The sequence below is a fragment of the Lytechinus variegatus genome, chromosome 7 (assembly GCF_018143015.1).
Source record: "Lytechinus variegatus isolate NC3 chromosome 7, Lvar_3.0, whole genome shotgun sequence".
Taxonomy (NCBI): domain Eukaryota; kingdom Metazoa; phylum Echinodermata; class Echinoidea; order Temnopleuroida; family Toxopneustidae; genus Lytechinus; species Lytechinus variegatus.
Window position 1 is genome coordinate 40,571,143 of NC_054746.1, and position 113,058 is coordinate 40,684,200.

A 113,058-nucleotide genomic window follows, 5' to 3' on the forward strand; every position below is an offset into this window, starting at 1 on the left:
ACTCAGTTGCCTGAATAAATAAATCAATTTGTTAATATGCATTTACAATATTCAGCAAAATAGCCATTTTGTTAAATGAATTGAAAGATGATCAACGAGGTGACTGACCAGCTACAGGATGTAGCCAAACTCAAAGACCACTGGTCAGTTGTGCCTACTTGATTCTGGTCTATCTTTAGACAAGGGTTAGTGACCTGAAACCACTTGTGCTTGTGAAGTAGATCTTCTGGAAGTAATCCTTAATCTATCTAATATAAGGCATCTCTCAATTCTTTGATGAATTCTTAGAAAAGACACTGACCTGTAAGCTACAGGTATACCCCCTTGAGACATAGGGATGAAAATGGTAAATGACAGGCTTTCCAAAAACCAGGATGGGTTAAATTCTTAAACAATCAGGGTCTGTTGTCTCACTTAAAAGCTTAAAGATATGGGTCAGACTAAAGCAGAGATATTGTTAGTTGACAGGCTAATGGTCAGTTTGTTTGGTGTGAGATTTCCACCATTGCCTTCTTCTAAGAAAACATTGATTTCACAAAAGATACATAATGTGTTTGGGTAACCTCATACTTTATACAGAGTCCCCAGCAACTGGTTCAAGAACAAATATTTGGATTAAAACAAGAGGTAATCATATAAGATTTATTCATCCAACTCAAAGAAGAGGACGCAAAGCACCAATTTGTAAACTATAGCCATTGTCTTATGTAAGTTATATAAGTCACAAAATATAAAATTAAAGTTTACAAATTTGCAGATTTCAAACAGCTAGTGTTTGAATAGCTAAGTATCTGTATGGGTCCAATATCAAACCATCAAGAATAAAATCATTTGAGGTTTTGCTACAGATAACCTATAAAAGTGTATGTTCCCAAAAGAACAAGATATCTTCAACTATCTTTTTCAAGCAGTGTTATCTTACAGGATTTTTATTTTAAATCCATGGCAACTATTTAGTTGAAAAAGTACTCAGATATATTTGAAATAATTATCTGTTTTTTGTGTGTTTAATTACCTTTTTTCTTTAAATACCAAGAAACGTGGGAACATTCATTACAGGTTTTTTTCTCTCTATCCATCCTTAAATTGCAAGCTAAACTTCTTTACACCTCAAATCAACCTCCAGGACTTTCTCTCTCCTCTACATCTCAGCTCACACCCAAACAGAACATGTCTCCCTTGTTCACTAGCAACTCTTATCTCCCCTAGTCCCTTATGGTTGACATTATCCCATAACCAAAACAGATCATGTCTGCCCTGTGGCCATGATGACTCGCTTACTCACTCATCCACCCGCTTGAGCCTCATCGTCATCTTGTTGCCAGCCGAAGTTGTCATGCGAACATGCTTCATCCCGTTGCCATGTCGACACCTCACCTACCCAATAGTGGACCGGCGTCCAGTCTGCGCGCGAAAAATGCAAGTCACGCCACTGCTTTGAGACATTACGACATTTCATTTAACACAGCAAGTGGTTAGGTAAAACGAGTTTCAGTGAGACAAGGGATATTGGAAGGAAATCAAGCAGTCATCTGTACTCTTTGTTTGTATTAGATGAATTGATTTCTGATGGGACATGAGGTCCTGGGGAGGATTCTTTAGCTATCTATTTTATCAAATGTTCTCAATATATCTTTCTTCTTCATGTATTGCTTTCATCACCCATTGAAGATCAATGAACTGAATAACCATAATTTGGTTTGGGGACTTTCAAAATGCTTTTAGATTAAAGAAAGTTTACTGCAAGATTCAGAGATTGGCAAACTATCAATGTTTAGATCATAAAGGTTGATCAAAGATTAAACAGCAATGTGTCATGAATCAGAGAAATTCATAAAACAACTGATAGGAAATGAGAGAAGATTGTAAATTTTAAAAAAGTCATCATACAACCAATTTTCTAAGAATTAATAATCAAGTAATATAAAATTGTTGTAAGAAGCTGAAAGGAAATTATTTTTAATGAGGTTCTCAGAATGCTCTCATTACAGCATTCAATCTTGGAGTAAAATGTAGGAGACAATAAAAATTACTCCCTAATACATTGTATATCTAAATACTAGGCTTAATTTCGATACAAATTCGAAGAAGTATGCTAAAGGTCATTTTCATCAAGAGATTATTACCAAAAGCCTGGCAGATAATCAAATGAATATTCCTTCTCTAAGACAATCAACATTTCAGCAGTAAGCGCAATCATCATCGCTTAGTAATTGATGTAGCGTGCAAATAAAATCTGTGCATAGGGGTGTGGCAATCAGATGAGTTTATTGATTATTATATTGCTGATGGGCATGGTAGTATGGCGGAAAGAGGGGGTTTTCGTAACACTATAAGAAAGAGTTTACAAATTTATAACATTTTCAAGACAACACATCAGAAAACTTGATTTTTTTAACAGAATGTTGAAGTAGTAAAACATGCTAAAGAAATTAACTTGGATGCTTGCATGTATATTTCACCTTGTCCTTATGGAAAAAATCACAAAGAACATGGAATATGATAGATCAGAAAAACAGTACTTTATATCATACAAGTACAATTAAAAATAGAAAAAATACAATTTCAAATTTGAGCAGTATTTTCTATTTTCTGACATACATAAAACTTTGCACATCTCAAGAACTGAACAAAAAGGATTATACTTCTCAAAAGGGAATAATAATGATGAATTATGAAAGGAAAGGGTTCTACGGCTAAACTGAATGTCTAAAGCTTTTGTAAAGATTTTATAGCGTGAATTGTATCAGAATATCATTTTCATCATACAATTGGGTAGTGACTTTTAAACTTACCTTTAGTGTTGGTGCTCGTGAAAAAATATTAACTTCATCTATATTCAGAGTCCTTCCCCTCTTTAATATCTTAATTTCTTTTTTTAAAAAGGCCATTTAACACTAATCTTCCAAATTAAGCAATTGCGTATAAGAAAACTACCTTCATAAATTATATCTTGATAACTTCCGTCCATTCAATCCATGGTAAATGCTTTTCTATCAAAAAGAAAAAAAGAAATGCAGTAATCTTCATTTTGATTTCGATCATGACCAAATAATTTTTATGTAAAATCACAAAAAGCATCCACTAAAACACATTTTTATATCTTATCATCCAACCAGTGCAAATATACATTCATAAAATGTAACAATACACTAGGAAGTGATCAACACTTTTAAGGGACTTCACCAAACATTAAGACAGGCTTCACCCTCATTTTAAGAAAATACCTTTGCCCTTCACACTCTACTCTTCACGAACCCCCTTTCATAATCTCTTTCTCAAATGACATCTTTGCCTTTCACACCTTTAGCAGTGTAAAGGCAGTGCAAACACCCATTCCAATTGCATTTACTTAACGCTCTCACACTTCTGCTCACCAATATATTGATTGGGAAAGAAAGTGATTTGTCATACTTTCCTTGCTTTATTATTATATATTTTTGAGAATCAAACAAATCTACAGCTTCTACCTCCTAGATGAGTTTGCACAACTGCACCATCTGATTGCTAGATGGTCAGCAATCTATTTTGTGGTGATCAGTTTGATCTTAGCTATGAAATGTTTCTTTGACAGTTTTATTAATGAGGAATCTTCCCTATGGGTACTTTGTAAGCTAGGGCAGTGTTAGCCTATAACCTAGAAAGAGGCTTCAGCTATTGTCTTTGTTGTTTATGCTGAACGTAGCAACATGTCTGATTATATGGCCAAGACTAAAAATTCGTGTATATGCGGTGGCTGCTTCACAGTTCGTAGTCTTTGCCACATCAGACATATCCCTTGCGTAAAGAATAATATCAATGACAATAACTGCAGCAGTCGCCTAGATCTTAGGCTAGGGCAATGTTAAAAGGCATTCTCTCATTTCTTACAAATATTTCTTCATCATAATGTAATGAATCATATCTGCTGTACACTTTGTCAGCACCATGTAGAGTAAAACTATCCTGGGACTTTAAAAGTACATAAGGTGAAAAGGCTGGAATGGGGCAAAGGGGAGAAAGCATTTTTTTACCCTTACTAAAAATGTTGTTAATCCTTGGCACTTTCAAGGGTGATTTACCCCTTTCCGCCCTTTTATTTTATAGAATGAAGGGGAAATATTACTGGGGGCTGGGGCGATTTAGCACCCAAAATGCTCAAAAGTGCCCTAGAAATATAAATATAGATAGAAATATAAATAAAAAATAACAAGTGGAGCGCCTCTGGCAGTCTCATCTGCATTTCAGAATTCAATATAGCAGCAGTACTGATTTTGAAAACTACTATAAATAATTATTCACAATAACACAATTCATATAATGATAGAATACTACATTCATTGATCCTAAATGACATTTGACCTTGAGCATGTGACCTAAGACTTGTCATTAATACTCGAGTACCATATGTCCATATTTCATAAACTATATCCATGAATCTTCAATGTTATGACAGCAATTTACAATTACTTCTAACATGGCCAAAGTTCATTAACCTGAAATTACCTATGGCTTTGGTCATGTGACATGAACATTCGCACAGGATGTTTAGCGATACTTGATTACTCGTATGTCCAAGTTTTATGAACCGGATCCATAAACATTCAAAGTTATGATGGTAATTCAACAAATACCCCAATATGGCCAAAGTTCATTGACCCTAAATGACCTTTGACCTTGGTCATGTGACCTGAATCTAAGGTAGAATGTTAAATAATATTTTATTACCCTTATGGCCATGTTTCATGAACTAGGCCCATATACTTTCTAAGTTATGAAGACATTTCAAAAACTTAACCTTAGAAGTTAGATTAAGATTTTGATGTTGATTCCCCCAACAGAGTCTAAGTTCATTGACCCTAAATGACCTTTGACCTTGGTCGTGTAACCTGAAACTCAGGCAAGATGTCTAGTAATACTTGATTAACCAAGTTTCATGAACTTAACTTTGGGTAAGGCATTATGTCGCCGTCCGAAAAGCGGTGCCTCTAGTCTCAATCTGCTTTGATGAGACAAAAAGGAGCTCTGGAATTCTCCATTCACTGCAAAGTTAAAGCTTATCCAATCAAGGCATTAAAGGACAAGTCCACCCCAACAAAAACTTGATTTGAATAAAAAGAGAAAAATTCAACAAGCATAACACTAAAAATTTCATCAAAATCGGATGTAAAATAAGAAAAATATGGCTTTTAAACTTTCGCTTATTTTCAACAAAATAGTTATATGAACGAGCCAGTTACATCCAAATGAGAGAGTTGATGACATCTCTCACTCACTATTCCTTTTGTAATTCATTATATGAAATATGAAATATTTTGATTTTCCGTCAATGTCTTGTGAAATGAAGTTTCATTCCTCACTGAACACATGGAATTCCATTATTTTAACATTTTGTGCTTCAGGCAAGGAGGTCCTAATCGTCAAATTCGTAAAAATTGAAATATTGTATAATTCAAACAATAAAAAACAAAAGAAATAGTGAGTGAGTGACATCATCGACTGTCTCATTTGGATGTAACTGGCTCGTTCATATAACTATTTTATTGAAAATAAGTGAAACTTTGAAATGTCATAACTTTCTTATTTTACATCCGATTTTGATGAAATTTTCAGCATTGTGCTTGTCTGATTTTTCTCTATTGATTCAAATCAACATTTTCAGAGGTGGACTTGACCTTTAAGTTGTGAAAAGCAGCCCCCTAAAAAAAGTTATATTTTTTTTGCCTGATAGAATGTAGTATAAAGCATGAATGGAAAACAATAGGCAAATTGGCAATTACACGGATGGCTGTGATAGACAGGTCCTAAGTGGCTCCATGAGGATCAGCTTCAATGGCTATAACATAAAGTGATGGTCTCTAACTGAGGTTTGACTGTGCAGTTACAAATTCATCTTGAATGAATTGAAGCTGAATTGTCCTGGGGGCCGTTTCATAAAGCTGTTTGTAAGTTAAGAGTGACTTTAAGAACGACTGGTGAACCTTTTTATGCGCTTAAACCATCACCAATGAATATACCATTTTCCAAAAAGAAAGAATCACCAGTCGTTCTTAAAGGACAAGACCACCCCAACAAAAAGTTGATTTGAATAAAAAGAGAAAAATCCAACAAGCATAACACTGAAAATTTCATCGAAATCACATGTAAAATAATAAAGTTATGACATTTTAAAGTTTTGCTAAATGTTACAAAACAGTTAAATGCATAGCCTATTGGGTATGCAATGAGGAGACTGATGATGTCATCGACTCACTTTTTTTTCATATTTTATTATATGAAATAGGGATTATTTTCATTTTCTCCTCATTGTCAAGTGAAACAAAGATTAATTTCTTCCTGAACATGTGGCATGAGTATTGTTTAAAACTATATGAATCAGTCAAGTTGGTCCTTATTGTCAAATCTATAAAAAATGGAATATTGTATCATCAACTGTCTCATTTGAATCATGCATATTTACTGTTATGTGAAAAATAAGCAAAACTTTTAAATGCCATAACTTTCTTATTTTACATCCGATTTCGATGACATTTTCAGCATTTTGCTAGTTTGATTTTTATCTATTTATGCAAATCAACATTTTTCTGTGGTGGACTTGACCTCTCAACTTATGAACAACTTTATGAAACACCCACCTGGTCAAACTATAAAGACGAATCTAATATCTTTCAATCTATATGGAAATTATGGAATAGCTCAAGTGAAAAATTGAATAATGCATAAAACATAATCATCCAAATGAATGTAAAGCTAAATGAAGTATCTGTCAAGTTATCTTTTTACTTTGCATTACAAGGTGTCACAGCATCTGTATTGAATCATCTCATATCAGCATTCATATACATGAAACTGAGAAGCTCTCAAAAATCTGGATCAGCTGTGATCCTTTCCAGATAAACTCTATCTCATAAATAAAAGTTATACCCTCTACCAGACCTTCACCTTCTTACAGCCTCTAGTAGTCCTCCTCCCACTTTCAACCTCCTCCCCTATTATTCTCTTGTTTTAGCTTTCTGTCTCTCATTCTTACTTTCTCTGTCTCACTCTCTCTCTCTCCTACCATTTTCTTTTTCTCTTACTTGCCTCACCCCTCTCTCTCCCTCTCTATGCCATTAATATTTTCCTCACTCCAATTCTCATTCTCTATAACACTAAATCCATGGCTCTATCAGCTGACAATCAACGCTCACCCTGGCCTACCTTTCTCTTGAGGGTTTAATAATTTCCCACCGCCCAGTGTCTAGGTACTGTGAATGCTATTACCATGACTCATCCTCTACACCATGCCATGCAGGACCCTGGGAATGATGACCCCCCAGGGACCAACCCTAGGAACCAATGACCCCTGGGGTACCTGGCAATAACCCTGTTGGTAGAGGGATTGCTGCCACCACCCATTGGTAGGCAAGTGTGTACAGAGTGGTTCCATTCCCAATAATTGCCTTTATCATTTTCATCAGTGTACAGATATAGAGGAACACCATAATTGGTAAATTGAAGGTCTGAATCATGATGTGCTCTTTCCAATTATTTTTAATGAAGAGGATGGTCATTTTGTATCTTCCATGTGGAGGTCATTTCTGTTATCAATTTCAAATTGAGCTTTTAAGCCTTTTTCATAAATATCCTGTTAGGATAACTCATTAAGGCCACATGCAGATATGATAATTTGAAAAATGAGATACAAAAGATAAGCTATCAGCTGACCTAATGGATAATGACAAGTAAATTCCTCAGAAATATAATCAAATTGATAAGATTATTTATACCTAGATATGTAGAGAACTTATACAACTGATCTAGTTTTATTCATGAAAACTACTGTCTTCTCAGTCGATAAGTGATATGTTTTTCAACAACCTTGAACATGACCCCAAACAATTGAATCTGAAATGAAGTGTGTCAGCACATATCAAAACATAACCCACAAAAAAATGAGTAGCATTGAGCATGATAAACTATATGAAAAGTGAAAGTCTGTGAAAAATGATCTAGATTAGATATGGAACTAATCTTGAATCAGACACAATTGATCTAATCAAGATATGAAGTCACTATAACATGTAGTCTAAAGCTAAGTAGATTTCTTGTTGAAGATTTATTTCAAGGACAAACAAGGCATACAAGAACAAATCTTAAGCTAAATCAAGAGTAAAAGTGTTTACTTCTGACTTCATATACTTGCAACATTAATTCATGTTATCTGCATTGTTCCCCTGGTGAATTACTTTTTATCATCTAATACATTATACACCCTTCTCTCTGTGTTTATCAGTATTTTTATGGATGCATTGAACAGACACACTGTCAGCCATGAAACCGCAATGATTATTTTACCGGACGAGAACAGATATGAGGTTGCCTGGTATTCTGAAATCGAAAGTAATTTGCAGGGTTTGTTAACTACAAATATGGGCTTGTTATGGAGAAAGGGAGTATGGGTCAAGGAGAGTATATGGAAAGATGGGATGGTATAAACAAAGAAGTGGAGTAAAAAGATAAGTGTTGTTAACTAACCAAGGAGGAACAAAAAACAACAACTGGGGAGATAAGAAGAGATAGGCAAGCGGAGGGAGGGAGGGAGAGAGAGAGAGATAGTCATTTGAAAGGAGAAAGAAGAGGTAAATTAAATCAAATAGATCTATGATTAAATAGAGGAAATGATGGAGGATGAAAGAGAACGAAAGAAAATCGGTAGAATCATGATAATTGATAGATTGAAAAATAGGTCTGGGTGATTGAAAACTTCTGAAACAATCCATTCAGAGCTTTAAAAATGGTGTCATCATGACACTCTTACAAAGAGAAAAAATAGGATAGAATAATTGACATAATGTAAAAATGATTGAAAGTATTAAAAAGAGCTTAACATGGGTACAATAAATGCATGGAAATTTGGGATGAATGAATATGTAAATGAAGAAATCTTTTTTTTTAAGTAATGAATAGATTTAAAACAATCATAAGAAAGACATCTTATATATCTTATAACATGTCAAGTATAGTCTAATAACCAGACTGTTAAAATGAGAAAGACGGATAAGAAAGAGGAGAAAGGGATAATACAATTTGATAGACAGCTATTTAAAATGAAATATGAAGAAAACAAACTGAAAGAGAAAATAACACTTATGAATGAAATTTTGAAGAGAGTATAACAGGGAAAAAAAAGAATGCACATGGGATATGAAATAAAATTTGAACATCTGTTCCTGGGTAATAAATCAAAGTCGGAAGAGAGCATCCCTGGTAAGTATAAAACATCATCCAAGGATGACTCATACTCTACCTCTTTCTCCTCCTCCTCTCATACCAGATTGCTTAAACGACTTAATCCTTGGATGAGAGAAAATAATAGCTCTCTGCTAGAGACTCAAACCAGCTTGACAGTACTAAGAACAATGTTCCTTAAACTTGTTTGTGACAAAACTGAGTTATCTCATACCCCGGTTTACCCTTTATTGGACAGAATATTGTTTTGAGATTATCAATTATCAATGGACTGTTTAAACCTTGCAAAACAAAATTTATTTCATTCTTAAGACTGTTTAGTATATTATTTAAGGTGTACATTGATAATGTTAATAATGGTGGCAACTTTAATCTGTCTCACAATTCCTGTAAATAACACTTTCTAGGCAAAAGAAGATTTCCACTTCTACATGTATGTAATAATTGAAAGACAATAACATGTATAAGAAGATATTTTTTTTCATTATTAGTTCTCATTGTAATTTACATTGAACCATATACTTGATTCAAAATTGAAGATACAAAATATCAAACTTCCAAGGCCAATGTTGTAGAGAGATCAGGGAAAACTATTTCCAAACATTAACATACTAAATATTAAAAGGAGAATGTTTTCTGAGACAAATTTTATGTTTCACAATGAAGAAATCATGAGTCAAGGCATTAGTCAGAATTGGATATGTCTTTGAAGTGATTGTATCAATTAAAGCTATTAATCTAAATCTGATGAGGACAATCCTTTTTAGTACAAGTATCTGAAATATTAAGACATTATTTCATGAATAGAAAAAACAAACTTTCAATAAATATGTACATGTAAATGTATATTGAATGTATGTATATCTTACTATAATACAAACCTAAATGACATTAAAAGTTGTAATAATTGATAAATCACCCCTCCCTTCTTAATAAATTTTCATATAATGGTCCACATTTCTGAATACATCCTAGGGCATCATACACCTGGATTTCTTTTATAATAGCGACTGTTACTACACTATCGAATTATTATGAAGACCACTCTTTATTTCCCCTAGGTTATCTCTCTGTATATGAACTGAGCCCAATCAGCTGTTCCATGACATGGCATGAACCAGGGACATGAGAGAGAGAACTCATTAGGTGGGAGATGACAAAATAACCATCATTTCCTAAACAAGACATTTTCTTTCAATAGGTAGGCCTATGTTCCAATTACTTAAAGACCTCAGCTACCCCCACTTTCAGGTAACTTTCACAAATCTCCTGCTCTTGCTGTATTGGGGCGTTTAGTTTAGGGGTGTAACATACAGAGATTTGCTTGCTTGATTGTTTGTATCTTTTGGGATGTAAAAAGTTTGCCATAAACTTACAATAATGCTTGATTGTTTTATAAGTTGTATCTTTGTGTTACATTGCCAAGATCTCCCACTTAAGAAAAAATATATATATTTGGTGACGTGGTGTTCATAATAAAATGGGGTTAGCACCAAAAAGCAATGATACTCCAAATTAGGCAAGAGGGGCAATCGGTGCAAAACCAGGGTAAAGTTATCTACAGATAGATAGATGTTACATATAAATTAGGTTATTAGCTGTCAAACTGGCATGAAATAAAATAAGACTTTAAAACCTCCAATTTCCTTTTTAAAGCGATAGAAACTGATATGAATACAATGTAGAACAAGTCTCCACTCTGGTAAGCGGATCATAATTCAGTATTAAGTATATCTGAAGAATTAGAATCATCCCTAGAGGTTCATTGTATCCACCAACCTTTATTTCATTTTTATTCCTTTCCGGAATAGCTTTGAAGGTAATTTTAGAAGATTTATGATTCCTCCTTATATCTTTGACTGCCTTGACAAATATCAAATAGAGTTTGTTCTAGTACAGGGGACAAAAAATAAAGTGTTTATGCTTATATTATGCAACTTCAAAATTAAAATCTAATGAAAATCTATTTTTAAAAAAATAGCTGAAAAAATTTTCAATCCAAATCTGCCAGTTACACAACTCGCCCTCAAAACACAAATAAATGGTGATGTTGGTGATTATTTTCCTGATTGCTAAGAAAGCATAATTGCTTGTAAGCAACCAGAGGACTGGCAGCTTAAGGTCCTTAAGGGACCTGGTAATGATGATTTAAATGCCTTACCAAAGGGAACTAGTGCCCCATGGATAAAATATGTGGAAGTTCTGTATCATAATAATGACTATACCTTCTTTATTAAAATGTCACAGGATTTTATTCAGTCATTTTCTTTCTTGACATCATCCTTACACATCACCAAGAAACTTTGACACCTGTAAATAGCAATGCCTGGGGATGGGTTTTTCATATCATCATGAAGTGTGAGGCAATATATTTTAATGAGTGGGATTAAACAAGCTCATCCCCAATCAAACAAAACATTGGTTGTCTATGATGATGGTGATGATGATTGCAAAAACACCCGGTGATGCGTCCATAGACAATCACCTATTACTAACGTGTTAAAGAAGAGGGGAATGACTTGACTATCACCAATATACTGCCATACTTTGTCAAAAGGAAGCAAGTGCCTTAAAATCAATTTTTCAACAGGTTCATATTATATGAAATTGCTTTCTTCTTACAGATCAAATATCAAAGACAAAAACGAATTCAGTTATAAGATATAACTTTTAAACATCAAACTGATGCATTGGAATCCGTGTAAATGACAGATACATTATTCTCTTTTACAAAAAATTGGTATTAAAGCATTTTACTTAATACCTTTTTGTCAAAGTAAGACAGGATAAGGGCCATGTTGCTTGAATGCACTGCATGAACTGGCTGCAATAAAGTGGTAAGTGCTAATGAAAATGCATGATAGTAATGACCTTGTGGCTGGTACTGAACAACTAATACACAAGATTGGGTCAATATTTGACGAGTACTCCTGTATTCCAGAAACACACATATCTATGTGTGTTCTAGAGGATTCAAAGAGGGTTCACAACCTGGTATAAATAAAAGAAGAAAATAAGTATATAACCCATATAATGTAATTTGGTTAATAAGCCAGGGTATAGCAAATACACAAACAAAAAGCGAAAAAAAATAAAGTAAAGAAGGAAAAAATTTCTTTTTTTTAAAAGAAGAAAATTCCAGGCAAATTACATAATTTATCCTCTAAAACACATTTTCATTTCATATCATCCACATCATAACAGTTTTAAACAAACATTCATAATGAATTAGAATATTAATAGACAGATTTTGGGGAGACTTACCAAAGCTAAAGGCAGATTGAATACATCTTTCTTATCGCTTCACTTTTTAAGTAATTATAAGTACTGTATGGGTAATAAAAACACTTTTTTTGGGGGGGGGAGGGCAACAACTTTTTTTCCTTATCTCATCTTTCATATCAACTTAATTCCAGTATCTGGACATCATCATCTTTGGATGGGCACTACTGTTTACATTGAATTCTGGATAAACGTCCTGGCGGTGAAAAATAGTACCATGTGATGATGGGGTGTGATTGATGGGGAAGGTTCAGGCAGAAGTCAGAAGATAATTGCGTGCCATCATCACAGAAGAGTTGGGTGTCAAAGCAAGCAAGAGGGTGAAGTAGGAGTCAAGAAAGGAAGAAGAAAGTCAAAGTAAGTGAGAAACAAAGTTTTATAGTTTACAGATTGACGTGACAATGTGTAATGCAAAATGAAGATGTATTGTTCATTTTTCTATCATTGGGTGCATTATGCGGGGTATATGAAAAAAAAATTTGTTTAGAATAATCTTTACCATAAAAACAAAGTAATGGGGGTTGTGTTTTGATGTGATCAAATCTTTAAAAAAGGAATAATCTACCTTTGGTTTAGATATATGTTTAAGATATAATTTGTAATAGGTATCCAATACATTTTATTAAACCTATAAGTCTGTTTTCTCTCACTCTCTATTTCATTCACTCTCACTTGGTTTACCTACATCACACTGCTAATGAAATAAATTTAAGAATCATGATGGCATCTAATATGATATTTGATATCTAATTTTGACTGCATAAAGCTAGGTTCTCATAATGTTTTTTAAACTAAAATCAATTAAATAGTACTCTTCATTTTTCTTTAAGGACTGTGGTGAAACTACAAAAAAAAAGGAAATCAAATGTTGATACATCATTTTAAAAAATCAGCCACTGGCTGTATAATGATTAATGTAAAAGAAGTCATTTTTTACATAAATGCGGAATAATGAGGGGAACATATGGCAACTTGATACAATATTAGCTTGGTGCATTACTTCACTTCATTTTGAGATATTTCTTGTCCAAACATGTTTCTACCTATAAACAATTAATATTTCAAGCCAGACCTGTGAGCTTCCACCATCATTTTTTTTAAATATAAACTTAACATATCAAAATTTCTAAAAAAAATTTTTTATCAAACTTACAAAAAGACAAAACAAAACACGACATAATGCAGTGTACTGTACACTAAATAATAATTACTGCAACTATAATACAAATGTATCAACAAAAGAAGTTTGTGATCAGAAAAGGAAAATGTAGAGATGATGAAACTCGACCATACCACACTCGGCTGAACTCTGATCAATAATTGTGATTGAAGGGTGTACTTAATGAATCCCATGATGGTATTATTGTAATCTATGATACCTAATGACTCCTCAATGACGACAAAAATAGCCTTGGTTAGTAACATTCATGCAGCGTCATAAGCAAGTAATTGTGCTATGTGCAGTCAAGCATTTTAAATGCTTGGATACTTGAACTTGTACCAATGAGCAATATGATATTACAATGTGGTACGGTTATTAGAAAATGCAACTAAATAAAAATAAAACTTTTTTGTTTAATGTTAAGCAAACAATTAATGTTGGTGAAAACAATGCATTGAACTATGATGTCTAAGGCAATTTGCATGTAATGTAGCTATATTTTCAAAAGCAAAGCAGAAAGGAAAGGGCATCTCAACACTTCTCAGATATTGGGTCTCATGACCCACATTCACGAGAACCAAAAGGTAATTATTTGCTTTATATTCCACATCAGAATGATCTTTAGGAAGGGGAGAATATTGTGTTTGCCTTCATTGCAGACATGGGTGATGATTATGGGTACCAGATGAGATACTAGTACAATGCAACAAATTTTTATCTAAGCTAATATTTAATGCAACACACTTTTATAATTATTAATTGCACTTTCATTTGTGTACACTCTAAATTACAGGGATTTAAAATAAGACCACATGGACTGTAGTTAGGGACAATCGAATTCTGGATTTGATTTGAATCCTTAAGATTCATTTTTGAATCTCGAAAGATCTAAATTTAAATCATTTGAGATTTAAAGTTAAGTCTTTAGGATTAAAACTAAATCCAGAAATCGATTGGTCCCTAACTACAGTCCATCTGGACTTATTTTAAATCCCTGTAATTTAGAGTGTATACTCCAGATAAGAATAGTATTTGTTATGATTCTTCAGATCAAATCTGTTTAGTTAAAAGATCAGCAGAAAGCAAAATACCACCTTATGTTTGATGGATAAATCTATAATTTCTCATGTGATTCTTTTTCTAGCAACCAATTGAGTCTCAATTGGTTGCTAGAAAAGAATCACATGAAAAATTATTGAGTTGACAACGGATTGGCCCATCAAAATCTTTGAGAAGAATTTACTGGCGCTACTGAGCATTTAGCTTCTATCTGGTTTTTCATTCCTTTGAATAAAGAAAATATCATGAAAGATATAAAACTGTGAGTAAAGGTATGTTGAAACCAAGTCAAAATATTACATTTCATGTATGTTGCAATTTTTCTGCATGATGACAGGTTTCCGCAAGTACTAAATTTAACAGTTGTGAAAATGAAATCACTGAGTACCTCAGAAGAAAAATTGTTTTTCTCAAAAGAATAGATTGGAAAGATGCATTCATTAGTGAAAAACTGAACTATTGACAATTAATTCTTTTTTAAAGTTCTGCAGGAACACAGCTTATTTTTTATATTCTTACAAATTAAATTTAATAATCATTCCACAATTACAGCTATTAATTAGAACAAAAGGGTTTGAATTCTACATGATGTACTTTGTTGACCCCCTTTTTGGCCTAAAACAAAGAAAAGGGCTTACAAACGTGACTAGACACCTCTGCTTCAAGGCTGCTATCTACTCATTATCTAAACCTTCAAGAACATATTCATTAGCTTATCATCTGGCATATCTATTCTTCATCCATATAAACCCAAAGTTCTATGATTTCTCAATTGATGCCAAGGAAAACCAAGTGGTTTGTAGTCATGGTAACCACAAATAAACAGATCCCCAACAAGAAGGGCTAGCCATCTCATTTATAGACACAGCATGTCGAGGTGACACTTCCGTTGGCCAATGCATACTATAATTTGATTGCTTTAGTGGTAAAAAGGAATTCCGCTTTAGTACTCTCATCAATATGTTGCATCTAAACATAATAAAGTATAGGTTCATTTCCATGAAAAGATTTTTTTCTACCTTCCTAACATTCAAATGATTGATTGTATTTCTTCTTCTCTTTTTGCTTAATCTTTACCCTGTTCTAAATTTCAAAAATTGTTTCAATCTATGGCATATACATTCCTAAACCAATGTTTTTTATCTACATGCATTGAAAATAATCTCATAAATATACCCAATGTCAAACACTGCAACTAGAATTACATAGACCAATTGATTAAATTCATATCCACAATGCATCAAGTCCAATCAATAGAGTATTGTCTCATTGTCTCTATATGTAATCTAATTACATATATTAACAGGGTTCATACAAAGGTTACAGACATGAATAATACAATTACATTTGATTTGGTGTATTAAAGGGATTACCTCTTCATAAATCTTCAGGAAAATTGTGTAAATTGCTTGTTTGTAATGGTTAGAAAAAGAAAATACAGATAAATCTATGCATGGGGAAATGTACTGTATATAATCTTGAGAGGATTATGGTATAGCAAAAAGAGGGGGTGAATTACAGCATATAGTTCAAAATAAGAAGAGCCAAGTATGTGCATGTTATGTCTAGTATAAAATCAACAGAATTAATCATTCAATTTGGAATCTGGAGTGGAGCGTTGTGGCCCAGTGGATACGTCTTCTGACTTTGAAACAGAGGGCCGTGGGTTCGAATCCCAGCCATGGCGTAATTTCCTTCAGCAAGAAATTTATCCACACTGTGCTGCACTCGACCCAGGTGAGGTGAATGGGTACCCGGCAGGATAAATTCCTTGAATGCATGAGCGCTGAGAGGCAGCTCAAGATAAAGCCGGGGTAATAATAACAACGTGCCTTGGAATAGAATATTTCTAGATAGATGGCGCTATATAAATGCCTATTATTATTATTATTATCTGGTTTATAGATATTCAATTTAAATGTAGATGGCAATATATGATTCAATTTCAGTTAAGTCATTCTCACCGATGTACAGATAAATGCTTGATTTGATGGTAAAATATTTTTCTTGACATTGAAAGTCATATCCCTCCTCATTTCATCAAATGTTAATGGGTAAGGATAATAAACAAAGCTCTACAAGAATCACAGAAAGACAATCCTATCTTCAAGCCTTTTCATAAATGCTTGATTGAATTAGGAATTCCTTTTCAATATTTGATTTCAAAAGGCGATTGCAACAACCATCTTTAAGGAACCGCATCTTGTTGCCGCCCTTGTTTTGATAGCGGCAGACTGGGAGTGGTCTCAGTCCCAAACGTCATAATCCGAGGACAGATTTATTATCACATGTGAAACTAAATCAACACAGAACTGGTTTTGAAGATGAGAAGCCTGGAATATCAAGGGAGCAAGGAAAATCAATCCAGGTCTATCTCTCAACCCCTGTTAATTATTCAGGAAAATCAATACAAGTGGAAGTAGCCGCAGCCCTACCTGACTAGCTAGAGATTTAAAGGAAAGGCTTTGATATAATAATCTAGAAACTCTTTGCATTTCCCAGGTCAGTTTGACAGCTTTGACACCACAATAATATACAATCATATTGAAAGTGCTCCCAATAAATGCATTGCAAGTTATAATATTCTTTCAGGAATTAACATTTCTCTATGATACCCATTGAAACCTGATACCTTAAATTTTATGGACTGAAATGTAGGAGCCATTGAGAAAAAAAGTTATTGTGGATTTTAAAGCAACCAATCAATATTTTAATTCATATTCACAAAACAAGAGAGTGAATTGTATGTGAACTGGAGAAAATTATCCCTGTCACATTTCATTTTATCATAAACCAAGGAATAAATTTCATGAAGCTTTTCATAAGGCCAGCCGAGCGTGTTTCTCAAATTACATTCAATTGTGACAGCTTAAGTTGAAGTACAACAAATATCATGTAAATTGATAGTGAACCAACTGAAGTTAGACCAAATGGAACATGGACGAAATGAGAGTAGACCAAGTCGTTATTAGATCAACTGGCTATTAGGCCAAAAGGTAATAGAAGTACTGATGTTGGACAAAGTGGATATTGGACCAACTGAAACAAATACAATTAGACTAAATGATAAACAAAACGGCTATTAGACCAACTGGCTATTAGACAAGATGGTAATTAGACAAAATGCTTATTGGACTATGTTGATAGTTGACTAACTAATGGTAGATGAAATGATATCAGACCCTGCGATAGTGGGGAAAAAGGTAGTAGACGAAATGGCAATAAACCGATAAATATCCATACAAAGAGTAATCCTGATTTCCAAATCACTTAATTCTCTTTCTCTTGTTTCAAAATACTTAGTGAAAGAATGATTTATATCTTATCTGTAGCTCGAGTCCTGAAGAAAATACTGCTGCGACATTATGCGTTGTGACATGTGACGCTATGCGTTGACAATTTGCTGCGACATGTGACGTTTTGCGTTAGAAAAACTACAGCATTATGCGTTGACTGTGACATTACTGCGATATTATGCGTTGGTGCGACATTATCGGTTGTAACAAGCCCTAGGCTACTTCTACATCAAACAAGACATGGTGACATTGTTTCCTACTTTAACAAAAGGAAGTGTCATATTGACCAAACTGAATTTCTGCCAAGGTTTGTTTTTTTTTTTTTACATATTGATGTCCCCTTAAGAGCAAAATTTATTAAAAGGAATAACCATCATGGTAATGCATTGGTGTCTTTTATCGTCGGCCTTCATTCGAACCGTCATATCAGTAAATTTTTGTCAAAAAAAATTATCTAGAGATTTTTGAAAGAAATGAAAGTACAAGTTATATTCTGTTCACAACTAAATTTCTAGGCAGCAATTTATTTCAGTTTCTGAAGTATGTGGCTATTTCCACGGCGATGCCATACAAATTGTTGATAAAATGCGCAACTCCTATTGGAAACGTATACTGTAGCAAAGCTGTGCGCACTTAATATGCAAATGAGCAGTCAGCCAGACCGTCCTATTGGCACTACATTGACTTTGCACATGAAAAAGCGATAGACATTTGACTGACCACGGCACCACGCGCATTGAAATCACGATTAAAGTTGTTGATCCCCTATAGCCTTTTTGTACAAAGGAAATAAACCTATTAAACCAAAAATAATCATGTAGCTCTATTGCGATATTATCTCTGATACCAATAAAGATACCAATGTCAAGCAATTGTATTGGTCTTTCCAACCATGTATTTTTCTAGCAATGAACATGTTGAAAGGCTGGGGAACTAAGTGTGAATATTATATTAAACTTTGAAGTTGATTTTCTCTGAAATGGGATTCCACAGTCATATGTGTAATACCACGGTTTGGATGATGTAAAGCACTCTCAGTTTGCCATATTGTAGGATTTCCGTCACTTGCTTCCTTTTGACAGTTAACAATTAAAGCTTTCTGCAGACTCTATGCGATTTTTTTAAGTAGACTAAAGATTTGCTACGCATGTGTCACCTAGGAGATACTTCCTCTACAAACTAGGTTAACAGCTAGACACAAGCAGGTTAACAAGAATGCCACTTTATGTGGTCTGATCAAGCTTGAAGCAAAAAAAGTCAGTTAAGACAGACTGGGAACATCTGGAGGGCTGGTTACAAGAATAATTGGAAGAAACCAACTTTTCTATCTTAATTAGCTTACTGGCAATACCATCTTCACCCTATGGCAAATATAAGGTCATCAGAGGTCAACTATATAGGTACAAAAAGAATCAGAAAGACATAATATACAAGAAAAATTCAAACTAGTCTTTTGAGGTACTAATTTGTAGACCATATGTAAATCAGTGTTAGATATGAACAAACTCTTTTAACAAAACCATCTCCATCATATAAAGGTGTCAAAGGATGATCTAACAATTATATTTTGAAAACAAATTGCAATAACTATTATATATTTGTGGAAAAAAAATTGGGAAGGTGAGGACAGATAGGAAGTAAAAAGCAACTTTTATCTATAATCGCATCTATAGTAGATGTTAAAGTACTACTAGAGAGAACCAAATATTAAATCTTCAAACTATGTTGGATTTGTGACCTACTTATGTCTTACATTATCTTTAACATTTCAAAAACCTGCTTCTTGGCTTTTCAAGTCAGAGAGGAAACAAGCTTCAAATGATAACTTTTCTTTGCTTTGGTTAGAAAACACCTTACATTATCCAAAAAGCAGGCATTAAATATTTGAGGATGTCAGGCTGTTATGAGCTTCATCCAAACAGATCTTAAGCATCGCAGCTTTTGTCACATAGACGCTCTGACTGAGCCTAGTCTAGAATTAAGGCTTAGTTGGGAGAAGTATTTGCTCAAATGCTTAAATCAGACAAACACTAAGACAGAAAACAAAGCAACTGTTTGATGATAGTCTTCGAACAGGGGGTGGGGGAACCTGATTATGTAATCATCATTAGACATATTTAAAACTGCTTTGTCACTTGAAGTGTGAAAATAATTTCCATAAATCACAAATTTGGTAAAGTCATGAAGATGAGAAAGCAAAAAGCAATCTTGGCTGAATGAACAGGAAATCTCCAGGGTATACTGGGAGCAAAACTAGGATGGAGGATACGTGACAAGGGTAAATTGCCAGGCACACGCGCACGTAGCTCTGTTGTCTCTACACCCCAGGCGATCTGCCGCACCCAAAGAGTAACCTTGAGGTGCAGTCATAATTGACTGGCAAAAATCCTAATTTGCTGGAAAAAGAAAGTTGATCATTTCCACTCAGTGCATGATGCACTTTAAGCAGTATTTTAAGTTTTTGGGGGGTTGCTTAATAAATATTTTGTTCATGCTTTGTTATGATCTGTTTCTGTGGAAACTCAACGTCTGTCCTTGGGTTCCTAAATAGATATCAGAGAGTGATACTCGCATCAGTCACTTTGGAACTTTTATCCACAATATTCAGATGGAAAAGTACTTTCTCCTGCTTCATAACTGACTTGATATTACTCAAGGAGAGAAATCATCTGACTCACTATTTTTATGATCTGTCAAGAGGTAGGAATATCAATTAATATAGATTTCAATGCATGAGTTTAGGAAACTTTGTAAGACATCAAAAGATGATAGATCAAACTTTCAAACTATTGGAATGATTAGGAGTGAGCTCTTGAATATTTCGATGATGGAGTAAGTTTGATTGAAATTCTCTGTGTTCAAGCTATTAGTGTAATACAAGTGAAACTTAAGTTTTTAAAAATGGCAAGCAAGGAGTTAAGAATACATGTATATGATATAAGAATTACAAAGGTGTACCTTGAACAATCAATCCCTTCTGCAGCTCATTCTGGTAGCTAAATAAGAACTTGTAACTATGAAGATAAATTGATAAATGTAATACGTATAAAGAGATGATGTGTTTTTAATATGGCTCTTTTATTTGCAAAATGTTTGTCTCGACAAGAAGTGCAAGACAAACATTTTTTACAATACTTTTCGTTTTTTTTTTTGACAAATTATATACTATTAATAGAAAGGAAGAAGGAAGCTTTCAACCTACGGTTTGAATATTGATTTAATTTTTTAAAACCCATCAACCACTATCTTTATGTTGTTTGCAGACCTCTATACATGTAGTCTCTAACTAGTGGTAATGCAAACAAAAAGAGATAATTTGACATCTTGAATTCATTGTTATGATAAGAATGTGAAGGAATGAATATTACAAAGAACCAGTAAGCATTATTTTCTCTGGTCAGCTGATTGAATAATGAATTCTTCACATTAAAAATTATCTTTGCTCTCTAGCAGTTTTATATCTTAAATTATCTTTGCTCTCTAGCCGTTTTATACTTCGTATGCAAGTACTATACTATAATATAAAAATTCCCCTTTTTTTCTCAGAAAAAAAGATAATGACTGGAGACTTGCTACTGGCTTATCAAAAATGATAATGCTTCAAATGTGATATCGAACCAGCCCATTTATCTTCCTCTGTTTAATATATCATGAATTCTGCTCATGTAAAAGTTTCTTTAAATTCAATCTTTTTATTGGACAAGCTAAATGCAATTTTTGCTAAGTCATTCAGTGTTATTTTTCCTTATTTCAAGCAGTTTTAAGCAAAGCAATTTGACAAATGGATGTTAAACCAATAAAGAAGCATGGAGTCTAATCACATAATTTCACACCTGACCTCATCCTATCTCTGGCCACCAGTCAGACTTATTGCACTCAGTGTTTGCCCACACCCTACCAATTTTCAATTGGGTGATAAGATCAAGTTTATACCTGATTTGATTTGTGGGTGGGACACAAGGGTTAGAGACATTGTGTCACGTTCACTCGTTGGCCGGAGTTTTTTTTATTTGCCATTGGCTAAGGCTACAGCACCATGCATGAGGTGATCTCCCGTTTGTCCGGCTTAATTGAACCCTGGATGGAACACTGTATAACTGCATGGCTGTTAAGAGTGTCGTTTACTCATTATTCAGTGTCATTTACTCAAACTTGCATGGGCTCGACTCATCAAATTTTCAGTGCTTGGGCATTTTTTGTTTTTTAATTTGCAGAATGCTCCAAACAGATGATCACATTAGGAATTTTGGTCCAGTTGTTTCATTTTAGAATAGTATTACAGTGTAGAGTAACCAGCCTCTGCCTGGGTGTGTGTGTGTGCCTCGCTCTCTTTCAATCAGTCTGTCTATCTATCTCCTTTCACACCCTCTTTCCACCTCCTTTATCCCAAATTCTATCAAATAAATATCTAGTATTACCTCTGATGGTGAAATATGCATGTAAATAGGATGACAAAATAGTTGAAATAGAAAATGTGCAGAGTATATCAGAACTTAGAGGACAAAAAAGCTTGCAATATCTGTTTTCATTACTATATTATGAATATTAATTCACTTATAACTTAATAATAATAATAATAATAATAGGTCCATTTATATAGCGCAGCTACTATGTGCATATACTCTACTGCGCTTTGATAATTGGTATCATTATTACCCCGGCTGTAGCTGAGCCGCCATATTAATAGGCGCTAAAGCGTTCAAGGAAAAATCCTACCGGGTACCCATTCACCTCACCTCACCTCAACTTAATGTATATCTAACCAAAATTCTTTTTATAGATAAGAGGTTATAATTTTTTGGCAATAAAGATGAAGAAAAATCTTTTTACACAATTATGATTGCTGTTAGGGCAAAATGAGATAAAAATTGTGACAATAGCGGAGAGAAAGCGGAGATGAAGCATGCATCTCAATCTTGTGACAAGGCCATTCCCAGGTAAGATGGGCATTGATGCTTGACATTGACGCAATCATTACATAGAATATCTAATCATCCCCCTCACCCTTTCTCCTCTTACTCTCATTCTTATCTCCTTGAACAGTAGGTCTGGCATAGTATTATTTTGTGTGTGTTTTTTCCTTTTTTTTCCTCACAATTCACCTCTTCCACATAATACATTCCTGGTCCCTTCTCTTCCTCTCTCTATCTCTCACGAACACACATAAGGCCAATATTAAATGACAAACATATCAAGATTTTTATCATATAATTCACTAGAAATCCTAAGTTGACTCTAACTTTAGATCTCTCAGTTTCTCTATCCCTCTTTTATCCTGCCCTTTCTCTCTGTCACTCTCTCTCTCTCTCCCTCTCCCTCACTCCCATACATGTAGCTACCATCCTGTACCCTGGCTCCGTCCCGGATACAAGGTGATGGAGCGCTGTTCGTGGAAACACCTGGTTAATCAATACAAGTTGACGTCAAACATGACACGCAACAAGACTAGAAGAGATTGGTTGGAACTTGGAAGAATGTTTGGTAGATGAGCAAATGTTTCTCTTTGGGTCAGAGTAAAGCAATTATTACCCAATAAATCATTTTATACGGAGTTTGCTTTGGAATGATCAGGGGAGCGTTTCATCAATATTTTCATCCGACAAGTTGTCAGATCTGACATCTTTCCATGATTTTGATTGGCTGAGAGGCACTGTTCCTATGGTAACAGTCGGATAAAATGGGACTTGTCGGATATAACGTCCGACAAGTCCTTTCATGAAACGCCCCCAGGGGTTCCTAATGTCTTCACCCACTCATCCCTCTACATTTGATTCACTCTAGTAATATTGCTAAAATTGTACTCTAGAGTCTAGATGCACTACTTTGCAACAATACACATATCCATGTCTATTCAAGAAATTTATTCAGCTTACCATTAATCTGCTTTAATTGTCATTTGCATTAATTTGATTACCTCTGCCTACACTGTACAACCTGGAATGAATCCAACAGAAGCTCACGTTGTAGGGCAAGGTCATATCTTTTGTTCTTAAACAGCGTTATTTGAGCCTTGGCCTCAATGTTTCTATTTGTGAAATCTTAAACAAGAATAATTGATGCAAGCAGTACTTCATTAAAATGATGAACATTCAAGGATGTCTCCTATACATTACAGAATTTCAGAAGCTACATACTTGATAGAATCCATTACAGAGTCTGTACACCATCCATCTTGTCATGATGCTCTTTTGACATCATATAAATGTCAATGTCATTTATTACCATAGCAACCAATTGATTCATTGGAATGGATGCACATTGTATTTTTTATAGATTAAAAATGAAATAATTTATTTCACTTGATACTATTATATGAGGACTTTCATGCAAATGAAAATGAAAGAAGCTTTAATACAGGGATTCCTAAAAGTTCTTGAAAGTAGGCAAAAGTTCTAGAAGAATGTAAAAGGGAAACTAGAGAAGCAAGAACAAAAACTTGAAGAAAGAGCAGTATAGTGAGAGAAAGAGCAGAAAAGACAGAGAGAGAGAGCAAGAGCAAAGCGAAGAAGATGAAGAGAGTGAGAAATGTAGAGATGGAATGTTGGAAAGGTATGAGTCATCACCACACCCTCCCTCCACGTGTCATTAGTTCTTGTTGACTCACACACCGGCAACTCTAAACCTTTCTCCAGGCTATGTCAAAATGATCGCCGCATTGGTGTAACCGTGGGATTTGTTGGGGTTAAAGTCAGGGCATAAATGGATGATTCTTTTTTCCAGACTTTGGAGATTTGTACAGAAGTACAGGATATAATTGTTTGTGCGTGATTTTTTTATTCTCATGTGATCGGGGTTTTTTTCAGAGAATGTTTTGGAACATCTTTTGACTACTATTGGTATTTTGAGACTACTAAAATGAAACCCCATCTGTCAGGGCTAGATATTCCGAGGTCAGCTGTATTCCCTCATTTCACTCTCTCTCTCTCTTTCGGTTTCCTCCCTCACCCCTTCCCCACTCTCTTCCCCTACATTTCTCTCACTCGGGTTAAACACTCTCGTTCAGCTCTCAATGACTGTGAGGTTTTTTTTTTAAATTGAAGCAATGTTTTGCCTTGCATTTGCTGAGCATTTTTCCCCTCCTACTCCTCTACATTGTTTTTTTTTCTTTTTCCTAACAGTCAAAATCATTTTTACAAGTTTGTCCAAGAAATCCATGAATTACTTACATACATACATACATACACACCCTCCCTCACACACACACACACATACATACATACATACCTTATCACTTATTTGAATACATAAAAAATAAGTGCATCATATCATATTGAATGGAAGTTAAATCAGAATTCATAAATTTACCAAGCTGGTTTCAGTTCACACTGTATACCAGGGGTTCTCAAGCTACGACCTGCAGACTTGATCCGGCCCATGGAGCTTCCCTATCCAGCCAGCAACACTCTGCTATTTTTTTTTTTGGGGGGGGGTTAATCACTTTTAAGTCACAATATGAAACATAGCTCAATAACATTGTTTATCCATGAAACCGTAATAAAAGTAATGGCAGGCAAATTAATTTGACTTTTAAACGAAGTTAAGTGGAGTCTCTTCTGTCTGTTCTACTTTCCTATTAGATGACCAGCACGGCACTACATTGAAAAAAATGTAGTTTCACGTCAAACATTGATAACACATACGTTGCATTGGAAAACACGTGCACACACATTCCAACACGTGATCAATTTGTTTAAAACGTAAACTTAATTGCTGGTTCAGTTTAGCGGATTTTCTCAGGGGTACATAAGTCATCATTAATTGTTAGCCAGGTCAAGATGGCATCAAATTCTGCAAAGAAAAGAAAGGTGGAAGCTGAAAATCGTGTTTTCATTGAAGAACGGACAGAGAAGTATGCATTCATTTTGCCGCAATCGAGCACAAGGCCAATGTGTTTGCCAATCTACTTTGACTTCAAAAAATATTGATAGGCCTAATACAAAACATTATCTGTCTCTTCAATTACAGGTATGTGTTAAAATTTTGATCATTTCTATTGACTCTCGCTGTATTTTGAAATTGTTTCTAATTTTGCCTGTGTTCTATATAAAACTGTAATAAATTTGTTGGATTAAAAATTTCACCAGAGAGCATCTAGGACCCCGGCCGCAAGGGTCTTCGCAGGTATCCACTTCACCCTGGCCCTTTCAGGTTTATTTAGAGTCTCATCTGGCCCTTCAAAAAAAAAGTTTGAGAACTCCTGCTGTATACCAACTTGGGTTGAAGAAAAAATAAACGAAAATGGAGGATTAAAGACAGTTTGTGTAAGAAATCAAAAGAAGATATGAAACTACTACAGTGAAAATGGGGCCTATCACTGGATAAAAACTTTTTAATTCCACTGTATAAACTCTTAATAGCAAGGTGGGAAAGATGTATTGTCCTCTTCATTCTTGTCTAATATAGGGGTCTAAATCAGTCCAAAATCTGTTTCAAATATTTATGTGTAAGTACAATAGTAGTATAGTGAGTTAGAAATCCTGTGGTAATGCATACTCTTTTCCTCTCCTAGGTATAGTAGGGCTGTGAAAATAAGAAAATTATTTTGTAAAAAAAAATATTTGTATTTTGTTAAGATTTTAGAGTAATTTCTGTTGTTGTTCTGTGCATTTTGAGGAAAAATAAATTTTCTGCGATTTTTTTCCGTTTGAAAATCTACTTTCAAATTGCTGTTCTTTAAATCCCATGATATCATGGAAAATCACTGTCCTGTCCCTACATAATAGCAGGTATCACTGACGAGAGAAAGGTATCATTATGGCTAAGTGGCAAAAAAAAAGCAATTATCGACAAGACTAGCGATAAATAGGTTATCAATAAAAGCCCTAAAGTACATGTAGTGTATATGGCATAGACGGCTTGAAGGCTGTCTACATGTATACAAGTGGAGAATGCTTACTTTCAAAGTTCTGAATCCATTTTAGTATTTGAAATTACAGAGATAAACTGTTGAGGGCCTTTTGAATTATCATAACAAAAACTGTGCATTGGGCAGTGCGTTAATTTCCAGTGGGCAGCAGTTACATCAGCAGTGGAGTGAAGGGTTAACACCTGGCAGTGCAGGTCGAGAATAAAAATAATGTTATCTCTCTTTTTTTTGTCTTCAGAAATTCACTGAAAATCATGAACATATACATGTAGTATGGTCCTAAGGTACACAATAGGCCTAATCAAAGACTGTATTAACCAAACTACAGTGCCATACTTTTGGCAGCAAATGTTATCAAAATATTTGTACAAATCCAATGCAAATAGTGTTTTTTAGCCAAAATTCATAAATGTACCATTATTTTTCCTTTTTTTTCCTGCTTAAAATCATTTAATTTTATCTTTTTTATGGTCAAAATACAATCCCCGACAATTTCCATTGAAAAAAAAAGAGCATGTGGAACAAAAATTAGCCTTTCAGGGGCATTATTTTATCAATTAGAGCAAACTTATGATTTTACGCATAAATTAGCATAATTAATGAAACATGAGATTTTTTGCAGAATTTGATGTTAGTTTTGTAGATGCCATGGGTAACGCATGTGCCAATTTTCGTCGCGATTGCGCGATCGACGGCCGAGCTCATAAGGGGGGGCTGATTCAGCCCCCCCCCCAAGTCCGTCAGTACCAGAGATTCTTAGGCGTCGAAATAGCCCAGTCTATTTAGGGTTAAGCAAAATTCAACATGGAAGAGGTAAATAATCAAGCTTTGCTGAAACTGATCAGAAAATCTTATTCAACTTAAAGGGGAAGTTCACCCTGACAAAAAGTTTATTGTAAAAATAGCAGAAAAAATAATAAAAAATATTGCCGAAGGTTTGAGAAAAATTCATCAAATAATTAAAAAGTTATTAGAATTTCAATTATTTGATTTGTGACGTCATATGCGAGCAGCATTCCTACATAGCGAATGGTAAAAAATCAATAAAATGTCATTTTCTCAAAAAAATGAAAATGGTTTTCAGTTTTCACTGTAACTTTTGTATATCAATAGACAAATCATTTCACACTCGATCATGAAAAGAAAACAAAATTAAGTCATCAGGAACCACACAAAATTTGAAATTCATAATTTTATATTACATAACACATGGGGCAGCTGCTCGTTTATGACGTCACAAATCCAAAATTTTGAACTCTAATAACTTTCTTACTCTTTAACGGATTTTCCTCAAACCTTCACCAATATTTTTTACTATTTTTCTGCTATTTTTACAACAAAGTTTTTCTTCAGGGTGAACTTCCTCTTTAAGTGATTATTTCAGCTTATGGAATGTTAACATTTGTATGCATACTCTGTTGTATTATCCTTCAGCAATTTATCTTTCACAATTTTGTAGAAAAAAGGAAGTTTTTAAAATTCTAATTTGTACTTCATTTTATTTTGTTTTGACAAATGCCTTCAAACTGAGTGGCATGGAATAGATTCATCAATTTCTGATCAATATTCTTTGACTTGAAATAAGCCTTGAGATGTTTCTGTCTGCTAAGAACTATCCATAATCTTCATCCATTCCAACTGACATGTAGTCAGAAGAAGATGGAAAGATGAGTTTACTTCTTTACACTTCTCCCACAACCACATTTCCAATTCATCTTGAGCAATTAAAAACAATTTATTCATTTGCTGGATTGCCGGCATGCTAGCCTAAAAGCCTGCAAAGACAGTCTGTCTGACTCCACTCCAAGTTCAATGCATGTGAACCAGATTGAAAGATCCATCCTCCTATGAAAATTGAATGATTGCCATGTCCTGAGAATACCAATGAGTTTCAAAGTCACATGTTCCATAAATGAACAATGGTCGGGATTTTTTTTTTGAAGAAAAAAACATGAAACACCAGCGACAGTAATACGGGCAAATGATATCTCAGACTTGTACATAAGGAAGTGAGAAAAATAGATAACTGATCTCATCAAACTTAACAAGTTCTGTAAGATTCTTAAAGTTTGAGGGAAGTAGACTGCAGTGGAAAAAAAAAGAAGAAATGGTTTACTAGAAAAAGTCTGAAAGCAAGTTTGTTAACTTCAGCAAAAGGGAAGTGTTGTCTTATTCTCTTTCATAGAGACACATCTTCTGATTTGTGTTTTTATCAATACTTACATTGAATTTGTAGATTATGATTGAATTGATTTTTGAAAAACAGTTTATCTATCAATACTTACAGCCTCCACTCAATATATTTTGATTCATCAGAAAGTTATTTCTAAAAAATGTGTAGATTTTAAATGACAGGTATAAGAGCAATCACAATCAAATCAAACATACAAAAGAAATGTATGCCTAAATGTAAATTCAGGCAAGTCAATCATTATCAAAGTTACTTTAATGAAGCTAACAAATGAATATTCAGAAAAGAAACTCAAATAAAATTTTCAAAGTTGTTCTTTAGAAAATATGTCAAATTTAATTAAGAATATTTTCATTTTTTTAGTATTACAGCAAAAAGCTGACCTCTGTTTCCAGATAAAACAAAAATAAACCCCTAACATACAGTGAAATCCATGATTACACAGGCTCCAACTTCATTATATATCATATGCGGAATATTATTATTATTATCATTTTACAAAGGTTACAGGGTGCATGATCCTATATAATATCAAGCTAAGTGAATTACATGTCCTATTTCTCATAATGCATTGTCAATCACAATTACATGTATATATGTTGTGAAAAGATATATGGTGATTTTGCTTTTCTTCTTTCATTCCAACTGGAAAACAGATCAAATGCACTGATCACATTATCTTTACTTCCAGCTAAAGTTGTGGAAGATTAGAGAATCCTTATCAAAACGAAGTGTAATATTAAGTGCATATGATGTAATGATCTCCTTGCCAGATATAAATACACGATCTGTAATTCCTAATTTATGTTTTATTAAATGTTCAAAATAGGCTTACCAGCTCCAGAAATTAAAGAACATATAAAAAGGGGTAATAGAAAATGATTGTCTAATGACTGATATTCTATGTCAATAAAAAAAATCTTGATCAAATCCATCATATTTTAATGAAACATCACAAAAAAATGATAGTAATAGTATTAACACAGTTCTATATAGAAACAAAAATAAAAAAAGTCTCACCTACAGTGTACATGAAATATGACCACTGTTAAAATGTACAAGTGCAATGCATCTGGCAGTCTTGCCAGCATTACACAATTCATTATAGCATCAGTGCTGACTTTGAAAATAGCCATTGAATAATTATTCACAAAGGAAAACATTCATATGATAATAAAATACTATGTCCATTTAAGATGATATGTCTGTTTCATGAACTAAAAGTATGTAGATCCATCAACTGTTTAAGTTATGACGATTCCACAAATACCCCCAACATTACCAGTTTGTTGACCCTAAATGACCTTTGACCTTGAATCCCCCACAAGATGTTCAAGGATACTTGATTGCTCTTATGTCCAATTTTCGTGAACTAGATCCACCAACTTTTAAAGTGGAAAGCAATCGGGAGATACAGTAGAATGTGCGATTCCGTAAGCCCCACTCAATCATACACAAACCTACATGTAGTACGTCATGTGTATTTGTCGGACTAGTCCAGCAATCTCTGAATGTGTCCGAATATGTCTAAAAGTGACCGAAATCAAAGGCTAGCCTGCCGCGTGGGCCGGGGCGCAAACTTATTTTTCCCACTGACAAGAGCCTTTAAACATGAATATTTCTTTTCAGAGATTCCGAAGGCATTGATTGTTGTTTACGTTGGTTAAACATGTATACATGTATATATCAATAAGTTTTTCTTTTTTCATATTTTTATATGTTACCTGTTCCTGGAAATTAGATGAAATATTCATCAACATAAAAATAAACTTTTAAAAAATACAAAAATTTCTTGAATTACACTTATTACCATCAATATCTATCATTACTTGTTTAGAAATGTAAATGATACATTATTGAGTAAAAAATAAAAGCAAAATTGGAGGTTCTCAAAATTCAAAGGGGACATTTAAAAAATGTATTTTGTAAAATTGTTGTGATTATGAAATGTATTGAAAGAAGTGTACATGATTAACATTCATCTCTACATGTCTCAGATGTACCTATCCTGAAATACATCATATTTTGCACAGATCAGATGATGGTTCAGAAAATATAGTTGTTTGATAAATGATTTGTTTGCATCCATACATGTGCACATCAACAAAAATCAAATTTGGTTGCAAGGCACCTTGAGACTTCTTACCATATATCCTGAATTATGAAAGGAAGTTGAACTATATTTCAACTTCTCTTCACACTTTCTACTGGTACTCATAAATGGTTTAAAAGTTCATGCCTTTTATTGTTACATTTACCGGTACATCATTAGTGTTAGTAAAGAGATTTATGAGACTTTATTGTAGATACATGTATGTGGGTACATCAAATACATCTAGACAAACCATACGCATATTAAATGGTTCTACTGGGAGTCTTTTCTTTTTACTTGAATGCAATGAGGCAGAACCAAAACAAAGTCATTTCCTTTCCAAAATTTTCAAGGTATTCTATTGTTTTTATGTTTTTGTTTTTTTGCTTCTCAATCCTACTGACTTGGAAAAAGTTGATTCCTCTGGATACCTGATCATCGCAATATTCTTTATTAGCTACTAATGACTAAAGAGCATCTACATTGTACATGTAAACATAAGAAACACAATATCGCCTATGTTATAACTTCACAGTGCATCCAGGGGAAAAAAATATCTGAAATGTTTCCAAAAACATTTAGTTATTATGGTGTTTCTTACATATTGGTATGAAAGTGGTCATAATGATCACTCATTTTTTTAAATCAAATGTACCATATCCTCCCCTATTAGAGCTAGGATATACATGTAGGATATTCCTTATCATTTTATTGTTGCCTTAATCGGAAAATTTCTGTATCGGCTAACACTCATTTTTAAGAAAGTGTCAACATACTGATTCCTACATTCTCAAGAATGTGTGCACCTTGGAGTCTTTAAAACATTTTATGTGATATCAAGTGAGTGAAATAAGCCAACAGTTATTCTATGAAATTATATTGCTTTGATGTATCACATAATGCCATTTCAAACCGTTGAAAGCTTAGCCCTAGAGAATTTTCCCTTTTATGTAAATACTTTGCCAAATGATACCTGCAGAGATAATACACAAAATGCAGATTGAAATTACCATGCTTTTTATAACACTAGATACGTTAGGGATACAGACATTTTCTTGAAAATGAGGAAAGCAAAGCTTCCATTAACAAGCATGATTTAACCATCACAATACTGTACCTGGATTGCAAATCCTTCTTGAACCTATGATTTCTTTGTTGTAAAAACTAGACTTAAAGGAATCTTTTCAAAACACTATTACTCCAATTATTCTATATCTCTCCCCTTCAAAATGCCATTATCCAATATCATTTCTTCTGATTTTGATGGAATCTAAGTACCATGCTTATTTTGATCTTTCTCTCTCTCTCTCTCTCTTTCTCTAAAAAAATCTTTCCTTTTCATTTGACAACATACTGTACTTCAAACTTAACATAAAAACAAAGTTAGAGAGAACTCATATTTTATTTTCTTACTTTTCAACAGAATTGTGCCATAGGCATAATCAGGAAGCAAATGAATAATATGCAGACTGAATAACAACTGCATTTTGTAAAAAGTATGATTTTTTGTTGGTACCATTATGTATTTTCAAGGTGTCTTCTATTTCTAATAAGGGAAAATAATGAAACTGTAAGTCTGCAAATTGAAATATTAACAGTCATGGTATCACCTACATGTACATGTACATACCAGGGCTGGTATTCAGCTTGATACTTCAGCCAGAACTTTAAGTATTCTCAGTATTTTGCTTAAGTACTTATCGACTTTTGGTATTCAATTGCAATTTTTGGCTAAATATTTTGCGTAATTCTAAATCAGCTGCCTACCATACTTGGGTCTGGCTTGCGTGCAGTTTACAAATGTGATACACATAATTATATATTCTGCATACAGATGGATACATACATACATTGCACGTTATTTGGCTCAAATTTTATGACATCACAATGGTAATTACCAGTAAGTATTTTTTTTAACTTTGGCTTGATAACGTAAAATACTTAGATGTGATCTAAACACAAGTTAAAGCATTTTGCTTCGCCAAGTAAACCGCTAAGAAAAATACTTACAAAATCAATACTTTCAATTGTATATTTTTGTAGTTTTTTTACTTACCTCTTTCTTGTCAGTAATCTTTTTGAACACTTGGTGAAGGGGCCAAGGTCGTAGAAGTTCAAATGTCATACAGAAAAAAGATCCTAGTGTAAATGTATTCTGGAAGGTAAACATCACCAATAATGTATTGAATCAGTTTATATTATGTTATTCATCCTCTTATGTAATGTATATTAAACATGACAATTATAACTTGCTTCTTTAAACTGACGACTTTTTATGTACTGTGTGAAAGTTGATGATGCATGATCAAGAACTTTTTATAGCTAAACTAAACTGCAGCAAACAATGATTGCATGAGAAAATCTTTGAAATCACATTTGTCACCACATCACTGTAATATAGATATAATTCATAGGTATATAAACTAACTTTGTGAAATCTTAAAATCCATGATGAACAAACGATCACTGAAGATCGCAAACACAGATAAGCACAAGTGGGGGACAGTGTGTTATTACTTTCTACAAATATCATTTGGCATATATATTCTTATTCATACACACAAATACTAATAGACAGTCATTTAATTGAACTATGTTTAAACTCATGTTGAGGCTACCATCACTGCCCACACAATTGCAATGTGTTCAATATACTAAAGTTCCTAACTTCAATAAAAAAGTACAAAAATCCTTTGTCATCTAAGTTGTTTATCTCACCCCTTTAAATTTAGTTGTACATGTCTAAACGTATTCATTACAAAAGTGAGCATATTTAACCTACAATTAAAATTGAACTATATCTACCTGCATTAAGAATTTCCTGTTAGAAAGTTAGGGATATCTATGGTTATACTCAAAGTTAATCTTGTTCAAATCCATATCTGATAGAAAATTGTGATTGCAATATTTCTCACAAAGTAAGAGATGAGTTAATTTGGTGACTTGTGAAGCTCATTGTCAAGGTAGCAATATCAGCTATAAAAAATGCAACAAAAGATGTATATCTCTCATCAGTAACGGAGGAGGCAAATCACCATAGTAATACAAAGCCAATGAAGTTGACCGAACAGGCATGACAAAAAAGTTGTTTGGAATATTGGAATTTTTTTGAAAAATAAATAGAATTACTTACCAATAATCTGACAATTCCACAGAAGTTTTCACTATCTGCCTTATTCAGCTCTGCAATAAGGTGGCTCTCCTGATATAGGTTAATAAGAAGGAATAGTTTAATTCATTTTATATCCATTTTCACATTCATGTTACTGTACAAATTATCAATTTGTTTCGGTTAGTATACTGTTCTGGCATTAAAATTCATCATATTCTACAGATTATACATTTTTGGGGTTAACTAGCAAAATGTTCTGGTACAAAACATAATACATGTTACATACTATGTATCTTGACTTACTTATTCCATTTAAAAGCACTTAAAATATATCAAATACTTGCAATAATTTTATCTATGTCATTGTATAAAAATTTGTTGCTCTTATATTGATGCTCTTGTTGATATTTTGTTATCATCATCATCATCATCACCATTCTTATTGTCATATACTTATTTTTTTTTTGGATTCATTCAGCAGAAATATTGTTTTACCTCAGGCAGCTTTACAACATTAATTTCAAAATTAGATGTAGATCATGCAAAGGAAGTCATGTTTGAATGCTTAGACATGTAAATTTATTTTCAAATTGATTTCCCTATGTTTCTTGCTCTCATGTGTTGCTTCAGTCCTTTATACCTAATTGTAATCACAGAGCTGAGGCTGTTTTAAATGAACAGGGCATTCCTTTTTCATACAGTCTATGCTCAATACTTACTTGATAGCCCAGTCTGTAGAACTCTGGTTTCAGAACTTTAATGGCAACTTCATAGAGACCTGGTCTAAATGTATCCTGAGCTTGTAAGATGGTTGATGAAATACCTCGTCCAAGTATACGTATTACCTGGTATCGCCCTGCTAGCAGTCCTCCTTTGGAAAAAAAATCCAGTAAATTAGGAGAAATCCACAAAGTAAAAGAAAAACTAAATTAAACTTCATTAAATCTTAACAATGATTTCAATCAATATCTACATTCTGCTACATCACTTATAAGTTATTGTATCCGAGATGCCAGACTTGGTTGGGGAAAACCATATTTTTTTAATTCTTATTAAACCCTAATATCTTATTTTTGTTTCAAAATTTAATAAAGGAAAACCATACTAAATAAAAACATTCTTAAATATGTACAATTTCAAAAATCCTATACAATTTTCAATGGGAAAAATCAAACTCAGTTTCACTTTCCCTTAAAATCTTACTAAAATGCTAAATCCTACTAAGTGACAGTTCTGATGTATATAGCTGAAAGAAAAAAAAATACATTATTTGTAAAATACTAGTGCTCTCACCTTTAGAATTTGGTTGGAAGAAATTTTCCTCATTGATGCACTTTGAAAAATCTGAAGTAAAGAAGAGCACAATGCACTAAATAGTGAATTAATATCCCAAATTATCAAAATAAAGATAGTGGAGACCAATAAATCCAAGGTGATGTTTTGCCAAACCCCACATGTTATTTAACATCATTGATTAATGTCTGGTAGAATACATCCCACGAGTGTGATTTGACCAATTTTGTGATGCATTACAAATACGTACCAATACCTTAACCAGACACAATTTGAAATTTCAAATCTCTGTGGAAAAACCCTTGTCAAGGTAGTAATGACAAAATCATTGTACAATAATAAAGCAAAGTGACTAACAACTCTTTGCATAATTCAAAACATTACAAGCCAAATGATTCTTGTCTAAACTAATGACACAGTATGCAAAGTGGAAGTTGTAATGTCACCACTTTTAGTTCTTTTTGAAATATATCTGTGCCTATTGAAATTAAATCAATAAATTGTACCAGGAAAATGGGGGGGGGCAGGTGAGGGTTATGAGATTTTTTAATAATTTTAATTTTTGATGGTCAACTTCCTATACATTGTGTTAATCATATATCCATTATTCAAGTAAACTGGCTCCATGGAAGACCATCAGTAATACAATATTGCAGGTGAATATGAATTATCAGCCTTATAAACCATTTGTTACTGTATTCTAACCTTGACCTATATCATTTCATGTTTTACATGTATATATTTTTTATGTATTATATCATTTATTTATGGAAATAAAACACACAAACAAACCACGGGAAACAAACTTTTACCTTCATCTGCATTTTGCCAACCAGATTCTATCTTTGTATAGATGTCTTCTAGTCCGCCTGTGACTTGAGCAATACAGTGTTTTCTTGGAGGGGGTTGCCATTTTGTACTTGAATTTCTGTCAAGATGAAAGGGGTGAAGGAAATGTGTTTGAGAGTAATGAGAGCACGACCTATGCAAAGTCTAGCTGAATAAGTGATTAGAGTCAAACAGAAAAGTCTGGTAGCTTCATGGTGTCTTTCCTGAATGGTCGATGTGCATTGCAATAAACTTAAATTCAATTCCTAATAAAGGGTTTAATGATTTGATTAAATGCAAATTAGATTTGGGTTAACATGAGACTCAATTTCCCTCCAGCACCCCATACTTGAAGCTTAACTTGCAATTGAACAGAAGTTTCTGCAATGCTTCATAAATCTGTGCATGTATACTATTTATAATTCATTAATTATTCTCTAATTCAAACATATTAATCCTAACAAGTTAATTCCATCAAATTTCTCGGTCTTTACATTGATCATGAATTCCACCAAATTTCTCGGTCTTTACATTGATCATGAATTATCATGGAAATGTCAAATTGATTATATATGTAAGTTATCTTCTCGTAACACTGGCATTTTGAATAAACTAAAATATTTTTTTCCTGATCACATTTTAAAAACATTATATTCTACACTTGTTCTATCCCATATGAATTATGGAATATTGGCCTGGGGTAATTGCAATACAACCTTAATTGATAAAATATTCACGATACAAAAACGAGCAATTAGAGTGGTTAATCAAGTTGGTTTTTATTCCCATACAAACCCATTATTTTTCCAAAATAAAGTACTCAAAATTTCTGATATATATGCATTTCAAGTTGGTATATTTATGTTTCAGCTTTCAAGAGGTGAATTGCCTGATACATTTGTTTCTATGTTTCAAAGGAACAACCTAATCCACACATATCCCACCCGGCTAAGTGACTCCTATCACCTTCCGCGTACTCGCACTCTCCTTGCTCAAAGAACAATCGCATTTGAAGGGCCCAGGTTTTGGAACGATCTTCCCCATGATATGGTACAGAGTACCTCACTTAATATATTCAAACGTAAATTAAAAGCGATGCTTATCAATTCTTATAATTTCCCTTTGTAAACTTTTATATTCATGTACTTTGTTAATACGCTCTGGCTGAGTAATGAGTAATAAATAATAGTGATAGAGTGGCGGACTCTTTTTTACTTATATATTTTATTACTTTTTTGTATTCCTTACACAATCGTCACATTTTGGCATTACTTTGTTATAATCAATTTCTTACCTGTCCTCTCCTCATTAAGACCGAATTTTTTTCTGGATCCTGCAGACTTAACAAGCCTTGCTTTTTTATGCAGGTTCCCTCATATTTCACTCCTTTTATTTGTCTTTAATTCCAAATCGCTATTCTCTTTAATTTGAATTCATTGTTATGCCTTGTCTGATTTGTATTCTCATGAGTTTTCTGATGTTGTTTTCAAATTTTGTTTGTACTTGTGAAATATGTAAAATAAAGTCAAATCAAATCAAACATATTATTAGTTACAAAATCAATTTTAAAAAGATCATAGATCATGAAAAAAAAAAATTTTCAGTCACAATTTACCCAATGCACCCAGTTGGCGGCCAGAAAAAAGGAGAGCAAACTTTATTGCTATCACCTGGCTGCCCCGCCCCTCACCAGCTGATGCTCTAGAATTACTGATGAAAATATATAGCATAAGGACAATTAAAATGATAACATATCAAAGACACTAAACAAACATACATGTATTAATTTAACAACTCCATAGTGCATATACATGTACATGTACATTACAAGAAAGATTATGATGAATATTCATGAGCATCAGACAAGATTAAAAAATTTGAAATCTTTCATTGAGTACATGTACATGTCACATTTTCTACCAACATCGGAGTTTCGCAAGATGGGTATTTCAAGTTGAAAATAAATAAAAATAGTAAAATCACTAAGTAAAGTGCAGGAAATTTCATAAAAATATGGTAAACAAATGACAAAAATATTGAATCTTAAATTCTAACAATATTTTGTGAAAACATTTATACACACACTGTCATAAATATTCATAAGGTGTGCTAATGATGTTTTTTCTCTTTTCTTACATGTATGTTATTACATGGCATCAAATTATTGAATATTTTCATACATGTATGTTTTTATGACATGTCTCCCTTGTACTATTAGCAAAGTAAGTTGCAGGGATTAATATAAATGCATTAAATCAGTTGACATTCTATTTTTCTATATTCTTTGTCGAAAGAAATTGAATACAATTTTACAAAAGAATGTTGGAATAGGGTTGTGTGGTATCTGTCCTATTCTTCTGTTAATTTAATTTCAATATAGTTTTCTATCTGGTTTTATTTCAATATTGACAATAATGTATTTCCCCCTTCTAGAGTAGCCTGCTCGACAAGCCATCTGGCTTTTTGTGGCTTTCCCTTAATTCCTGTAAACTACAATATGTTAACATTATTCGTATATACCATGTATACCAACTTATTGTTTAATCTTTGTTTTCTGTCGTGTATAGATATATGTATTTTTCTTAATGTTATTTTTATATGGAATTTGAAATAAAATGAACTGAACTGAACATCAGCTTGATCATTGCATATTAACATACAGTATATAGAAGGACATGCTTACAAATTTTATACCAAAATAATGCAAAGCTTTAAAGTGGCTTAACTTTGTTTTTCTGATTTTACATTATATGTTCAAATCATTTTCAGTATGGAGTATGAAATGATTAACTTCTTTCCACCAAAATATTGTTTTTCTTCCATCTTTAGTACAAACCACTTTTACGCCATGGCGTAATTTCCTTCAGAAAGAAACTGATCCACAATGTGCTGCACTCAACCCTGGTGAGGTAAATGGGTACTGGTAGGAAGTAATTCCTCAAAAAGCTGTGTGCGCTATGAACGCCTAGCTTAGCCGGGTAATATAGGAGCGCCTTGAGCACCTTACAAGGTGGATATGTGCGCAATATAAATACCCTATATTATTATTATTATTCTATCTTACCATTATGTAGTATGCTGGGAGTGACAGGTGCAACAAACACCCTACTCTGGTTTTAAACATGCATACACAGGAAGAATATATTTGTGTCTTTTCCAATGGACAGAGTGTTTTCCAACTGCATTCATGTAGCAATGTGCTGTGAGGCATGCTAACACACAACTATTGTTTCAAGAGTGGGACTTGAACCCACTCATATTGAGATCACACAATCTTATAGTAGAAGTACATGTAGTAATAATAATGATAACTACATGTACTAATACTAAGTACTACTACATGTACTACGTACTACTTAAATAATATTAATAATAATAATAACATAATCACAAAAATAGGCATTTATATAGTGTTATCAGTCTAAAATATAATCTATTCCGAGGTGCACTATGTACATGTATACCCCAGCTTTGTTTGACATCAAGCCTTTCATTTGCTCATGTACAACAAGCTACATGTACAAGTAGGCATTGAACAATATGATATATTAGTTATTACATAGGTTATGTACATGTAGATTCGAATCAGTGATTGTCAATACCCCATCATGAGACCATAGTTGTGAGGATCACATTTGTTACAGTCCAGGTTTTGACGTCACCTCAGGGAATATACTGCGTTGTATTGTCAATTGCAATTGTGGCGTTATATTCACTAAGGTGACGTCACTCGCTGCTTACAAGTTGAGTAATTAGGTAGTTTATTTGATGTACGTGCTAGTGTTTACGCGTCAATTGCATAAAGAACGCGCTTGATTTATTTACTAAAATTTTTCTATTATGACGTGAATGGATCAGAGCTGCAGCAAGAATTTTGTGTTAATCAGAGACCCAGAAGATTAATGCAATCTCTGATGGCGAATCCACATAGACTACATGTATATAATATTGCCTGGTCTATCTTTTTAACAAATAACATTTCAACTCCCCTCCAAAGATAATTTTTTTTCGCTGCATGCTTTGGGCAAAATATAATCCCTTGGGAAAATATAGCTCCGTCGGGAAGAGGAATGTTATATTCAAACTCTAAGTAGGCAATATCTGTATATTCTTGGCTATATTGGCAATACATGTTCCAAGCAATCCTAAAATTGGCAGAACTCCTACCTACATGTAGAATATAGAGATGTGGCAGTATATACTTTTATAGAGTAGAGGTACAAAGTCAGAAGCCTTGGCTTTCGATCACTCAATTCTGCTCAATTTGCAATGCTGAAAGGTGTCATGTGACGTCTGAGATTAATCCTTAGTAATTCACTAAAATGTTGCAATGTTTAATTAAGGGATCCAGCTAAAGACAAAGGAGTTTAGCAATCAAAATTCTACTCACATACTCAGTCCAAATTTTAGCTGCCATTTTCCTTGGGCGACGGTTTGAGATGCTTCCACTAAGCAAACAATATTTGATCTCGAAATAAAAATATTCAAAAATTGTTCGCAATCAATCCATTCTGAAAATGGGAGTGATAAATGTTATCATAAAAAGAGGGGTGGTGCATTAACTTATAACCAGCAGGTACTAGGTTTGAAGACAGTCATTTTTCCTCATTTTTTAATTTGCCCCTTGTTTTATATTTCTCTTTAATAGTTCTCTTTACTTTTATGTCTTACTCCCTTCAAAGTGGAAATGTATTATTATTATTATTATTATATTCCAACGCACAGAGAGGCTTTGAGAACGCAGCGAGTCAATAGTCTTTGTTTATGATGCATGTAAGTGCACATGCGCGATATGGTTGTGTTGTAAAGTGTACTGGATGTTTCAAATTGGTTAAAGTTTACCCTTCAATTACTTTGCCATTCCAAATTTGCATAATTCATGACGTTCTTACTTATGATGAACTGAAAATGGTAACATGAACTTGGTTGGTTGGCACATTTGTATGCTCAAGCCGCAAAAGAAATATGACAACATGTAACCTGCATGCACTGACTCTATGGAATCAAAATTTTTTATATTAAATCACATACATGTATTTCCCGATACTGGTAAAGTGATTAATTCTTCATTAACAACTTTACATTGTGCTCTGTTTCCCCAACCAAAAGGGTGAATTAAGCAGTAATCGAGGGGGGTGCAGAAGCTTTTTCTCCATAGGGCATTAACGCTGTAGTTAAGCGTCAGGCAAAGCATCAGCACTACGAGTCCTATGGGAGACTTAAGTCTATAGACAGAGGGGATACTGCGAAGCCAGAAAAAGTCTCAGCGGTGCATATTCTGACCGAAATAAAATGATTTTGGGGTTTACATCATGGTTAGACAGTTGGCAGCCATCTGTTTTTTAATTTCTCTTCATACACAGACGGCTCACAATCGTGCAGCCGCCATTTGGGAGTTAACATTGAAAAATCCCCCCGACAGGGCTCATCAATTTTTTTTATTTCATAAAAATATATTTAAAGAAATGGACCAAAATAAAAATTATTATTCCGATTTGGCCTGAAATGCACCAAAACAGTAAAAATAAACTTAAAAGGACAAAAACAGTGATTTACTTTGGCTGTCACGCAACTCGCACTTCCTTGCTTTATCCGAACTTAATACATAAACATATGGCCATTGAGTCCCTGTACAGATTGAGCTAGAACTTCGGTCTCTGTATTTGGTGAGCGGATTCAACGGAGTTCAGCCGAACAAACAACAAAACCGAGACGAAGCTTTTGGTCTAGGTCTAACACTAGGTTATACAACTGTATACTAACCTACATGTAGGTCTAGGTTATATACTGACCTGGCAATACGTGTGAGTAGGTCTATTTTTTGTTAGTCTGGCAGTGGCACACTGCACAAAAAAATGGTAGATTGAGTAGCTAAGGCTAAGCAGGGCCTAGACAGGAATAACCGTCGTTTCTGGTGATTTATTCAACGATTTCTGACATTTAACTATAATCCCCATTCACCGACGGTAGTGTGCTAGTGCGAGCCCGCATGTGTAATCTGGTTGGTAATTCGGAGGACGGGTTTTGTCCAGATTTTAATTTCTTTTACATTCTAAATGACATTATATTAACTTGAACATAAGCCCAACATTTTTCGTTAGACTCTAATCTTTCTTTTGATACTATGTAAGTTCTAAGAAAATATCGAAAATATACGTTACCGATGAGTTATTCCCCGGGTTATTACATATTTTTTAATTTTCTGCCGGAGAGGAAAAATGGCAGCCGTCACCAAGTTGTGCTTTTATCAAGGCTTTCCGATTAAATTTTCAATATCCTGGCCAATCAATGCGAGTTCCGACCGCATGCACATCTACAAGCGCAAAGCAGCGGCACAAAAATCGCGATATATAGCGACTGGTAAATTATTTACGTCTGTAAGGATGATGACGTCATCCAACATGGCAACTTACGTTGACCAACGAAAGGATCAAAGATGACGATGTTTCGATCATCAATCGAAAGGAATTAGCGGTAACTGTGGTCTAAGGTACGATATTTCTGAATTTTAAATATTTTTTTCATAAATATGGATGTGATTTCTTTTTCATAATGTGACATTAATATGTAAAAAAAACGATCGGAAAATTGGATTTCCGCCGAATGTTAGATCTAACGTTACTGCTAATTTGTTGTCTGTACGTACGGGCCTCCAAGCTCTTCAGTCTATGACTATGTATTGGTGAGTGAGCCAACGCAGTTCAGCGGAACAACCAAAATACTGAGACTGAAGCTAATTTGGGCCATAACATTGTCATTAACAATTTGATTGAATCATAAATGGTCAATTTTAATAACTACAAAGTTATATTTACACACCCCATACAGTGATACACAAGTACACATTCTATGAGCGTCATCGTCAATTCAATCAAGTTGAACCTCGAGCTAGAGTCAAAATAGTGGCCAGTACAGTAGACGATCAACGGTGCCGCTACACTGACCGGGTACTGTTCGGTACTTGCAAGTCATATTCACCCGAGCCTTCGGCGTACTTGACGCACCAGATCCCGCTCAGACAATGCACCGTTAATTGTTATTTCCATTACATTTCCACATAACAACAATATATTCATAAAACCCGAGACATACGATACTCCCATTCTAAATAAAGCTCTACATAAAAATTGACAAATTACATAGATATCTTACTTCAAAGGTTGTGAAAATCCCGTTCCACCATCGCTATCGCAGACTTTGGCCGCCATTCTGTTTGTAATAAGTCTTCCCATAATGCATCAAACATCTGAAAGGTCAAAATACGTTTGTAAACAAGTTCTATTTTTATCTCAAAGCAAGGGGGTTCCCCCAAATTTTTAAAGACGCTCGTAGTGGAAGATGATAATTAATGATGTATTATTAATGTTTTCTGAGATGAGATCGGTGTTTCCAAGTTAGCGTGGATGTGTCATCAAGCGAAATATGCCGACTCAACTATTCAGATTCGAAAGAATAAACAAAGTTTGACTTTTAAAAGGGAAAGATGGAAAGAAAACCTTATCAAACACCATGTTTCAAATTTCCTTTTTCATATTACATACATAAAATCATAATTATTTCATATTTTTATACATGTGTATAACATGTCTCCCTTGTAACAGGATGAGGTGCAGCAAAGATTATCTCACACATTTAATCGGGTACTCCTTTTAAAACAATATCACCCCGGGGGACCAAATATGAATACACATAATTTTATATGATAAAATACAAAAGGTGGCGATAGAACTACGATACGACAATGTGGGATTAATGAAACTTAACAGAACTTAGAGGAGACGTTAAAGTAGATCGTGTGAGTAAGCTTACTACATAAGCATTCCCTTTCTTCTATGTGTATAATCCATTGCTAAATGTTTTGAGAACTTGGGAAATAAAATCAATCAATACATCAATCAGCAATAAAAGTTGTGAAATGTGCCAGAAAGCTCAAATTGTCAAAACTTTCATAATTTTGCAAAAAACGTCCATCTTTAGTTTATGATCCGTGCCCCTCTTTCTTTTTCTTCTTCTTCCTATTTTTTGTGGAACTTTATATCTACTTGTAAGTCAAAGTGAACTTCAAATCAAATTTGGATCTTCAGTAGTGCAAAACAGTTAAGTAAACTTAGAGTATTTTATTCAACGAGAGTATTATTCTTGGTGAATGACAGATGAAGACTGAAAAGTTAAACAAGAGAGGAAAAAATATATAGTATTGGAAGTAACATAGTGTACAGCTGAATTTAGTGATCTACGATCTATTGATTTTTAAAAAAAGTTTATTGTTTATTTTTATTCCGAATTTTGCTTTAGAAAATAGATCAACGATGATGCCCCATCCTCCATATTGCTGAGGATTATATATTTTTTAGAGCTTTCTATTGTTGTTTTGTCTTGGGTTTGTTCTTATTGTGATTATTTTCTAAAATAGGTTGTGCATGATGGATGATTATAATGTGTGACGAAACTTCTGTTCTCTATCGAGAGGTTCATTGATCTGTATTGAGTGATGTCGATACGGCACTGATGTTTGTGATGGCAGTGCGCCACCTTTGGTCGGAGAAATTGAGAAACCAGGGCCAATTGAATGTTATAAAATGACCGGTCGATTGGTGATGGTGAAAAAAAGGAGAATTGTTGATCGACGAAATACTCTGTCATCCTGGGCTCTTGCCAGAAAAGCGCGGGAATTCGTGTCCTGACATGTTGCAATACCCAGAGCTCTTCTTTACCATTGGTCGATTAAAGGTAGTAAGGCACCCCACCCCCTTGCTTTCAAGGATGAGAATATTGAACCAACCCGATGCACGTTTTGGAAGAGGCCGTCCCTTATTTGGAGCCCAAGGATGACATCATTTCAGAGCAGTTACCAAAAACGGCGCCCGTGCTTGCGCACTTACAAACAAAAAGCTCGGCCAAAGTTTTATAACGCGGGAAAATAGGAAATCTACTGATGTAAACATTGAGAGAAATATTCGAGCATTTCAACAAAAACAAAGACAAAGTTAAGTTCAGGTAAGTTTCTTCAAATTTCATCAAGATTCCTTCAAAGAGTGGCATTATCTGTTCACTTTTTGTTCTTTTATCAATAAAAGTTTTATCTTTACGAATATTTTTCGTGCCTTTGACTTCAGTAGGCCTACCATGATTTTGAACAATTCCCGCCTTTAGTGAGCTCTTTATCATTCTGTTGATTTTTACAAGCTAGGAGTAGGAAGGTCCCTCTCGCTAAAGCCTACGCTCTTGCCGTGGCGTGCAGGTTTCGTTGGAGCAGCTTTGCTAGCTTCGCAACGTTTCGGTATTGTCGATCGAGTCGAGATGAACGAGTTTATTCAAGTCTTCGCGTGCCTGCTTGGTGGTACATGGTAGGCTCCTTGAAAGTAAAAGAGTGCGTGGGCGGACATCTTTTCGGCACGATCGACGAATCAAGCATATTAAAAAAAACTTGATTTTGGTGCTTTTTTTCTCAAGTTCTTTAAAAGAATGTTAATTTTAAAATGAAAGCTACAGGCCGAAATACGTCTACAGTTAAACTTGAATGGCAATTTATTTAATTTCGTTTCAATTATCGGCGTCTTACATTACAGTTTGAGTTGACATGGACATGGTCGAAACTTTCATGAATCATGGCATGATTTTACTTGGACCGAGTTTGACTCTTGACTTTATCGTCGATACCTTCTCATTTAGTTTTGTCTCGGTGGACCTCTGAACTTCATACCTACAAGTGGATTAAGATGAGAATCTTTAACTGCATTTTCAGTGCTTGATACAGTCAGATTTATTTTCTATCAAGAGAGTGGGTTTTTGGATGGAATGACATAAGAATTAAAGTGAGTTCTTTTCTTATTTCAAGGGTGCTAAGTGGAAAGTTCATTTATAGATACTTAGTCACAATTAGATCTAGACCTACCAACTTTTAAATCAATCTACATGCACTGGCATAAAACAAATATATCAGTCAATTGTTTAATTACAATCACCAATTATCATATCGACTGTTGTTGATATATTTTATTGAACAGTGACAAGTCACCAGTCAGAATAATTTCAAGTGTTCAATTAGATTAGATTTAGTGGCTAGATTCTAGACCTGATTGCATACTGTTGTGTTTGAGTTGCCTTTGATGAACAAATACTATAATGTCACATTATTGTAATCTATTTTGTGTAACTTATAATTTTTTATCTGGATGTAGACCTACATTTTTTTTCATTATTGAAGTGGATGATGGATCAGATAAATACAATAAGAGTTAGGGCTAGATCTGTCTTGATTTTTTGTTCCTATCTTGAGCTAAGTGTCAACATTTTTCTTTTCTGTTTTTAGCAATTGAAGATGCCCTACACTACAACCCACTTTGAAAACAAAGTCAAACTATGCATGTATTCTATCCATAGTTTGTTTTTGTAGTTATTAAAAAAAAAACAATTTTGACCAACTTCATAATTCATGTGCAAGGTTTAATAGGGGTAAACCAAATAGAACATACACTGCATGTAGGAATTAAGAAATTTGAGTTCTGTAATGTAGTTTTTTGGGAGTGAAAAATAAATAAATGGTGCCCATTTATAATCAGTACGGTATAGCAAAGATAAAATGAATGTTCTTTTTGTCTTGTATGTAATACATTAAAACTGGATGAGTTGAGCTTAGCATTCAAACAAATTTAGAGAAATTGTTAACATCGACATACTGTACATTGTACATATATGTATGCATGTATACAGATATCCAGTCTATTATAATAATTGCAATTCATGCACCCTTTAATGCAGTGCTGGTTTAAAGTGAGAAAAAAAATAATATCAATGATATCTGTTCCTTACACACAAAAAAGCTGTTTAAATTTCATAAAATGTTATTTACTTTATAAACCATTCAGTAGTTGTTTTACTTGTTTACCAGCGAAAATTACCATGCTTGGTTTATTGAGGATTAAATATGAAAAATCAAACTAGAATAAAATATTAGAAATTAAAATTAAAGATTTTAAACACTTTTTAATAAACAATCGCTGTATGGTTCATACAATAGTTGTATCAACATTAAAAGTGTTTTTACTGTGTAATAAAATGGTTTAAAAAGTTGCTTCTATAATATAACCAGTCAAGATTTTGAAGAAAAAAATTACAAAAGAGATTTTTTTAGAATGGCAATCATGAGATGCATCAATTCTTAATTCCACTGATTTTCAAAATGGAAGCATGTATACTTTTGGTCCCAAAGATTTGAACATATAGGCATGCAGTTTTTAAAGTGGTCATCATATTCCTTGAAATCTATAGGCCTACAAACCTTGTTATCTAATTGTTTTAATTTGTAGTATCTTTATATCACTCTGGTCTATATTATCACTCACTCTGGTCTATATTATCAGTGTAGTTTTGATCAGTGGTAGTTGTTCTCTAGAATTGAAATCTTGACTGATCAGATAAAATATACAAAGAAATTTAATTTTTTTTTTACATTTGTATGATTGATATGACAAAAATCAACATGAAACTAATTGAATATCTGTACTCACTTGGTCGTTTCAAAATATTGGGAACTCAATGCACATTTCCTACAATTGTAGAATCCACTGTAGCATCCTCTTTATATAGCATCCTGCAATCCATGCGTTGCCCATAGAAAAGAGAGAGCAACCCATTTAGCAGCTCGTCCCTCGGCCGGCTATTGAAGAGAGCGAATCAGATATCAAACAGCTGAGTACTCTAATGAGATGCAGAACGTTGGCATAGTAATGTGAACATTCAGTCATGATATTGTGTTTGACAATGGTGTCCCATGAATGTATCGGTTAGCCTTTGTGAATGTATACCATGGCGTCCACAGCACAGCAGTGTTCAGCGATGGATTTCTGAGATCGCTGCATCTCTGCTGCATATAATGACACACACAGAACACAGTTGAACTTTGTATGAACCCAAGTCCAGGAAAAGCTGTGGTCTGTTTACATGCTTGTGATGAATCGCAGAAAGAGAGCCAAAAAATATCTCATTATTTATTCCAAATCGTTGACAGGAGGCTGTCTAGCTTATCAAATCATAAAAAATTGGGTCTGAAAAATATTCATTACAAGGCTCAAACTGTATTTTGCACACCCAAATCATATTAAAGGTTCTTCGGTTGCTATGTGTTCAAAGCATATTGCTAGGAAATGACGATAAATCATCATATTTAATGGAATCATCTATTGCTTAACAGGTGGGTGCAGTTGGTCTTGAATTGAGGGGATTGTTCCAGTTTTTATAATAAAAAATCAATTTTTATCAGAAACAGCTGTATTTGATGCAAAGTTTGTAAGATATTCAGATTAGGAGAGGCATTTAGAGAACAAGATGAGAATGTGTGAATAGAGTTAGAGACATCATAAGTTAAAATAGTTGTACTCCCTGTAAAATTGTTTATTTTCTGTCATATCTAGATGCTATATATGACCAATATATTGACCATTATGCTGTGCAAGAGTACAGGCAAGAGGTAGAGTGCATAGAAATGTATGGATCTTTGGAATCATGCTGAGAAAAATTGTGTAAAATTGCATTTATGAAAGTCTTAGCAAACAACAGAAACCTCACATACTGTCACCCATCGATTTTTGTAACATATGTTTAAAAAATATATATTTTACATCAATTGGGTCAATAACAAGCTACTTCAATAATGTAAAAAAGCTGTGTGATGATTTTATGAAATTCCTTTGTTAGGGTTTGGAGTTTAAGGGTATTTATATACATGTGTGACTATATAAAGTAGATTTTCCACATAAACAGTTGTCCCCAGATAAAATGCCATATCCTACTTTGATCACTTGATATCTAATGAAGATGTAAAACAACATACCCAAAAACTATCCAAATTAATGATCTACTGAAAGTGAAGAACAAGTCTCTCATAAATTCTTCTGAATAATCATTGCTTTTTTGAAGAAATTAATTTTAAAAAGAGATTCAAATATATACATATGGGATGTCAATATGATTTCTGCTTTGAAAGTGTGATTCATCATCTAAGGAAGATGTAAAATTAGTAAAGTTATGAACAATTAAAACCTTCAGTGAATATATATTATTAGTTTGATTTTTTTTTTGGTCTTCTTGAACCATACATTTGTTCCTCAGCTACCATTTCATGCTTAAAGGTCAAGTCAAACCCAGAAAAATGTTGAATTGAATCAATGGAGAAAAGTATAATCCTGAAAATTGCATTAAAAAATTGGCTGTAAATTAAGAAAGTTATGACATTTCAAAGTTTCGCTTATTTTTAAAATACAGTTATGCCCAACTCAATGACATGCAAATGAGAGTCGATGATGCCCATTATTCACTATTTCTTTTGTTTCTTATTGTTTGAATTGTACAATATCCACATTTTTACACATTCTACAATAAGAACAACTTGACTGAAACATAAAATGTTAAAATAATGGTAATACCACATTTTAAAGGAGTGATAAATCTTTGTTTCACATGACATTGAGGATAAAATTAAAATATGTCATATTTCATATAATAAAATGCAAAAAAAATACCGATGGTGAGTGGAGGGTGTCATCGGTCTCCTCATTTGCATACTGACCAGGATGTACATTTAACTGTTTTATGAAATGAAGTAAACCTTAAGAATGTCATAACTTTCTTGTTTTACATTGAATTTTGATTAAATTTTCAGTGTTGTGCTTGTTGGATTTTTCTCTTTTCATTAAAATCAACTTTTTGTTGGGGTGGACTTGTCCTTTATTAAGAATAATAGGCCTATCTTTACATGTTAAGTTAGAATCAGTGAATACTTGCCCACTAAAGGGGACAACCAGCGGTTGGGAGGACTCCTGTGCGGGGGGGGGGGGTCATTTAATATGATTCATTCTTAAATCATTTTTCTGTGACTGCAGTGTGTAGTGTATTACATTTTGTTCGAAAATAGACATTTACATCATCAGTCCGTCTAAAAACTGAAACAAAAATTGAGGAGACCATTTTACTATCTTTGCTATTCTCTTTGCCAAAAAGAATAGATTTACTGATATACAGGTAAATCTTTTGATTTACCATACTTTACACTTATAGTCATTATGACTATCCTGTCAAATATTTATATCTTTTATCCATTTCTAAAATATTCTCTTACATGTACGTGGTTCATAAAATTTAGCTTTTTTGGTTTGTATTTCTATCAATTGGTTAGATCTTTTTTGTATGATATTCCCTTAAATTTTTTTTTTTAGTTGCCCCTTTTAATTTTTTTTTTTCTAAATCAAATCATATCCCTTTAACAATATCCTGGGCATTATCAAAGCAAACATTCGCCCCCTCAGCTCAACTTTCCTAGAGGCTCTCATCCATTCTATGCTGGCTGAATGGTACTCCTAGTCCTGCTCAGTGGTTCGTTGACGCATCATCTAGTCATCGTTATATGAGCATGCATCTCGCGCACGCACTCCAAGTCAAGCTAGATGGATCGGAAATGCACACAGATCATGTTAAACGTGCATGATCGTTGGATGAATGAGTTGCTTGCCAGTTGATGCACAAATGTGACTCAGGCTAGATGGATGTTCTTTTCATCAGAATCAGTTCTGTTATCAAATGTTTGCCGTGAGATGGAGATTCTTTGATAGTGTTCTAATCGTTGCCAATTGTGATCATAGTCTCTCACATTTGTGTCTGAAGGTGACTGCTTCTTAGTTCCGGTTTACTTCTGTCACAAAATGAACTCAGAATTATCAATATGGAAGCTAGGATTAGGTTGCTTCCCCAGCTGGCTTTCATTCATGACTGTTTTGATTCCATGATATGTCATGATGAAATTTGTGAATTTTAAAGTGACTTGCACTGAGCACTGCAGACTGATTGAATTTTAGTGTTAGTTTTATTCATGTGTAGAACATCTGGAGTGAAATAATGGAGTACAGCTTGTTGGGTATGTTTTGGATTTTCAAACTTTTTTCTTACTTTTTGTTTTAATAATTTTCTGGTTGCTCTTTTATTTCTGTATGTGTGAGGGTGTTAATAGCAGTTCACACAGAAACATACATACAGTAAAACACATCGCAGTTAAAGTGATATGGTAATAATGAAATATTTTATACAGCTGTATATACATGTACTGTAAAACACACATACTGATGCAAGAGCAAATACTAGTAACATAAAAATTTGCATATTGACTGGAAAATGATGCTTAATTGATTGACTGATTGAATTTATTTCTGTTAAAAACAAATAACAATGCATAAAAAAAGATATGTGCAATGATGTGAAATTGGTAAATGAAAAATAACGGGAGGATGGCCCAGCTCAGCAGCATCAATCATGGTGCTGCTGGTCTACGGAGGGTTTTTCGCTGAATTTTTTTTCAGATTCTAATTTTTAGGGATTTTGAGATTATGATTTACATACTCTCAGGAACTAAAAATAATGTATGCTTTAATTGAAAAATATACATGAATAGTGTACAATCTATTGTAGAATATACTGGGTTATATGTATATAACACGACAAGTATCAAATTATTCCGAGTGCAGGTTTATTTCAAGGTCGAGGTGAAATAGACCTGTACAAAGGATAATTTTATATTTGGAGTTCACATAGTCCTGTAATATTGTATCATGACGAAAAACTTCCATTTGAGAACACTATACCCCAGTTCCCCTTCTCATCAATTCTCTTCTCCAGCCGTAACTGCCTCAAGAAAGCAATTTAAGTATCAAAACACCTGTTTCTTGACGTTGGTCCGAAGATAAAACAACAGCCCGGCATATACAGTCACAGCAGGGGGCCACACACGATGGGATGCATGCGCAGCTCTGAGTGCGGTCCCTGTAAGCATACCGTCATTTTTATTCGCTTACTTTCCTTATTCCGAGGTCGATTTTCTTCGTTCGAAATTGAAAATGGACTAACATTGGGTTACTGAATACAATATGCCTTTGAAAACGTGATTAAATATGGAATACAATAATTTCATTCCGAAGGTCCTACTACAGGCAGAGAAGTCTTACGTAATAGCGCAGCTGTTGTTTATCTTTTTCGTTCTTTGCTCAACGCTCATATACTGGCCTGTGAGGGTGAAATTAAGACAGCGGGGATTACCCCGGCCCTGGATTACTTGGCCAAGCGCGGTTGATAAGGGCTTGGAAATGAGTTTTAGGAGATCCAAATGGAAAATGGGGTACAACACCGCAGTTTGCAATCCGAACTGCGATATTGTTTCAAAGGGAAGTTTGACGTAATGGATAGAACGTTCACTATTTTTTATGGTAAATTGTACGCCTACCTAGCTTGCTGTAGCGAGCAAATGCGAGGCTGAATGTCAAGCATTCGTACCATTGCACACATACCATCCAAAATGTACCGTCCATAATGTAAAGTTACACAAGTCTGATAAAGGTGACGTCACTATAAAAATGAAGATTTAACGCATTACATGCGCTTTAGTAAATGCAGACTTACTGGCTAAATGCGCATTGCCATTAATCGATATTCTCCCCATTCATTTAACATGGGTTTTACCCTAAAAAATTGAAAGTTATATTGAACATTGAACATATTAAAATATAACTTTTTGAAGGAAGGTCACGTGGTACCAATCTAGCCAATCACAGCTCGTATTTTACTACCACTATTATCTTGATTGGAACATGCTCCACCCACCTCCCCCCCCCCCCCCCCTCTCTGTCTCTCACGGACACAATTTTGAAGTTTTATTTTACTTAATGATTTAGGCAGACCATGTAATAAGTAACAACTTGGATTTCATTAAATATATCTCAATTTCTGTGCACACATATTCGTTTCCATGAGAGTGCATTGTTTCTAGGTCCATTACAATTGATGGCCATTATGGCAGTTTTATGATTTAAAGAAAAGTTTGAGTTCTGTCTGGACTAAAGCCAAGAGTTCTTGTCCTCTTTTGTATCCACAAAATTGTATGTAACTGTGCAAACAATTGTTTGACCTTGTTCACATCCAATTGAATTTCTTTTCTAATCAAATCAATAATTAGGCAGTGATAGGAGCTAATTAATAGATATTTAATACTGTCCTTGTAAAAAAATATAGATTAATCCTGAGAATGATTTGTGGTGATGACAAAACAGATAACCACCTACCATTAACATCCTTAGTTTCCTTCTTGTATCCAACATATTACTCTCAAGAGGGTACAATCCATGATTATTAGCTGAATCAATTAGATTATGAGGTAATAGATGCTTGCTAATCATCATTTCCTCATTTGAAGAAAAAAAACATTGGAGGGCACTGCTTTCTTTCTGGTGCAGACAATATTTTGTCGGGATCCAAGGTTACTAGTAATCTAATTAGTACACTTAGAAACAAGCAATAATAAAGCAAGAAGTGCCATTCATGGACACACGGGGGTCAAATATCTGTACCTTGGGGTTCAAGATTCTAGAATTATCTAGGTCACAATTAGGTTTATTGTAACCTTTAAGGGTTGGGGGTCCTATTCAATAATAAGCAAAGATTTTGTTTATGGAAATGTGGGTTTTTTTAAATAAAGACTTAACTCAGTGTATTTTTTTTTTCAAGTGATAGTTACAACCTTCAGGGAGACTAGGCCTATATTCCAATATTTTTTATATGAATGTGACGTCCCATTGACTCTTCATGTTGAAATTATTTCATTTCTGGAGGCATGGCCTGGTATTCCTTTGCCTGTTGATCTAGGAACAACATTAAAATGCTATGAATCAAGTCTTCTTATTTTCTTGTTTCTCTATTTAAAACATGCTTTTATGAATGTACCAAAATATCAGAGAGGGATGTGCAAAATTTTGACTACATATCAAAATATAACGCTTCTCTATCAAGAATCTGTGCTTTTTAATTGTAATAGCCCTGGAGCAGCTTTTGTTGCACAGTGTTTTTAGTTCAATAGATCTATTCGTGCATACATGTCCCAGTTATCTCGCCTGGGTTGTGTGTATGTATTTGTAATGGCCCTGGAGTAAATAGAGCAGCTTTTGTTACACACCTGTGTTTTTAGCTCAATCTATTTCTGCATACCAGTTCATGTCCCAGTTATCTCATTTGGGTTGTGTATATATTTTTCATGATTCAAAGTGATCTATCTATGTAAGGAGGTGTTACATCCACCTGTGAACAATCGGAAGAATGCAGATTGCAATCATGACTTTCTTTTAATGCATTGAAAGCAAGTCATGTATGCAAACTGATCAATAGACTTAAGTCAATTTGGATTAAAGTGATTGGTTAACATTGGTTTGACTTTTAAAAAAAATCTGAGCTAGAAGGTTACACTTGTCTCCTGTGTTTGTGATGTTACAAAAATGAAGCCCAGAAAAAATTGTGTTCAAAAATAATTATTTAGTGCTTCAAAAATTGAAATATAAAGTGACCGGAAACACCATCTTAATTTCATCCCATACACTTATATGTAGTATTTAGGCATCTATAAGACACCTATTTACAGAATTGGGGTTTGCCTTGAAGTTTTAGCTTTACATTCTCAATAATGGTTGTTTTCAAGGTTTATTAGTTCTAATACATGCACTTGTACACATGTTTCATCTTGGTTTGAGAATTTTTTAAATCGGCTGCTCACAAAGTTAGACAATACCTTTAAAAAAATCCCTTGTCATTATAAGATTAAAAGTTGAACCTATTTGTACTTTTTGAATAATGGTCCATTGCATGAAATGCATGAAGGAAAGAGTTCAGTCTACTGCTGTGATAATGAAAGTGCACTTGAGGTTTAATGAGATGTATTTAGGTCGCACAGTATGGAGGATTAGATTACCTTCATCAGCTCATTATTTTTAACAAGTTCAGTTGCTATGTGGATATAAAAGTTATGGGCAATAAACAGGTGTTAAAGAACGTGTTAGAAAATGCCCACAAATTAGTTAATGTTGCTTATAATCAAGACGTCTCTGAAGGAAATCAAAAGGAAAAGTGAAAATGATTTTGCTCCTTATATTTTTTTTATGTGAAAATATAGTGAAGGATGGAAATGGTAATTTCTGAAGAAAAAAGTGTAGATAATATCTATAGATATAAAATAATTAATGCACAAATAATAACTAAGAGAGGTTGCTGAATAGGATGCCAATTTAGTTTATTGAATTTGTCAGTCAAAAAAAATATGGATTTTAGTTGTTTAAATCCATGCACTTTGTATTGCTTGATTATTTAATGTATTTCTGCATTCATTCTGTCTGTTCTATATTAATGCTCACAGGTGTTACAAAAAAAGATCTGTGCTGGATATATAAAAAGTTCTTATTTTAATTAAAAAGGGATTTAACATGTTTTTTATCATGGGTATTCTAATGGGATTGACACAATTAATCAGAGCTGTAATTGCATATTGGTATGGAAATTACCAGCAGACTTAGATGTGCAACCTACCCTCTTAAATCTAACTCATCCTCTTCCATCTCATTATCTTTTCCTCATTTTCATCCCCATTTCTCTCTCCTTTCTTGATCCTTTTTCTCTCACTCTATATTTCTTCTCAAAATGAAAGTGATGGCAGATTTTCTAAGTTGATGTAATAACATTGATCTGATCAGGGTTATGTTGCATCCAGGTGTTATTCATGCCTTTTAGACCATATCAGCTCTTGTTTTGTTAATGTTTTAAAGGAACTTGAAATATGATTCTGTAGAACAGTCAAGCTTTAAAAAAATAATAATTTGATGACCTCCAAGTTCACTCTAAAAGAATCAAGTTTATATCAGACATTTTCACACATCAATTTGTTTTGATTAAGCACCGTTTGACTACCAGTGTGATTGATATCAAATTCATTTGATGGTGTATTTATTTGGTGGAAAAGTTGGAATCAACAATATACAGTACTGTATTTTTAAAACTTGAAGAAGGGATATGGCTTTCACCACTTATGTCCATAATTACTCTTAAAACGATCAGCACTTGGTTGTTTGGCGTACTGTACTTAACTGGTAAATGGCACTATGATTGATGCAAACAGCTGGAAAAGTAATTCCTACCTATTGAATTAATACTTCTCACCTGATGACATGTGTTTGCACCTAACCCTGTTACAAACACATTTCAACCCTGCTTAAAATCCCAATAGGGGTATTAAACATGAAGTTGGTGACCACCTTCCCTAGAGTGAATCATACCACATTGGTAAAAGTTATGGGAGAGGGGGAAGGGAGGTAGGCTTGAATGTTACCCCAGTGATAAACATTAAATGAAAGGGGAAAATGTATTGAAGTGAACTGTCTTTTAAAATTGAAAAAAAAATGAGGGGAAAATGATTTCTACCCCTCCCTCCCCATTGGAATTACCAGCACCCCACCCCCCCCAACACACATACACAAAAAAGAAATTCTGGACTCCTTTGATCCTTTCTCTGCACTATTGAAGTGGGGATACAATGTTCTAGATAGCATGAGTGTAAACCATGAAAGATTGGCAGCTTTTGTCTGCTGTCAGGTGAATGATAAACACACCGAATCCCTTTGTTCTCTCCAGTTATTTTTGTAAACAGCACAGTACAGTACACAGGTGAAGCTTTTTGGCTGCAAGCCAGGACAGGTATACTAGCAGACCCCCCCCCCCCCCCCATTGTCATCCCAATTGCTATCATGCATTGCTTTAACTTAGGCTGTCTTAAAAGCATGATTGATTGGTGTGTATATATTGGCATTTAGACCTCATCATTATCACTTTTACCCAAAATGATTATTACAGGTATAACTGAAAATTACCCCCTTTGTTATTTATAATGTATATATTGGATGTATCCATTAAATTACAGCCTAACCTAACAGGAACATTTCCCTGATTCTATGAAATGCTCCCTGAAAGTTTATGGCATCTCATGGTCCCCCCCCCCTGCTTGGTGTCATCTACATTGCAGTGAAACTATTATTTTTAAATAAATTTTATAATCCATGAGTCATGAGCTTACCAACAGCAGCATGTGTTTAATTCATGTGGCTTTTCTTTTTCTTTGAACTGAACGTGAGCATATTCTCTTTTTAAAAAAGATATTTGTGAAATTTAAAGAAGTTTGTGCACTTTTTGTTCATGGGTGTGTATCAAATCTATGGGTACAATAGAGATCAGTATATATATAGACAAGTGAAACATCTGTGGCATGTTTATTCTTTGAATTAAAAAAAGGGTTAACCTCTTTTTTGTTATTCATCACGATTTTGATTTGAACTTTATGCACTTTGCAGGAATTAGGTCAAAATGTAAAGACTATCTCACATCAATGAGGTTAATTGCAAATCATAGAAAAGGTGCTAGGAATGTTATACAGTGTTCATGATCTTAATTAATCTGTATACATGTAGTTGGAAGTCTGTGATGAAAAAAATGGGTGAATTATATGTATGACAATTGATTGTACTGTAGGGTTCTTACGCATAATAAGTGAATCAAATGAAAGTCTTTAGGGACAGACTGTAATTTTCCTCTTGAGAGAAGACTGGTTAGACAATTTTAGTGCATGAGCTACATTGACCTCTTTTAGTCTATTATTCAAACCTCTTTCATGTGTTTTGATGAACCATGATATATGCCTGCAACTATAAAATGAAGTAGGTAAAAAAAATAGAGTTAAAGAACAATGGTATACTATATTTTTTCTTTCCTTTTTTTCTTCCTATCATCTACCCTCTGATATTTCCAGGGGAAAAAATGATAGAATAAAAAAAGGCTTGTTTTTCATCAGGTTTGTGGTTGCATTGTAAATTATAGGGGTAAACCCTGATGAGAGAAAGATTGCCCCCTTTGCAGGTGTGTAATTACAAAACTTATTTCTTTGTGAGTCATACCTACTGATGAAAGATGAATTGACAGGGCAGTTTAGAAAGCGAAAGTGATTCTGCTGACATTAATTTCAACTTTCGTTTCATTGTCTTTTCTACGATTATTGTTTGCCTAATGTTATCATTAATCTCAGAGGATTATTTCAGTAAGACAAAACATCTGCAGATCAATGTTTAGCAGAGATGCTGGTAACTAACCAAAGAAATACATACAGTAGGAGATAAAGAGTTGCTATTCTTTCTAATCCTCATGGGCAGTAGGATTTACATAATTAACATGATAATAAGTGTTTGTAGAATTGACTTGCCTAGCTTAGCTTGTCTCCCGCCTTATGACGTAGACAATCAGATCTGGACTATTATTGGCCGATGACATATCACATGAGTTTATCATGATTGGTGGGACTGTGCTCCTCACTGTTGTCACATGAATTATTCATGAAGTAGTAAGTGGGAAGGGCCTCAATCATGCAAATGAGCTTCACTCTCATTGGCTGCCTGCCCAGCCTTGCCGACTGTGTTGTAAACATTCCTGCAGAGGGGTGACTCACAGAACGTGACCATGTGCAGCCGAGCGAGACAGCATGTATGATATGGAGACTGGATGAGGGGAATACAAAAACACAACCACCTCAGCTTCCCTGCTTCAGAATGGATCAGTCTGTTTACCTAGGCAGTGCCCTTGATGACTGTGTTTTGACTGCACACACCATTGTAGTAATCAGGCAGATAGAAAAGATAGAGAAAAAAAAATCTGGTTGAGTGAATCATAGTAGTATAGTAGTAACCTGTCATTATCAGCTCTGCAGCATTTAACAAGCTGCCTCCCTACAGTCTGTGGATATTACTATTGACCTGTACTCAGCTGGTTCCATTCATTCATTGTGCCAGGATTTACAAACTGAAGGCTCTGAACTGTATGAACCAAAGTATAAGCAGTGTGAACAATTTTTCTCATGCTAGAGCTACATTTGTAAACTGAAGCTAGATATAAAAATTTGTATCGAAAACTCATTCACATCAAGTACCGGTATCTGTTTGACTTTGATGCCGCCTTGTGAGAGAGTCTGTTGGCATGTTCTGGGAGATAAATATCCTGGTGTCGACTTTCAAGGAGCTAAACATTTTTCGTAAAACTAAGGACAGAGACAAGAGTTGTTTCCTGTGCAAGGAACTAAAATATTCACTTGGTAAGTGGTTGAAAACAAAGAAATTTATAAAGTAATGAGGATGTTTGAAACTTTCATCCAGACAGGCAAGACAAAACTTGCATTTGAGCTGTTTAAAATGGAAACACCTGAAGATATGCCTTTATTGTTCTGCAGTGTTTGAGGTATAAAATGCAACTTGAGGTACAGGACTCCCAGGCTAGACTGACCTAATCTGTAAAGTCTGGATGGCTCAGCCCCAGGTACATGAAAATATTTCCGAGTGGAATCTGGTATTCAAGCAAGTTCCGTCTTTAAAAAAAAAAATTAGGGTCTGTAACGAAAAAATGAATACAGACAATTTTGTACATTCAGGGGTGTTTTCGCTTGTCTGATTTTCAGTTTTTTTCCAAGTTCATTATGATCTGCATGTGTAATCAGTGAGGTTCATTAGATATGGTAGTTAAGTACCCAGATTTGTATGTTTACAATAAACAAAGATGGGTATATGCAATACCTGATCAATAAACTTAAGGTCAAATCTGGGATACGTGCCAACCTCTTAGTCTTTGTCTAGGTACATATGGTCTTAGTACCTATTGTCATAACCTCTCTTTCAACTGATGTAATGCTAAATATATTGATGTGGTAATTGTTGTTGCCCTTGTTGTGTTTTTCTCGTAACGCCTTAGTGCATTTACAACTATTCTAAGAATTATTGGTGACCTCCGTTTTCTTGACTGCTCTTATGAGTAGATGGAAGGTGGCAAGCTGGCTGGGTTAGGGCACTGGACGTCAGGTTAATCACTCCATTTCTCTGTAGTGTGTATGCTTGTAATTTCTGAGATTAGGCTTAAAGTTCGAGCAGGGACAAAAGATTTAAAGAGAACAAATTTAGTGCTAACAGGCAAGCTAGTATTGATTTTCAGATTTTACCTGGAAAAATTGAATATTGTTTGCTCCTTTGTCCCTGAATAAAAAATGTTTATTCATTATTTGTATATGCTTTCGATGAAATATGATTGTGAAAGATGGAAAGTACATGTTGACTTTTCCATAAAAGTCTGAGATTTGTAAGGGTCAGTTGGCTTCTTTTTTTGTTTCTTGCCTGTATTTTTTGTGTACATGTAAAAGTGGAGACAGCAACAACATTTTTTTTTTCAGTCAGCCCAGATTATTCACATGTCATTGAACGGGGGTATGTGTGCGGAAATGATTAAAGTGAATTTAGAATTAGATATTGTGGTCACATCCTTTAGCCAATAATTGCTAGAATAATTGTCAACAAGTTGATTTTGTTGACATGAGATAAAATTGTTGTTGGATATTGACGATTTTCATTTTGATATGTCAGAAAGGAGGGTAGGTTTAGGTCACCAAGTGGTTTTCTGTAGCATATATTCTGCTTTCTACCCCCCCCCCAAAAAAAAAGGGAATGCAATTATAAAAAAATAACAAAAGGGTATTTTCAGGAATTAGATGTAAATCAGTTGATTAAAGGCAATTACTTGTACATCTTACATGCATGTACTCACACAGATTTTATTTTAAAAAAAATTAAAACACAAAATACTATCATAACTTTACAATAAGTATTATTTGGTTAGGTCATATAATGTTAGAAATGAATACTTTTGATTGAGTGAAGATAATAAACAGTGGATATTTTATTCCGGTGTATAAATTCAGATCTGTTTCTTATTTTCACTTTCAATTTATTGGTAATTAGTATGTAGACTATAAGGTCTCTATCTATTCTTAGACCATCAACAACAAGTGATAACTCTTGAATGAGTGATAAATATACCAACGTGTCTCAACTTGCACAATAAGTTGTAAAAATATACTTGACCATAATAACCAGCTCACTTCTACCAGCTGTATAGTTTGAAGCCCTTTTTTTAGTTTTGAAACCTTGCTGAAAGAAAAACAAACGACACAGAAGCTAGATAGATCATGAGGGCAATACCCTCATATCAAAACAAGTTTTTGATGTGTTGAAGATAAAGCTTGATTAGATAATCTTATCAAAGTGGATGGGTAGCATTGAAATAAAGGAAAACCTGGTGAATATAGAAACATAATTTCTATTTTGAGATTGAAGGTCATTATCCTTGCTCCAGTGTAGCCTCAATCATACTAAAATGAAAGTGAAGGAGATTTGAGAACAAGAATTGTTGATTGTGTTTCTTACACATCAATCAAGTCATTTGGTGAGTATTATCACTGGCCTTTGTGACCCTGCCCTACATTTACATGCAATTATGAGATCAATATTTATTGTGCTGTTTGTGTGAAATTGCTAACTGATTAGCAAACCAGCATGTCATTGACACAAACCATATTTGGAAATCTGAGTAGAAAAAAAATGTTTTAATGTAGGCCTCTCTGATTCTAACTCCAGTAAACAGTATGATATACTCATGAATCTAGAAATTCCCAGGGTAGCCAGTCTGGGTTATTCAGCGTGCGATCAGTTCTTATTTGGATTCTCCCAATCAGCTACTTTTAGATTTGATATATAAAATTGGCTAAAGCTTATGGTTCTTGATGCATTGCTCTTGTGTCAGACATATGGTCAAGTCATTAGTTTCGTTCCATTAGTGGGACCTCTTGACCATGATATTAACACTACGCTTCAGTAGACTTCGACTAACGAATCATTGGGAATTGTATTGATATACTGAAGAGTGGGAGGGTTCCTCATATCTCTGTCATTTTCAGGCACTTTGGGGAAAAGTCCAAGATCATTCATAATTCACAAGTGTACTAGATAACCCTCCATGTATTAGATCATATTTCTTCATGTTCCCGAAAATAAACACATGTCATGTGTAGTTTGAGATGTAAAAGTACATTTCCACTGCTAGAGTAGGTTTGTGAACTAAAAGAGTTTGAAAGTAAGTCTACATGTGCATTGCTGTTTGCTATGTTTTAAGGGCAGTGCCACTTTTCTTTCAGGGCACATTTTTAAAAACTGCGCAGATGGGACAAAGAAACGGGGGGTTCTCATTATTTTTGGTTTCTATGTGGCTTTTGCAGCAAATATTGACCAATTTGATTACATGTAGGCCTTAATACTGCATTTTAGAATGTCTGCTATCCCAATCAATTTTTGATGACAATGGTGGTCCCTTTAACCAGGCCAGCATGCAACCTTTAGAGTAGGTGTAAATGCTCTCTCCTTAGGGAAATACCCATAATAACCAGTCCAACAGCAGTTTGATTACCTCATTTGACTGGTATATTGTGTGTCATGGACTAAGCACTCCCAGTAGACAAATTTTGTCTGAATTAGGAAAAAATGTATATAAAGATAGCTTCAAATGGAAAAACTACTTAAGTCATTTTCTGTGTGGTATCATTTTTATTAGAATATAGGCCTATGCATGTACACCATATGTTTGTCAGTTTCTGTGATTCAAATATGTGACTGTTAAATTTAAAGTAGAGAGCTGCATATGGGCCATCAGAAGCTTTTTAAAATTATTACATGTACTTGTTGCACCTTTTTTAGTACATTTTACTGAATAGCAAGGTAGACTTAAATTTCCATCATGGTCCTTGGCTAGACCATCTCATTAACAATTCCCTGGATACAAAACATCCCCCTGACTAGACCAAGGAGTCTAGACAGAGTAGCAGGTAAAGCCTGAGGGAAGATCTAGTTAATGTTGATAAACAGATTACAGCAGGTAGACCTCTCCATGACCTTTCTTTTCCTGCCAGGGAAGTTGTTGGAGGGGTATAACCTTGTCCTCACCTCAGGTCAACCTTAATCCAAGGGATTAATTAGGGGGCACTTACTACCTAATCCAGCTGAGGATAATGTTTGGATAAACCATGGAGCTCTGTTAATAGCTCTATGGATAAACTGGGGAGTACAAATCATGCATGGTGTTGGATACAGCATGGAGTATCTACCATACAGGATCAGTGACCTACCAAAGCATGATGTAGGCCTATCAGCCCTTGTTCCCAGGTGTAGGACTGGTTGCAATAATGATACATGTACATGTAGCAATGATCAATCTTTCAATCATATATCTTTCGAAATGGAAAGTAATGGAACTTATTTATGCAGAATGGGCAACACATTATTGTATATTGTTCGAGATGCAGGGGTCGATTTTTTTCGTCTTTGTGTTAAAAACATAAAAGGTATGTTGTGGATTTGACAATTTGACAGCTCTAGATTATTTGTTTAGTTTTAGGTGAAGTAGTTTCTCTTTTTTTGTGATTTTTTTCCTTTCCTTAAAGGACAAGTCCACCGCAACAAACAGTTGATTTGAATAGAAAGAGAAAAATCCAACAAGCATAACACTGAAAATTTCATCAAAATCGGATGTAAAATAAGAAAGTTATGACATTTTAAAGTTTCGCATAATTTCACAAAATAGTTATATGCACATCCTGGCTAGTATGCAAATGAGGAGATTATGACATCATCCACTCACTATTTCTTTTGTATTTTATTATATGAAATATTCTAATTTTCTCCTCATTGTCAAGTGATATAACGATTAATTCCTCCCTGAACATGTGGAACTAGCATTATTTGATACTGTATGGTTCAGTCAAGTTGGTCATTATTGTCAAATCTATAAAAAATGAAATATTGTATAATTCAAACGAAAAATAAAAGAAATAGTGAGTGATGGACATCATCAACTGACTCACCTAGTTGTGCATATCACTGTTTTGTGAAATATAATCAAAACTTTCAAATGTCATAACTTTCTTATTTTACATCCGATTGTGATGAAATTTTCAGCACTATGCTAGTTTGATTTTTTTTATTTATTCCAGTCGGTATTTTCCTGGGGTGGACTTGACCTTTAATTAAGTTATAGCATGGATTGCAGTAGGATCCATCCGTCATTAAAAGGGTTATTGTGGTCGTAACCTCGAGGAAAGGTTTACAGAATGACATTGATGGATTTCTTTTATTTTACAAGTCATGAGACGTTGCCAATGCTTTAACCAGGAAAGGATTTATCACTTTTTTGAGGAAATGTGAGGTGAAATTTACAGAACAACTAATTTGTCAGAAAAGTTCATCATTGCAACCCCTGGGGCTCATTTATACTTTTGATGATGTGATTTGGCACAAAGACCACTTTGTCTACTTTCTGTGGCTCCTGACATTGTGGGTGATCCAAGGTCTAGGGACTATCTGGCTGCTAATATTGGTGTAGTTAGTAATTAAAAGCCTTTTGTTGACATTCTAAAACCACACACCAAGCAACCTTCCAATACAAATGATACATTTAAAAATAGATATTTAGATCTAAACTGAAAAAGATTTCAACAAAGAGGCTGCGCATTGGTGGTTGGTTAGGTTGTTTGTCAAATGAAGGGGAGAGGGGAAAATACCAGGGGGGCACTCAAATTATTTTTTGATGGGGGTGTGCCTCACAAAACTCTGAAATGGGGGTCTAAGGAAATGACTACAATGGCAAAGTACAGGGTCTTGTGATCTATAAAATATACACCACACGGTGTGAAAAACGGTCTACGGAACAGGATTGCGGCACTGAAGGTAAGGTGCACGATAGCACTGTGCATGCACTAGCCATGCGTGCATCTCTCGCATGAAGTGCTCGCGCTTGACTCTTTATGCATGGGCTGGGGAACTGAGATGTCTCGTAACGTGGGTTTTGCAAGCAGGGCTGGGCGGCTTCTGAACTGAACTGAACTTTTGTCATTCCAGAGTATCTAGAGAACTGAAAATTAACAGCAAGTGCCTGCACCACCAATATATGTGAGTGCCCTCCGCAGGGGAAAAATGCTTGTAGAACATACATTTTCATATGTTTTACCTCGGTCATATTTGTTCTGCGGCGGCGGCCATATGGTGAGTCGAAAAACAGTCGTTTTATAAAAAATTTGTACCAGCTAAATATAGGTGGTTTGAATAAAAATGAATAAAACGGCTGTTTTTGACTTGCCGTACGGCCACCGTAGAGCAAATGTGACCGAGGTATTAGGGGAGGAATGATTTAAAGCATGTGTTTGACTGTTCAGGGAGGGGGGGTCAGAAGGTGAATTTCTTTTGATAGGTGTATATTTCTTGCTTTCTTTGTCCCATTAATCCTAGCCCGTAACAAAAAGCTCTTTATTGTCTAGATCAGAGTCATATTGTCTGTCTTTGACACAATTGATTCACCCAGTGCTTCATTTCAGGTGAAACCACAATTAACTATTTGGCAAGTTTTCTGTTGAACTATTGTTGATCTGTGGTGTTTATTTTTGTTCACATCTTAATAAAGAAGTCATTAATATTGCGGTTTGTATTGATTATCCCTTCTGTCATTTTGATGACATATGAGTGTCATATAAAGAACTTTGATAGACTCTGATATGAGAATTAACCTCAAAGTTTGTTCCTTTGTCACCATCCTCTGAAATATAGATTGTTTCATTTTATTTCTTTGTGCAGTCCTAACAAATAAAGTAATTATTCACCATGATAAAGAGATTTATTGTTTTGTAAGTCTTTGTATTATTTTTATAAATTGTTTTTTCTGTAAATTATTGTTACATTTCAGTCTACACCTGTAGAGAACTTCTGTACTCTAATATGAACAACAGGAAAATGTGCTAATTGATTTTTGAACTCCTGTGGCATTGTAACCTGTTTATAACCTCATTTACTTCCTGACAAGGACAGGTAATTTATCCCTTTAGACATATCAAGATCTCCCCTCCAAATTTCTTTTCTGTTCATTGTCTGGAAAAGGGGGACTAAATATCATTTAGTGATCAAGTGAGTCTTCAAAAGCATGGCCCTTTATTAGGGTTCATATTAACTTCAAACTTGTAGGAAATATGATTTGCCAAGATGTTAGGCCGATGTGTAGCTTGTACCACACTGTGTTTTTGTACTTACTTTTACCCTTTTTACACAGGCTAAAATTTCCTTAACCCTGTACTATAGGTGGGGCTAAATTGCCATTTAGCCCCACCTATAGTACGGGGTTAAGCTTAGCCCACTTTCTTTTTACACAGCATTTTTGCAAAGTGGGCTAACCCCACCTTTAGTACAGGATTATTTGGCCCTGCAAAAAAGCAGGGTTATCCCAGCAATTGCGGTGCTAAGAGCGATAGTACGGGGTTAAGATCGCTAGTGTAAAACGAAAGTGGGCTAAGCTTAACCCCGTACTATAGGTGGGGCTAAATGGCAATTTAGCCCCACCTATAGTACGGGGTTAAGGAAATTTTACCGTGTGTAAAAAGTGTACGAGTGAAGTACTTGTTTTTTTGCAACAAAAACCACTAGTCCGGGGTAAGCGAGTTTCGTGTGTGAAAACCAAGCATTCCTTATCCGGGGTTAGCAATAACAATTTGGCATGTGTGAAAAGGAAAAAAATAGTACGGGGTTAGCGATAGTCCGGGGCTAAGAAAATCCTGTGTAAAAAGGGTATAAGTACCAAGTACCCTCTACCCCCCACCCCCCCCCAAAAAAAAAAATCAATATCTGCTTAAGGGATGTCAGGAAGTTGATTCTTGTCCATTTTCCTGTCATTAGTGTCATATTTTTAAGTACGTGTACAATGTTTTTAATTTGTGAATATCCATCAAATTATTGATCCGTTGAATTCTGATCAGCTCAATTTGGGAGAATGGAGATAAGCTTATTTTGCTGTGAACCTTTTCATGACTTGTTTTTCACCCCTCTCTTTCAAAGGATTTGTTTTTCATCATGAAAGCAGACAGGCTAAAGATTGGAGGGATCTACTTCCTTGTGAGCTTGCAACTCCGAGGTTAGATGTCGATCTGCGTAAAAACTGTTTTTGTGGGTTGCTTGTGGACTCCAGTCTCGTTTGTCTGACCGCAAGAAGTTCCAGACAAAGAGAAAACTGGGATTGAGTCTTCTTTAGTTACTCCTTCCTTTCTTTACCCTGGATGCTTTAAAAGGACCCTGGTTTCACAGCTGTGTTATGATGTTTTTCAATTGCAACACCAACCTTGTTTGTTAGGGGTTTTGTGAGGGTGTGTGTGTTTGTGTCATACAACTTTTTTAGTTCTGCCCAACTTTTTTTTATCGCTCCTGAAAAGAATCCATTGAAAATTCAAATAGGCCCTTCAGATTACCATTTGAAATATTTTGTTTTTAAAAATGTCTCAATGAGCCACAATACATGTATGCGCTTTAATGTAAAAGCCATTGATTTCACAATCAAATTCATTTCAATTTGTATTTGTTGAAACAGGACAAGGTGAACTCATACTTCAGTGTTACCCTGGGAAGTTTTCACCCAGCTGTCAGGTCAAGTTGTTGACAGGGAAACCCCACTGATGCCCCCTACTGCTCCTGGGGTGTTATTGTCTGTCACTGAAAAACACCATTAAAAAAACATTCAAAATACAACATACTACAGAGTGTGAAGGTGTGTGAGGTGTTCAAAGTTTTGACCAGACAAGACACTGACCCTCTTTCTTGCTTCACCTGTCTGTCTTTGGAGATTTGGCAATGTGACAGTGAGTTGCACTTGTCATCTTGATTTTGAGTCTTCCAGCAAGGAGGGATGCTGTAAAGACCAGAGGATGAAAAGTGTATGATGCTGATAGTCAAAACCAAATGTGAACTTTCATCTATTATAGGGTTGATTGGTATTTTCTGTTGATGCCTACACTGATTTGTGATTTTATATCTTTCTTTTTTTTTCTAGAAACATTATCATTTGCTTATATATACCTGTTTTTTCTTTTTTGTATCTCTATTGTTTCATAACAATATGTTGGTCCTATGTCATAATGAGAGAAAAATAATTATTAACATTTTAAGTTTAAGCACATAATGATAGACAATTAAAACTTGGAATCTCCAGAATTAACTTGATAATAAAATGTCCTGCATAATATCTAAGACACTTTCCTCACTACCTTCCTAAAACTAGTTTACGGGTAGTGAGAATGGTCAAAGTTTACTGGTAGTGAGAATGGTCAAAGTGATCTTCCAAACCGGTTCAGAAAACCACCTCGCGATGTAGTTTGAAGATCGCTTTGCCTTGTTAAACTTGTTTTAGCGTGAGGGCACAACCTTTCTTCAGGAAGCAATCTTCGCACATTTTGAGTGCGCGACTCCACACGACAGGTGTAGAATTTATTTATTTTTTCGTTTTTAGGGTAGCCCCATCAGTAGTCATGTACTGTTTTCCAGGGGGCCCTATGCCTACGCTGCCATTTCAAATTTTGCGTGAAACGTGTTACCCCACTGACACCGTTTCCATAGCAACAAGTAGAAGTGATTTTGAAAACCACTTTCGTGTGATCAAGTGAGAACACTCACAAAGCGATCTTCCAAACTGGTTTCCTGAACCGGTTTCCAGTAAACTAGCTTTAAAAAGCGTAATGAGAACTGGCCTTTTATTTGTTTCAATATCTTCAAATTGACATTAGCAATAGATGATACATCAAATCAATTAGATATTGGAGGTGCCATATCGGAATTGCTAGTGCTTTCCCACAGTCCATCTGAAACTATTTACACTTCAAGTTGCTAATAATATTTTGACATCATGATGATTGTGATATTGAAATGCTTTCAAACATCGGTAGAAGGCAATGATCATTGTGATTGGTATGTTGAGTAGAGCAACAGATCAGGGAGCTTCATGAATCAGTTACGACATGTTTTGCATCGCCAATTGGATGTCGTATTACCTCCACCAATCGTAACTATTTATGAGGAGAGGTATAATGACATCTTAATTACCCTTGGGTACTGATGCCAAAGTTTTCACGCCCTCTGGTATAAGAATTGTGGCAATCAACAAGAGGCATCGAGTTTTATATTGGTAATAATCTCTGTCATATTGAAGTCAGAGGGTCGTTTTCATTATAATAACTAACTTTTTAATTTCTTTTGTGAGAAAATGTTTGAAAATATTAGACATTGAATTGGAGTCATCTCTTTCATTTAAAAATGGTGTATTCTGTCATATTCCTGGTATCACAACTAGTCATTTATATATCATCTTCAGCTGTCAAGTGATAATAGGCTGTCAGAGGGTTGGAAAGGTTGATGGCACTCATAATGTGTAAATTAACACCATTCTTATCACTTCAACAAGCTGTTTTATCAGCTGAGATGCACTGACATAACCTTTTCACCTGATCTGTAATACAGTATGATCAATGCAAGAAAACTGGCAATTTTCTTTTAGATAGTAATTTGTGATTGATACTGTTTTATTGTCAGAGGAGGATTAGAAAAGGGAAATATAACTTTTTGACCTAACTAAGGAGATATAAATTCATTTTATAAATTTTCTAGCTAATTTGGGAGTTGGGAACTGATGAGGATCATAAGAAATTATCTGTCATGTCAGTTTCAGACTTTACTGTTGGGCATTTTGTTTTGGCTACATGTATTTCATTCCAATACTGCGTTCTTGCAAATTTCGTATTGGATATATCGACACTTTTCAGCAGTGTACTTCCAATATCTCGGCCTACATGTACATGTAGAATCCATGAGTATATTTATGTGGCATACTGTAATATATGCAAGAGATGCAAAATAAATGTAACATCAAGAATCCAGGCTTCTGGTAAGGCTGATAAAGTGGAGATCCACCTGATCAATCTTCTGTGCACTCCCTTTCCAAACTTCTAAACTTTGTTTCTGAACTGCAAAAGATTTTTGGCATGGCTCCAACCGGGTTGGGTTCAAGGAGGGAAGCAAGTAAACTTGGGAAGTAGGTGCCAGGGATGGATGGACAATCTGGTTGCTTTTCAATCACTAGGCAATTTATGATTTCATGACATAAACTGGGCATTGGAGGAACACAACCATATATTTAGAACTCATCTGTTGACAGTTTCTGGTTTCTTTAAAGGAGCAAGGAGAAGATACAGTTTAAAAGTGTATTGTTATGGTTGTATTTAGAGGGATATGCTTATCCCTGCATTAGGTTTGTAAATTAAGCAAAGGCAGGTTTTTAGTGATACCTTTTCCTCCCCCCCCCCCAAAGAGTAAAGAACATCCTGAGATACATGTGTACATGAGAGTAGAATTTCCATACATGTAAGTTCAGTGTAAAAATAGAAATTATAGATACCCTTTGTGGCTTTATTATGTAAATAATTATTCCCTGTGAGTTCATTGTTGGAAACACACCATATCCTTTAAGTTCATGATCTGGTAGTCACACTCTCAGAACAATGATGGCTCGTGCCCAACATGGACAAGTCCAGACATGAATTCCAAGGCTGGGCCAGAAAGAAAATAATAGTGATGGAGTATACCATTTACGTCATAGGTAGGAGGTGCAGATTGGTCACATTAATAAAGAGTTTACTGGAATGAACAATATGGAGCCAAGAAGAGCTGTAAATTGGGCATGTGTGTTGAGCTGAGGGAGGAAAATAGAGGATTATGCAACACTTGCCCTCTATTGTGTCAGATTATGTCATTTCGATTGGGATGTGCACGTGCAAAGTCAAGATCTAATAACACTGAAGTGATATTGCTTTATGATATTTGATCCCAATGGCTCATCCCATCTTGTGATTGCGATGACATATTATGATGAATTTGTTTTGGAGGTTTAAACATTTTCATTTTCTCTGGTGTACCAGTAGTATCTATCCCCTGTGTTGTGGAAGAGAGAGACCAAAGTACAGGGAGTGACCTCAGTTCTTTAACAGTAGGCTTGGAAGAGAACATGCAAACATAGCCTGCTTGTTTACCAATCTCGGCACCTCCAGGATATGAAGGATTGCAAACAATAACTTAGTTTTAAATGATATAAGTGAACTCATTCGGTGTTAACATATATTTTTTTCTTTGTGTGTTATCTTCTGCAGAGATCTGTTGCTGTATTATGAGTGAACTTGAAATCCATGTGAGCACCCCACTGCGTGGTATCAACAGCGTGGAGGTGTCTGTGTGTAGTATAGGTAGCAGTGGTGATAGGTCGTCCAGGAAACTGATCGTTGATGTATGTAACGGCCCTGGGGCGCCTTCTGCCCGCTTCATTCAGCCGGGTAACATGCAGATGGACCAAGCGAGTATGAAAATGAAACTTGCATCGGAAGACGAGAGTGGTGTTGATGAGGTAATTGATGAGGAGCTGGATGTTTTCTCAGAGAACATGACATCGGACATATCTGCCTCCAGACCAGAGACTCCAGTAACAATGGGAACCTCTCCGCCCATCCCTATTCCACTCCTCAGTCCAATAGGAACAGGAAGCTTTATAGGGACACCAACCCGTAGTAGTTCCTTCGGGTATTTATTCCGCTTTTCCTCACCTCCGGAAGAAACTTCCCCGCTCTCATCAGGATATGGGTCAGCACCGCGTTTCTTCCAAAGTACCTCAACCCAGACTCCGCCCCTCTCACCAGTCTTGCTGGAGACATCAATCAGCTTACGATTGTTTGATTCAAGTGATCAGGACTTGACGCCATCACCTCAGGAACTAATGAGGATCAGAAGACAAGGTAAGATTTCATCTCCCGTTAATCATCTGCATTTCGTAAGGCGATTTGATTTATTCATTATAAATTCTAAAAACATGTCGATAATCACATTGAAAAAATATTTTATAAAAATTCAAAGGATGTTTAAGCTCTATTTTTGCCCGAGCTGTTCAGGATGTCAAAACTTTACACCTTAGTGCCACTGACCAGGCCCGTTGCTGAATAGGTATGATTGATGTGTGTTTTACATTGAACCCATAGACTGTATAATCATAACCACTTAAGCGGATATTACCATTAGTTGTAAGGTCAAGATATATGACCTACTTCTGGTCTTCACAACTACTGGTACTTCAAACGTGTTTTAGAACCATTGCATCTTCTGAAATATATAAATCAAAATTATGGGGTTTTTCTTCTTTTTATATAGCTTTTATCATACCAGTAGATTTTTTTCTAGTTACACTTCTCCTTTCTGTCCCTTCATGAAATGACTTCTTCAGGAAATGGTTTTGTATATGATAGGGGTTTAAACAAATGTATGAGTAATGCATGTTTACATATGTTTATGGTATGAGTTTAAACAATTTGAGGGAGTGAGTTGGGCTCAGTTGGTAAATTGTCTGCCTGTCAAACCAAAGGTCATGGGTTCGAGTCCACTCTGGGCAGATGACTGGAGCCCTCGTTGTTTGTGAACATGTCCCTCCCCTGTTCCATATTCCATAAATGCAGGCTATGTTAAAGTTGAAAGCACTCTGTCCCTTGGATAGGATGTTAAATGGAGGCCTCTTTGTAGAGGAGAGTCATCACCTTTGCACATGAAGAACCCACTGTACTATTCATGAGTAGGGGGATACCCTGGTATAGTGGTGCACCCCACCCCCCTCCCATATCGGGAGAGACCTGTGGGTCACAGTGATTCAGTTCACTTTTCTCCTCCCAGGCACAGGTGATCCCAAACAAATAATAATAAAGATAACAATAGTGTGTCACTTAGTATTCATCTTCTGTTGACTTTCAATTGATTTTCCATCATAGTTTACCTGAGAGTTTGTCATTTTATTTTCATCGCAGAAATGAAGGGGAAAAAACAGGTTAGAATATAAAGATGAGATGAAGAATTGAGATTGTTTCTCAAAGGCTAAAGTTTTGAGTGGATGAATTTAAACCTTGATGCCAGGGATGGATCATAGACCTATAGGTCCATGGATGGATGGATGGATTTCAGCTTTATTGCCTCTGATTTGAAGTACTGTTTATCATGCAAATCGCTCCTATACCTAATCATGGACCTACTACAACATGGGCTTATCAAATTGAATTTGAAAAGTGAAATGGATTTTCATGGGTCCTCTTGGGATGCTTCTATGCCTGCCTTCAGATGAATAATGCAAGAGACTGATTACATCTCCAGCTTATAGAAAGAAACTCCTTTGTTGGGAATAGAAGATAAGTCCCTTACCCTCTTTGCAACCCCCACACAAACAAACATCTAGAGCTTTTTAAAGACATGCAGGGCCTACTTGTATGAAACAAAAAAGCATGAACACCCCTCCCCACATCTATTGTATAATTAAAGTATTTGTTTCTATATCTTCTTGTACAAATGTCAATGCACTTTTGAGATATTGTTCACTGCAACAGTACATTAAATAGTATAAGAAGTGATAGCTCTGATGAGTGAGACTTGTGCAAGCCTTTTGTCAGCATTTGTTTACTGTTAGGGTCATTTGATACCCCTTTCATAAACCCAATTACTATGAATTAGGCGGCTAATAGCAGCATAATTTGGTCGTAAAATTGGAGGAGGACAAGAGTTATCCGCATTACTCTGATGCTGCTATTATCCGCATAATAGCAGCATCGGGACAAGATTTTGAGTTTATGAACGCATTTCCAAATAATGCGGATAATTGCCATGGTGCGGTCACAAGGTCACCCTTTTCCAACACAACCGCATCGGAGGGGGCGTGTCCAGTTGTCATGGCGATTATCCGCCTTTTTCAGGACAGGCGCTCGTAAAAATAATGCGGCTTATTTTCGGAGTTTATGAACGCAATTTTTATTGAATTATCCGCATTACTCTTAGGCGGCTAATTGGAAGATAGGTTTATGAAAAGGGTATTAGAGTGACAATACAGGTTTTCTACCTTGCTCTCTTGTCATCCAAAAATGCAAAAGGGTCTTATTTTTTTTTATATGGAAAATGCGTACTATAGCTATCAGCCACTCTGCAATGGATCCATAATGAAATAATACAGATTATTTCCAAAGTTAGGTATTTTTATTTAAGTTTCTTTCAAAGATCGTTGTAGAGGTTTACTTTTTGAAAAGGTAAGGGTTATAGAAACTATAACACAGATAACTGCACAAGAGTAATACTGTATATTAAGCAAGCTACCTCATCTACTCCAAAAGGTTGATTATATTTGGCCCTTATCTAAAAGGGATTATTTTTATAATTTATTGTGCCTCTTTGTCTGTTTATTTCATATATGCCTTGATATTGAGGGCAGCTCAGTATGAATTTCTTGTGTGATACTTCTAAATGTATGTGACTGATGAAGGAATGATGTGGCAATGTTTGGTTGGGTCTGACACATTGCCAAGAAATGTGATTATGGCTAGATAGTCACTGCGTCATATGTAAACGTGTGCATGCTGCCGCGCTGCAGGCCGGCCCAAGACAGATTTCATTCATTAAAAAAAATGTGAGCATTGTGGGTTCTTGCGCAGAACTTCAAGGGTGGGTATGAAAGTGGAATTTTAGTGATTAAAACTTGTGCAGCATTTGACAATCTAGAATTAATGTAAGGCTGTGAGCATTGCAGTAGAAATGTGTTCAATTAGTTAATCAGTTGCATGCAAGAAAGGAAAATGTATATTTCTTCTATTATTGATAAATAGAATCTATCCGACACTTTTCTGAAATGGGCATATTACATCATTTTTATGTATGCCTAAATAAACTAACAAGTCACTGTTAAATACATACTCAGGTTTAAGGAATTTAGTTCATTAACAGTTTATAGAATATATTAGTCATGAGTAAGAATTAATTGTTGAAATATGCAGGTAAGCTATGACAGTTATCTTTGGAATGCATCAGTCAGAAAAAAAATCAATTTTCTACCTGCAAAATATGTTAGTGATTTGCTTTGAGTTTTCAAAACAGTAACTTGAATGTTTGAGGACTCTTTACTAATCATGGTATAGGGTAACGCCTTTACGAGCAATGCGAAGAGGGGACTCCCACCGCCAGCAAAGTCCTTTGAAATGTGGAGATAGAACATAAATGAGCTTTATGACGAACTAAGTAATCAATAGCCCTGTGAAGTTGGGATTCCCTTGTAGAGGATAGGTAGGTATTGTTTACTATTGATCTATGCAGTACTAGCTCCACAGCTTTTGATAGCCAAGTATGTTTTGTCATACATTCTGTATGCAGAAGTCTCCTGAGTACTACATGTATTTCAAGAAGTATTACCAATTATTAATGAACATGGTCTTCAAGAGATGATTACTCCAGCAAATAATTCAATTGACTTCATGATCATGAGCTCATTGCCTGAGGTGAAATTCACCTTCTGTTTAAAGAAATTTATAAACAAATCTCTTTCATGAAGGTTACATGTATTTGTTTGAATTGATCATCAGAGCGATACTGGTGTGAGAATATACAGGTAGGCTTACAATGTGTAGGCCTACATGTAGAGCTTATATATTTGCATTAAGTTTTATTGCTTGATCAGACAGTAGTGCCATTCTCATATCCTCTTCACAGTCTAAAGGCCTAAACTTTTTGCAAACCGGCTTCCATCAAAACAAAGCAACATGTAAACAAAAGTAATTTCATATGAATCTGATAGGTCTATGCATGCCTCCTGCAGACGAAAGCAATACGTTACACAGAAGTACTTGAACAGCATGTGACCGCAAAAATAACAATTTTTTGATCCTGTATTTGGCAACATAAGCTATGTCAAGTATCTGGACGTGTTCATATGATTAGCCACGTGTTGGGATGTGAGAGGTGGAATATAAATAGATTTGTAGCCTGATAGGAATGATAGCCTTTCTGGTCCATCTGACAGAAGAGTGTCTAAAGCCTGAAGGTCAGTCAGGATTCCCAGGGCCCTCAATGCTCAGATGTTGTGCAATATCAACAGTAAATAGGTTACATCAGCATTGTAAAATAACCAAATTAGGAAATATAGATGGTGGTAGATATATCCAGGTGTTGTGCATTTATATAGAATCAACTTTGAGTTTTTTTCCGTAATTGAATCTGTGAAATGGGTGTTGTTTCATGACTATGTGGGCCTACATAAACATTAGCGAGTCTGGTTAACTTGCTCTTTGAAATGTAAGGTCTGAAGGTTTAATTCTTAACATCACAAGAAGTATCAATGATATTCTTACTTTAGAACTTTAACTTCACTAAGACCAACTCATCAATTGCATCATCTTAACCCAATTATAGACCTGGTAATTTTTGTGTGAGGGGGGGTGATCGGTGGGGAATGATACCTCAACTGAGACATACATGTAGATAGAAATGTCCATGGTTGTCAAGACATGTTGAATTAGCAATGAAAATATTTCATGAACATCGTGAGAAGCTTGAAAATGAAATGAACCTGTTATTGAATCTATAGTGAAACATAAGTTCTTTAGAGGTGGAAAGAAAAAATTCCTAAATGATTTTGAAGGAGCATTAGTAATCAACAGTAGTAACCCCCCACCCACCACCATGACTTTAGCATGACAGTAATATTGGCTTAGATTCCATTCCCTATCGTTTGCTCAATGTGAAACAGCAGTACATCAATGAAATCTGAAGCGGGAAATTCAAAGATAAATATGAAGGATGGGGGAATGAAGAGAAGAGATAGAGGTTGAGAAAGAGGAGGGGATGTTTATGTCCTCTGAAAGCAGGTCACAGTTGACTGGTAGTTTGGTAGAAGCTAGCACCCCTGGCCTTCCTCTGAGCTGGAAAGGCTGGGGTACTGGAACCACGCCCAATCTACCTCTCTACATCATTGTATGCTAATGAGTCAGCCAGCCAAAGCATGATAACTAACCAATCATCCAGTCACAAACATACACAACAACTTTATTCTCTTTGCATTGTCTACTACTGTACACACTGGCCCTTCTCCATTGATAGTCTGTGTGAGTATACCCCAAAGAGAAGAAAATGTGTGTTTTTTTTTAATGATTTATTAAAGCTGAGATATACATGTCAAAACATGTTTATTACTAGAAAATTAAAATTGTCTTTCCACCTGTTCCATCTCATCTTCCCTATAAGCATGGTAAACCTCGGGTTTACTTTATGATCGAAAAAAAGGAATACATACTGTACATATGGATGGTACAAAGACTAGACCATTGTTATTGATTGACAGGAGAGTACGCAACATATGTAAACACATCATAGGGAATATATACAGAGAGCCTACTGGAAAGTATTGGCCAATGGGAAGAGAGGAACAAACAACAAGTGAGAAGGAAAATAGAAGGTTGATTACATGTAGATTGATTTGCTTTGTTTAGAGGCAAAAGGTGTAATAGATGGTTGAGAGACTTCAGGTTAATTAGCATGATAATGCTAGGATCAATGTTTTTGTTCATCAATCATATTGCTCATTGGTATTTGTAACTCTTTCTTTTATTTTCTCTCTCTTTCTCTCAATCTCTCTTTCCCCCTCTCTCTTTCTCTCTCTGTCCCTCCTAATTTAGTTCACAATATTTGAACAATTATTGCATAGCCTTTGTGCAAGAAAATCAGGGCAGGTTAGGACAGGCATCAGATTCTATTCTTCATTTGCATGCTGCATGTGTATACCCAGGGAGTTCTCCCTGGTATACCATAGGTTATAATTTTTAGTGGGATTTATAGAGTTGCATCATAGGGATTCCCCTGGTCCCTGGGTAATGACATAAGACCCAAGGTCTTCTTTGTTATGACTGCAGGACCAAAACAATACTAGAGGACCTACACATGGTGAGTCACCTCAGTTGGACTTGGAACAGTGGCTGTGAAAAGAACAGTGATCTCTCGGATAGCAACCCTCATGATCACTTCTCCGGTGACTTTGATTACTTGTAATAGAACCCTGACCACAACTTCCTTTTATGAGAAATAAAGTCCAGATGAGATGTTTCAGGAGAAATTATCTGGTAGACTTCATGTGGATTCATAACCAGACAGGATTGTTGAACTTTTATCGTAGCTCAAAGGCTTGAAGATAATTTGGACAAGGAAGGGGGACCCAGTGGTGATGATGCCACTGGATCCAAGTCATCATTACCAAACAATGGGCACAGAGTTGCAAGGTGCACGTTTATACACTCATAGGGCTTCCATGTAATAGGGCTATTTCTGTTCCAGTGATTAGTCATAAGTCATCGTTGGTAGAAAGGGTGTGGGGGTGTGAACAATAGGCAAACAGTTGAGTGGGCAGTGAAAAACTGTTGGCTAGAGCACAGAATTGTCAGTTTACTATACAAGAGTACTTGGATAAGGTAATAGTTTTTTGATGTGCTGCACTATGAAGTTAAGACCACCTATTTGTGCCTGTATATCAATGGATGGTCGATCAGATATCATGGCATCGCCAGGAAGTATGTATCTTCTGTTGACATTGAGATGAAGTATTGATGGGTCAGTGTGCGCTTGCATTATGTTCATACACTCTAGTATAAGTGCATTGATTTATTTGTCATGTGTAAATCGAGAAAAGATGAGAATTGGTTGTTCATACCCAACTCTTTACATCATCAAAATTGCTCGTAAAGGGACCAACTGTTTAAGAGAACTATAATACTGGATTGATACATATAATTTGTGTATATTCCTTGATCATATGTTTGTATTTCAATTGTATCTTTCAGAATCTAGAAGAACACGGTTCTTCTCTGAGGGAAGTGTTGAGCCAGAGTCAGTACCTCCTAATGAGCCAGTAGGTGACAATTCTTTTGCCGAACCCCTACCAGATCTCGTAACTATCCGTCGGAGTAGAGCCAATTCTGCTCCAGCGAGACCTGTTGCCCCCGAGATCGCTACTGGACGAGAACTGAGACGGATTGGAGATGAATTTGTGGCATTGTTCGAAGGCCAAAGAGTAAGTTTATATTCAGTACATAGATTTGGTATAAATCCCAGATGAATATCAGATAGTTGAACAATGATCATCAATTGCAGTACTAGTATTGGTAACCACAAATAGATAATGAAGATGGGGGAAGGTATATGTACTTAACTGTAACTGATCATCATCATGCTTTATGGTTTTACAATTAATAAGCAAATGGTTTATCCACTTGTTCTTTTCATGAAACTGAAATGTATTGAAAAATTTTATCATGTGAACTGTAAAAGATAAAAAAAAAGAACAAAGCACATAAATGTCTGATAGTTTATTGTGAAAGATACGTGCGCAATATTTTCGGTATATCTTTCCTGTCTTTGTAACTTCTGAGTAAATACAAACATATCAGATTGAGAGAAGAACAAACAAAAGATTAATCACTGTTTATTTTTTGTATCATCATCATGCAAAACCAAACCAAACCTTTATCAGTTGTCAATCAAACAGTATATGAATCCATAGTACATGTCAGAAAGGTCAGATTCTAGAAAGAAACGGATGTAATTATGTTCATAGCACTTTTTCATGGATCAATCATCCTCAACTTGATTTATACTGGTAGTTTTATTTTAACTCATTGAGTGCTTCGTGCACGCTACGTATCCTACTATAACATGCCACACTCGTGCTCGCACGCCTACTATTGATTGCTTTGTGCTTGCATTGTTTCCTACCCTCGCCTGCTTCGTGCATGACTGCGCACATTCGGAATTACAATCATTGTTACGCCGTTTTGCATTGTATTGCGCATCGCATGCACGCCGTAATTAGCACTATTGTGTGCAGTGCGAACTCTGCTTTTTGACAGATCAACTTACTCACGCGGTTTACATTCGACTTTTTCGAGTATTTCTACATTTTTTACAAGATATGGCTCCGCCTATGAGAGGGAAGAGACCTAGGTTTTTTGATCCATACAAAACACTCCACTAAATGGAACTACTTGATATAACTCATATTTTAGCGGTAAAGATAATAACCAATCTATATAATGAGGACACCATTATAAGAAGTATGAAATTTCCTACAACTTTACTACACAATATTTTGTGGATAAACTAATCGTTAGAGAGTTATAAGCAATTGTAATCATGACTATTGAAAGGAGTGAATACGACTCGCGATCCCAAAATCAATGTGGCACAGGGGGGTTTTGTGGCTGGCACAGGGGATTAGCATCGGATTAGCACTGTGGCATTGGGTTAGTAGTGTACGTGGCATGTTAAGAGTTAATAACACCTGGGGTTCTATTGTGTACATGAAGCAAACAAATGTATTCAAAATAAAAAAAAAATTCTGGTGTATCTTATACATGTTAGTAGTTTTTGTTTGTTATCAGTTAGTTTCGGGGGGGGGGGGGTTATAGTGAAATGAAACAACAACCAAAAATTTGAAAATATAATTTCAAGGAGAAAGAGACAGTTACATTCTATGTATAGCACTTATATTATATGTACCTGTAAAAAAAAAGATAAAACTGAATGATTTTTTAAGTCTGCAAACAAAGATTTCACGCTTAAATTGATCTGGCGCAAATCATGTTATGAAACCAAAAGATTTTTTCAGACTCAAACTTGTTTTGGTCCATTGAATCTATTTTATTTGATTCTATTGTGTAAAATTGAATGCCCTTGCCAATGAAATGACAAGGGAATTTGAATAGACTGCAATGATAATGTGTTAAATGATGGTTGAAGGGTGGTAACAAGGTTGTGAAAACCTTGGTTCTGTTTATTATCAAGGCTTTGTCTGTTTCTATGGTAATCATGTAATACCTTTTGGGGTATTTATCAAAACCAGGTTAATCTGCAATGAGAAATCTGATTGATTCTGGTTAATATAAAATCATTGAAACTTATAAATCATTTGAATTTATGATATGTTTCACACTTATTGAAATATATTACCATGAAATAGCCCAAGGGTGTCATTTAGATCTGTAGAATGAATAGTAATGTTACCAAAGGATAACACTCTTTGTCAAAAGATACATTTAAATTTACTTTTAATTATTTTTTTTCTTTTCTCTTCTAGAGTCTCAAAAGAAATGACCCACATCGAAGATCGTTCATACGACGTCTTTTTGAAAGCTTGTCGTCCAAATCGCCCATTTCAGAATCATCCCCTGCCCGTACCTCAGTCATCAGGGATGGAAGTTCGGTTTAAACCAAAGTGCCAGACTTTTTTTCATTTGTTGAAGAGACAGAAAATGGAAAGAAAAGGAGAAAATCAAGGAGGGGAGATTAGAACATGCTCAGCATTTGTGCCATTTTGATCCTGAGGGAAAAGCCCCAACTTTGCCCCTTCTCCTTTTTTTGTTCGACACAAGAAAACCGTCATTCCTGTGGGTCAGTGTGTGCGAGGCAATGCCGTCTTGAAGTGTGATTGTGAACTCGCTCATTTGATTTCGTCAAACTTTTTTTATCGCGAAAACAACTGCCGAGTCACGCTGTGAAAAATATATTTGCAATTGATGTATCAGGACTTTTGACAAAGAACAGAGTTGGAGGTTCCTCTTGTTTTTGTTTATGTTTTTTTCTTGACTCAATCTCGCAAATTTGTGTAGAATTAACCCTATCATGGAGATGGATGAAACATTTAAACTGTGATGTGGATAGAGATTTATCTCTTGGCTAGAAGAAGACTTTGCCTGGTCAGTGTGGTTGCTATGGGATACAGCCATTATTTATGGATTCCAAAAAGAGAACAAAAAGGAAGCAATGAATAATTGCTACTACATGTATACATTTAAGTACCTTTTTCATCAAAACTTTGCACACTTGAAGTGGCAAGTATAGATGCATGGACTGAATTAGAATGATGTATCAGTTTATTTGAGGGAAAGAAAGAATCAGATAGGGCATGACGTATTACCAAGAGAGAAAAATGAACCAATGAAGTTTTTAAGTCTTCCATTATTTATTGAACCTGATGAAGAGATGTAGGAAGAGTGTTAACCTGAAAGCAGATTTTATTACCATTATTGCCAAGTGTTATCAGGTCGGGATGACGGGACCTAAAATTCATGATCAGATGATTGTTTGCTACATTACAAGAATAGAGTCACCTCACATAGAATTTCTTAGACACAAGTTCTTTGACTCCTTGATAGCAAAGTTTTGATTAAATATTTCCAACAGTTTTTATTTAATGTTATTCATCACACAACTCTTAGCTATTTCCTGTGCAGAGAACATGGAAAGTATGAAAATACTTGAAGTAGGATATCATAGGTAGCTTATCTATTTCAATTTTGATTTATTGAAAAAAAAAATCAACTTCAGAAATAATTATTGACATCAAATGAAGATATAGACTATTATATTTGCTGAATAACAGTCAATAAAATGTTTTATTCTTAAATTTTGAGATGAATTGTTTGCATACTCTACTTCATAATGAAATCCATCCATTTTGGTAGATTGTACAGTTCTGAAATTAATGACCATCTGGTTTCAGTGAATTCTTTAAAAACTTTTTGTAATCCAAATCTCTTTGTTTGATTTAATACAATTAAATGCTGCTCTGCATTTTGTTTTATTTCAATTATGATATCAGTGACTTTTTTTTTACAATAATAAGGTTACTTTCATTTTTTAACAGATACTTGCCATAAAGGATACTTAATTCCACTTTTGCAATAAATAAGCTTGAATGTGTGAAATACATGTTAATGTTAGATACTGCACAGATAAGTACATCTTTCCATTATATCTGGGTTGCTGTTGTGAGGCAATGGTCCTCAGTTTACTAATACTCACCAATTTTTTGAAATCCTTAGAGAGTTAGTCTCAACATTTTGTGCAAATGCCATGATATCTTGCAATTTTGATTGAGGAGAAAGAAGATGGTGCTAAAAGTGTGTGTTCTCATGTTTTGAGGAGAAAAAAATGTTTGTAAAGTTGCCATTGTAACTATACGAAAAGGATTGTTTCCCTTAGACCAGCATAGTTAATTTTCTGTATTGTTCTTTTTTTCTGCCATCAAATATAAATTACATTCCATTGAAAATCAGTTAAACTGATGGTGCTGCTTAATTACACATACTTAATCATATAGACCTAGACATTACTATAAGCATCTTCAAGGGGGAATGTAGGAATTAAATATAGGAATTTTTTTTAATATCATAATACCCTTATAATAGCATGCTGTTCCCCGATTTATGTAGCTAATCTGGCAATTCCATTTTTTTATTTCTAAATGGTTACTGCACTGGAAATCTATCTGATTTATTGTTTGGATTGATTCAATAACACTAAACCATAAATATTTTTTATGAGATACATTAGAAAGTTGAAGACTAGAATAATGATCTATGTATAGATTGGAGTACTTACTATGGATTCAGTTTTCATAGACTAAATTGCCCCCCCCCCCCTTCCTCTAATTAACTTTTTTTTCTGTCTTAAGACTTAACCCCTTAGATCATTTATGTCATTGTGTACTTTTTGTGCCTCACAGAAAGCTTTCTGAGCAACCAAAAATATATGTCCGGTGCAAGATGAATCGTACTGAAGTAAAGCGCATGTTAAAGAATGATAAACCAAAGTGTTTTTGTTTCTTTTTTCCTTCAATTATTGTTGGAGAAACAAAGTAAAGCAGTTAAAGTCAAGAAGTGTTTTGTTTGATGGATTTCTCTTTCTTTTTTTTTCTACAAAGTTTTAAGATATATTTGAGTTTTTTTTTTTCAAGTGTCCTTTGGGATTCTTTTATGTTCCAAATAATGCTGCCTTGGTTTTCTCTTTTTTTAAAGAAAAATGGAAAATCTGCATAAATTTTGGTTTACAATCATATTTCTAGTTTTCTCATTAATACGTGGAGATGAATGTATCTTAATGATGATGATGTCATATACTTTTAACTTGATTTGTCTCATACTCTTTATGCTAAAATGTAATAAGTATTCTTTTAGTATCCATACAATAAACAAAGGAAACTCAATGGTCGATACATAATTGCATTTGTTATTTAATATATCTATGGAAAAGAAAATATTTAACAGAGAAATTTTAAAATCATATCTAAAACTCTAAGAAAGTTTCGTTATTTTGAAATATAATTAAACTATTTAAACAAATTGAGCAACAGAAAAAATTAATACAAATTGAAAGATGTATTTGTATATGAATTATATTATGTCAGAACCTCAAAGGTTCGGATGAATGAATGTTTTTTTTCTTTAGATAAAAGTCTATTTCAGTTGAAATTCAAGGAAGTTAAATGAAAGGAAAAAGCATTATTTTCATGCCTATACTGACCAGTGGATATGAGGGAATGTTTTTACTATGACGGTACAGGATACATCAATCAAGTTATCATATCTCAATTTGTTAGTAGTGGCTCTCTTTTGCAGTGTGGTCATTGGAAACAAGATCTTGTATAAGACTTTTAAATTTACAAGATAAAAAATACGGAATTCTGGCTGTGAAACTGGAGAATAGTTCTAGCTTTAGTCCTTGGTACTATCTATTGTCTACCATTCAAAATATTTCCAGAATGCTAGTACTAGTGTATTTAACACAAAATCATTCGAAAAAAAATTAAGCAAGTACTAGTGATTTATCCTTGACTTTTCTTCTTAAAGAAAGATCATCACCTTTTTGCCATATTGTTGGTACCTGAAATGTAAGCCATGGTTGATTGGTTTTGTGTGAAATTAATTAAAGATAACATTGTATTCATCGCAACAAAGCTATCTCCTTACTTTGTACCTCTTGGTGTGAAATACATTTAATAGTAAGAAGAAAGAAGCAGCAATCTATGTAATGGTGTGCTGATAACTGCAACATTCTTTTAATGCTAACCAGGTGTTCAGGGACAGTCACATATTCTCAATTATTTTGTAGGTTTGTTTGTCGGAATTTTCTAAATCTATATACATATATAAATTTGATTTGTGGGACTAATGGAACAAGGCCTAAAGATCAGAATATTTGGGGATTGTTATTGTTCTTCTTATCCATGCATTATACATGTAAAAGCTATGATATACCATATTTTGCTGCAAATATTTGTCTTTAGAAGATAGAGGATACCACTTCGGTCTATGTCACTCTTTGGTGTTGTGAGGAAAATGCTGTAAATCACTTATTCAGAGTATTATGAAAATGTCATCCATTTTACATTGTGACAGATGCTGCAGTATTTGCAACTTCACATAAAAATAAACTTTTTAGATAATTTTATACTTGCTTGATGAAATCAAACACACATATTATCAATATCCAATTCTGTTCATGATCTGCACAGAGCCTGCAGAAGTTATTTTGCTACCATACAATAATTCACACATTTATATTACTGAACACTTTCCCATTGTATGCTGCAATGTGTGTTAGTTATATGTGTACAATCATAATTTTTAAAAATCTGCAAATGAAGTACAATTTCAAATTCAGATATTTTCATTTTTTTATTTTTGCACCATTGTCTTTCTTGCTATATCTTAGAATGGAGTTGCTACATATATGTTATTTTCAATTTTATTTCTTCCCTTAGTTGTAAATGTCTGTTACGTTTATTTCTATAATCATTTGTCCTACACTAGTATTTATAAAGTATACTTCTGGTCCCATAACTGAAGTATGGAATGATAACATGTAAGTGGAACATGTTAAGAAACTACATTGACACTGTAAATAATATAGCATAAAATGTTTTCTTCTGATGTTAATTCTGAAAGGGGGCATTAATGTGCAGACACCTGTATGAAATGGCTTTCAGGGATAGCTCTTATGTTATTAGAATGCAAGATGTGCTTGTTTGGATATAAAGTATTTAAACTTTAAGACGAAAACTCTTAACAGGTGAATGATTTTGAGTCGTAAATGGTGCAAAAGACTTACCTTAGTGTAAGACACAATTGACTAAAGTGCAATGTTATTTATTAGGGGGTCATACCCACTAGACTGTAAGGATCAGGATCAGATAGGTGCCCCAGTATTACTTCATCAGAGTGTATTATCAAGGTTTGCCGCTTTAGATAATTCCTAATTATCATTCGTAGTGTAACTTCTCTTTTCTTCGTAAAAGTGACGCAGGTTGAATGAAACGAAACCTTATAATATGCTTTATTAAAAACAATGGATTATCTTATTCTGACAGGATACTTGGTGGTATTCACTATTTGATTTATTACTCGGAGAAGAATGTTTGTAGATATTAAAATATGCTTACGTGTTACGTCTTTGTAAATAATGAAATAAATACTGAAAAATTTTGAGGAAAAAATACAAAAATGAAGCTTTTGTGAAAATGACACGAAATAATAAAAAATCATCAAACTTAAAACTATATTTAATGGTCTTCAGTTTGTTCTATTTTTATCATAAAGAAGTGTAAATTAGTAGTTTATTATTGAATGACTGAGATGATGTGCGAGTTGATATTCATTCTTTTTTACATTAAAGACCCGGTGCACCCCAACAGTAAGTAGATTTTGAAATAAAACAAATATAGGCCTACCTATTAGTATAGTGAAGACTTCAGCAAAGACAGATCTAGAGTTATGGCATTGAAAATCCGCTTATTTTCATGAAACATTTATATTCACATCCGGGTTGTATGCAAATGAGGAGTCCATGATGTCACATATTCAACGATATCTTTTATCTTATGAAATATCAAATATTGCAAATTAAAAACAAAATTTATGACAAACTAGCTGTACCAAATTATAGTGATGATGATTGTAAATGTCCATAAGGGATTAAAACAAAGTTATGTCCTTGTTGCGAGAACGGTGAAACATTTGATATTTAAGATTACCTTTTTTGTAATAAGCTTGTGACATTATACTCCCATGTGACATGAAGAAGGGTTATTGTGGGTGAAGTGTTGAGTGATTGATTGAATTTGGGATATTTCAAAGGAACATTTCATGACAAAAATTAAAGGGGAAGAACACCTCAACAAAAAGTTGATTTTAATAACAAGACAAGAATATAACTTAAAATGTCATCAAAATCAGATATAGAATAAAACCATTTTGAGTTTTGAGTAGTTTTACAAAACAATCGCTTGCATATTCTGATCTATTATAATCAAATGTGTGGACCAATGGCACTTTGCATGTCAGCATGAATTGATTACTTTCTCATAATGCCAAACAAACTTTGATTCCTTCCTGCCATTGTAATTTGATGAGAGGTTTCATTGTAAAATTTGCAAAATATGAAATATTGTATCATTTAAGTTATAAAATAATAGAAATAGTGAGTTACATCCACTCTCCCATTTGTATAAATCGATATGCTGCCGGTTACATGAAAAAAATAAGCAAAATTTAAAAAAAAATCTTGCATATTTTGTATCCGATTTCAATGAACTTTTTAGCATTATGCTTCTTTATTCATTTTTTAATTTCTTTTTGGGCGGACTCCTCCATTAAAAGGATGTTTAATATTATTTGGGGTGCCCCTTCGATTCTACTCTATTCCTATATTAAAAGACAACAAAGCAAACGGCTCTTAAAGGGGTGGTCTAGGCTGAAAATATTTATATTTCAATAAATAAAGTAAATTTTACACATCAAAATTTGATAAAAATCGGATAAAAGATAAAAAAGTTATTGAATTATAAAGATTTGCATTATTCCGGTGAAACAGTTCTAGGCATGTCTTTGTGAATATTCATTAGGTGGGCTGATGATGTCATATCCCCACTTGTTCTGTTGTATTTCACTATTAGGTTAATTCAAAATGTTTCTACCAAGAACTAAAACAATTGGATTGACAACTGATTAAGTTCATTGGTTATCCATTGCCACAACTTATTTCATCATAATGGAGACACATCATTTACACATGTATAAAAAAAATGAAACATTTATGATTTCATGTAATAACATATATAAGAAAAAGGAAAGTGGGGATGTGACATCATCAACCCACCTTATGAATATTCATGACGATGTGCATAGCTGTTTTCACAAAATATCCATAAACTTAAAAATTCAATAACTTCTTTGTTATCCGATTTTGATGAAATTTCCAGCATTTTGATCTGTGAACTTTACTCTGTTTATTTAGATATAAATATTTTCATCCCGGACCATCCCTTTAAAAATGTCATAGTTATCGTGCCTTTTTTAATACAAATTTTGTGAGTTGCGAGATGTTAAGAGATAGCAGCACCCTTTTATGTCAACCAATTGAGATTATAGTCTGGGTGTTTCTGTAATTTCATAACATTGACACACATTACAATCTCTCATCGACAATTTTGTGGACCCTGATTTTATTTTTTTTGGGGGGGGTGAGAGAGGGAAGCTGTTGCATTTTTCGTTTCTTTTATCAAAAGTTCAGTATATATGGTCACGAAAGACAACGTTATGGGTATAAAATTTATTCTCGTAATCAATGTGATCGTGCAATTAAAAAGTTCGTCGGGTCTGGATCATTAGGCTAGTTTTGGCGGGAATGACTAAGTGAAAAAGCGCGCGAAATCAGTCATCAAGGTTCATCATGGAACGAAAACAACATCTGTGACCGTCTGATTGTGTCTAATGGTCCTGCCTCTGACATGTGTGGAAAATATCATCTATATAGGCTTTCCAAAATTGATTCATTTTATATTATTTTCGTTCCTAGAGAGAAAGGAGGGTTGTCATTTGCATCGAGATTTTAGAGGTCAGCTGTACTTCATCCCCTGATGAAAGATTGGTGTCAAACGGTATTTTTATAATCTCAATATGAACCAACACCATTTTCCTCCGGTGGAAATCCAAACAAAAGTAAACAAATATTGTATATTCACTGGAAAATAATCATAATCATATAAATAATCAATTCCTAATAACAATCACAATTCTATTATGTTGTTACGATGTTTCTCTTTAAACGTGCATGTTTGCATTGCGAATATATTTATTAAAAAAAACGGAGTCACAATCAGTCATTAATATCAACAAGAATTTTTAAAGAATGTATATATTTTATCATACAATCGTAACATTATTATTGTTCTTGTAATAATCATATGATTCAGGAGTCGCGAAACTGAGGTGGGAGATTAACTCCCCCCCCACACACACACAAACATATTTTAATGAAACAATTACAACATAATATACAAATTATCATCTGATTGTGTTGTTGTTGTTTTTTATTACAAGGTCAGCCCCCCCCCCACCCCCCTCCATACTTTCGAAAAGATTCCGCGCCCCCTGATTCTCCATGGCGGACCTACAGAAAAACTGTACTTTTTGTCGCCGAAACTTTCCCCTTCTTTTTAGAACTACACGTCCAGGGACCGAGTTTTAACAACATTGTCAAATCCAAAATTCTTAATGATGAATGTCTCATAGTTTTCCAACAACCATAATTTTTATTTTTATTTTCTTACACTCCCTGAGCTTTTTGACAAGCGATTTGACAAAATTAGATCTCAGTATTCACTTTAATTATTATAACATTTCCAAAACTTAGATTCCCCTATTGTGAGCATCGTTAACTATATTTGGTGATCCATTTCGAGTCACTGTCGTCTCATAATGGCAGGGAGATTTTATTTTTCCGTCATTGTTGACTGTTTGTAGTTGTGAAAACAGACTGATTCATTTGATGTACTTTGACCTAAATTGGGTCGAGTTCGAACCAAGGCTCATTATTTGAGTAATATTTATTACACTTTACATTTCATTGTAAACAACTGCTTGCTGGTCCATTATGATTTCAGCGACAAAATTTTAACTTATTGCTTAAACGTCACCAATATTTCAAAGATCCTGAATTTTCTATCATCTGATCACCAAAACATTATGATAAAACACAAAGCCTTTTTTAGAAAATGACTTTAAATTAGATTTAGTCGGAAAATCAACCCGATCCTTGTGAAAAAAAAATGTTAAGGCGGACATGATTCTGTGTAAGAGTGTGGGGGCTTCAAAGAGCTAGATAATTCAACTTGATTGTGCGAATCAAATCCATTATTTTATAAAGCTGTACAGCTCGTTTTCCCATCACACTAATGACAAGTAATTTAGGAATCACCTGGATGACTTTCGCGTGTCTCTCAGTCTGTTTGATGGGTAGGTTCTAGGGTGGAGTGTTAATTTCCATCTTGTCACTTACGTTGAAATTAGAGTAAGCTTTGACCCGGATACTGCCTTTTAAAAATATTTATACATATTGTATATATATTTGTTTATGGTAAAGACTGTTAGTTTGAATGTTTTTATATATTTTAGTTTTAGCCTGAATGATATAAATTAAGTAAGCTTATTCAGAGGATCGTTCCATAAATCATTTCTTCGGGTGGCAATGTCCCGGTGTCTGCAAGATATCATTGTAAACATGATGAAATATGAAGATGATTTTATGGTGTGGTGGTGGTGATGATGATTATGTTCCTTGGACACGATCGATGACGAGAATGTTATGTGTTATTATGTCATTGATTGATTCCGCCATCAACGATAGCTGAAAATTTTTTCCAGAACCAAGCGTTTGATATTGATAAAGTTCATTGACGTGAAATGATTATCATTTTGTTTTTGGTAGTTTATACGTCTTTCTTTTTATTTGTTTTATCTATCATCCGTGTTTATGTCATCGAAAAGTTTAAGAGATAGAATTTCTACTTTTACTTTGTTGAAACGTAATCTATTATACCTGACTAGAACAATTGGAAGTTAAATGGCTTCATGTTAATGTGATTGCCCACGCATTGACATTGTCACCGTATCGATTTCGTTTCGTTATTTCATAATTTCCTCTCCTGGACACATTCCAAACACATTTATTTCGCCACCCTACGATTCAGAATTCTTCTATATTGACTTGAATCATTTTCTCCTTCATTGTAGCAACAACAAAAATCGTCTTCTATATGTGATTGTATACATGTTTCTTCTTTGTCTCTCTATATTTCACCGTATTAATTCATTTGATTGAATAAAGGATTGATAGAACAAACCTGACCAATAATTTGCCAATCGATATTATTTCTTAGCCCTTCTGTAAAAGGTATATCGGATTAAAACTGTTTTGTTTTTTCAATCTTAAATGTGGAATTTGATCTCAGAAAGGAGATATCACAGTGATCTCCTGCGCAGATCTTACCTCCTGTGTAGCTGTTTCTTGGTATCGTTTTTTTTTTTGGGGGGGGGGGGGGCACGAGCGTCACACGAGCATGAGAGCAACCCCAGTTACCCCACCGAACAAGAAGCGACGCATTAGCAGAGGGGCAATGTACAAATGGGATGATAGGAAGTGAGATATGGTAATTGTTTAACATTTATATCCAACTAAGAAGAAACGAATCATAATTTTCATGAATATTTGTAATAAAGTCCCGATATTATTCTGAATATGGTAATGCTTTAATGCGATATAAATCTGTACCACTGGTTGCATCACTTGTTTGGATACTTGCCAATTAACACGATAAAGGTTGCCACGGGGGCGTTCATGATCTGAATTTGAACTCTTGTATCAGTTTGTCACCTTGGATTTCTTATTGTATCATTAAATGTTGATTTGCCTGTTGTAATAACTATATATAAACAGTTTTCTTTATTTAGACCTACTGTAGGTCAACGGGAGAGTCGCCAAGGCCCGAGGAATTCGATGGGGGGTTGGGAGAGCAAGAGGACATTTTACCCAAATCAATTGATATACTTGCATGACACCAAACCTAACTTTTAATACTTCCTTCTCCCAAAAATTCCATGGGGTGCTGCGTGTAGTATTCTCCATAAGCAGTACCCCAGGTATTCTGGAAGATATGGAAAAATGTAACCAAAATGACATTCATTTTGCTGTGAAACCCCCTTCCTTCTTTTTCCTTTTCAAATTTCTGGGGACCAAATTAACCTCCATTTTTAGTGTTTTTTTTTCTTCAAATTTACGTCAGCATCCCCACTTCAAAATCGTTCACAGGGCTCTGGTCGGGTCGTTGAGGTATCAACGGCCATGACAATATCCCTACGACTATATATTCGCCATTGCGCAATTCCGGGCGCAATTCACAATCTCAGCATTGTCAACATGGCAATAATTGCACTCAAAATACAACATGAACAATGTTCGTCAAAACATGATCAAAACACTTCTAAATGAAGGGATATAGATTTCTTTTTTTCTCCTCTAAAATATTAGGGGAGGCAAACATGTTTTCTTATAAATAAGTATTTTTATCATAATATTGTATGAGTTGGAAACGCCCTTCATGCAAGGGCAGTTAACCATGTCATCGAAGGCTCTCCTGAATCGAGAATTGTATTCTAAACGGGGAAAGGGGTACACGTTCGATTTATTGGAATCATTAATAAGAGATGTATTAATTTTGTCAATAACAAGAATCTTTTTTTTTATACCCGCTGGCCAACAATGATGAAATAAAGGTGTATCAGGCAGTTCTCATCATGTGTTGCAATGTACTTATAAACATTTGATTGTCAATCTCATCCATGCAAAGAAGATTTGATCAACAGGTTCTGAAGATTGAGTTTTCATTGTTATTGCGAACAATGACAAGGGGGTAACGGTGTCCCGTTATTTGCAATCAACTTTGCGTGGGGGATTTATCTATTGTTCGTTAAATAGGTAAATGTAGATTTATTTAGTAACATGGAAAATGTCACGTATCCGAACACATGCGACCATGAACGTGTTTAAACCTCAAAATAATCACACCTAGAAAATGGACTCACAGTCTCACACCTCAGGCAATCAGGTCAATGCTATTTTGGATGTTTAACCATTGGTCGGTATGGAGTCGGTTTCACGGGTATGACAACATTATCTCTTTTATAACCATCATCACCTCCACCGCCAACAACAACATCACCATCTCAATAATCACCATAGTCAATACCACCATCTTCATCATTATCATCATCATCATCATCATCAATACCACCAACATCATCACTGATGTACCACCATCATTACCATTATCTCAATAATCACCTTTCTCAATATCATCATCATTATAATCATCAAATTAATAATAATAATAATAATATAGGGTATTTATATTGCGCACATTATCCACCTTGTTAGGTGTTCAAGGCGCTCCTATAATTATTACCCGGCTAAGCTAGGCGTTCAGAGCGCACACAGCTTAAGGAATTACTTCCTACCGGTACCCATTTACCTCACCTGGGTTGAGTGCAGCACATTGTGGATCAGTTTCTTTCTGAAGGAAATTACGCCATGGCTGGGATTCCAACCCATGACCCTCTGTTTCAAAGTCCGGAGACTAATCCAATGGGCTACAACGCTCCACACATCAACAACACATCATCATTTAGATCACCGTCGATATCATCAGAGCTTCATCACCACCGCCTTTGTCAATATATTTCGTTTCAAAGATTCCATAAAATAAACTAATTATGAAACCAATCAGATGGGATATTTTGTCTAGATAAAGAAACTACGACTGGAAACTTATCGATAGCTCCAACATGTTGCTTCTGACCTTTCATGTTATGTGGACAGACTTTCATCTTGATTAGGCATATTTTCGGCAATGTTGGACCATATAAGTCCATGGTCATGATGGTTGAACTAACGAGACTAACGATGGTAAATGATTTCATCATGGGAGTGCAGTCATCCTCCCTATCGACCCATCATAATGAATACATACAGAATTGGAAAAGAGCAGATAAATAGTAATTCAAATCGTCTTAGTGCATTATTATCTAAATCTTATAAAGGTTAATCCAATCCCCTTTCAGATTTGACCCTCGAGTCTTTCAGACCATTATTTTTTTCCCTCCTAAAAACATCTCTGGCGCAGGGCGTCAGAACAATGGCCTTACTCCAAGTTTGAAAACAACCTACCTAAACAATTGCATGCAGAGAAAAACAGAAGATAAAGAGGCGTAACAAAAGTTTTGATTGAAGTTTCGGGATTGGCTAATCGCCAAATTTGGCCCAGGGTATAGGACTGTACGTCAAGACTTGTCGTGTGCAGGAGTCGAATTACTCCTACGATTGTCGATAAACACTGCTGTTGCTATCAATATAATAAATACAACCCCCCTCTCTCTCTCTCTCCCTCCGTCTCTTTCACTCACTCTGTCTGCCTATCTCTCTCTATATAATTTGAAATAAAACACAGGATGACAAGGTGAAGATGACTTTCACATCAACATAGCACGATTACCCGAACAATTTCAATAGAATCAAATCGACCTGAATTATAGCTTGAATGGATTTTAATGAAAAAACAGGTCGATTTCGTTTACCTTTTTTCTCTTTTCTTTTCTTTTTGAAGGGCATGCCTGTATTTGGGGTGCTGAACTATGATTGAAAAGACAACGAAGACACCTGCAACAACGACAGTGACAACGATTACGTAACCAATAACAACATACTTCATCTCATTTTTGTGAAAAGTGGAGTGGTTTTAGGGGAAGATATATATTTGACAAGCCCCTTCTCTCCCTGATGACGTAATACCACAGAATCACAGAGGCGTACAAATGGGAGGAGGGGTGGGCTTGGGGGCGCTTGCACCCCCAAATATTCCACGACCAAGAAAAATGAAAGAGAGAAGGAAGAAATGTTATATACTTTTCAGAATATTATACCAAAATCTATCAAGAAATTGGATTTTGGTAATAAAAGCAATCCAAAGTTTGCTCGATTTGCCATATCTCACCCCTTCAAAAATTATTACGTCACTGTGGAATCCCAACGGCAACGCCTCTTCCATAGGGCATAAATGCGGGGGGGGGGTTCTAGTGAAAAAAAACGCCCGCGCTCAATACCTGCATAACATCTCCCACACCCACCATATTGATAGCTAGGAACATACCCGTCCACCGTTTTAGGGCAGGGAACAGTTGTGTTGGTACATCCATGGATGTGATCAGAGTCAATAGACTGATATATTATGTTGTATTTTATTCCCTTTTTATTCGGAAAGAAAGTCAACCGTACATTGTAAAGTATCTGACCGATTTAAACAGTTGTCATACCGAGTCTACAAAATAATCTTTTCTTTTGAAATACCAATATTTTCTGGTTGGCTCGCTTCGATCGCTTGCAAATAAGATGTCCCGCATTCACATCTCAACCTAAAGCGCCATCACGTCACGTTGATTACGTGAGTAATCACTACGGAATGGGGTCATTAAGATGCATGTTTAAGAATCGATAATATTAAAAGGTATTGGTACACAGCAAAAACTATGGTGTTAACCGGTGTACATAGAGGACCACACCAGTTATTTTACACCGATGTTAAATTGGTGGTGTTAGTTTTACACCTTTAGGTGTTATTACAACACCTATGGTTCTTACATTTACACTCTTTGGTGTTATGTTCAATCTGTAGGGTGTTGTTTTAACACCTCAGGGTGTGGTCCTCTATTAACACCATGTCATTTTTAACAGCACAGTTTTTACAGTGTACTTTTAGACTGCTGAATGGGCGTGGGGGGGCAGGGGAGTCTTGACATCCATGTGGAAGATAGCATTGCGCGGGGGGGGGGGGTTCAATTTCACAATTCTATTTCTGGTTTAAATTGTCTTGTGTTGAGTTTTTCTTACGTGTATCGGTCTTTTTTAAAGCAAGCGAACATTGTTAATTTTTTTTCATTATACCATCATGCCTTCTGCTCAATTAATTCATCACAATCATCCACTATAGGCCTATTGCTCCGACTTGAAAACTGATGCCTGTAATCGCTTTCTTTGAGACTGACATCTAGAGTATTTGTCTAAAAGTTATTTACATCATTCCAGTCTGTCACTTAGTATTTAATATGTATCATCATGATCCATATTACCTGTCTCAACTTCGTCCTTATTGCCCCAGACATGATTGTCTCCCCTAGTCTGCCACCGGGGGTCACGCCTTCTTAATTTAATCTGTGTTTTTGAAATGTAGAAGGACACGACATATTGAGACAATCCTAATCCTCTTTGTTACACTAATTTCTATCACTTTTCTGACTTGTAATCAGTAAACAAGACGCGTGTAAGAAAAATTGCAATAAAGGGATATTGTGCTAGAGCTATTACACAATATTTACCACCATTAAAGGACCGAATTTCGACCTTAAACCCGCCACCTTATGGACGGGGGAAACAAGGGTGGATCCAGGGCTCCGTAACCACTGATCTCTATAATATAGAGATCAGTGTCCGTAACACACAAAGATTATCGATCAATCCTAAATGAACTGACCAATCAATATCAACGTTACACGCGCATTATGTTTAAAATACTGACCAGGGACCAATCAGAGCGTTTTTTTTTCATATCTGCAATTCATCGCAAACCTTTGTGTTACGGAGCCCAGGATTTGCCATCAGGTAAAATATTACCACCAATCAATCAGTAGGTATATAATATCTGTAGTACTATAGTTCAATCCGTCATTCAATTTTCGGAAAGGGGTGTCAGGTATATTTAGTATATATATATATATATATTGATTTATTCTATGATTAAATATAAATAATTAAACAAAATACCAATGCAAGAGTTGATCAGCAGATCAAATCCATTAATCATTCATAATGCAGAAAAAGAGTGAAAGGTCATTTGAATAGGGCCTAATCGTAATCTTAATAATTAAAGTTACATAAACAATGTGATATCAGAAGTGATGATCGACGGGGGAATGGGTTTACATAACCATTGCAGGTAAAGTTTTTTAATATGACGAGCTCAGAAAATTTTGAAACCAGATTTTAAATAAACAATAGAAAATGATCATGACCTTGGGCTCATTCAAACTGGCTGAAAAATTACCCCAATTCCTTTTTCAATGATGAGCAATTGTTACTGAACACAATAAATGAACCCTACTTCCCCCATAAAAATAATTATATTTAAAAGAATAAGGAGGAAAAACATAATTACATATTAGACACCAGTTCATGTCACTGATACCGGTCGATTTGTGTGACGTAATAATGTTTATTTGTTCGCGTTCCCGACAGGTGTATATGCCATGCAGGTGAACATAAACACGTATACCAACACGTACTGCATAATACAGTAACACGAGAAAGTTGCGTAATGTAAATAAAACATCAGTGTCTGGCTTTCAAGGTAGAAGTTTTGTTGTGTCTTGGTTTTAGTGAGCATTCATCCTTCGACCCTGTAAAAATAGGTATCAAATCATTAGACATTTTTAAAACACAAATCGGCGACAACGACTTGTTGGTAAACAGGAACACACCCTTCTACCGTTTTTGTGTTAAAGGGTCGAGCTGTCTACACAGGATCGAAGCGCTATAAGGCCGATTTGCCAAACATGGTGAAGATGATGGTGAGGGAGGGGTGGGGATAGTTTGAAAAGTAAAGGATATATAAGGGTGAGAAATTTATGTTTTGTTAGGATATTTTCTGTAAAGCTTCAGAATATTGTACTACGAAAAAATAGCCATTATTTTTTTTTATTAGAACCTTATTTTTTATTGGTCCTATTCAGTAAGCCTGAATCATTTCTGATTTTATGATTTTAGTGTTATTTAAATTATGTTAGGTTTTCAAACATTTATAAATTGATTTATCTATTTGGTATTAAGATCAATTGATTCATAATGGGTCCATTTTAGTTATGAAGTCGATCTCAGCTTGTGTTGCTTACAGACCCCCCCCCCCGGCCTATCTCTTCCTCCCTCTTTCGGTGTTTCTTTTATCATTACGTCAACAATGTTTGAATGAAATTAGGCACCCAACAAGAAATAATGCATGGGGGAAAGCCGATGGATCCTCGGTAAACAAGTTTTATGATTGTAAACAAGTTACGTATTTCACCATATGCGTGTCTGTCAATGTCCTAACTCTTCAAATCACTTCTATTTATGACAAAATGAGGCAAGTTGATGAAAATGAGAAAAACAGAATACTAGCAACAATCAAATTACTCTTTTACACCAAAGCCAATATCTGCCTCCATGCATGGACCTATACTCCATGGACTTTGATCGAATAGAAACTCCTACGCCCTTGCCCACCATAAGCAAAAAAGAGGTCTAAAATCTAGAGGGAAGTAAAAGAGAGAAATAGAGAGGGGGGGGGGGCTAAGAAAAATAAAAAGTGGAGTTATTTGTTTTGATTTTGAGTTGACGCGTAGGTTTGTCCCCGCTGTGACCTACAAGGGCAGGTCGGTACACGCGCCCAATCTGTCGGCGGGACGTGTCAGGCTCAAGTGGGTCTCGTGGCTGGCACAATCCATTTCAATGTTTGTGAAGAGAGAAACCCTGGTACGATTTGCTTCTCTTTTCCCTTTTTTTGAATGCCTTTTACTAGTTGACTTGACCCTTTCCATACTCAGATAACAACATAACGGAATGAGCGACTTAAGTTATTGCCTATTGGTTACGCCCATTATAGGCCTTTTAAACACCCCACCTAAAAATATTACAAACATATAAAAAAAGTTTTATTATAAAACCATATTTTCCCTTCTAGTCATATGACTTAAAAGTCTCGGAATGTGTTTTACCTTTCGAAAAAAAATTATATTTTCATGACCTATTTGAAAACATCATAAAAAAAACACAGAAAAATACCAGTAGGAAAAAAAGAGTTTTACTATTTATGAGCTGTACAGGAAACTGTCTACACACCTGCATCATTAAATACAATGAAGAATAAAAGAATATGATACTTGTGTCCTTGGTGCCATCTTCCGCCATTAAAATATGATTGTTTTCCTTTTTAGCTGATGATATAACTTGGCACTTTACCAAATCAGTATACAAAAGATTGGTTTGCCTTTAGCTGGTATCTATGTCGCTTTTATTTGCGAGACGTCAGTTTAAGTTGGCATATACCCGCTTCCATGGGCGTAAATCCCGAGGGGGTGGAATTGATGGGGAGATACATTCCCCACTTTTTGGAGGGGGTGGCATGTACAATCGCCCCCTCCCACATTTCAAGATGGATTTTTTTTTTCGTCAAATGATTAATACTACTGTTAATGTGTGGATACATCTTTAAATGCTATCAAAGTGCATAAAATTACCTGATTTTGTATTCTAAAATGCAAAATTTCTCGCGCGGTCGCTCCGCTCCCGCACTCAATCGATTCATACAAGAATTAGGCCATGACAAATCCCAACGTTTAGCATATAGAAAAGGTTATATCCACTGCATCTTGGGATTCTGGCCTAACGTATATTATTCACGTTAAGTGCACGAGTATACTGATGACATCAATTCCGTTAGTGAAGCAATCATCTTTACTCTTTATCCATCTAAATCACATTAATTAACACAACAATGTAATAAATATATCTAAAAATAGAATTTTGCTAAAAAAAATTGAATGTTGCATCATCATCTTGAAATTATTCGAAATCTTTCCTTTTCATATGAATACATCATTGTGTTATTACCACGTTTTTGAAAATCTAAATTGTGGCCTGCGATGGCCTACAATCATTTTATACCACATGCACCCTTATTCCCGATAAATCATGATCCGATTTTTGTTTTTCATTCTCATGTCACCTTTAAACAGTGAGCCATTGAATTTCATTCAACAAAACTCGACGATTTAATCAATATTTGCTCTTTTTATATACTACTTGAAACAATCTTCTAAGTTTACGTTATACATACTATTACTATCCTCTTTAATTAATCCATAATTTCAAACGATTGAAGGAACCGTTTTAAAGCCTGTGTATAGCTTTGGTAAAGGGTCAATAATGTGATTGATAATCGAATATCATCTAATATGACAGTCTTACTGAAGCGTAGAGACCGTTAGATATTTTTCCAACTGAACTTCTCTGAGAAAATTTCAAATATTCAAATCTTGGATATATAGCGCCCTCTCTCGGCGATGCTTGTTTTAAATTAAAAAAATGGGCATTCAAGCACTTATTTTATAAATTTAGTGATTAGATATCCAAAAGTTACAGACAAAGAACATATCTTGAAAGTTTCAGCCCATTCCATGATTTGGAATAGGATTTAATTGAAAGACAAAAACACACAGATATTTTAATTTGATCGGGTGACCCGATCAAGTTAAATTTCCATGTAAAATCGCAAAATTTATCCTGTAAAACACATTTTCATTTCATATCCTCCACATCATAACTGTTATAGGGCATATCCATTCATATTAGCTAGCAATGAATTGGAATAGTGATAGGTGCATTTTGGTGGATTTACCAAAACTATACACAAGCTTTAAGACTCGTTAACTACGCTCACCATTATTCACAGTAACACCCCATTGAAAGATGATTCGGTATTAATGATTTTGTCTTCCTATATGGACATTTTGCTCGCTCGCTTGCAATGGGATACTAACTGTTGTCCAGTAGTTTGCGTCACAACAATCCATTGCAAACATCGTGAGAGTCCTTCAAGGTTAGTGAAAGATGATAGCATTGTACTTATAGCCCGCGATGCGATAATTACTGGGCAACATTTTTTTTCCATCTAGTGAAAATTTGCTCTCTCGCTATGCTCACTCACCGCATTGTCCAATAATCATACCTTATGAAATACTTTGGTCATCATGTCTCCCAATTAATGAAAATTTGCTCGCTCGCATTTGGATATTAACTGTAGGTCAGTAGATAATGTAACAATTTCATAACAATTATAGCTGTTGAAATAACCCGATACACATATCCCTATATAAGTGTGGGGGTGTACCCCAAATTATAATTTTCAGGTCAATATATTGCTTTCATACCCCCAATGCTGGGACCGGATTTACGCCAGAGCCCACTTCGATCATTAAATTGCCAACTCGTCCATCACATGGTCTATACCTTCATTTAGTCTAATACCATTCCGTCCATCGACATTTCGTCTAACCATTTGGTCCAATAACAATTTGGTCCAATCAATACTAATCAACAATTTCGTCTCATTACCGATTGGTCTAATATTCGTATTATTTTCATTCATTTTGCCCAATTAACACTGAGTCTAATTAGACCAAATGTTATATAGACCAAATGGCTATTGGAACAACTCGTTATTGGACGAAATTACAAATAGACGATATGGATATTGGACGAACTGATGGTAGACCAATGATAGTCGACGAGTTGGCAGTTAAGCAAATGGCCAAATGAAAATAAACCTTCATCATTTTTTGAAATGTGTTATATTCTTCTTCTTCTTGTTTTGTAAACGCCTTCTTCATTATTGGTTCCATCATGGTCTTATTAAATCCTTTTTCAAAGTTTGCGATATTCATTCTATTTTCTTTTTTTTTTATAACAGTATCCAGAACTAGGTCATGGAAGTTGAGAAAATGCAAACTAGATGAGAAAGGATGGGGACATCTTTTTTTTTGGGGGGGGGGATTTTTTCAAGAACAGGCACATCATGGCTCTTCAAAAAAATTGAATGCCCAAAAAGGTCCCAAATTTTTACATTTTGGAACTGTACTATGGCGGCATCTGAATATATTTAGTGTTAACACTGGAATCGCACCGCTTTATCTTGTTCATCACAATGTTTTAAGTGCATAGTGTATCGGTAGAAAGGTTGGTTGTACTTTTGTCCATTGTGTTCTTTATATTTGATCATTTATTACTTTTCATTGAGTCAGACATATTTTTGTCGGCTGCGTGATCGGTCATGTTATTCTATATTCCGAAACCTGAATGGCATGAAAGGTATAAAGCTTTTATATTATACATCTAAAATTTATGCGTGTACGGATTACTTTAACAAGCATTTTCGTTGAAAACTATATATCTATTATTTTAGATCGTGAAAATGAATGTGTAATAAGATCCCTGTATATAGATTTGAAAGCAATTAAGAGTTTTGCATGCGGGTTTATAATTAAGATTTCAAGACACAATAAGAAAACATCACACACTCACGCGAAAAAAAATTTACTGGGATAATTTACCATCTTCAAATAGTTAATAGTATTCTATGAAGTATACTGTCATATTTGGAGAGTGTGAATACTTTGAAATGCGTCATCTGGATATAAAGTGGACAAATAACATCTCTTGTAAAAAAAAGAGAGAATCGACAAGCAAAGAAACAAACAAACACAAAACAAATATAGACAAAACGAGCAAACAAAATAATCCAAAACACAAATCATCAAACGACTAAATTATTGCACCACCAGAAATGAAACGTTTCTTCATTATCTTTTTTTTTCAAGGGAAAGGTTTTGCATCCTCTGTCACCTGGATGTCATACGGTACTAAACCATCGACAAAAGATTTTGTTTAATTATCTTTTATAATGATTTTCTTGTATTTACCCTCATATTTGAACTGTATGATTATAAAAATATTCAGTGACCTTGGTTTGGTTTCCAGGGTACCTACATAGCTTGTCGTCATTACAAAGATATTAACAATTCAAGTTTATTTTACTGGCAAATTGCCTCATGTTTGATTAATTGTTTTGTTTGATTTCAGGTATATAAATCAGGTTGTGATTTTAGTTACGATACCTAATTATTTTACAATGACCGATACCTCTTGAAAATGGGTCATTCTCAATAAAAGGTTATAATAGTCAAACTTATGCTTATTATTCAGCTTCAAAATCAACAGAAATGTTGATGTACATGACGCTTATTACTAAACGACAATGTTAAAAAAAGTATCTTCTTATGCCTATCATTACTACCCGACACCTTCTTAATAAGCGATATGAATTTGGGAAAAAGCGAATACAGTCCCTGTGCAAACTTTGAGAAAAGATATATACACAAACCAATTTTATTTAATTAGGTCCGCTACTCTTTCTAGTACTTATTAACGACCTGCCGAATGTAATAAAGAATGGTCAAGTTACAATGTATGCCGACGACACAACATTATTTTTATCAGGATGTGATATAGAAAGTATGAAATTGGCTTTACAAGAAGATGTAAATGCTTTAAACCAATGGTTAAAATTAAATAAATTGATTCTCAATGTTGAAAAGACAAATATGATGATTCTGGGATCAAGACAAGAATGAACAAATATAATAATTCAGATTCAGATATCTCTATCACGTTTGATGGTAAAGTAATAAATAAGGTTCACTCCACTAAGTGTTTAGGTGTCATAATAGACGATAAACTTCTTTGGCATGATCATGTAGAACACGTTAGTAAAAAAGTATGTGCTGCTCTCGCCATACTGAAAAGGGCTAATCCATTCATTGATGTTACCACTGCTAAACTAATCTATAACTGTTTAATCCAAAGTCAAATTGACTATTGTTGTGAGGTGTGGGGTTTAAGATTTATCACACAAACAAATCAAATAATAAAACTTCAGAAGCGTGCTGCCAGAATAATACTCAGAGCAAACGTCCTCACCCCTTCTGATCAGTTATTTAAAACACTTGAATGGTTCTCCTATCCCCAAAGAGTAATGTATTTTCGATGTATATTTATATTTAAGAGCTTAAATAATTTATCTTCCGACTTTTTTAATGAAAATTTTAAATTAGTATCCGAAAAACATAACGTAAACACAAGATCCGCCTCCAATCTACTACTCGATGTCCCAAAATGCAATACTGAATACTATAAATGCTCATTCATTATTTCTTCAATATCAATGTTCAATTCCTTGCCCCTTCATTTAAAAACCCTATCCACACTCTCTAGTTTTAAAAAAGAACTGAAATCATATATAATGTCCAGCAAATGTTAAAATGTCAATGATTCTTGTACCACAAATATTTTAGTGATTTAATTTTTCATGCCTTTCTGTCTTCTAATAATTATGTATGATTTATATGTTTTTACCTTGTTTTACATTGTATGTTTTACCACTTGTATATACATGTACTGTTTTTATGCTTTTAGGGCCCCTTTTGATACCAGCTTTTGCTGAAAGGGCACCCTATTGAAATATTGTTTAATAAATAAATAAATAAATAAAATTTATCCAATGGAAACAAAATACTTTCCTTTTATTTCCAGCGGTTGTTTCATAAAGTCATAGCGTTGAATCTTACAAAAAATAAAACATTTAAACAGGAAGAAACACCTTCCTGTTGTGCAATTATTTTGTGATTGTGAAAAACTTGTACCAATGTGAGTTTTTATTACACTTTTGCAACAAAATTGCGATCCATTTTTTTTCTTTTTAGACTAATTGTAATTTAATGGCCTTTTTAACAAGTTTGTAACTCATTTGATTTTAATAGTGAAATATCATATTTACACTTGTAAACATAAAAATGAATTTCCAAATATTATTGTTTGAAATCTTTTCCCAGGAAACCAAAAAAGAAGTATATAGAATCTATAATCTCCCAAAAATATCATATCTAAGAATATGTGATAAGATTCAAGATGTAGAAGGTAGGGGCGGCGATCGGGGGGGGGGGGCAGGAGGCACCCATTAAAGTCATTTCAGATTGAGAGTAAATACAATCAAACTGTCATGAATATCATTAATGAAGCTTTCTCAGGAGAGGTGTCAGGATATTTTGATAAAGGGGGGGGGGGAGCAAATTACCATATTATTCTCAATTAAATTACTACACGTACCCAATCTCTCTTTTCTATATACTCTCCTTTCGTCTTTTCCGTTCCTATTTGTCTTACTTTCTCTCCCTTTCTCCTAATTGTTTTCACTACTAAAAATAATCAAACGGGGTGTTGCCCCCAACCCCCTATAGGGCTGCACCTGATCATAGTATTATTATTTACTTTTACAGATCTGATGCTAAATTTGAGAGAGGAAAATAAGCAAATTTGTGAAAGAAATTTGTATTTTGGTATTATAAAAAATACTATAAGTCGAGTAAAATGGTATTTTTTTAAATTACAATTTCTGCCGGATACTCTGGCACACATTACCAACACAACATTGTACGAAGAATGGTTCGTCATTAAAATAGACTAAATAAGTTATGTAATATTACATCTTGAAATAACGTAATAATTTAGTGTCTAAATGAGATCGATTACTACATAAAAATTTCCTGAATTTATATTGATTTACAAGGATCGCACTTTTAAAAAAATGATGCGAGCACGAAGCACGAGCTGATTATTTTTTTTTATTATTATTTTTTACCTAGGACCGGGTTTAGCAATCTCAAAAAAGTAGCAATTTCAAGAGCAATCAATTATTGTGGTCTATTTTGCGAAGTGTGACACGTAACACAAGATACAAGACTGCCATTGTCCTTATTTCAATCGTTGTTATTATTTACTTATTAATTAGTATAATTCTTGAAGTGGCCACGCCTCATTTTGAGTCATATTATCATTTTTAGGAGGTGCCCCAATATTTCAGGGGCGTGTTCCCCCGTTTATATTTTTCTCTCCCTTCCATGCCATTCCCTCAAACACGTTAGACCATTCTCTTTTAAAGCCAAGCATACAAGTCATCCAAAGTAAATGTGTAATAAGATACGATCCTGAACTTGAGTTACGGAAGTACGTCTTCAAGACGTCACGACATTGCTTGAAATGTATGCACGCAATTTCTCAATTACAAGAAACAAATACACATTTTTGTTTTGTTTTTGCTTGTTTCGTTACTTACAAGGGTATGTTAATAAAAAAATTGTCTTCGCATTATGTGAACGGTTAATCCTAAATGTGTTGATTATATAAAATAGTTGATTCAACTCCAACAACTCATTAAATTACACTGTTAAAAAACCCTGATTTACAGGGGGGGGGGAGAAGGTTTGCAGATAGCAATAACAGAATCATTCTGTAAATTCATAAAACAGGAATTTTTCTGAAATTTAACATAACAGGTCTGTTTAAAAAGGGGAAAAGGGTGTTTTATTTAAGGAAATTTGTAAGATTCCATACACCAAATACCAATATCCTGTAAGATTACGCAATATGGTAATATTACAGGTGTTCTCGAGACTCTGCTGCAGGAACCTTTTTATTTTAAGAATAAATTTCCTAACAGTGTATACATAATTTCATACGAATATTTCGAGCCTTTATTAACATGACTTTTGAATTAACTTCCCCTGAAAAAATAATGAATATGATAGCAATTTACTTCTCCCGACCGTTCCAAAAGAGCAAATGTATCCTCCATATAAAGTACAGTGTTTCGGTATTATTATTGCATGAGATGTTGTTGACGAGCGGTTGACAGCACTGAAATGCGTGGGAAATATTTGTGGTCCATCTACTGAGGATGATAAGTTCGAGATATCGTCTGCAAGTATTTTTCCCGCCAAACCACAATGCCGACATATGCCATGGATAATTAGATTAGGCCCATCATGAGGGAGTATTTGGATGGTAATTAATGATAATGGACGCTTTAGTCTGGTGAAGATGTTTTCCATTTAGGCTACTCATAAACAGATATTAGTTTACCAATCGTCAGTTATTCATCAGTTGTTTTTTTCCTCGGTCGGAAGATAATAAAGATTTAAATAACCAATCGTAATATAAACATGTCAGATAAGCTCTGGAATAATTGATATCATAAAAACATTAAGAGCTTGATAAAAAATAAAATACAGCCTGTTATAATCACGCATCTTGAAAGTGACGAAATCACAAGTAAAACTCATGGATACTATTAACTATCTCGTTTTTGTAAATCTATGAATAAAAAAAACTGTTAGTGGAATTCAGTTCGAAATTCGGATTAAAAATAACTGATTCCTATATGATTCAATTCACTTTTTTATACAAAGTAGCCGATAAAAAAGTATAAAATGTATTATTTTAACGTTACATAACCTTACACCTTTCTAAGATTACTACATGTCCTGCCTATATGTATGGATAGATGATAAAAGTATTTGTGACACCAAATTTATCTTTATCCATGTCTGAAATTAAAGCTGTCGGTATGGTTGTATTATCAGATAATGATAACAAACAGCAAAGCTAGACAGAACTTTTATCTTGCAACGAATCGTGGTTTTGGTAAATTAGTATTTTGATGAGTGTAAAGTATTGATGAAAAAATATTTTGATTAAGTGTAAAATATTTCGGTAGCCTATATATCGTATGAGAACTGTTTCGTGCAAATTGAAAGAATTGCCTAAAACTATACTTGCTTATCAAGGAAAATAGGTAATGAATAAAAGCAAGTTTAGATTCAAATAATTCACTGCTCTGAATTTCAATCGTTTGATATTAATATCTGTACACTATTATGTCACATCAACAAAACCAATTCAGGATGATCAAACCTTTGGAAGTTATTAATGACATAGCATTGGTCAATTTGGAATCAGTTTTGTCGGCGTCAGTGGCGTACCGTTGGTCACGGCATTTGGGGGGAGGGGCACCAGCAAAAATTTTGAGTCACTTCGTGAGCGCGGGAAGCGCTTAGTTGCCACGTATACTAACCTAATAAAGAAATTTTAAAGACAATGCCATTAAACGGATATATATCTCACTAATCAAATAATGCGAGCGCGAAGCGCGAGCTGAAATTTTTGATATTCAGACCTAAAAATGGACATTATGATCAAAGTTTGTAATCATGATACGTACCTGTCTCGCTAAACAATGCGAGCGCGAAGCGCGAGCTGAAATTTTTGTGTATATTGACCCAGAACAAGAAGATTTACAGGACTATATTTAGGAATCCATTAAGAGTATACATATCTAATGAAAGTCATCTAATGCGAGTGCCAAGCGCTTGCTGATTTTGTTGGAATTACATCTAAACACATTAAGCACTTTTAGTCATTGTAATCATGAATATCATACGCATCTCACTAATCAAACATTGCGAGCGCGAAGCGCGAGCTGAAAACTTAGATAATTCAGACCTGAAGAGGGGCATTTTAAGGCTTGATTGTAGGAATTTAATCAAGTAATGCGATGGCGAAGCGCGAGCTGAACATTTTTTATATTCACATCAGAAAAAGGTACATTTTAAGGACTGATCCGTATTCATGGAGAGCAGACATATCTCACCAATCCACTAATGCGAACGTATAATCACGGACAGGAAATGATTTATATTAAAACCTTAACATGGGGCAATCATTCTAAGTAGTCATGAAAAAGAAGCATATGTCACTACATTAAACAATAATAACTCGAAGTGCGAGGAAATATATTTGGTGTACATTGACTTGAAAACTGGAGGTTTTAGTACAACAGGATGTTATGTCTCATTAAACAGACAATACAAGCACCAAGAACAGTGAAGACATAGGCCCTGAAATTCTGATAAAAATGTTTATTGTGTAATGTAACATAACATAATTATAATATAAAATGATAATGAATAAGAAGTTCCTCTTTCCCACTTCGTTTCTCTTCCTTTTTCCCTCTTTTTCTCCTTTTCCCCATTTTTTTGTCAGCCGATGGGGGGGGGGGGCACGTGCCCTCATGCCCCCCGTAGTTACGCCACTGGTCGGCGTGATTGCGACATTATTTTTCTGGTGATCATGGCGGTCACAAATATTCCAAGCTCATTCAACTACATATATAATTTGGCTATCGTTTTTCGATTTTCACTTACTGTAACATATTCTACATCTTGATAGATTGGTGGCTATTGTAATGAAGATTACGGCCTTGGCAAATTTTTCGCAGATAATTCTCACAGACAAATTGTATTTATTTCTCCATTAACACCTCAACGTTGTTAACCATTGGTAACAAATTTCTTGTTAGTGCCTTAATGAATGTGATGTTTGGGACTACACTAGCTTATTCATGGGTATCCAAGATTTTTCGAAGTGGGGGGGGCACATTTTCCCTGGAAAAAAATTGACAAGCCAAAAAGAAAAAAAAAAGGTTTTAACCAAAAATTATAGGAGATTTCTTCCGTGAAAAAAATTGACAAGCAAAGAAAAAAAAAAGGAAAAAAATATAAAGGGGGAGGGGGCACACTTCTGTTTTACGGCATTTTTACATTACAAATTGTAATCGTGCCTCTCAAAGGGGAGGGGGCACGGGTCGGCTGTTCCCCCCATGGATCCGCCAGTGCATTTATTTATTTCCTTGAGATCTTTTCAGAGCAGATACACAGTGTTCGTTTCAAGATGGTTATATTTGGAAGTTTCAGTGACCAAGTATATGGGCTCATCTTCCCACGGTCACTAAATGCAATTACAAAGAACTGGAGAAAATCTTATTCGATCAGTTATATTTGAAAGAAATACCTAATTGCAACTACGAATTGTTGATGTCTTTTTTTTTCTTGGTAGAAATCACCACTGATAAACGGAACTGTTTCATAAAAACTATACATACATTTCTATGCTAAGATTCAGTTCAAGATTAAGATCATTTCAATTCAATTCAATTCAAAAGATCATTTGCCCATTTGGAGATTTTTGTAAGCAATTCACACGGAAGTAAAAAGAAATGAAAAAGTAATAAACAAAGAACGAAATAAAGAAACAATCAAGGCTATATCTAAGCTGGTCTCGCTGAAGATCTCCCTCTATTTCATTTGACAAAACATGTTTGGCAAAATAGAATCAAAATAATCAAGCCACATTCTTTATGAATAACAATCATCTTATGCAATGTGAATGATTATATTATAAATATAATCTTGTTTGCGTGAAATCTTCGATCTTATAGATAATGCAGAAATTCAGAACCTTCAATTTTCAGCTCTAACTATCGAAAATGGTTGACTTTTGCAGCTAATGTAACCCAGATCCCCCAAATACCAATAGTTCATTCGGGTCACCAAGAAAAATCGATTGCAATACATACGTTACAACTGTTAGTAAATTCTCGATTTAGGGTTGTTATTATAACCAAGAAACAAACCCCCGGCATTACATTTTGACGAGTGCATTTTGTAAAGAATAACAAAGCATATAGGAGTGAATAGAGGACTCTCACTCACTGACGAATCATGACCTAGAAAAAAAAGAAAATGTAAGACGACTCTTTTCCTCTTTAATTATCGTCTTAAATTTTATCACTTGAAAAATCAGTATCATAATAATTTCATCTTCGAGATAGCCTGCAGAGCCCTTTGAAGATTACAGCAGATGATGATGATGAGGGGAATATCATACCCCTATACTCCTGAACTTTCTCCCTTAGCTGCTATTCTTTCATGTCCAATTTATTATTTGATTATGATCAATCTGTCACCTTAACACCTATATTAAATATCTTGAACGAATCTTGGCTCCTTATAATGCAAGCTGGAAGTATAAAACTGCAGAGACATGGAGACAGTTGTCTGTCCTATTTAACGCCATCGTCTCTAAGGGCTTCCGTAATCATTCATTTTAAATGTTGTTCAATAACTAAAAGGTATCTAAGCAGGTCCAATTAAGTCAAGATTTGACGGGGTTATAACCAGTTTTCATCCATCACTATTTTAGAAGTGATTAAATTTTCATGCAGCATTTTCATTCATACAACTTGCAGAAATCAGGGACATTGCTGCAAAGCTGTAGATTCAAGATAACATGGTCTCCTACAATTCTGAGATTTATTCAGTATCAAATTCAAATTGTTTCCATTTGATCGCCTGCACATCTTTAATACGGACACAATATCCAACGACAGTGTCTCACTGGGACTTTCCCTGCCGTCTAACTTTACACCATTCTTACACTCAAAGGTCCGCCAGAGATGGACTGCGACGCGCCAAGTGGCGCCTCGTGATATGCACATCTGGACCTACGTATCTTCAGCTGCTTGCAGTACCAACGCTAGTTCATAATTATCAAGTATTCTGATGGAAAATAACACAGTATCTCACAGTGAGTAATTTGTGATCTATATTCACCATGAGTGCCAAATTCTTAAACTTTTTTAGGGGAGCAAGATGACCCATTCTCGTTTTAAAAAATCTACATTCCACGAGGACCGGGAAGGAGAGGTGGGGGAGGGGTTGGTTCCGGTTGCAACCCCCCTCCTCCCGTCACATGCTAGTACACTTACTACATTCGAATATTTTAACAATGTTAATAGGTCGAAGATAGCTTAACATCTTGCATTTAACACTTGCTTTGAGATGTATTGCATCTTGTAAAACCAATCAATATTAATCTTTACCTTGTTATCTACAGAATTTTCAAGTTAAACTTTTTTCCGCGATAATGAAACCCCACACGATCAAGGTGCCCGCTACGTAAATACTGCTATAAGATTCGAGCATTTTGCATCTTGGAATTGCATATTGATTGAATTTTACTCAATGTCTACCTACAATAGTTTTATAGTGGACATCATTCCGAGAAAAAAAATATGGTCGATAAAATAACGACAATACACTACATCCGGACAATCGAAAATTAGTGACATAATATATACAAAACATGATTGTACTGTGTAGAGGCACCCTAAAAGTTCCACAACCAAGAAAAAACAGACAGGAAAAGAAAGAGAAAGGGGAAAAACAACAACACAAATTATAAAGGGTAAAATGAGATATGTATATCGTGATATTATATCAACATCACAAATTTTCTTTCTATATAAAAGACACACTATCCCGAATTTTGAAGAGCAGAGATTTCTTTATAACGTGCAAAATAAATGACGACACTTATGAAAATACTAGAATCGAATAACAAACATTAATATTTCTTTTGTTTTGATCGTGTGTAGATTTTTTTCTTTTAAGAAAGATCCATTGTCGATAATATTGGAGAAAAAAAAATTGCTGGCGGTCGAACGAAACCGATGGCATATAATTCGGTCAATACTAATCAAAACAAAACCGCTACCTGTACTTTAAATGAGAGCAAATGAACATTAAAGCTTGTGTATAGTTTTGGTAAATCCACCAAAATGCACTTATCACTATTCCAATTCATTGCTAGCTAATATGAATGGATATGCCCTATAACAGTTATGATGTGGAGGATATGAAATGAAAATGTGTTTTACAGGATAAATTTTGCGATTTTACATGGAAATTTAACTTGATCGGGTCACCCGATCAAATTAAAATATCTGTGTGTTTTTGTCTTTCAATTAAATCCTATTCCAAATCATGGAATGGGCTGAAACTTTCAAGATATGTTCTTTGTCTGTAACTTTTGGATATCTAATCACTAAATTTATAAGATAAGTGCTTGAATGCCCATTTTTTAAATTTAAAACAAGCATCGCCGAGAGAGGGCGCTATATATCCAAGATTTGCATATTTGAAATTTTCTCAGAGAAGTGCAGTTGGAAAAATATCTAACGGTCTCTATGCTTCAGTAAGACTGTCATATTAGATGATATTCGATTATCAATCACATTATTGACCCTTTACCAAAGCTATACACAGGCTTTAAAGCATATCAGATAGTGGCTGAATAGAGACTGACCGAGTTTTCGTAACTGTGTTAAACAATAATAAAAAATATATATGACGGTCATGCACCAACTCTGAACCGACTAATCATATATTATTGAAAATAAAAACAATTTTGATCGATCTGTAATCAATTTCGCTGATTTTGACCATGGTGACTACAAGCATGACAAGGGAACATGATATTGTCAAAGTTAACTCTTTAACAATAATTATATTATTGTTCGTTTTTGGCATTGCTTCTGTGCGAATGAAAAGAAAATCTCTCTCTCTCTTGCTCTTCCTTTACCTCTTATTTGATGTTCGCATCATTGAATGTATTCTTTTAGCCAATGTATAATTATGTATTTATATTTTTTTGGAACATCATTCTCAAGGTCATAGAGCTTATGATGCTCTACTCATATATATATAAATAATATAAATATATATATATATATTATATATATAATATGAATGATTATACTAATATGAATATTATGTAATGTTGAAAATGATGTATATATATATATATATATATATATATATATATATATATATTTCGGGGGCTAGTAATCATTTTATTGATTTTATTTTATTCATATATATATATATATATGAATAAAATAAAATCAATCAAATCAATACAATGATTACAAGTCCCCGAATTATTAATGTGAGAATGACTTTGCGCATATCTAATTCTAGATATATAAATCCTCCTATAATTATTGGGAGAATTATTTTTCACACGTTTCATTTTAAATATAAACGTCATAAAAACTGCATTTTCATCATGGTCAACAATGAATGCAAAACTGTTCTTATAAAACACCTGGAGAATGGCTAGATTCGTCACGCAATAGTTCTTGTCTTGTTTGTAGAGCGTTGATTTGCACGCGACTCTTCGACCAAATCAATAGTAATCGATTAATCGTTTGGGTTTTTATTCAATATTTATCATCTTTTATACCCATCTTATGTAGACCAGCATCCAATCATTCCATCATCCAACCCCTATCTCAGTCTC

General features: G+C 34.6%; 2 protein-coding genes across 5 annotated transcripts; one reads left to right on the forward strand and one right to left on the reverse strand.

The window, feature by feature from the left end:
• Positions 1–31,119: 31,119 nt before the first annotated feature.
• Positions 31,120–48,435, reverse strand: LOC121419307 (serine/threonine-protein kinase minibrain-like). Of its 2 annotated transcripts, none has more exons than XM_041613711.1 (7): positions 47,902–48,435; positions 43,544–43,637; positions 36,376–36,491; positions 35,564–35,614; positions 34,990–35,156; positions 34,292–34,360; positions 31,120–33,313 (listed from the first exon to the last, which is right to left on the reverse strand). In XM_041613711.1, the coding sequence occupies exons 2-7, from the start codon at positions 43,621–43,623 to the stop codon at positions 33,182–33,184; spliced, it is 615 nt and encodes a 204-aa protein (XP_041469645.1). In that variant the 5' UTR covers positions 43,624–43,637; positions 47,902–48,435; the 3' UTR covers positions 31,120–33,181. The 2 variants fall into 2 exon arrangements, with proteins under 2 accessions (XP_041469645.1, XP_041469646.1); XM_041613712.1 differs by having other exon boundaries at positions 34,990–35,141; positions 47,902–48,347.
• LOC121419306 lies at positions 45,030–84,594 on the forward strand. Of its 3 annotated transcripts, none has more exons than XM_041613710.1 (4): positions 45,030–45,388; positions 71,145–71,780; positions 78,660–78,889; positions 80,951–84,594. In XM_041613710.1, exons 2-4 carry the CDS (start codon positions 71,162–71,164, stop codon positions 81,080–81,082), a joined length of 981 nt encoding a protein of 326 aa, XP_041469644.1. In that variant the 5' UTR covers positions 45,030–45,388; positions 71,145–71,161; the 3' UTR covers positions 81,083–84,594. The 3 variants fall into 3 exon arrangements, with proteins under 3 accessions (XP_041469644.1, XP_041469643.1, XP_041469642.1); XM_041613709.1 differs by lacking the exon at positions 45,030–45,388 and adding an exon at positions 50,928–51,299; XM_041613708.1 differs by lacking the exon at positions 45,030–45,388 and adding an exon at positions 58,552–59,369.
• Positions 84,595–113,058: the final 28,464 nt, after the last annotated feature.

Bases quoted from the DNA above. Each gene is read 5' to 3' on its own strand.
- LOC121419307 (XM_041613711.1), bottom strand. From the start codon at position 43,623: ATGGGAAGACTTATTACAAACAGAATGGCGGCCAAAGTCTGCGATAGC. The intron at 36,492-43,543 runs GTAAGATATCTA...TCATCTTGACAG, and splicing joins GGATTTTCACAACCTTTGAA to AAATTCAAGTACAAAATGGC. The intron at 35,615-36,375 runs GTAAAAGTTTGT...TCTTTACTTCAG, and splicing joins TTGGCAAAATGCAGATGAAG to ATTTTTCAAAGTGCATCAAT.
- LOC121419306 (XM_041613708.1), top strand. From the start codon at position 59,255: ATGTTCTGGGAGATAAATATCCTGGTGTCGACTTTCAAGGAGCTAAAC. The intron at 59,370-71,144 runs GTAAGTGGTTGA...TATCTTCTGCAG, and splicing joins GGAACTAAAATATTCACTTG to AGATCTGTTGCTGTATTATG. The intron at 71,781-78,659 runs GTAAGATTTCAT...TGTATCTTTCAG, and splicing joins AATGAGGATCAGAAGACAAG to AATCTAGAAGAACACGGTTC.